Raw genomic sequence first — 110351 nt, 5'->3', positions numbered from 1 at the left:
AGGAATACTAATGGTTGGTATACTTGTATCCCGAAAGTAAAATTCATTAGATTTGTGAAACAAAATTTCTCCTTAATTTGCAATATTATTTTTATTTATTTTTTATTTTTTAGCATTTGACGATTTTTAGTCATGTGCTGCTTCAGAAAACCGCCACTTGTTTTACAGTTTTTACTGTAGTCAGTATTTATGTGAATTTTTATCACTATACTTTAGTAAAAAAAACATATTATTTAACATGTAATCACATATAAAAATCAATTTAACTTACCTACGGAGGCCATAAGACTAATTTTGGAACCCTTTCGGTTGTCACCACTGAGGTTGGATTATGAGGTCAATGGATTATTAAAAACTAAATAAAATTCTCTAAGCAGCATGGTTAAATTTACAATCTTATTTTTTTTTCACTACAAATTGTAATAAATAATCACGTTTTTACTCAAAACTGTGTTTTATTAATATTGAATTTTCACCTGCCAATAATTCGAAATAACCACACAACTGGTGCTAATTTTAGTGTGGTATCATAAGAAGGATATTCGTAAAGTATGCTCCGTTTGGTCATTAAAAAAATCTCGTAAGAAAAAGTTTTTTATTGGCGTTTTAACCCCTCTGCATTGAACTTCGTCGCCTGCGAAACCAGTTTGAAAATCGTAATTTTTGCTGTAATTGTTGAACCACGTTTCGTTAAGTCAACCAAAATGACGCCATTTTTCGTCCGAATAAAAATGGTAGCCATCATTTTTAGACTCGAGCACGGAGTGCCTGTACGTAGGCTACACGCATTGCATATTAAACGGCCATGATGCCTATGTCGAAGGCGTCCGTTCCATTTCCAGGAGGCGAACTTCCATGCAGAGGGGTCAAAGAAACTGGTGCAACGTTGCGAAAAGTCCTTGGAACTGAATCTAGAGTATGTAAAAATGTGAAGTAGATAGTAGAAAACCAAAATTTTCAATAAAAACTTTTTCTCGCGAGTTCAATTTTTTTTTTATTTTTAATGACCAGACGATTCTTGCTTACTCTACAAATATGCCTCGTATAATCAGAACTGCTAGTAACGTGGTTTAATTTAAAAAATTGAATTCTATTAAACACTAACTGTTGTAGGCATTGAATTAATACAGATTCTATAAATAGCTTTTTCAAAACTAAGTCTGGTATATGAGGTTCACACTTGCATTTGTATACATAACTAACCGTGTTGAAATACTTGAAATACTTGAAATAAAATAAAAAGATTTTAGTGTGTACGACATAAAAAAAATGTCAAAACATTCCTAATCCGCCAAGAATAATCTTCATGGCAAAAACTTAAGACTGGTGTTTGTAAACAAAGGTTCGTTGCACCGGAAACATTTTCTGTTGAGAATGCGGTAGTAGTCTCCAGGCTGTAAATAAATGCTATGTTTACTTTTTTTTACTTAGTTCTTTTCCCATGTTTGTCGGGGAGGAATGTATGTTGAATGTTTGGCTGTTTATTTATTCCATAATTTATAGATGTGTTTAGTGTTTGTGTTTACAGTGTCCGGACTGAACTTGGCAGTCAAGGAATGGAATCAGCGTCACGATATTAATTATTAATTGCTGTTGTATTCAATGTTCGTTTCTGTACTCTTTGTAATTAGAGCAACTTTGTATTTCACGACGCAAATAATAAAGAAATTATGACGTGTACTTTCTTTATAGTAACTCGTGCTATCATTTATTCCCCCCCCCCCCCCCCCCCGATTATGCAAAATGTCACAAACTACGAAACTACTTTGATAGACCTGAGTCGTTGAGACTAAGAAATTGTTATGAAGAGGCATATCTACTCTAAGCCCGCAGCACCAAATGCCATAATATTCGATGGCTTTAGAAATAATAATTTCTGGCTCAGATTTTTATACGGATATTTTTTTTTCAAAGGGATAAATCACATAGAAATGCAGTAGCTTTGGATGGCAGAGTTAATTGGAAAGATGTTCGGGTCAAAAAGAAGGGCTATGAAATAAAGTACAGCTGGTATAGTTAGCTAACAGTTACAAAAAAAATTAGTTCAAAAGGGAAAGGTGAAAATAAGCCACTTATAATGCTGAGCAAACCTCCGTGTTGGGACACGAGTTTGTTGAAATATTTGCTGAGACAAGTTTCTTAGTCAAACAACACTGTGGCAATGTTTGCCACAAACTAAGAGGGCTGTTTTTTTTTAAACTCCAAAGTGATATAAAAAAAGACGAATTTACGTAACATAATAATTTTACCACCAAAAGTTCACGCTTGCATTACAAGATGTTGGTTTACGATCATATGACAACCGCATGACGTTATAGACAGAACAGTAGCAGAAGGAAAAGTTAGGCCATTGGTACTTCTTTTGAGACAAGTTACGTGGGATATACTGTAGTGAAAACGGTCGTTGCACGGTTGTTGTTCCAACCCACTCGTGCAGTCATTGCCAGGAATGTTCGTCAACAGTGGGCAGGAAGGGCACTGCTCAACCCTCCAAACCCCAATTCTCCCTCCTTCCTTCAACCCCTTATATTCTCCCTATCACCTTCTCTGAATCTCTCTCTCTCTCTCTCTCTCTCTCTCTCTCTCTCTCTCTTTGTCTCTCTGGCCGAGGACTGCTTGCCATTCCGAAGGTCTTCAGTTATTTTCTGGGTGAAATGTTTCAACGTGGCGTCTACCTATACTTCTTCACTCCCCATCCTCATCGCCCTATTGGCCCCAGCGGTGATCTTCTCTTCTTCACTCCTCATCCTCATATCCTTATACGCCTCAGCGCTTACTTCCTCTTCTTCACTCCACATCCTCACAGCCCTATACAGCCCAGTGCTGACCTCCGAGGAGTTGGTTAAGGGGGTAGTATGCTAATTTATTTATTTTATTACATTTGGTGTTTTGCATGTGATTGAAAAAATCATAATATAATATTTAATTTTTCATTAAATGTGTTTACTACTAAACAAATCCTTATTCAGTGAATTTTTTGAACCAAAATGCAATTTTTAATGTCAATCGTTGCGTGTACTCAAAACATGAAAAAATAATCTGGTACACAGTCAGTATGCATCATTCATAAATAAATTAAAATTATGTTTTCCAAATAAAAACTATAAACCAGTTTTTTTTTTGGGGGGGGGGGGGGGTTTAAAAACCTAATTTGTATTGCATCATAAATAATAAAGTAAAAATAAAGAGTTATACGACGAAAACATTTTAATAACTGTAAATATAAAAACTGTGTACCACATGATTTCATGCTCTCAGCACATGATAGGTATGACACAAAAAGATCTTTAATTTCCTAAAAACCATTCAATAATGACTAGTTCGGTAGAAATAACTTTTATACTACGAATTTATGTAATTTTCTAGAAGCAAAATAATTTTTTGGTGTGTAGGGTTGGTGGCCCACCTTTCGAATCCCGGGTAAGGTTGGAGTACGTGGGCCATTTTTAACACAGACCGTGGTGCGCGTAAAAATAAAAGTGTCACCAAATGTTTTTTTTTTTTAATTTATTTATGCCTACACGAAAAAATTCAGCCATAGGTCGTTTTAGTTTTTATTATTTTTTCTACATAGTACAACAATTACCTACAACTTATTTTAACACTTCAAAATTGAAAACCAAACTGTAAACACCATTGCAGAGAAACTTAAAGCATATTAAAAGAAACACCATACAAACCCTCTAATTATAAAATAAGCCAGTTAAAACACTTAATAAAATTACCTTTAAAAATTACATCTATACAGTACGCCACATCCTGTGAAGTATTGTTGGTGATATTTGGTTGGGTGGTGTCACACTTCCAGTGCGATACCTCACAATTAATGACACAGGGTACGTGTTAAAGTTTTTTTTTGTGTGAAGCGATGCTTGTTAGTGTGTTTCGAAAAATGCGTTAGCATTGCTCTGTCGAAAGCAGTCTCGTATGTCACTCCAGATATTAGATATTACTTTCACATGCAACTAGAAGATCTATCAAAGAAGGTGCTACAATGGATTGGTGGTTGGCGCACAAGTTATGGAGATCGTATGTGCAAATGCGAACGACCAAAACACTTGTGTCACTTCCCCCCCTCCCCCCCCCCCCCCCATGGTGAGCGCAGTTGGTAACTTGTCAAGGTCATAAAATCTTAAAGCACTTCCAATAAACCACGATCAGCTTTAGCAGTGTTAGCTTACAAAATGCAAACTGATAAAGGAATGACATCATGAAATAGCTCTCTTGACCGAGTGAACACAGTTTAAACAATTGGTATCGTTTTTAAAATAACTTACGTCAGTAACAAAACCTACAACGTTTCAAAAAAAAATTATGAGCGAGTCTTTCAGTAGGTACTCGCCAGTGACATGTAAGCATTTAACTTCGGTAACGACCGAACTCATATGTTCTCATGTTCATGTTGCAAATAAACTTATAGTACGAAACTCGAACACTAATTTTAACGTATAATTCTTTAACATAATGCTAAGCTTGATAAATAAACTGATGAAAGTCGCTTTTCAGATACCAAAATTTCTGTTTGCGAATTAAACAAAAGTTCTGCACACTCGCTGCCTGAATCGTAAAGGTTGCTTGTCACCATCAAACGCACATAGTAGAGCATCACGAAACAACTGAAAATTTAAACTATTAAAAATGGCTTTGATAAAACCCGGCTATTAACCTGATTTTCGACAAGGATGTTTTACTAAAATACTGTCCATCTTGTTGAAAATTCACTAACAGCTAATATTATAGAGTTTATGAAACATCAGAAGTTATACTTACCGTATATGGAATTACTAAAATTATAACCGGAAACATTTTAAAGCAAATATTATAATACTAAGTATAAGTGTGCATGATCGCTTTTGCTTAAACAATTAAAATCAGTTTGTAAATACTTCCTACAAAAAACTTATCCTTATTGAGCTGATTCAAAATTATTATTGTATTATTATGTCATTAAAAAAAGTTTTGAAAAATTATTCCAAGGACAAGATGTCAACTATGCCCTTTGAGATTAGTAAGCACATGCTGTAACGCTTGCGCTACTAAGCCTCCTTCAAGAATATTAATTATTATCATTGTAACGCCAGTTTTCTTAGGTATTTTAAAACATGAGATTTAAACTTTAAAGTAAAGATTTGTTCTGTGAGTTAGGCCCTTGTCCTAGGTAATGGAGATTAATCAGAACATGGGGGTGGAGAACTTTTTCTCATATGTTTCAAGCATTGTCCTGGACAACCTACTCCAAAATGACTGGCAGTGTGCCAGAGTGTCTAAGTGATATAGAAATAAGTTGATGTATGCCCGGTGCCAGCTGCGTGGAAGATCAGTCACACACTCTGAGATGGGAATGTACCATCCAACCTTGTGTGGCTGACCAAAAGCACGCCCATGTCGGACAATTCAGCTGTAAAAACTTACAGGATTACAAGTTGGTCCACGTGTTGTGGGCCCAGTGACTCGCTCCTTCGACAGCCATCTTCTTCACTCTGGTACACAGACTATTGCCAGGATAGGAAATAAATGACTGGGTAGTAAGGCATTACTCACAGTTTGGTGTCCAACTGGTGGGTCTTTTACTGCCGGGAAGGGCACTGCGAAAAATGTACCAATGCCAAAATGTAAAAGTGCCACTACAAAACACACACACGACTATATGCTAAAACAAGCAAAGAGGGTTGCTCATTGTGCCAATTACTGTCATGGCTGGCCAATCCAAAAACAATAAAGCACACAACTACATGCAACTGTTCCTGCATGGTTGTGCCGTCGTCCCGGTAACGGAGGCTGCGTTAGCGGGTGAGCCTAGTAGGGAAGTCGGCTGGTATACTGTTCGGTCCGGATGGGCGCCAGGCTAGCTTGCAGCTAGGCCACGGTGGGTGTGGGTCGTCAGCCCCTGTGCAGCTCACTAGGCTCGCCGGCGGTGCGGAGTTCGCGTCCGGAAAACACTCACATATCTCACTATTCGCGTCTCACGTCTCGCGGTCTCACGTCTCGCGGTCTCACGTCTCGCGGAGTCTCACAGGGTTACACTTCCGTCCTTGGTCGCGCGCGGGCGAAGACTGACTAGTGATGGTGACTGCGCGGAGGAGGGGTGTGAGGGTGCATTTCGCCAGCGGGGGCTGGTGCTGGCGGGGTGGGGACCGGTCTTTACTGCCCACGGAGGTACGATGTCAGTTGATACTCAGCATATTATTAGGTGTAGGTATAGGTTAAGACCTGAACAACTTAGTTCCCTTACAGTGAGATCTAAAAAAAAAAAAGTCTACCCCACTTTGATGCAGTGGCACTGAGGCCACTCAATCGATACATACCTCAAACTTTTAAAGAACCAGATTTAAAACTTCTGTTAAAACAATGGACTGAAAATGTAAAATTACATATAATGAGAACAGCCCATACATGTGTGCACATGTTTAAATTACATATGTTTCAGTAGCTATGTATTCCTGTTTATTCAAGAAAAATTATTTATCTGTTTTTAATCACCGAGGCCAGTACCTATACCAAAAAAAGAAAGAAAGAAACAAAAAAGGGGTTTAGGTGTTGAATATGCTATACCTGTACTATAACCATATTACTAGTGCACGATAGGACATGGACAGTCCCTTATTTTCAGGAAACGGATTTTGGAGTCTGTTCTGTTGCTCAAATTTCGCGCAAGTGCAGAGCTAATTTATTTTTTTTTTGTATATTTCGTTCAGAAGGCTGAAAAGCATATGGCGCCATTAACTCGTAAAAAGAGATTTCTTTGATCAGCGTGGTATGTACCAAGCATGTTGTGCCAAATGAAACTTTATGATAGCGAAACTATCCTGGAATACATTTTGTACACTTTAATGGTCATAAAAACAAATAATCGCAACTTTAAAAATGCTCGAGCAATTTAAAATTACACTATTTAATTTGTGCAATGGTGCTGCTATCTGTAAAATATTTGGTGTAGCAAATGTATCTATGGTTGCTAAAAGGCAGCTTTAATGCATTGAAATCATTTTTTAGCCTCGTACAGGGCACAGATTATTCAAATGTTACCTACTTAACAGGAATTGGGTTTGGACATGTTCTGGAATATGGTCTCCGAGTTAGGTTACGGTTGTATCCCAACAAGGTAATGCTTATTCACTACCTTACTCGAATGTTTTGGAATATTGCCCCGAGTTATTTTCTCTTTTTTAAAACTAACATATTTTAATTGGGCATTCATGTCAAAATTCATGGAAGGGAACTGCCAAGATCCTATTGAAACCATTTTATTTAGAAATAATCTAATGTATGATAAATGCCTGCTTCAAGGCAATCATAATCGTAACCAGGGAGGTAAGAATTGTTAGGAAAGGCATACTATTAGGAGGTTGAAGTAATTTTTATTTTACTTCGCAATCACTACACGTAACATTGGCAAAATGGATTTAACCATGCTGATGGAAATGAGTGTGTATGAATTAGAAACTCTTGCTACAAACACAGTCATAACCATAAAATAAATTCGTTTAAAACTTTTTCCATTATTCAAAAACTACAGTTTGTATTTTAACTTTAATGTTAAGGGCATATAACCAACGTGGCGCACAACATGAGCTGATAAAAAATAACCCATGGGTTACTAACGATACTACATTTGATGTAATGCAGAGCAGGCCCTTGTTCGTAACATAGTTAGAAATTGTCAAGTGAGGGCATGTTGTGTTTTAGTTGAAGTATATTTTTAACTTCACCTTCGCCATTTGGTTCTTCCCAAAACACTGCGGAAATGGTACTTAATAATGGATACTAAGTAAAATTTAGAATATCCCTTGTTAAACACACACTTTTAAAAACAGACTTTTAAAACTGATTCCACAATCAGACACTATAATTCAACCAACATGGCGTGACAATTACCTGGAGAAAAAAAAAGCTTCACGCAATTATCACGTAAACATGCAAACTTGGCAACTGCGTGGTTCGTATCGTAATGCTATGTATATATCTATGGAACGTGATGTTTTCTGTTTGTTTTGATTTATTTTCATAGTGTAAATAAGGGTGTTTGTTTTTAAAGTGGGTGAATTATTCAAATAATTAGAATGGAATCATCTGAACAAAGTGTGAAGTTTCTTATAGAAGCAATTAAGTTGATGTCCAACGGTTCTTCAAAGCTTGTCTGTCATTATCTGTAAGTATCGATTCAGCAGTAATCATTAAGGCCTGTCAAACATAACCTTTTCAAAAGCACATCAAATATGCAATTCTTGAACTACATGTAATTCTAAGGTAAAATTCTAACTTCGCGGGGGAAAAAAATATCCGAAAATGGTGTTTTTCATTATTACAGACGGTTCAGTATTTACCCTTGTAACAGCGTTCATAAATTCCTACTGGTGTCTGAAAAATCAGCTTTCATGGATTACATTACTAAGCCTGTGCATTGACGTAGCTGCCTACATTCTGTGCTACAATTGCGTGTCGTTCCTGTGATTCTCCATTTATAAATACGTGTATATTTTGTGTTTGGGTTTTGTGACGCTGTGGGAGGTAAATTAAAATTATAAAATTAATATGTGTTTCATGAATGGACGTGGGCCGCTCGGGTATTTGAGTCCCTACTGTGCATCCAAACCCAAGCATGAACCCATGACAGGGCTGTTCTTTACAGTGGCGAGGCGTAAGGTTAACATGAGGGAAAGCAACAACTCCGTTCACCCAAAAACAAGAGGGGGGAAGGGGGGTCCGGGGGCCCTCCCCCGGGAAAATATGGTTTTCAAGGTACAAAAGGGTGCTATTTAAGTAGTTTTCTTAACTGAACATTGACTATTCCACAGGTAGAAAAATTGACATTTTTCTTTAAAAATTATAAACTATTTTTGAAAAATAATAATGTTTTGCATACATTATTCTGATAATAAAATACCTACTCTACATTATTTATATACTAAGTGGGAGTGTAGTATCATCAATATCTGGTACAAAATATATAAACAGACAACACATGGCAAAGTAAGTACTTAAAATAAAGGGAAGAAGCTCATAAAAATGTACTAGAATAGTAAAAATTAAATGTTGGTATTTTTTGTACGAACACAAACAAACCAACTTCATACGTGATCAGAAACTCTGTTAACTGGTACGTGGTTATTCACAGTCACTCCAGCGAGATTGCAACTCTCGAGCTGGGATCCCGTATCCGCCACCCGCGGGACGCGGTCAGTAGCAGTTGGCACTGCTAGACCGCCCCCAGCACGCACACAAATCCCACACGCACTGCCAGCCTTCGGTTACCCAATAGGGCGCAGGGAACTCCCAGCCAACAGCCCGCAAGAGAGATGCGCGCGCCCCGAGAGACGACCGCCGACTGAAACGCCACCTTGCCACCTGCCCTGCCGAACTGTAGCGGACATAGCCGAAGCAGTCGGCGGAAGAATTTCACCGTCTGCTTCGGCCATGTACGCTTCAGTTCGGCAAGAAAGCGCTACCTTCGTAGCTTCTACCACGTGTTTTTACAGCCAATCCCCTCCTCGAACCTTTGTACCATGCCACCCCCCTTCCGAAAGGAAACTACTGCGGCAGCCTTCCCGCTGAAAGCGGTCCTACCAGCACTTCTAAACCTAGCAACGCTTCTAAAACAGCATGTTTTGTGTGTCAACGAGTTCTTTTCTTATAGCGCACAGCGCACAGTACTTATTGGGTCCCAAGAAGATAATGTAAAAAATACATACACCTAACTGCACGAGCCAAAGTAAAATACTATTCTGAATAAAATATTTATTTAAAAAATATATTGTCTGGAAACTGCCTGGGCAAGCACTGCTTGCCCTGACGAGACGCCACTGGTTCTTTAGCAGTATGAAGGCACAGAGCACCGGCATTTGTGCAAAACCTGATGTAAAAATAGGAATTATTACATTTAATACATGTAATGGGAATTCTGGTTATGTCAGGTTACGTGCTATTGCATGTATCAATAAAAAGGAAAATATATTTTATATTCAACTTATGATCATTATTCATTGTTATATGACAAGTTTTTATGTTCAGGATATATCGACATACTAAAATTAAAACAGAAAGCATCATGTACCACAGGATCGATATTAACAGGATCATGCAATCAGGATAAAGAGTAACTTGGATACATGATACATAGAGAAACATATTTAGTGTTATAAAAAAAATCTTGAATTTTATTATTTTATTTACTGTAAAACTGCGGCATTAGAATTTTACAATAATTCCATCTGACTAGCTACACTCATACACTGCAATAAGATATACACAAACCCGTTATTAGTATAAAATAGAGTTGCTCTAGGTTTAACTCTTGCTTAATACTATATTATTTTAAAACAGTGATACTTTTTGGCCCATTAGAAGTTCTGAATGTCCAACTACGTCGTAATTTGAGAACTTTACTAATTATTTAGGGGAAATATATAATGTAATAGAAGTTGGCCATTTAAAAGATATAGTTGATATTAAAGAAGTTATCTGTATATTTTATTGTGCATGTGTGGACTAGATTGTGCAGAATATAATTTTATTTAGTTTATTATGTTTGTGTGATGAGTTACACTATAAACATCACAATTCAATTTATGAAGAAGAAAATTTTTTATGTTAAATATTGAGCACAGGGGCTCATTAAAACAAAGGCAAACAAAAATTTGAAAATGAATTTTTTTATTTCCATACCTTTTTTCATATTCATTGGGTAAAAAATCGTTGGGATATTTCTATTATTTCATTAGTTACTGCAGAATTATTTTATAGGTTGTATGTTCATACAAGGATATGATTTTGGCTATGTTGAATTCTCGAAACAAGAATACAAATCAAAAATACATTTTATTTTTAGTTCCTAGCATTTTTCCTAAAATTGAAATCCAATCGTGTGTACATTATTTTCATAAAAAAAAATTGGAGTTTAGATGCCTGTGGGTAAGAATAGCTAGATGCATTAACATCAAGCATCATCACAAACGTATAAGAAAAAACTGGAGTTGACATGAATTTCAGATATCAATAGCATATTCCAAAATATACCGCTCTTCAAGCTTACCCAATCAAATGCGTACATTGAAGTGAGCGAATCATGCCATAGTAAAAGCGTGCGAGGGAAACCTGGCATAGTAACGGCAAGCTTTCATTACAACGCGCTATGACACAATACTACAACAACCGAATGAATATGCTTTGAGATATATGAGCCATAAGCTACCAATGCTTTCATATAAGCTCACGAAAGTTGTAACAGGAGGTACAGCTCAAACGATAGCGTGGTAATAAATAGGTTTGACCCAAGGGCCAGGGTTGGCTGATTTAATCCATAATGGTGTACCTAAACCATGGTTTAAATAAAGTTTTTTTTTTTAATGTATTTTTTTATTGAAATATCTTAAATCAATTTTAATGAAAGGTTTAATTACACTCTAATAACAATAGTTTGCTCATTAATGTTTCTTGTGATTTACAGAAACTGTCGTAGGGGGGGGGGTTTTTCGGATGGACGAAAAGGAGTAATTTGGGCGCCACCACGTGGAAGGGCACGTGGACCCAGCTACGAACTCTCAGCTCAGGGCCGTGACGTGACCCGTGTGGGGCTAGGCTAATCTCCCCCCTCGTGCGTCGTGTTCGTGGGCTCTTGAGGCGTCCCACACGCCTCGGAACTCAGGGAATTATACACGTGACCACTGAACCACACATTCTGAGCTAGTGATTTTATTACCAGCGAACTTGCACAGGCGAATTATTACAAGGCACGTTACAAAAATGTTAAAAGAGTTTTACGTAAAGTACTAAAAAAACACAGTTGCGGGTGATAACCAGTTTATAGGCTGGCCAGGTCACCGCGTGGCCTGGCCTCGAGAGTCAATCACGTATTACGCGTACGAAATATCCGTAAACGGAAAACAAATATTTAGGCGAATGAGTCTACCACCTGGAGCAGGCCTTGAAGAAGTTAGAAGGTTTTTGATTTATTTAAAGATGCGACGGAAACTAATGGATCAGTGAACAAAAGAGATGAAGTCGACGAGGTGTGCAGGCCGCTCCTACTCCAGGCGGCGAACGGAAACAGACTGACGAGACCAGGGCATCATGGCCGCCGGGGAGGGTTAAGTTCCCGCTTTGTTACCGGGCCACCGTGCGGTAACATACTTAATCAAACAAATATTATTTAAAAAACAAACATAATTTAAGTACACTTATTTATAATTAACAACCTTTAGTTATGGTGTTATTTCTTATTAAAGTTTAAAAACTATTGGCAGGTAGTTCTGCGGATGCCTGCATGAGGCGCTGCGCCGTCCTTACTTACTAAAACTTGAGGCGTGACAATTAGGGATATTTTATTACATAAAAAGGTTTATACATTATGTTTATTTTAATAAAAGAAAGGGGTCGTTGCACCGCCTCTTGCCGGGCGCCCAACACACACACACACACACGCATGGGGCGGGAGGTTTGAATAGAGGGTGGTGGTGGGTGGAGAGGGGTGTCGACGGCGTGAGGCACATCGGGCTTAGGGAGGGCGTAGCCCTGGTCGACGTCAAAACAAATAATTATATATTAATCAAGATCTTATTATTTAAATTATCTGAATAAGTTGTAAATTATACCCAGCTAAATACCCCTCGAAAATTAAATAAATTAGTAAAATGTAGTTGAAAGTTTAAAAAAAGAGAAATAAATAAATTTATTATTTTTAAAAAAAATTACTATTTTGTGGGAAATCCCTGATACTGTAAATCCTTTTTCTGTGAGAACCACCTATTCTATAGACAATCCTCTTCCTGTGGGAAAATACCCTATTTGTGGGTAAGTCCCAGTCAGAAGTGCAGATTTGCTGGATTTCAGTTCTTTGATGTTATAACTTTTCTGGTTCAAAATAAATGGCAGAAAGCAGGATGTTGTATGGCTTTCATTTGAACATGTTGAGAACCAAAATAACCAATGTAATTAAAAAAAAACTGCTTTTAACAGAAAAGAAACCTGGTTTTGACCCCAAAAAAAACAGGTTTGGTTTTTTTTTAAAGAAAAACCTGGTTTTTTCCAATCCTGCCAAGGGCTTACAATCGCAAAAGATGCATAAAAACAACAACACATATGGCAGTCATCAGCATCCAGAATGCCTCCAGACTTCTGCCATAAATTAAGTTCATCAGTCACAAATTAACGTGGGAACATTATCGTGCAACAGCATTCAAAGAATTAAAAACACATTTAAACTTTGACAGTGGTGGTTGAAAAGGTAACAAAGTCAAAGGTAAATAAATTGGATTTTATATTTATGTTTACTGTGAAAGGGTGTAGCCTCGACACATCAGCAATCCAAAGATGAATGATACTGTATTACTTTTTTATGACCACTTGTGTATACCTACTTGTATTTACTATAATTTTTATTATTATTACCTATTATTATTATTGTTGTTATTACTTTAATGCCTGTACTTGTATACATATTTTATTTTAAGGACTATATTTAAAACTATATTATTAATATTATTACTATTATTATTTTAATGTCTGTACATGGATACTGTACATGTATATCTAACATTAAACTGATATTTCTTGGTGTGGCCCATACCGTTATATAAAAAAAACATTTATATGGTCAAACTGACAAATAAAATCAAGCAAACAAATAAAATATATAAATTGTAAGAACAAAAAAAAATAAAAAAGTGAACATTGAAAGAATAAAAATTCATTGGTTAAAAATTGATTTTATTATTACAATGTCTCTCATAAGAAAATAACAGTGCTACGTAAAATAAATTCTAGAAAATATCATTTTGTTTGTTAATTGATAATTTAATAAAGCAGGACTTTGATAATATAAGACATATTGTAAACAAATCATGCTACTGCTTTTGTGCAGTTAATCACTTTTATATATGTGTGTGTATGTATATGTACATATGTATGTGTGTGTGTGTATATATATATATATATATATATATATATATATATATATATATATATATATATATATATATATAATGAGCTGAAAGATAGTGATATGGCTTTAGATGAAATCAGTGGCGTAGCCAGGATTTGTGTATGGGGGGTGTTAAGAAGCATGCGCCCCCCCCCCCCCCCCCCCCCCGTATTAAAGCGGGGGGTCCGGGGGTCCTCCCCCGGGAAAATTGGGATTTTAAGGTATAAAATAGTGCTATTTTAGCAGTTTTCGGTACTTAAATTTAAATATTGTAATGGTAAAAATTTTATTAATTTTAATATGAAATTTGTTTGAGTGATGAATAAGAAATTAATTAAAGATTTGGTGTAAGGGGGGGGGTTTGAACCCCTAAAACCCCCCCCTGGCTTCGCCCCTGGATGAAATATTTATAGTTAAAAAGATTAGGCTCCTTTTGATGTTGAAGGGTGCCAAGCAATCTCCAAACAGCGCTTCAAAACACAAAGCACAAGGCTAAGGCGACACAGAAAAAAATCCTTGCTATAAAGGACAAAAAGTGAAGTGAGCTTTGCAAAGAAGGCAATTAAGTTCCATAAATATTTATTTATTACTTACGAGTGATAAATAGGCTTAACAAACTGACATGCAGTAAATAGGAAAACATGTGTTACTCGATTTGATATGCATAATGAAAAAGACGTTACAAAAATAGCCAAAGCGAAGGCAACAATGAACGTGGGATAGCATATAAACGAGGCGAGTTACAATTATGAATAGACTGCGGCAATCAAATAAGTTGAGAGCAGTCGCACGTGAAACTATCACGTGTGGAATCACTAACAGGATAACACATGTTCGTAACCGTGATCATGACAACAATTCTTTATATAGAAAGTTTTTACGTGACCAACCATTTCGGTATTTCTTAGATTCTTATTAACGCTCATTACACAATCAATGCATACATGAGCTGCAGGAAAATTTTCATCTTAATATGATAACATTAACATACATTACAAATATGGGCATACGCAAAACAGTGTATATTACCAAATTAACCACAGTATCGCGACACTGGTAGATCCCTTCCCGTCGTGAGGTTATGCCCTATCATGTTTTAAGCGCAAATAACGCTCATGGACAGAAACACAGTGAACCAACAAGAGTACCACGAGGCACAGGAAACGGCCAAACCAGCCAAGGGGGCCAAAAGACACAAAGCGAAGCGACTTATAGCACGCACGGCGACGAATTTTAAGAATCAGGTGTGACAAAGTAGCAAGCGATCGCCGCAGGAAAACTCAGTAAAACGGGGTGAGGCGACCCAACAAGAAAGTATCAGAGGTCTCAAACTCGTGGTCAGGCAAAAAAAATACGAACCACATTACTGCACGCAAAGATCAGTGAAAAACTGGCAAGGCAAGCCAGTCAACAAACATTATCCAACCAGATACGAACTGGCGCAAAGAAATAGAAACGCGTGGTTGGAGACGACACAAACCCACCAAGCAAAAGGTTAAACGAAAAAAATAATAATATAAATTTAGAAGGTGGCTGCCAAAGAAAAAAATCGTAACCAACAAACAGAAAATGGGCTGAAAGGATTAAACAAGCTACGTTACGTTAAAACACGGCCACTTCGTGTGCAATGAACAACTACCTACTTCATCCATGTCTTACATTGGCGGACTAAAGACATAGCCAGAGACTTCTCCCGACAGGAACGGAACCGGGACAAGAGGCCGATTGGGCTTAAGAAGGCAAGGCAAAGCCCTAATGCGACGCGAGCGCACAGAGGGATTTGGGAAGGGGAGGAGCAAGGCTGGATCAAACAGGAGTTTTTGACAAATGAGGGGGAAGGGGGAAAAGACCTGGAGGATGGCTGACATCATGAAGAACCTACTGTGCAGCCCGCTGCAACGTGAACCTAAAATCCATTAAATTTCAGTATTCAAAGTTTTATGCACATATACTTACTTATTTTTGTAGTTTCCAAAAAAAAAATTCGTAAAATATGATTTTCAAATGATCTTTATTATTTTAGGTCTCTATTATTCTTCAAAATAATTTATATAACAATAATCTTCTTAGCCTGTTAGCACATGTCACCCAATAAGTAAAGACTTTACTTTTGAACACAATTAATCAAGTTACTTTTATATGATGTGAGCTAAGCGTAGAAGTCAGAGCACACTAAAAAAAATGTGTAATTATTGCATTTTAGCAAAATACTAAAGTACTTTGGGAATATGGTTTTCAAAACATAATGTAGAAATATACAGAGCAAATTTTAAAAAAAAAAAAAAATTAAAAAAAAATTACATGTGTGTTATTAAGTCAAAATGTAGGAATGTTAATTTTCTTGGCAAAAATAATACTTGGAAAATTGTTTCTGGCTTTTTCTTATTAGGTCACGCTGTCGCACCTACAAAAATAAACGACAGATGCTTCCTCGTAACCTTATAAACAAGAGCAGTATTTGCAAGTCCTGCGGAAGCAATTGGTCGAGAGGGGAATTCCGTGCAGCGCTGCTTCCGAGGAGGAGACCTGGCAAAAGACTGAGGAAGTTGATGAGGAAAGCAGACGAACATCCTTACCTGCTGCAGAAGTGCGAGAAGAGAATGTTGCTGATGGTGGACAAAATCAAAAAGAACAAATTGGTAAGATTTCATTTTCTGTAGTTAGGCTTGTTAATAATTTTTGCTAGAGTTAAATTACATGGTTTATGGTGACAAAACCAAAATTACACCTAAATGAAAGTCCATTGACAATACATAACACAGAAATGCAAGGCAAAGTATGATATGCAATGAAATTCAAATGAATTACCTAATTTTTTGTATTAAAATTTAAAAAAAAAAATCAATTCAAAAGTTTTTAGCTATAGTTATTTGCTTGAAAACCCAAATATGTATGTTTTATTTTGAAAAAAATTTATTTGGTGTTAATGTGGCTTTTTCTAAATATTATGGAAAAGTAAAATACATAAATAAAATGATAGGTTGAATTTTTCAGAATGAAGCTAGTCAAAATATGAAACCATAAAATTTTTGCTTTAAACATTGCGATAAAAAATTTTTTAAGCTTTACTCTTTTATTTTTATTTGTTTATAACAATTTTCTGAACTGAGAAACATTTCAGAACAACAATGAATGTTTTGGTTGCAGTTTGTGTTTACTCTCATCAGGGTAGTCTTGTATTTATGTACACATTTTTGTGTATTATCACAAATTGTTGAAGCAGTTGTTTAATGCAATTGTGCTTCATATGTACATATTAAAAGTTGGGTGGTATGCTTTCCTTGAAATTTTGCATGTTTCATAGTTTATAAACGAGTATTTAAAAACATGTTGAGTTGTTGCTTTTGTGACGTTGTTTATAAACCCAGTCTTAAAGTATGTTGGCGGTTTGTGTGTAAATTTTTGTTCGTACAGGGAAAAAAAACTTCCATTTATGAATTTTATATATATATATATATATATATATATATATATATATATATATATATATATATATATATTTCTTTAGTAGCTGCTTGAAAATTATTGTTGAAGGATACTGTCAAAGATGAGCTTGTGGAATGAACAGAAAGCATGCACAGAGATTAACAGTTGAAGAGTATTATGAACTTAAGTTTCAAAAGCAGAAAAATAATTTTGACCTGTAAAAACTGCTAAAGAAACAAATATGTGTGCCTATGAATTTTTGATTACCAGTGAATTATAATGGTGTAAATTTCGTAGAGCACCTTTACCAGAAATTCTTAACGTTTTCTTTGATATTTTGGAGATAATCTACAAAAGCAAAGTGTCAAACTACACAAAATTAGAGCAAAAAAAGAACACTAATTTATATTGTAAATGTTTCTGTATTTCGCAGTTACATTAATTTTTTAACTTTTATTATTTCAGGTTTTTGTGTGCAAGCAGTGTCGCAAGAAAACTAAAATACCCATGGATGTCCCAGAGTTTGTATGCGATCCCGAAACTTTGCCTGACAAAGCCGAAGATGTTGTTGCATCCAAAAAAAATCAAAAGAGGAAAAAGAAAGTGAAAGACAAATTTTGTGGTTTGAATCCATCAGTTTTTGCTCCCGTGAAACGTTTGAAGGTGGCGAATTCTCTGCCAAAGTCGTCTGATGCTGCTGAGAAATTGGCCAAAACCAAATTTAATGCCAGTTTGAATAAAAGTGCAGTTGGGAATAAAAAACAGTCAAAAAAGAACCAAGCACTTTTACCTGCCAAAGTTATGCGTGCACTTCAGAATGAAGCTCAAAGAAGAACTCTTCCTAGTAACTCATTCATTAACTTTTTGAAACCTGTAACTTAGCATTTTTTTTTAAATTTATTTCTGTTAAATTTGTGTATTTTTTTATGGTAGAGAGGAACATTTTTGCATATGGTTCAGTGTTTAATGGCTTATGTTGTCCTCACTTATCAGCATAATGCAGATTAAATCAATAACCTGTTATTCATCTCAAACAGAAAATCTAAATACAATATGCAACTAATTTACCCATTTTTATTTTAAATGATTTTTTTAGTAATCGCCAAAAAACATTGCATTAATTCTTTTATACATACTAAAAACAGTTTGAAAGTAAAGAAATAAGTAGACTAATGTGTTAACAGACTTTTATTAAAACAGTTTTATTTGAAAAAAAAATATTTACCAGTGTGCAAGTACTTAACATCATGTACAGGAAAACTGAAAAAAAAAATCAAAAAGATCATGTTGACAAATTATAAAATTTTACTAAGTTCCAGACTATGTTTTCCCAAAAAACATAGCTTTTCTATGTGCTCGTAAATTTTGTTACATTTTACAGTGGTAATATTCCTGACAAAGTGTTACAAATATACGTAGGCAAACATGTTACAAAAGTGTTTCTGCTGCACAAAGTTACAGATCATTTTAAAATATATAGGTGTAAAAAATGTTTTGGTTAATACATTCAACAAACATTGCAAACTTTGTTACTACATTTTTGGTTCCTGTGCTTGGTGTATTCATTCTAGTGGAATCTCTTCTTGAATGACCTGTAAACACAGACATTTGATTTACTACACTTTAAAATTAAAAAAAGGTTTCAATTATTATTTGAATCTCACAGCTTAAATTATATTTCTTTTTCACAAACCTGTTGTAATGATATTATTAATAATAGAGGCATATATTCTTGCAATTTATATTACGTTAGAATTTTTTATTGTATTTATTGATCTGCTTCATATTTTTTTTTATGATTTATATATATTTATATGAATGAAATTTTTTCTTGTTAAAATACTGTGATTTCCAGCTGGTATAGTAAGATATAAATAAGCCAACACACATTTATTTACAGCACTACTATAAGGTAATTAATTTTAATTTTATGTGGGTAAGGACTATAGTTAGAAAATTAATAGTACTGATAATGCTGATATTTTGTGCAAGAAAGAAATACAGAGCATTCATTTTCTACAGTAACTGCTGGTTGTGAAGTAGAGACCAACTCTAAAGACTCCTGAAATTAATTTTTATTAATTTTGTTCCTGATAAAATGAAAATAAAAAAAGAACTTAACAACAGAACAGAAAGTTTAATAAAAATAAATATTATAGCTGCCAATGCTGGAATTCTCTATGTGAAATAAGTGTAATTCTTTGCTAAGTCCATGTTCCAGTCTAGCTTTGTCGTGATCAGTACCCTAAGATGTTGCCATGGTATCAAAGGAGGTGAGAATAGTTTATGTGTGATTCCAGATGTATAAAGAAAAAAAAATTCAGTTAATGATGCAGTTAGTTAACCAAGAAGTTGTAATTTTGTAATTTTAAATAATTGCCCGATATTTTTTATTTTATTTTTGCAAATAGCAGATTACTTATGTGTAATTTTGTGTCTGGTGTCAAAATCTCAAACCAAATGAAATGTGCAATTCTTAGACCTCTACTAGACAAGAATAAAAAATGTGGCAGGTGACCCCTTGAGAAGTCAAAATACACAGATGGACAAGATACTGGATTTGAAAAATTGACGTGCAGGCCAGTGTTCCGAGATAGATGCCGTCCAGATTTGTTACCTATCTATGCTTTTATTTTATATATATATATATATATATATATATATATATATATATATATATATATATATATATATATATATATAAAAGGGGGGGGGGGGGCTTAGTAATTGATGGTTGCATCCAGCCCTATTGACAAGACTAGTGGTGTTTTCCATTTAAAATTCAGTGACCAGAGGCAGTATCCACAGAATTTTTTTTCATACTAGCAAACATCAATTTGCACTATTCTCAATTCCAGAAATAAATTCATTCTACGTCAAACATAGAAAATGTATTAAACTCTTTTCACGTGATAAAGTATTGAAAAGACTGGTTTCGATATGCGTGTTCAAGGTGACAGTTGCATTCGTTTGACTTACTATAAACATTTTTACAGGTTCTTTTGAAGCACTTATTTACTTTGCGCCATACAACCACATGAGGTGCGACTTAGCATGGAATCTGCTGCATTTCACCTGCTGCTTTTCTATGCTAATCTCGTAGGTGCCTTACATAGTGAAACATCGACAAAAATTGCAGTTTAAATTAAATGAAGAAATAAAAATGTGCAATAGAGAACTTAGCCTTAATGACTAAAAACAGTGGTGATGGTATAATCAAATCTTTTTTTACAGAGACCTTATAATTTCTCTGTATAGTTAACTATCAGGCTAGACTCCACAGTCATGTACATACATACTCAAGTACATACTCCAGTCAGCTATACGGTATATTGTGACGACTTAAAAGTTTTCTATTGGTCCAGATTTGTATTGGGCATGGTCATACTATCAACATTCCAATCACACACAAAAAATTCACCATACAGATGGTTTTAAGAGCATCGTTGTTACAATCCATTCAAGCTTATTTTGACACTTACTAAATAAACCTTTGAAAAAATGCTACTGCTCGTAATTTCATGTTATACAATGCAAACATGGCCATGTTTATCCCGTGCCCAGTTGGCATCAAATCAAGAACATTAGTTGCATGACTGAAAGTCTGTCAAATTGGCTGTGTAAATAATAGATAGCCACTGAAATTCAGACTTTCAGTTTGTGAATATTATTAGAGTGAGATTTAATGTAAAAGTTACTAATTTATGTTTGTGACAGAAAAAAAAGTTTTACTTGTTTGACGCATGCCTATAAAGTCACTGGGCCAATGCAATGTTGTGGATTTTCCATTTGGACGGGGGGATGCTGTAGGAAATTTCAAGCAGAGCTTCCAAAAATGTTAACTTAAAGATGATCCAACTGTAGTCAAAAATAACATGAAATTATGAGGTCTGCAGTTGTTTACTGATTAAAAAATTAAGTGATCTACTCACATACGTGCTAGTCGTGTGCTTGGTATACACGTGCATGCAAGTGTTCGCGGTAGGTGCGATCGCTTAACGCTCACATTTGTGGGGTAGGAGCAATTTTTATCTGAACCAGGCCTGTGCGAATATTGTTTTCAGTGAAGCTGTATTACACTTATTTTACAAGATAAAGGATTGAAGTAAAAAAAAATAATTGTTTAACCATCGACAGAAACCATGGGTCCGTAAATGAACAGTTTTGTATTGAATCTCAACCGGCCCAGACACCTGGTGTTTTGTCCCGCGTCCCCCCCGCCTCTCCATCTCGACGGCCCTAGGCTGTTCAGAGCCCAGCAATCTCGGAGGTCCGGTCGTCTCAAGACCCCGTGCGTAACAGCGCAAAGGTGAACCCACAATGTACCTTGACGCACAGGAGCCTGAACTCGTCGTCCGAGGCTTTTTCCGGTCGAGCGGGCAGGGCCTTCCCCCGCCTCTTGATCTCCTGCTTCACGTCCACCAGGTCGAATATCGTGACCGGGTCGAGCCCGTGTCGGGCGACCAGGCTCGCCAGATACTCGACGTAGTGCACCCTGGCGGCGAGAGGGAACGAGGGGGGAGGGGAGGGAAAAAATAAAAAAACCAGAAAGAAAAAAAAAATGATTTTTTTCACATAAGTACCTTGAGCAACCTCTCCCGAAACACCTCCTCAGGCGTTCCGTAACAGTTGGGCGGCATGCGCTTGCTGGCTCGCCTAACTAGCGTTTCCAGATCGTCTGTACTTAGAATGTCTATCGTTTCCAGGCCGTACTGCTGGGTCAGAAAGCTTAAGTATTCTATATAGTGGTTCCTGCAATAAAATGGAAATTATCCATGTCACAATTTTGTTTTACTCGACGTGCCATCCATTTGTTAACAGCACAAACTGTAAATACATGTAACTAGAGGCCCTGTAGAAAACCTACAGACCTGTTTTACAGGATGAATCAACGGAACAGTGGAAACAATATGTAAAAAGGAAATGTTTGTTTGAAATACTTAAACATCCTGCTCATATAAAAAAAAAGTTAAACTGACAAGTTTTAAACTGCAGCAATGGCAAATATACTGTTTAACCTGGTGTTACAAGTCTTGTATATTGAACACAAATCTGGATTAGTCAGGTAATTAGACTAAACAGAACGCCTGGGAAGGTGAAACTACAAAAGAGTGAGGGGAAAAAATTCTCATAGTAAATACGAGGCGTGTTCGGAAAGTAAGTACTGTTTTGGAAAAACTGTCATAAAAAAATATTTTTTCAACAGAAATTTTATTTTTGCATGAAAGAGCATTTCTTAATCTATTTTTGTACATAGTTACCTCAATTGTTCAGCAACTGCTAAACACAGTTTTCTGCATAATTTTTTGCATTTTTATTCTGAACCTTCTGTTTTCATGAATTCTCTCATTCACTTTTGCTACCAAAACACTCCATGTTTCGTCTTGAACATTGGTGTATCACTGAATTGTCTAACCCACTTTTTAACCATTCCATTCGTCATTAAGTTTTCACCATAAATCTCTACAGTTCACTATGCATTTCAGCTGGCTTAACATTCTTTGTGTTCAAAAACCGTATTACAGAACACACTTCACAGATGGCAGGATCGGCGGTCATCTTAAACATTTTGAACGCTCACTAACACAAGCGTACACAACACAATCCAGCTGTAATGGTGTCAGTGGACAGGCAATGAACCAGACGCACGTGTATGTATGCGTGGAACTGCGACACTACCGATGTGGTGGAAGTAGAACGAAACGGTACTTATTTTCGGACACGCCTCGCTCAATAAACAAATATCTGTGAACTGCTGGGCAATGATGCCGTCAGATGTCCATAGTTCAAATAATTATTTCCTTCAAAGTATATAGCTAAACATAGTATTTTTTTTTAATACAGTAACACCCCAAAGCTACGTGATGCAGCTTATATAATTTCATAATAATTGAGATATATATCTACACTTGAAAGTTATTGATAGTGATGCCACTAACAGCAAAAGGTTATACTGAACTGCAGATACAATACAGTTTCACAAATTATTATAACTTGCTAAATATTATGTGGAGGGAATGTGAGAATACAATTTATGTAAGGTTTCCACTCACTGGCTCTCCCGTGCAGTCGGATAAATGTAAATGGTTTTCTAAACTTGCCAGATTTAGTCACATATTAATCACATTGAATGTATCATTAAATATTTAGTATCCAATTAAACAGTTTACAAAGCTTGAGAGGGACATTTATGCATTTAAGTGACATTACTACTGCAGGTTTCAATGTGTATTTTTAGATTAGATGAGATTTCTTATGACTAAATGTGGAAGTTTTAATAATCATAAAAATTGATCACTATCGCTATTTACTTATAAACAGTAAAACAAGGTCCACTGTATTACGAAAAAAAAATTTTTTATTATAATCTTTACTTATGTACATATAATTATGGCACGTAATTCAACCACATATAAAGTTTTTATTAATGATTTATGTCAAATTTTTTCATAAACAGCAACACAATCTCTTTGAGCTCTCCAATTTATCCTGATTTGTATTTTTTTTTGGTCCAGAAAATTACAAATTATTAAATAAATTTTCACTACTATACTATTGGCTAATTTTGCACCAGAGATGTGTAAACATAATTTTTTTCATTCTTAAGAAGTAAGAATATAAATTTTTTTGCATAAGAGAAAACTGTTGAACAATTTTATCTAGTGCCAATGGGAGGAAATCTCAAAAATCACTTAATAGAACAATAATTAACCCTTATTTAATAGAGTAATATCCTAAATTATTTTTCTTCCAAATATAAAGTTTTCACACAATCCTACGAACCTGAGATTATCAGGGTTTTGGGAAATCCAAATTTTTGTTGATTTATGAATGATATACAAAAATTAGATAATCCATGTTGAAGGGTACACAAAACAAACAATTTAAAACTGCATACAACACAATTGCATGCTCTTATTTAATGTGACATAAAAATTGGCCTTTATGTTTCTAAAAACTATTAAATAAGTACGTATTAAAGTTATGAAACACTACGACAGTTACACGCATTATGAATTTATTTAAAATAACGAGCGAATCATGAAGAACAAAAAAAACATTCGTGTGGAGCAATGGTATACACTTAAAATTTGCAAACCATCTAATGGAGCATCGATTGGATGGACAATTGACATTTATTAGGATGTTAGTTTATATTTATTATAAAATAAACCTTTCTCCGTTATTAAATCTTTTATCTATCCGTGCGGGCTGAGTACCACAACTAGTAGATGAAAGAAAAGGATGAGCACATAAAAAAAAACACTGGAAAACGCTTGCATGAGAGAAAAATAATTTAGGATACAACCCTTCCTAGGCAGGAGTGCTACTGTATTATTCTCACTCCAGTTTACATGAGGGTAGTTAAGAATTTACTGATCCGAGGGCCAGGGCCGGCGCGTCCATATAGGCGAACTAGGCAACCGCCCAGGGCGCCAAGTAGCTGGGGGCGGCGCAGCACGACACACAACAGCTGATATAATATGTTTAACGATTATTGAAACTAGATGAAAATGGATTTTTGTAGCAGTTTGGAATGTTTATATTGATATAAGTAATTATTTAAAGTCCACGGTGACCTGTTTATGATTTGTAATAAGTAAAAAAGTAAAAAAAAAACTGCTTACATTTGATTGTTGACAAAATCTTAGGCTTACGTGATTTATTTTGAAAATTTTTTTTGGGGTGTCTGGCGGTGGGCTGGCGGGAGGGGGCATTAAGGTTTTTCGCCTAGGGCGCCAATTTACCTTGCACCGGCCCTGCCGAGGGATGCCCGAGATGATCGTCGCAGCAGGTAAGTTACCTGCACAAGCCAGCGTGTCCTTCCTGCACCTCGTTCTTGCAGATGTCATCCACCAGCCCGGCCGGAGTTTCCTTCTGGAGTTGGACCAAACACTTGAGACCCACTCCAGCTTCTTTGATGGTGTCCGGCAGTTCCGTGTCGAAAGCGACGTTGTGTTCCTGGGAAGCGTGCAAACAGCAGGTATGTTATCGTCGACCACTCCTCTGCTTGTTTAATTAAACATACAGATAAGGGGCAGACCTGGAAGGCGAGGAGGAATTTCTGCCCTTCTCAAAAATGTGAATTTTTTTTTTTTTTTTAGTTTATCAAACTAAGGGATATTTCTTTAAACTGTAAAATAAAGGTACGTAGCAATTCACTACGCAACGTAAGTGTTCCCCCCCCCCCCCCCCCCCCCCCCCTTCAATCCTGCTCAATCCTCAAAGCTGCTGTCTGAACCCGCCCCTGCTACAGACTGATACCGTATTTACTTGCACAAACTTTGCTGCAGTTTGAAAAATTGCACTAAAGTTGGAAAAAGGAGTAGTGTTTCTTCAATGAAATGTGATGTTACGTAAGACATGCAAAAGTAAATGTGTTTTCACTTGCTCCAGTGATATTAAACTGCATGGCAAATCAAAGAACACTGTTGAAAGACACCTGATGATGGTAGCTGGCTACCGACAGACCTGGTGCACGGATCTATCAACTGTTCGTGCCCGGCAGTCCGGGAGGAGTGCTTTGATGTCTCACGCCTTACCTACAGCTTGTCACCTCGCACACCTCCATTACACAAACTTTTTTTAACTGACTTCAAAAAAGGAGGAGGTTCTCAATTCGACTATATTTTTAAAATTTTTTTTTTTTTATGTTTGTTACCTCAGAACTTCTGACTGGGTGAAGTGATTTTGATGATTCTTTTTTTATTTGAAAGCTGGTGCTTCCCGTGTGGTCCCATTTCAATTTGGTCCAGCTCTGACAATGGCATCCATGAGAAAACCATATAAGTCTTAAATTTGCATTAAGTATGTGCGCGACAAATGGACGAATAATTCAATATCACAGCAACCAATTTTGATGATTCTTTTTTTATTGGAAAGGATGTACTTCAAGGGTAGTTTGGTGAGAGTTTGGTTAGGTTCTGATTATGGGATCCATGACAAAGTAATGGAACTCTTCAATTCTTAGGAGCAAATTAACGATACTCTGTCTAATCTTTTATAGGCCATCCGGATATTTGAGTCACCTACCGTAACGTCGTTATGGTCAAGTAATTGTTGTAGTTGAATATGATGATCAATGGAACTCCTTAACGGCTTACAGTAAGGGTGCAATCTGTGGCAGAATTTCTAACTGTAATCAAATTGCAATGCACTTACGTTCGTTGTTGCATTGCAACATGACGCAAGCATTCTAATTGCATTACTTAAGGTGTATTATGTGTAACCATTGTCGGAAGACAGATTTCATAGTCTCGTTATTTCTGTCAACGATCTACCGTCAAGTGGTCTATTTATTAATTTGTTGGCGTTCAGATCTGATAAAGCTATTCCTTCCAAACTTTTGACATGACTTAGTGCAACATATATTTGCCCTTTTGTAAAGTTTTTTTACTAAGGTCTATTATCAATATTTTCCCTGTTCAAAACTTTTTTCATGTAAAGTCGCATTTTCAAAAGTCTATTTTTGCGCTCTTCGCAAGTTTATTTTGAAATTGTCCTCGAGGTAGATTTCCTCTGTTGAGCTATTAAAATAAATAATTCATTTTAATTTTTTATCAAAAAACCTCAAATGATAGGTACTAAATAAAAAAAACATTATTTAGTGAATGGTTTTTTCACAGCGAAGTATATAAACTACATATAGACATGGGTAAAGTCCTACAGAGAAACATCACAAGAAAAGTGTACATGCATAATGATTTTGGGCTTTTAACATTGCTAATTGATTTTTTTTTTATTATTGAATGTTTTAATTGCATATTTTTGTTTAACTTACCCCCATCAATATATGCAGTATTGCTTAATGTACACATTTTAAGTGTCTTACTACGAATTGTTGAAGCAGTTGATCATTGTAATTGTGTTTGATATGTACTTATTATTTCATGTGTTTTAATTTTTAATGATGATAAAGAAGAAATCCACTATATTTAATAACAAAATTTGCTTCTTTATAAAACCTTAAAATCTTGCCTGTAAGTGTTATACTACTGGCTCGCTGTGGGAAAGGTTTTAATGGAGATTAAAAACTGACGAAAACTAGCTTATACTGCGCAGCTTAGGTTCCCCCCCTTACTTCTTTGCGACAGAGAGAGGAGTGACGTAAATTCTCTGTCGCAAAGAAGGGAGGGGGTAACCTAATATGCACAGTAGAAGCTAGTTTTCGTCAGTTTTTAAACTCCACATCAAAACCTTTCCTACAGCGAGCTAGTAGTAAGTGGTATAGAGAAGTGCAGGCCGCTTAAAACTGTACGGTCCCATCGAGGCGGATCATCGACTAGAAAACTTCACCCCCGTTTCGTTTGCGTCCAGCACGTAGAGGCGTGCGATTAGCGCCCCAGCACCTGTGGACGGTCAGGGTTAAGGCCGTTAAGGGTTCAGAATGAGGGTGGAGAGGCGATGCGCGCTCACCCTCAGCAGTCTCTGCAGATCGGCGGGCTCCTTGTCGCGCAGGTAGAACAGGCAGTTGCGCGGGTGGTGGGAGTGCAGCCCCAGCTTGGCGCAGTACGGACCCACGTCGCACTGCGCCCCCATCACGAACGGCCGGCCGCAGCCGAAGCAGAACTCGTACTTGCACTGGCTGCAGGTGAAGTGCATGCACCCGCCGCGCGACAGGGAGTACCGGAACCGGCACTTGGGGCAGTCGATGCCGTGCTCGGCCAGGTGGCGGGTGACGCCCTCGGCCTGCACCTCCGGGTCGTTGGCCCGCTTCCACTCGGCGAACTGCTCGCATGAGATGCCCTCGTGCTGCTTCTCCCACTGCCAACACCCGGGAGGACTCTCGGTGCCCTGGCGTGCCTGCGTTCGCAATGCTGCGGCAGGTTTGTTTCACTCAGAGCCTCTGTTTGACCTTTCAACTATTAGGAGCGCCCTCGTGCGTTTTATTTGGAAGAAACAGTATTGCGAGTGGTCATCATACTCGAGGGGGCATGTCCTACATGATCCTCCTCTCAAGGACGAGTTGCGAGGGCAAGTCGTCTGCCGGTTGTTTCAACACAATCATCTACTTTCTTGTTGTTCGTAATGTTCAGTGTATTGTGATTTTTATAACCGTGAATAACTTATGTATCATGTTGCAAATTACAGAAATGAACATTTATGTACATCACATGATATTTTGAATAAATTATTTTTGTTAATGTATATTTATGTAATTACTGTATTATAGATTATTTTAAAACACATACAACACAATTTAATTAAGCTCACGTGATTTGTGGCACAATATTAAGTATTTCACCTTTAGACGAATCTTAATTCACAATTGTATTTTTTAGGATGTCTGGTTTTGTGCCAGGTGAAAATAAATAAATAAACCTCAAGTTGTTCTCTTCGCCTGTATGAGTGTTACCAACTCTTTCTGACCTAGGTTCTTTTTCTCCATACTCTTACAACTCTCGGGGATCAAAAGAGACGGCAAGTAAAACAAACCTTATGTGAGCAGAAATTCAAAAACCAGCTGGAACTAGGGGCACAGACTTTCAAAATACACAGGCAGGTGCACCTTCACACCACTGGCGTGCCTTCTATTCACTGCTTGCGTTTAGCTGTTGAGTTTCCTTTGTCGCCGCCCTGACACCATAAATTTCAACTTCCAGGTGTATGATGAATTCATGCACAAGGCTGTTTCAGCACTTGCCAAGCTAGTATCATTCACCTAACCAATCCATCTGTGAAAAATACACACTTCTTTCTAAGCACAAAGTTTAAGATGAATTTAGAAGAAACCAGTAACATTTAAAAAGAAAACTGTCTAAAATATCATTGTCATTAGTGGTATACATTTTGAGGTGAACATTTTTTATAATTGAATATTATCAGACACACACCTTAGCACCTTAGTTTTCTGTAACTGAGTGGATGACGGTGAGTAAGTGAAGTTACTTACAGGTTTGCGACATGAAGCGCAGGTGACAGACCTGCAGTCAGGGCAGATTAACCTCTTCTGACGAGGATTTGCAATGAAACCTGATGAGCACTGGAAAAATATCAGACGAACTGAAATTAGAATGTGTTATACTCAGCTAACTATTCAGTTTTAATGAAATAATGAATTTTCAATTGAATTTTAAATATTCAGTTGTATAATTATATTTATTTAATATTTTGATACCTATACTAAAATGTTTAATTCGAAATAAATTAAATTTAATTTTGTAAACTTTAGGTCAAAGCCTTGCATTACCTACATGTGATGAGTAATGTATTAAAATTAAAAATGTTTTATAGCAGACAACATGAAAAAAAAAAATACAGGCAAAAAACATGAAGTTTGAGTGAAGAAAATTAACTTTGACTTTTAAATGGGAAAATGAGGTTGGTACAACTATAGACAAGAGCCGGAGTGGAGCACTTGGCTAGTTTAACAAAAAAAAATATCTATAGTGTGGCTATGGAAATAAAAAGATGAAAGGGAGAATGGAAAGGTGGCCTCAAGGAAAACCTTGTAGGAATGGGGGAAAGGTCTTAAGCCAGAGTGGGAGAGATGGAAGAATCACAGTGGGGAGATTGAGGGTAGCCTCGACTCACTCACCTGGCCTCCGGAGCCATTAATGGATGATGATGTGACGACCATTAACCTAGAATGTTTTTTATTATATAGCAGAAGTGTTTTTGTTGCTGTTACTCAGGAAAGCTCTATTGTTGTAGGAGTGAGATGTCGCAGTGGTTGAAACGTCGGGCCTTCATTTAGAATGATTCAGGTTCTGGAATGGTTCCTTAAGGTAATTGTATGTATATTCATACTTGAATTTTCTCAGACATGTGATGTACGTTCCGTCTGTTGCGGCCTTGGCGTGGACGAAACGAGAAGTCGAAATGCCCACCTACCTGCAGCTGTCTTTTTTTTTTTATGACATATACTAGGGAAATTAGTTTCTTGGGAAAGTATTTTTTAAAAATATTCTGCTCATTTGTTGTGAAATTTCTCAAGTTCACAATAACGCAAAATAGCAAAACAGTTATATACTTACTTTTTAACTTTAAAAAAAATTTTTACATCATACTGTAATGAAATGGTAAAGTAAAATTTTAAAAGTTGTAAAATGTTTAATAATTAGGATAAAAACTGAACACATATAGACCACAGCATATGTAGACGTTATTATTATCATAGTACGTACATCGAACTATCCTAAATTATGTTAATCTATGTTGGTGTTGGGGAAAAACAAAAAGATAACCAATTTTTGGGAAAAATACGTAGCTCGGCTTCTGGGTTGTAGCCGTGTCCTTGGGGAAAACATCGGTGAATTATTTGCCAAGGAAACGTGTTCCGACTTTCCGTGTACGTATATAGTTTGAGCATGTTTAATGTAGCGTACAGACTTTGAACATTTTAAACTTCCCGCCCTGCAGGGCACTGTGGTTGGTCACTCTGGAGTGGCCAGGCAGTAGGTTGGTGCACCTGCGCACAGGAAGAGGGACAGTCTGATGATCAACATGGCGGTGAGTGGGCGTCGGTTACTGTCGTGAACTCGTTTCCAATCGAACTATAGCTGCTTGCAAATGTTGCATCCGCTAATTATTTAAGTCCACAGCAACAGCAACTGCTCCCTGATGATGGCAACTGCAATGTCGACCGAAACGTCGGCGAATCATTCGCCGAGGACACGGATACAACCCAGAAGCCAAGCAGCTGCTTCGGACAACGGCCGTGAGAGCCTGCGAACATTATTACGTGGTTATATGTATTTTCAGCCGCCGTCTTGCACGACGTACCTTCACACACCACTTGAAGTTGGGGTCCTGCATGAGCGTCCGGTCGCGCAGCTTCCTCTGGAACAGCTCGTGCACCGGCGGCTCCAGGATGTTCTTCAGCAGGATGTCCAGGTTGCTGAAGTACTCCAGCGCCTCGTCGTCGTCCTCCAGCTCCGGCTGCTTGCAGAAGGGGCACACAGCGTCCTTGATGCTGCGGTCCGTGATCTGGACCGTGAAGTAGTTCCTGGTGCAGTCCTTGCAGCACCGGTGGACGCACGTCAGCATCGACACCATCTGCGCCAGGGCAGGAGAGCGAGCCGCTGCAGACTCCTCCTCCGAGGCTGAAGCCGTGACGGCGTGACGAGGGTCAGGGTTCATGGCACAGCGTGATTCTGATTCACGAGCTCAAGATTTAGCCCTCGTGTGGTTTCGGAGCCCAATTATGCATAACCTTGGAGGTCCCAGTACCCTAAGCATCCATGCGTAACTCTGCGACACAAAACCCTATCAAACACACCTCTAGACCGGCGGTGACCAACTTTACTCTTTTTTGACGGTCAGATATCATTTTTGAAACTTATCTGAGAGCTGTACATAAATTGAATTAATACTTATTAAGTAGGGACAAAGAATATATGATGAATTGTGAATACATTGTGCAGGAAAACATTTTTTTTTTTTTAGTCATTCCGACATGTTAATTATGTTTTTTTTTTTTAATGTATTTTTAATAATAATGTGTATCACATTATGTTATCTTTCTAGATAAGACAGATGAGACAGGGTAAATAAATATGTTAGGCGGGACAGCGAGAAGAGAGAAAACTCGTAGGACCTGGCTTAAGTAAGTGTGAGAACCCGCCCCGTCGGGGGCAGAGTACCCAGGGTCCAGTTGAGTTCCGAAATTTTTTTTTGCAATTCTAGGTTCATCCCCCTGATAGAGTACAAAAATTACAAGTCTTATTGCTAAAACAATTCACGGGGAACTTTTACGAGTTACGCGACGCATGTAGAACACATTTTTTGCAGTTCCGGCCGCTGTGACATTTGAACTGCGGGGTTTGGAGAGTCGTGCATCAAGTGATGAATGGGGAGGTGGGGGCCTGCCCTTGGTTTCGGCGGGGACCCCGGGTGCGGAGGGAGGGAAGGAAGGATGCGAGCACCTGTTTCATGGGGTACTTCTCGGCGCAGAGCTCGCACTCCTGCCGCAGGTAGGCGACGGCCGAGTCCAGCGTGCCGCACTCTCGCGCCGCGCTCAGCGCGTCCTCCTGGGAGAACTGCAGGCCGAGCAGCTTCACGGCCAGCTCGGCCTGCTCGTAGGAGGCCACCCGGCCCTCCGCCAGGAACCGCCGCACCAGCCGCTGCCGAGAAACAAGGAGAAGAAGCCGAGCTGAGAGTTGAGAGCTCCCCTCAGCCCACCTGGACGCACGCTGACCAGGGGCGTAGCCAGGGGGGGGGGGAGGGTTTAGGGATTCAAACCCCCTTCCCCTTAGCACCAAATCTTTAATTAATTTCTTATTCATCACTCAAACAAATTTCATATTAAAAATTAATAAAATTTTTACCATTACAATATTTAAATTTAAGTACCGAAAACTGTTAAAATAGCACTATTTTACACCTTAAGATCCAAAATTTTCCCGGGGGCGAACCCCCGGACCCACCGCTTTATTACGGGGTGGGGGCATGCTTCTTAACACCCCCCCATTACACAAATCCTGGCTACGCCACTGACGCTGACACGTACGCTTTCTTTTTGAGAACTGCTCAAGATATCTGAGCGGAACGAGCGTTACGAAGCACGTGCTAGCCGTGTGTGAAGCTTCGACTAGGCAAATCAAACGAAGCTCTTTTTTTTAATATTCAATTTCACTTTGCCGGGAAATTTGATGTTCGTTTTTATTTTGAAGCTTCGGTTGTGATGCGAAGCTACACGTCTGATGTGAAGCTTTGCATTTGCTGCAAAGCTTTATATAAAATTAGAAGCTTCAAATTTGCTCATGGAAATATTTATTTTTTTTTCTGTTGGACATGTTTTTCCTTGAATCAAGTTAGTTACTTAAAAAAATCGACGGAGGTCGCTCCGTTTGCTTTTATGAATTCTCAATATTATCATGCATGGTTATGTTATAATTTTATTGAAGTATGTTTTATATAGGGCTCAATTCGAATCGACTTCACGAATATTTTAAACATTTGATTTGATATTTGCTTCACATCAAAAACCTAATATTCACAAGGCCTAGAATATGCTGAAGGTATATTCTTGTTAGAACTGAAGTTCATCACGGCCCGTCTGTGGCCACGTGACAACGGTACGGCCAGGTGGCATATATGTGGTTTATAAGAATATTTCTGTTCTTTCAGACTTAGAAAAACTACCCTCAATTTAGAAATTTTATTTCTTCTTTCCCTTTAGCTCTGATCTGCAAGTGAAAAAAATATTTAAAAAGTCTATCTATATAGCCATATTACAAAACATAGTGCGTTTCAGTTGTTTGCTCACGGCAAAAATATGAACTAATATACCATCAGTATAGGTAGTACATGGGATGTTTGTTAATAGCTACTGGTAACTTGAAAAATTTATAAATGAGTTTATTTTAATTCCAGCCAAAAGATAAAAGTCTCCTGTATAATAAAGAATGGTACATGCAAACACTTCTGAACATGGCAGAAAATAGGCAAACAATTCATTCAAATCTTTTTCCTTTCCACATTTTATAAAATAATTTAGCTATTTGCTACATTAAATACTACATTAAAACTCCTTATTTACACTTTCCTACATTTTAAAGTTGCTTGTTTTCTGGGTTATAGCTGCGGCGAAGGCAAAGATTTAGCCTACGTTTCAGTTGACCTTTCAGTCACCATCTTCAGGGTAGCAGTTACCTTCTGAGGTTCTTGGAAATTCTCCTGCTTTAAATAGTCTCGCCTGTGAGGGGAGTGTTTCCTGATTGGCTACAGCTGTGGGTCAGTCAGGAAACACTGTCCTCAAAGATGAGAGTATTTAAAGGTGGGAGAATTTCCAAGAACCTTAGTAGGTAACTGCTACACTGAAGATGGTAACTACAAAGTCAACCGAAACGTCGGTGAAATCTATGTCATTGATGTGGCTAGAAACCAGTGGCCATGCAACTTTTGATAATGGCCGAGAAAGCCAGGAATCCTTATTCCTGAATTTTAAACCAATTTTCCAAGAACCTATTAAATCCTAATGGACTGTAAAATTGAATTGTTCTGCATTTTGCAATACTTTTACACTGGTCCCTTGAAATTAATGTGTAAATAAGGTGTTTTCACACAGTCTTACCTCGGACTTCATCTCGTCAACTTTCTCTGAATTTCTCAGGATTTCATCATCTTGTACAGATACATTTTGTGTGGGTTCTTCTATGTCTTCACTAACTTTTTCCATCTGACCGTTCTTTGAATTCTCATGTGGAGAATTTTGCGAGCTCACGTCTGAAGAGTCGCTTCCCCCAATCGGTTTTTCAGTTTGGTCTCCATTCCTTGCATTCTGCTCTGGGGAATTTGACGTGCCCTCATCTAAAGAGTCACATACTTCAGTCTGTTTTTCAGGCTGGGCATTATTACTTGCATTATGCTCTGGGGAATTTGACATGTCCTCATCCAAAGAATCGCATACTTCAGTTTGTTTTTCAGGCTGGGCATTATTCCTTGCATTATGCTTTGGGGAATTGGGCAAGCTCACGTCTGAAGACTCTTCAGCTTTCTTCACATCTTCACTCAGAACAATCTCGCTTGTTTTGACAGGTTGGACGTGTTCTGGGTGTGGCGTGGTTGTTGCAGCGGCAGTAATATTTTTCTTTCCCTTTGTTTCTTTGTTGTGTTCTGTTAATGAGTTGTTTCCAGGCTTGCTCACAATTTCTTTTGCTGAAGGTTGTTTGCTGTGTGTGACCGGAATCAGAGTTTTGGGTTTTGGAGCTTCATTCTTTTTCTGGAGATGACTTTTTGATGTTTCAGCAGAAACCTTCTTCACCACTGTAATGTTTGTTTGATCTTTGCTTGCAGAGAGTATGTTTGTGGACTTCGCATTCGCTGACGGGACAGGCTGTTGTTGCTGTTGTGCTTTCGTGGCTGCACTTAATCTACTGTCGTTTGATTTAACAGGAGTTGTGGTTTTCCGTAGGGGAATTTTGGGTATTTTTGTTTCAATCTTGGGCACCGTGTTTTTAGTTACAGCAGGAGGGGACTTTTTTGATGGTGTCGTACTGACCATCTTTACGTCTTGTTTACTTAACACCTTTCCTTCAGGTTTGCTAATCTCCACCTTGTTTGGTTTATCAACAACTTTCTTTAGTTGATCAGTTCTCATTTTATTAGAATTTTGAGCTGTTTGGGAATTTGGACTCTTAAGAACTACCCGTAGTTGTGGCAAAGGAATCTTAGAATCATTTTGAATTACAGACTTATTGTCATCTTTTGCATTCTCATAGGATAATTTTGTGTTTTTTGCTTTATCTGTCTGTTTACTAATTTTTTTAAAATTATCAAGAACTTTTGGCAGTGGAGTCTTTATTGCTGTCTTACCAACACCTGAAAATTCATGTGCTGTACCTGACGTGCGTGTGTGTGGAATGTCAGTTTTTCTAGAGTTTTCATGTGTCGTAGATTCTTTCTTGTGTTCACTACTATTTTCATGTGATGGTGAACTGCAGCAAGACTCGTCCCAATCATCATCAGTGATTTCCTCTTCGGTTTCATACTCATCTTCATCACCATCTTCTTCTGCATCATCTTCAGCTTCTTCATTTTTCACACTAGTGTCTGTTCTGGTGTGACAGACAAGATCCTCAGCTGATGGACTATCCTCAGACTCTTGTGAATCGGATTCTGTCTCATTTTCCTGTGTTTTTTCAAACTGCTTCTTCTGAGTTAGTGGACTATTTTTTTTCTCTTGGTCACATATTATTTCTTCGTCAGAGGTTGATAATATTTCAGATTTATTCTTTTTTGCTTGTTCATCACTCGAATCAACTAATGCCATTTTCATGTCAGTTTCTTTAGTCATATCAGCACCGGATTTTGTTTCAGTGTTCTTCAAGTTGTCATTAGATGCCTCTGCATTCTCTGAAGAATATTCTTCATCATCGTCAGAACCTGTGCCCGATGGACTTTGTAACTCCTCCTCGGATGTGTCTCGTCGGACCAGATCTTCATTATCTGATCTTTCGTCTGGTGTGTCCTCTTTGATCTTAGATTCTGTGTCTCCTTTTCCTTGGGCTGTCCGTGTTTCCGTAGTTGGTTTCAGAAGTTTAGATTCGGCCACAGAAATCATGTCCATCTGCCTGGTGGCTAGGGTGCTGAGAGAGGACAGTATTGCTGCCTGCTGGCCCTCGAGTTTGGGAATGTTAACGTCTGCCTCATTCGCTTGGACGATGTTCAGAATCTTGAGCAGCATGCTGAGAGCCGTGTCGGGCAGCGAAGCTCCCGCCCGCGAGGCGTCTGCGTCCCGCGGAATGTCCCCGGACGCGCCCTCACCCTCACATACCTGTGCCTCCTGGCGCTCCTGCTGGGCGCAAGGGGCCCCGGCTGGACCGGCCGCCGCTGCCTCGTCCGAGTCCACGGCAGACGGGGGATCGGACACCGGACTCACCGCTTTGCTCTCGTCCGTCAGTTCGTCCACTTCCGAGCGAGCGTCCACAAAGTCGGTTACAGACACACTGTCATCTGCAAAACCAAGGTGAAGTTCAAGAACTCTGTGTTGGTAATACATTTTAATTAAATAATTTGTTATCACCTGCTAATAGATGAGCAGAATTGAATGTAACCTGATATTTTGCTCAGAAATGAAATGCCTGAAATTTAGGTACAGTATTTGAAATCAAAATTGTAAATAATGATAATTGAAATAACTCATAAATTCAGTCAATTAGTTGTATTTAATATGCTCAGGTATAATTTTTATTCAAGGTTGTGTTATATTTGAAGTCCTCGTATGTTCATAGTTGTCATATGTTCAAGGTCATCTAGTATTTGAGGTTTCTTATGTTTGAGAACATCTTATGTTTGAGGTAGCCCTATCTTTGAGGTTATACCATGCTTGAGGTCACCCTTATTTTCAAGATTGTCCTACATTCGAGGTCAACCTATGTTGGTGGTAGTCCTATGTTGTAGGTCATATTATGTTCAATCATCCTATTTTCATGGTCACTTTATTTTCAAGGTGGTCTTATTTTTGACGCATCATATTTTTAGAACATTTTTAATTTTTTCTTATCATGTTCAAGGTTTTATTTAATTAAGAGTTTTAACAATATTCATTTATGAACTAAAATAATTATTATTTTATTCAGATTTTTAATGGAATTTTTGGTGGTACTGCGTAATTGAATGGCCAATTTGACCCTCCACCAGAATTATTTGTTTCAACTATCATCTGAAAATAGATGTTTGATTGTTCATGGAATGGTGTTTAGCAATATACAGTAATGGTATAAAATGATTTACAAAAAAAAAAAAAAAAAAAAAAAATTTTCACCACACAAAATTTACTGATAATATTCTGGCCAAAGTTCTGCAGTTATTAATTTTTGCAATGCAGTGCCCATTATATCAATATAGACCTATGTGGTTGTGTTTTAAACCATAAAAGAATCTTTTCAAAATAACCGTCTTTTCCATGCTAGAGAAAATATTGTTATCTACTGGTACCAGATTTTTACACATTACTGGTCACTGTTATTTTCAGTAAGCTTCTTACGCAACCATAAAATTTACTGAGATCTCATAGTCATATAGTTATTAATAGCTTGAATAGTAATGGTGGGCCAAGAATTTATGGTGCCCAAATATTGTTGAGAAGGGCCTTATCAGGGAGGTATAGAAAGTATGAAATAGTCCCTAGAGAAAAAAAGCGCTTTGAGAGGCATTTCCCTGAAAAGTTTTGAAAATAAACTCTTTAAAACACTGTTTTTAAGCCAACCAGGAACTTAAATTTTCACTATGGTTTTGCTAATTTAGGTAGCTTAAGAAATTTTTATATTCTTTCCCAATAAATTATACTCTGGTTAGTTTGATAAAAGTAAAGTATCAAATTCCTGTGAAATCGCATCCTTATACGATGCAATAAAATCTTTTGAAAGTTTTTCTAATGTGAAATCATGAAAATTCAATTTAAGTCAAAAGGGTTTGACAAGCATTTTTAACTACATGCGAATAACAACTTAATATTTCAGTTTCCCATTTATGTCTATATTTTTCACAGACAACTAGACAAACAAGCAAAAAACAATGACTAGTACAGGGCCCTGGGGCGTTTGGAGCTGCTCCTGTTCACCAGTGTAACTCACGGAAGTAATGTTTTTTTGACATTTTGGTAACATTTTTAAATACAAATGGAATCTGCTAAAGCAAACTAATTATAGCTTAGACTTTTGCGGATTCCGTGTTTTTTGGATTAGTCAAATAATTGTTGTAATGCAACATATGTAAGCATTTGGTTGGACTCACGTCGTATTTTCACAACCATGAAACCACTTAAATTTTAATAATTAGTTCAAGAGTTCAAAAATATTTTTTTTAAATACAGAATACTTAATTCTTTAATATTTATTTTCATTCTAATCTCTTTTGAATTAGCCGGAATTTTGGGTTAGGGGAACTCTGCTCTATCTTAATATCGTTTCTATGGAACATGAAAGCCCTGACCCCTACTCTTCTGGGAGATGAGTATTTTCCGGAGGAATCTCGTACCCTCGTCAGTGAGGTGCGGCTTGGAGGCAGCCCCAGCATCCCCAGCGTCCCCAGCGTACGGCGCGTCAAGGGGTCCTGTCTCGACATTGCCGCTCTCGTTGTCGGTGCCCGCGGGCGGCCCCCAGATGCGCATGAGGAACGGCTTCAGCTGGGTTTTGCTCAGCTCCAGGTAAGCGGCCTCGAGGTTGCCGTGGTTGGCTGTCAGCACCGTCACTATGTCCTCGCGCGTGAAGTTCCCGCGGGAGAACAGCTCCGCGTACTGAAACCAAGTGCCGTAGCAGAAAAGAACCCCTCACACAGAGGCAGTTCCATGATACAGTAAAAACGTCTTAAGGGGCCCGCCTACCTGGGCACACATACGGTGTGCAGAGCTTCAGGAAAAACAACGCGATTTCAAAACTACTCAAGATATCCGAGTGGGGCCTATTTACGAATAGCATTTAAGAGTTCGCTGAGGGCAGAAAAGTACTTTTAATTTCGGATTAAGTTTTTAAACTGTATTTTTAGAAGCGTTAAAATGCCTAAAACGTGTGTTTTCAGAGTAATTTTTAGGCATAAAACAATCAGTACAGATTCTTGAAAGCACTTAAGGGGCTTGCATAACACCTTTATCTTCATTTCTCCGCCATATAATGTTACGGTCACCACTCAAATTTCACAGTTATCCTGTGACGATGAAACGAATGCGCGTCAGTTCAGAGCCTTGCGCTTAGAGGCTATACCGCGCTGGAAGCACCAGCGAGCGTCGTGCTTATCATCCCGCCTCACTAACACACATACACCCCTGACGAGGCAAGCCCCTTAAATCTGGAATTCTACGGTTCAGCACATTCTGCAAGCCATACATATAAGATTTTATGGTTTCATTTTTAGTTCAATTTCATTGTTTATATGTTATATCTTTACAAATTCTGTTTTGTATTACTTATTCCACCAAAATAGTGTAATGCTAACATGCTGTTTTTTATTTATGACTAAACAGATTGTCTTAAACTGATACATTCAAAACAATAAAAAATAAATCAGCTCACATTTGTTTTTTTTAAAGTGATTAAATAAGAGATGCACAATCAAACCAATTCAATTCAATTTTTCTGACCCATGCACTCAAGTAAAAATTTGTACAGAAATAATGTAATTTCTGGAATTTCAAGCATCAAAAGATTTTTTTTTTTGTGATGTGGGTTAAGTTTTGGTTAAATGAATTTTGGTGCTATTAACGTGCATTTTGGTGTTATGTGGTGTAATGACTTTTCGGTGTTATTTCAGTTTCTATCGCGGTTCACAATATCCTCGTGTCCTTAGTAATCTGACACCAATCAAGCCGCTCAGGTGGGTTTACGGCTGTTTCCCCGGACAGCCAGGTAGCACTACCGTGCTGCCGGCATTTTAAGTTTAGTGTCAAACTGCAATATTACAAACCTGAAGGGACCATAATTTTGTCACTCTGCAATGAGTTTTGTATAACCAGACTATTACAAAATTAAATCACAAAGTTTATATAATATCTAAATCATATTCAAATGAATTATATATTATTCTTGTTACTATACATGTGAATTTTGATTGAATTTAAGGTAATTTTGATCAAGTGAGCGAGGGACAATTTTCGTCTTGTGTTCAGTGCTTCTTAGCTTATATATTATTCCTGTTGTATGGATTATTGTTGTTTGAACGCCACTGTCGATCAGAGTGAGCGCGTGAGAGCGCGCGTACCTTCTTCTGCCGCTGCTCGACGCACTCGGTGACGGAGGCCCAGACGTTGCCCTTGTGCTGGCGGAGGGCGTCGCGGGCCTCCTTCGCCGACACCGTGCCCACGTTGTTCTCCTTGCGCTCATGGCCGTAGTTGGTGGCGAGGGTGACGACGGTGTCGATCATGTTGCGCCAGTTGCCTCGCAGCCACTGCACGGGGCCCTGGTCGCCGCAGTGGCTCATGGCCACCTGCAGCTCCTCCGGGCTGAAGTTCTCCTGCTCCGCCTCCTGCCAAGCACGGCCCCTCCCTTCGCGACGAGTCTCTCGGGCCAGGCGGCGTTCCATCCTGTTCCGATACCTCCTTTCCCCATACCGATTCCCGATACCTCCCTTCGCGACGAGTCTCTCGGGCCAGACGGCGTTCCGTAGAGAGCAGGTCTGTTCCGATACCTCCTTTCCCTACACCGATTCCCGATACATCCCTTCGCGACGAATCTCTCGGGCCAGCTGGCGTTCGGTAGAGAGCAGGCCTGTTCCGATACCTCCTTTCCCTACACCGATTCCCGATACATCCCTTCGCGACGAGTCTCTCGGGCCAGCTGGCGTTCCGTAGAGAGCAGGCCTGTTCCGATACCTCCTTTCCCTACACCGATTCCCGATACCTCCCTTCGCGACGAGTCTCTCGGGCCAGATGGCGTTCCATAGAGAGCAGGCCTGTTCCCTATACCAATTCCCGATACCACTACCGATACCCTGATTTACTACTGATACCACGAGACCACTACCGATACCCTGATACCACTACCAGTATCTCCATACCACCATCCATACCCCAATACCTCTGCCAATAACTACCACCAATTCCCTGACACCACCACCAATACCTGATACAACAATCAACAATTACAATTACTGGCCGCACCATATAAATAAATATTGAACACTTTTTTTTTTTACATGTTCAAGAACATAATATTTTTTTTTCTAAATCAAAATACAAAGGAAGTTTATTGAAAATTGTGCATTACTTATTTATTATAGTCAAACAGAGCCAGAGTTAATAATTTCTAGGGCTTGCCTTTAAAAATGTATTTTATAAAAAATAAATAAAAAAAACATCAATAAACCAATGACAAATAAAAATAGAAAGAATTAAAGAGAAAATCAAAGTTGAGAACATATTTTTCTGATACCTGTGACACCTGTGCCTACACCTTCGTGTCGGTAGAGAGCTGAACATTGGCCGATGTCCGATACCAGAGACAGGCATCGGGACAGCCCCAATGAAGAGTCACATGGTCAGGTGTTGAAAGGCTTGCGGAAAACTGTACTTAAAGCTAGGAGATGCCCAACGTGACGGCCATCTGCTCTTTTCCTCTATCAAGAATTTGGTCACGGAAGGAGGCTCATTCAATGCGGTTTATTTATTGCGACCCAGGCTACTGCCCTCCCCTCTTTCTTTATCATGTTGTTAAAAGATTTATTTTAATCTTGGGAAGTTTTTTTTTTTTTGTATACTCAGCACCCTTGGCCCTTGGATGACAGAGGGTGGCCATGGAGTCAGTCAGAGTCTGTCACAATTCGGTTTTATCTTTTATCGCAATTCACCTCCTAATCATTGCTCGCTGGAGGTTTTTCTACTCGCGGGGCTCCTTCGCCGAAACCGTGCCCACGTCGTTCTCCTTGCGTTCGTGGGCCGTAGTTGGTGGTGAAGGAACAAGATTTCTGAAACACTGTGCGTGTGACCAGGCAGTCGGAATAGGGGAGTAGCTGCTCACCCTCAGCAGCTTGACGAGCTCCAGCCCCTGGGACTTCATGGCCTCGGCTCGCTGCTGCTGCACCAGGTCCTCTAGGTTGGACAGGTACCCCGGCCCCAGGGGCTCCGGCCGGCCGTCCGGGGGCTGCGAGCTGGCCCGGCTGGCGCGGCCGCTCCCCTCCGCCTGCTGCCGCACGACATCACAGCTCGCTCACCCGGACCACACACACGCGCCCGCCGACACAACCCGTCAGGCCCCGTGCGCGCCCCCCCGTCAAACACACCTGTCATTCTCAAACACTTCAGCGACTTCTTCTAAAAAAAAAAAAATATATCCCTATCCGGCGAACTTCAACCTAATTTTACCATGAGCGTTAGTAACTCAAAACCAAAGGTTTATTTTTAATTTACATTTGTATACATTAAAAAAAAAACAACTTTAAAGAAACAATAAAATTACTTAGAGCTAACATCAGTCGAAGTATCCCAACTCAAAAAAAAAAAGTTGAGTAAAAAATGTTAAATAATGAGGTGTAAGCAAATCATTGAACACTGACATGAATCAGACCAGACGTAAGCTTTTTTTTTTTAAATCCAAGACAATTGAAACTGGTACACGTAGTTAACCTTTGAAATATGCCACAGTATATCATTGCAAACTTTATGCGTTATTACCCCTATTACTAACCGTAACGTGCAAACTGCTTCAACAACCACTTTTACTTTGAGAATAAAGTACAGATATTAGACAGTAAGTATACCTTGTATTACTATTCTCTAAACGATTAGTTGAGAGTTGTTGATAAATTAATTAGTTATATATAGAGAAAAGAAATTTAATATGTATGTATTAAGAAATCCGGTAGTTTTCTGTTGCTTATGTCTGGTACTGAATTTGGGTTTTCGAAATTATCATGTGATTACTATCTCACACCCTCTGATAGTTATCAACCCCGGCGTGGCTCGGGAGGGCTCTGTTTGGATCCACGATGTTGGCGATGCGCAGGTCCAGTTGGCTCCGGGAGAAGTCGGACGCCGGCAGGCTCTTCCGCGGGGCGCCCGAGACGGAGCGCGACCTCGTGTCGTGGAAACTCTCTCTACGCCGGTCGGCCCCCGCAGGGTACGGCCCCAAGTTCCTCTCGGTGTACGCCATCACCTCGTCGTCGATGTAGCGGCTGTCGAAGGACCGGCGTGGGCTCGAGTCGCGGGACTGCGCGTGGGACAGGGAAACGCTCTGAAAAAGATCCCCGTCCAAGGACACACGGTTGTGTGGCTCGACGAAGTTACCACGGATGCAGTTTCACGACATTCTGTGACCAAGGGCGTTCTTAAGGTGGTGGCACAAGCAGGAGAGTAGGCAGGATTTCATTTCTGAATTGGAAGAGAGGGTGATAGATCCTCTTTGCCTGCTCTTTGCTGTCAAATTCTTCCTTAGATGGGGTGCGGGGTAAATTACCCCCTCCCTATCTTTCCCCCTCCGTATATGCCCCTAGGGCACAATAGGCATGTGGCTCTCCCTTCCTAACAACAATTTTAAATTAATGTTAGTTTCACACGAAACCAATTCAAGCAAAAACTCTGTTAACAGTTTTATGTACCTACTTAAAAAAAATTATAATTTGTATGACTGATAAAATATCCAAATATTAAAATGAGCTAAATTATTGAATTACAAAGTTCCCCTTAAAAAATTAAAAAGTAAATTAGAGTGGGCCGGTAATAAAAGTAACAACATTGAGAAATTTCTTAATAGGGATTTACTGTATTTGTACAGCATTACATTTGTTTTCTAAATTTAATAAGGAAAGCCTTTAATTGAAAGCTATGCCTGAATTTTAAAGTTAAATTATTTTTGCCCTCTGTCTGATTATGATAAAAGTGACAAGATTTTATGGTATTATACTTAGTTAATTTTTTTGTTTTTAAAACAGAAAAATTCTGTGTTGTTTTTATTTTTTATAAAAACGGTTTGGTAATACTATTCCACCCAAAATAGTGGTAAAATGTATTTGCTACATTTTTTATGATATAATAATTTGAAATAAAATGGTATAAAAAACAGATGTATTCAGACCAATAAAAATAAATTAGCTAACATGTGTGGTTTCAAAGTGATTCCATAAGTGATGCACAATAAAACATATTTCAAAAATTGAAAGATTACTTATTTTTTATGAGATTTGAATTAATTTTTGGTTAAATGCTACTTAGTTCCATGATATTTTGCATTTCGGTGCTCTGTGGTGTATTATCTTTCATTTGGGCAGGGGCGCAACAACTAAATTTCCAAAGGGGGGGCAATATACCTTTTTATAAAGAATCATCGATCCCTCCTATTGAACTGTAGGGTGGGGGGGTCCTCCCCCGGGAAAATTTGTATTTCATGGTGGGAAATGGTGCTATTTAAGCAGTTTTATTATCTAAAAATTTATTACGCAGCACTTTCTTTGCCCCCGTTTGCCCCCACTTCAAGATTTCAGAGGGGGGGGGGGGGGGAAACCCTTGCCCCCCCCCCCCCCCTGTTGTTGCGCCCCTGCATTTGGGTGTTATGCGGTTTCTTGACATGCTATTCTGTGTTATTTCGATTTTATCGAAATTCGCCATATAATCTTGTCCCCATGCGGTTGAAATGGCCCACAGTTCAAGAGATGTACTGCGGTGTTAAAAGAGGTCGGGCTTGCGCGTGAGGCAACAAGCTGGGGTTTGCCGGCGTGGTGCGGGTGCTTGTTTGTCGACGTACCTGCGAGTCGCTCGTCAGGGAGTGTCTGCTCTGCGACCGGTACAGGCGGCCGGGGCGCGACGGGGCCCACGGGTCGTCGTCCCGGGTCTGAGTCCCGATGTGCAGCGAGGAGGACCTCTTGAGCCTGCCGGCCGCAGCGCTTTGGTACCTACCGTCCGTCGTCCCGCTCTCCTCGCCGGCCGGGGCGCGAGCTACTCCGTAGGTCTGTCAGGCCAGAAAGATTACATGCATTGCTGCAGTGCCGAAGAAGGTTAGACCGCCACGTCGAAAAAGCAGTCAGCCTGAGTTACAGTGCAAGAGCCCAGCAAACACTGATTCGGTGGATTTTTGAGCTAAGCAAAGCGCAGTTTCTAAATTTCTGCCACCAATGCAGAGGCGGCTCCTGGGCTGGGCAAATCGGGCCCCCGACTATTCAGACCTTGTGCCGACGTATTTAATTTCTATTTTCCTTTTTTTTTTTTCTGTTAAATATATGGTCATTAATTTTTAAAGGAAAATTAAATTTTAGCGTGTGATAAAGATCGCAGGCTTTCGCGGCCACTGTCTCTAGTTGCTTGGCTTCTGGTTTGTAGCAGCGTCAAGGTCGAAGATGTCACCGACATTCCGGTTGACGTTGCAGTTGCCATCATCAGGGCGCAGTTACCTACTGATGGTGACTGCAACATCAAGCAAAACATCGGTGATATCTTCGCCTTCGATGCGGCTACAAGCCAGAAGCAAAGCAACTATTAGTGCATAGTTTAAAGTGCTGGCCAATACCTATTTCAATTTATGATTACGTATTAGAAAAAATTTAAAAGGTTTTATTTACTGACATATACAGGAATTTTATTGTAAGAATCTATAAAACTAACCCAGAGATAACTTATCACGAAGTAATATCAGAATTTATTACGATGAATCAACAAAAACATTGTCAAATTTTGAGTTCCGGATTGGCTTCAAAAAAATGCTGTTTGAGAGGGGTTATTTTTAAAATTTTATGGTGAAGGGCAAGGGGCTATTCCTTACGCCCCACTCTGTCCGGAAAGGCTCCCCTTCAAAATGTAATAGCGCTGTAAAAGTACACACCCCAGGTTAAGTAAGTGTGACTTATGTACAAACCCGCACCGATGCAAGTTTGGACACCTAACGTGTCAGTTAGCATGGAGACAGATGTCCACTTAGCTTCTTGCCTTGCATGGTTCATTTAGTCACACACATACTAAGGTTCATTATTTATTCAACCCTACAATCTATACTAATATTATAAAGCTAAAGAGTTAGTTAGTTAGTTAGTTTGTTTGTTTGTTTGTTTGTTTGAAAGCGCTAATCTCAGGAACCACTGGTCCGATTTGAAAAACTCTTTCAGTGTTGGATAGTTTATCGAGGAAGGCTATAGGCTATATTATATTATCAATAACATTAGGGATACTTACTAAAAGTCCAATTTAGAATGAAATGCGTTGGAGGGGGTTAGATGCAACATGCAGTACACGTACAAAGTGTGTGTTGACAATGCCGCAGGCGCTAGAAGTTTATTTCCTATTGCCTATTAACATTGTTGCCACGCACTAGATGCCTTATCATTCTTAATTTTCCCATACAAGTAAAAAACACCCGTGTGATATTAACAACGAAGCAATAAGTACCCTCATATAGAATACATAGAGATAGTGTGAGGTATATATGTAGATATAAAGAGATAAATACAGATAGAGAGATACATAGATATATAGGACTATAGATGTAGATAGAGATAAATATATATTTAGAGACATGGATAGATTATTTGTATATGTGTAACTACTTCAAACATATTACAATACAAAACTGAATGAGGCATTGCAATGCATGCCGAGCATTAGCTAGATAATGGAATCTTTTCAATATTAGTAATCCCTTATTTTTCAGTTTTATTTTCTATATTGCTTTATAGAGTCTAGATTACATACAGACCAGGTAAATACCTATAAACTGGCAGAACAACGTCTGTCGGGATCTGAAGTGATATAAATTATTTTGCACACTTGACATTCAAATTAAGAAGGCGATTACTAACTACATCTGATCTCTAAACAGTTCCCCTTCACCCTGTGTTCAGCCTGGGCAACGCTGGGTACTGCAGCTAGTGTTGAATAAGCTAAAAATAATTTAAAAATAAGTCACCAAAATCTTAATCGTGCCATTCATTTTCCTGAAGTGATGCAATTCTTTACATTTCACTTAAGTTTATTTACATACATCTAAGCTGCTTAGTTTACTCAGAATGCTGTTCTGCACCATTTGGGAGTTTCAGGGGCTCAATTTTACTGTTTTAAAGCATGTATTCAAATTAAGTTTTTTTTTTTTTTCAGCGATACAGTGCCTTGTTTCTCTGTGACAGACAATTAAATTGGTTATAGTTTATTGAACTTTTATTTGCCGGGATAATGTTCTGAAGTCACTTTCCCTTACTTCTGAGCATGCCTGTGTGATGGGATATGATTAGTTAGGTAGTTCATGCCTAAAACGAATACGAATTAATTATTGTAAATGTCTTGTTTTCTTGGGAAAAGTAAAAATTGTATACTGTATGAGCTGGCTCACGAGCCAAATACAAAGCTAATTACTGGTTCTGTTTTTTGTTGAGTTTGAATGTATTATTACTTGGAGATCATTTTAACTAAACCAGCATACTCTAAAATAAAATATTTTATACTTAAAGAATCATATTTTCTCACAAACATTGGAAAAAATTATTTTTAGACACTGCAGTTTTGGCTGATTTACAATCATGAGTTTAATCAATTTTTACGTTAAAATTATTTCAGGTGTACCATAAGCTCCTTTGCGATATTTCTTTAACCGAGCATTACCATTGCATTAACAATGTTTCATTGTCTCATGTACCTTAATGCATACTATACTCAATATGTCATTATATGTATGTTAGTTGATACTCAGGAGACTTGTATGTGGATAGTGAGCACAACTTTCATACCACCATTACTTCAGTGTTTGCTGGGAACTATTTTTGTATTAATAACAATAATTACACATCAAAGTAAAAAAATAAGTAAAAAGAAAAAGGGTTTTCAAAGTGTGTGGTGAAAATGCATGCTTCGAAGCTAAGGTGGGACAAAACATGTACTAGCATGAGTATAATACTAATGGATAGGTTCGTAATTGATATTTAGTGTAACAAAACATTAAAACATGTTAAAAAAAATATTTTTGAGATCAGGATACAGCGGCTGATATACATATATTTTGTAAAAATTTAAGCCATTCGAAAATTCTTCAAGTTTAATCACTTTTTATTTAAGTACATGTAGCATAATGACCTCCATTCGCCATTTCACTTTTTTTTCTCAAGTAGAGTTAAAATTTCGGTCACCGATTTACTAGGCCTATCGCGTCCTACACCAGGCCGGCAGGTGAGCCTGTGGTGCAAGCAGTGTAGCAGCCATTAAAGACGCCTCGTGCATGCCTGCTACTAACTGAACGTGATCCTTGCCGATGTCATTCATCTTCAGCCTCACGCCAGTAATGGCGGCAGCCGCTACCCCTCCCACAATCCTGATTTTCCAGTATCATTTCTTCTGCTGGGGGCTCAATACCCTCTTACAAGGTCTCCTCCACCCAAAGCTAGGAAGTGAAGTGGAGGGAGGGGGCAAAATCTGGGAGGAAATCGTAAGGCGAGGACGACGAGGGAATGCATTCTGCAGGTGTGCGAGAGATTTGGTATGGAAGATGGAGGTGCCATTAAAATGCAAACAACACCTACTGTGCCCATACTCACATATGGAGCATGACGCATGAGACTTGGACTGTAGACAAGAGATATGCCGGGAAGATCAGATCAACAAATATGAAGTTTATGAGTATTATTTTGGCAGTTACGAGGCGGGACAAAATCACGAGTACAAGACTTGAATGAGATAGTTAAAAAAGCAAGAATGAGCTGTTATGGACACGTGCCGAGAATGGGAAAAGAGAGTCTGCCTAGGAAAATGATGGAATTGAAGTTCACAGGAAGGAGACCCCAAGGAAGACCAAGGAGGAGATGGGAATAATCTGAAGGATGAGGAATGGTGGAGGAACAGAGAAAGATGGGAGGCATTTTAAATTTGCTGACCCAGCCACAGGCTGGAAGCAGTTAATGATGACGATGATTATAATGATTTTTGACAGAATAAACCCAGACAACTAGCACTCTGGGTAGATGATATTTAGCTGCCGCCCTTCTTTTTGAAGTTCAACCCATCAACAGATTTTACAAGTTCAAGCTTATTTATTATCAGTTTCTAAACAGCACATTATGCAACTAAATACTAAGGTTTTCCAAAGACATTGGCTATTTGTCTCTTTTTCTTATTTAAATTCAATAAATGGTTATGTGGCTGTTATAATTACCAAAATAAAACATGAGTTATAGTATACTGTATACTGTTAAACGAGATTTAAGGCCTAATATTTTTAAACGCTTTGTAATAGTTAGTATAAACCAACATTTCTTCTTGAAATTTATTTTTGAAAATCAAATCATTACCATAGGTTGAAAATCTTATTTTCCTGTCCCTCAAATTTTTTTGTTCTATTTTTTTTTTGCACATAAAATTCTCCTGCCCCTCAAGAAATGGAGTCTGGGAAAATACCCCGTTGGTTCTTTTGTATATCGGGACCTGGATTGAAAACTTTTGACATTTTGCCACTTGCGACTAAACTTCTTGAAAATTCTTCTTCTTCTTTTTTTTTTGCTAACGACTGTGTTCATATTATTGCCATCAATGTAAAATATTACAGCTAAATACTTATTTTGCTAGAGCTTTCTACGATTTAGTGAAGTATTATTGAAAGGCCTGTGCAAATATTTAAAACAAATAATTTATTATTCACTTTCAATTTCAAATACTTATACTTCAAAAGTATAAATATACTTTTTTATGTGAAGCATAGTTAAGCTGTTTCATAAATAATTTCATGTAAGTTTCATAATTGGCATTGAGAGATATTGTTGTACAATACCAATTTATACATGCCAGTTTCAATATATGAAAGTGTATCAATAAGTAATGCATATAATTAACAAAAATAAAGAGAAATTAATTTTATTACTTTTACACATAACTTGCATGCATGTTAAGGCATTTTCCCCAATGATGGATGAGTTTGAAAATCCCCGTCTCACGGAATCCCGTCAGTCGCACGTTTGAGTTCATTGTCAAGAGTCAAACTTCTTACCACCAAGGAACTACTTCATGGGGTACAAACATGGAAATCAGAGGGCGCTAGGTCTGAGCTGTACGGTGGGTGCTCCAAAACTTTCTAACCGTGTCCCTGCACTTTTTCACGAATTGGCACTGTCGATACAGTCTTTCCCGTAAACTTCCACCATCTCCGAAAGGATCTCTCAAACTTTCTTTCCTTTTTGCAAAAAGAAATCCAATCACAGCTCGCTGCTCCACCACAGTTGACGATGTAATCACCAATGTAATTTTACCGGTGACCCTGACAAACGCTATCGGTACGTGGGATCACGCAGTCTTGCTTTGCACCCAGTCGGTAGCGCCCTCTAGTTCACTTTTTAATAAAAATTTCATTTTTACTAATTATTTTCCTATCTAAAAATTAATATGTCCATTACTTATTGATATTCCTTCGCATTATTGGGCCAAATATAGCTACCAAGTTTATTTTAACATGGTCATAGTGATAAGCGGAATTGCTTATTTTCTCTAGGAGATAAACTGTAATCCTGAAATTTTTGGATACATTCAAAATAAGGCACTGCAAAATCAAACACTGAAAATTCAAAAACATACGTACTTATTTTAAACCTATATTTAAGAATTTAAACATTATCAAAAAATATGCCAGAGAAAAAAATTTTTCCCTTCTATTTTTAAAAGATTTTTGTATTTGAGAATATTTTACATTTGTAACCAAATTTGATTTGAACTAAAAATAAATCTTGATACATATTTGCACAGGTCTTTTATTGTACATCGCACTAACAGCAGTGTTTATTACCGTACCTGTTGTACGCGGCCGCTGGTGTTACATGGCTGTGTTAACAACACACAAAGCGCGACAGAATTGTCGTTCTGCGCAGCTCTCACCTGTGTCGATGCACTCTGAGGTGGAGGGGACGTGCCAGTGGATGTTACCATTTTCTTTCTAGGCTGCTGCGCCCCATCGCCGGGCGACTGGGTCCCTGTCGAAACGGAGGTCTTGCGTGCGGCCGAGACGGGCTCGGAACTGCCGGGGGCGACTATTTCCCTGGGGGGCGACGGTCCCACCGCGGTAGAAACTTTCGCCACTTTGCGCGCGAGCGGCGTGCTGTTTTGCGCCTCGCCGCTGCCCGACAGCGCAGAGGAGGGGCTGTAGAAAGAAGTCTGGGAATGGACATCGGAAGAAGAAGTGGGCGTTGGCTTGGTCTCTGAAAACCCTTTTTTCTCTCTTGGAAAAGTCTCGTTTTGCGCCTTCTCTAGCTGGTTCGCTCCATCTCTGTTTTGTCCTACAAAATGGTCATTTTAATGTTACGCAAACACGTTTTATAATTTCTATAAACTTCTATAAAAACATTTAGTATTTTAGTATATTTTCCAAAAGTAAAAATACTCTTATTAATAACAAAAAATACTTTGACACACAAAAATTATACACGGTACTTAAATTGTTACAGCTCTAATGCTGTTTATAAAATTTAGTCCCAGGCCAAAATGATATTTTTCTGAAAGGCCTACCTTTTTTATTAGCGTTTGACATTTCTGAGCCAGACGAATTGATTCGCATACTTTCATATGGGCCTTCCTCAGGTGGCTTCTCAGTTCTCTGCGATATCCTGAGCTGCTTGTTGAACTTGCCCACGATCGAGCTCTCGTCGTAGGGGCCGTCGCTCTGCTCCCGGTAGCTGTCGTCGCTGCTGCGGTGGTGATGTCGCTTGGCTCCTGCTTCGCCGGACCGCCTCTGCTTCGAGGTGGCCTCGCTCCTGCCGCTCCTAGAGGGTCTGCGGAGGCTCTGCGCGCTCGCGTCCCGGGCCTGCTCGCTCCTCGACCCCGCGGACGGCCTTCTGGGCGCGTGCGACAGGTCGGAGGGCGTCTTGCAGCACACGGCGCAGACTCTGACCCCCGCGCGGTTCACGAACGTGCAGTGCTCGCACTCCCACTGGTGGCTGGGGACGATCAGCTGCGGGGGCGGCGGGCTCTCTTCCTCCGCCCCCACTTCTCGGCAGTCGTCCGACATCTCCTCGTTCCCCGCGTCGCTGGCGTCCATGTCCTCATCGTCCCTGGGGAACACCTCCTCGTCGGAGCTGTCCGTCAGTGTTCTCCTGACCGAGGAGGGCATCCTCCTGGGCAGGCTGTTGCGCAGAGGGTAGGAGGACTTGCGGGCGGGAGAGGCCGGTGCCCGCTGCTGGCCTTGGGCGGCGTGGGAGCTGTGCGCCGGGGAGCTGCCCCTCCTGCGCAGGGGCTGGCTGGACTTGACGCTGCGTGGCGGGGACACGGCCCCCCTGCACCGCGGCTGCGCGGACTTGACGCTGTGCGCCGGCGACGCGGCCCGGCGCTGGGCCAGGTTCGAGTGCGAGGCGCTCATGCCGGGGGGGAACCCCCACTGGGGGTACACGCCCGGCGGAGGGCCGTGCCACGTGCTCATGGGCACGAAGGTCCCCCCCTCGGGGGTGGGGTAGCCGTGCGGGGAGGGAGGGACGTTGATGCTGAGGTTGCTGGCCGTGCGGCCGTGGGGGTAGCCGAAGTCCCACTGGCTGCCGGGGACCCACACCATGCCGTGGTTGCAGCTGGGGCAGTTCAGTTGCGCCATGGACTGCGCCTGGGAACAATCACAGTCACATTCAATGATTCTGGTTCACAGAAGAAAAAAAAATACATTTCTACTGCAGTGTTACAAACACGAATAATCCTTTAATTTGCAGTGTTATTATGTCTAGCATTGCCTAGTTCACAGAATACGTAACTACCCTAAATCTCAATTCATATTCACTTTTATTTATACTTTTTTTTTCATTATGGGTTAAAATTTTTGTGCAAAAATTCCAAATAATAGCTTAGAATAGTTGGAAAATAATATGTGGAGAGATTAAATTAAATGTATTAGTGTTTGTCTAATGTGGGGAAGGTGTAATGCTTTGGGAAAAACTAAATTCTAGATAACTGCCTGGTATCAAACCTACAACCTTCTGAATGCAGGCCAGATAGGCTACTGCATGACCAAAACACACTTTATATATTGTGTTAGAATTTTACAGAACTACCTACATAATAGGAAAGCGTAGAAATTAAAGTTTGTACCAAATATCCAATATTGTGATTTATTTGTGTGTATATATTTTTATATCATTGATTAGCAAACATTCTTCAATCCAACTCGTTCGGGACTAAGGCCATGCCAGATTACTAGAGATTAGTGTCTTGTCAGATTATTGAAAGTCAATATATTTTTTAAGGAAATTACAAAGAAAACTTAATATACAGTACAACTGTATTCAAAACAAGTTGTAATAAGCACTATATAAAAAAAACAGTTAAAAGTTGGTTTTGTTTAAAACTATTATTATGAAAATGTACTCATGAAATGATAAATGTGAAATGTCACTTGCTATAAAACAGGAAACACTGTATTGAAATGAAAACCGACATTCATGATACACTCTGAGTGAACTAGACATGCTGGTAGTGCAGCAATGCAACCTGACAGCACATATCAACAGCTGAAATCCACCAGAAAAAATTTGAACTGGAGCAGCTCAATTTGTCCCGGATTACCAAATTTGACTAACCATTTTAATGCAAGATTAAAGAACATCCACTGAACATTGGTCCTAAATAAGAAAAAAAAAAATTGTTCTCTGTACAATTTCAATAAGTAATTAATATGTAGGCGCAACAGCAAACAAATATTGTCACGCCATAGAGATATCAAAATCTTTAAATTCTGCAACAGTAATAATTTCAGAGAATTTTCTTGATACGGTATCATTAGAAACCAAGCTTCAATTCTTGTGAGCAAAGCTCTATCAAGGTCCTATCTGGGAAGACATGCTGTGTATGAGGTTTCAGAAAATAAAACAATGCAATTAAAAAAAACAATGCAATTTGAAAATGCTCAATGATTGCTATTGGAGCCTGTTCACGAAAAGCATTCAAGAATACACAGAGGGCAGATGAGTTGTCCTGTTTTCTGATAGGTACTGTTTCCAAACCGTATTTTTATAAGAGTGAAAACATGGCCAAAATGCCCGTTAAGATTCTTGAAAGCACCTTCATCTTCTTTTCTCTGCCATTTGATGTGGTTACCGCCCACTTCTCGTAGTTGTCCCTAACACAGGGGGGTCGGCAGACCGCGGCTTGCGATTTACAACTCTACAACTGAACTGTGCTGCCACAGCGTGAAACAAAAGGCCGAGCATCAAACCGCACAGTCACAACCCATTTCCTCAACCTGTGCTCTCGCACCCTACCATCGCACCGCCACATCACGTGTCTGGGTGATTTTTTTTTTGTTTTCATAATTAATTGTTTAAAATAATTTCAATTTTTCTTGTTTTATCGGTAGAACTCTATTGATTACTACCATAATTTTTTTACATTTACGTGATATTTTTTTTCCTAAGTAGCCTTTATTTTTTAAGTTTTTATGTTGAATTTGCAAATAAAATATGTTGATTTTTATCTCTTTTTTTTTCTTATCGTCTTAAAATTCCATGTAGGCACAGTAAAAAATGGAGAAAATATTTACTTAATACTTGGCTCAACTCGCTGGAAAGTCTGCAGACACTTGTTCCAGCATGACGGGAAGAGGAGACACCGGCGAGACGAGGCGGGGAAGTCTGTTGGCCCTTGTTCCAGCACGACGAGAGGAGGAGACACCCTGACGTACTGACCTGGTGCATGTGGCTGAAGACGGGCGGGGCTTGAGGGCCGGCCGTGCCCTGCAGGTTGCTGACGGAGCTGCTCTGCGTCATGCCGCGGCCGAGGAAGCCGTCCGGCGCGCGCGGGTACCCGGGCGACGGCGGGGGGGGCGGCGATGTGGCGGCGGGTCAGGGTTGCCGTGCCGTGGGGCGCCCCGGGACCCGTGTCAACGCCCGACGAGCCCGACACGCTACTGGACCGGCGCCGGGACTGCGGGCCCCAGCGGTCCGTCTCCCAGTCCGTGTAGCCGCTGTCTCGGCTCGGAGGCTGCGGGTACAACCGGCATGACCATTAACAAACACTGGCTTTTAGGTGAGTATTTAATAACTAGGGACAAGATTACACGGTGATAAAACCAAAATAACGCCGAAAAGCATCTTAACGCACCATTCAAAACCGAAATGAAAGTTAGTTAACACACCATAAAGCACTGAAATCAGAAAATTAATCAGTATTTATAACCAAAAAACCAACTCAAATCAATAAAAGCTAATATAATTTAATACTGTAAATCCAACCGAATGTAATTTATGTACTTATCAGAGAATTTGTACAAAAAGGTAAGTAGTAAAAAGGTTGGAAATGTTTTTAATTTTTTTTTATCTCGCAACTGTTATTAGAAACTCAGTTTTACAATATGATGATGTTACATTTTCCAAACAAATATAAATATTTTCCAATCTAATTTATTCGTTCTGAATAGTTGAAAATGCTTATTGAAAATTATTATATCATAAACGTCGATATCATTTCAGTGCCATCTTTCTTTAATAATATGGTATAGTTATGAATAAACAACATAATTCATAAGAAATAAAACATAACACCGAAATTTTCTGTTTTTAAAAATGAAATTAGCCTAAAAATAAAACCATATTATCTTGTCCCTATTATTAACTTTATGCGCCATGCTGGAACTGAATGATAGCAGATGTTATAAAAAAAAAGATCATAGCAGCGCATTCTGTTGGAATTTCGGCAAATTTACTTCCTGAGAACATGCTAAATGCTTACGTTTCTATGCAGAAACAAAAAAAAAATTTCAAAGAATAATTTATCACTTAGGTAGAGTTGTTTCTTAAGTGATGGTATCATTAAATGATGAGCAAGTTTGTTTGTAATTTAATTTAAAAAGAATATTAACTGTCTCACTAAAATGTCAGGGAAAAATATGCTTTTAAAACTCCCACTTTTCACTTGAGAGTACATATATGTCTCTTTGGCCAAGTACCTATTCTCTGTTGTTTTTTTTTTTTTTCGCGTCAGAAACGTTTCACAACAATGTTGCATTAAAACGTTGCATTAAAATTCGGCCTTGAAATTTTACTCCCTTCGCACCCAAAGAAGTTCCACTTCGACAAATAATAAACGCATTTAAATGCAGTACTTGTGTGATCAAACTTGATTGAAACACAGACATGCAAACTGTGGCAACATGTTAACAGTGTCTGCTGTGTTACATTTCTGGGCAATTCTACTGGCAAATGAACTGTTTGTTGCCTGGGGGTCCAGGCAGAACTTATTTTCTTGCAACATGCTACTGAAAATGGACTTAGTGCTGGCCTCTTGTTTAATTTTTGGCAAGACTCTGGTTTTTGCTTCCTTTAGCAATGAGATTTGCCGTTCCTGAAGAAGTACTGAATTTAAGTGAATAAATTTTTCAATAAAAAAAATTGTCCAACTTTACCATAAGTAGAGACCCGGAAAATTCGCGGGTTCAATGACCTCCAGGATAGACTCCATTATCCTCTACACACTCGGGCAAATGCCAACTGTTAATTGGCTGCTGACTTGTGAGTCGTCTCGACTGGGTGGCCTGTGATTCGACACTTCTATGAGTGAGGGTCTCTAATTGGCCCTCAGTCCTCCAGATTAACAGTGAACCAATGACAGAAGCAGCACTAAGGTATAATTATTTGAATTTTAGCATAACACGGAAACAACCCGCGAATTTTTCGGGTCTCTAACCATAAGTAACCACTAACCAATCATCATTAATATTAAATGATTTATTCAGCGTGTGTATCACGGAGGCAACAACCTGTGCGTCGCCGAACTTGCTGGCCGAGACGCCGTTGCCGCGCGCCTTGGACGGCCGGGCGTCCTCCCGCTCGGAGTCGCTCTGGCGGCTCATCTCCAGCACGGTCAGGGGTATGGCGCTGGTGGTGCCGCGCATGGCTGCTTGGTGTTGCCGGTAGCGCTGCTGCAGGGTGCCCATCCGGTCCGCCATCTGGCGCGACTGGTCCATGAGGTCCCGCTCCACGCTCTCCCGGGTCCCTGCGAGGGCCCACACGGTTCAGTCGGCATCACCCTGAAACTTCTACACGCGTACTCTCACCCTGCAAGTCGACGCGGTGTCGTCGTCAAAGCAAGCGCAAGTGTAACGCTCAGAGGGCAACGAAAAATGTAGTTATCTAGCGAGGGGTTCCACGGATGACATGTCTGCATTAAGGGGCCCGCCTACCTGGGCACACACACGGTGTGCAGAGCTTCAGGAAAAACAACGCGATTTCAAAACTACTCGAGATGTCCGAGTGGGGCCTATTTACGAATAGCATTTTTAGAGTTCGCTGAGGACCGAAAAGTACTTTTAATTTCGGATTAATTTTTTAAACTGTATTTTTAGAAGTGTTAAAATGCCTAAAATGCGTGTTTTCAGAGTAATTTTTAGGCATAAAACAATCAGTACAGATTCTTGAAAGCACTTAAGGGGCTTGCATAACACCTTTATCTTCATTTCTCCGCCATATAATGTTACGGTCACCGCTAAAATTTCACAGTTATCCTGTGACGACGAGACGAATGCGCCCCAGTTCAGAGACTTGCGCTTAGAGGCTATACTGCGCTGGAAGCACCAGCGAGCGTCGCTCTTATCATCCCGCCTCACTAACACACATACACCCCTGACAAGGCAAGCCCCTTAAAGCACACTTACATATTCCCACACTTGCATTCTTGCAACTTTCCTATTCCTCTATCTGTGAATAACAGCTGGATCGTACCCAATAATATTTAACGTAGGTAACTCTGTAAAGGGCGTACGACATGGTCTCCAGATACGCAGACACCCTTTGAGAGAATTTTGCACGACTTTAACGTCACGACTAAGGGCTTTCCCGTCCGAATTTTTTTTACTCAGTCTTGTGTTAGTACATAACAGAGTTCCTGGTGATATTGGGCAAACGTAAACTAAAGGTACGTGAAAGTGTCCATAAATGGTGAAGTAAGAGTGAGGAACAGATTCAATAGATGGCACTCATTAACAGGAATGACATGTATGAATGTCAGTAAGTGTTTAAATGTAGCAGTGAGAGGACTGGCTAGGGTAAATCTCCGAAAGCTGGTAAAATTATTTGTGAATAACCTACACCTTGCACCAGCGAGATGAACTTTGAAATTTATTTTGCTGTTTCATATCTTGGAACCCTAATTGTGACCGGTAGGTTTCAGCCTAGCTATTTTTAGGATTTCAAATCATAGAGGGAGTATTGTAAAGACATGACAGTCACATATTTGTAACTCTCTTATAACTAGTTATATAACAACTTGTCATGGACTACAGACTTTAAACTAAGTTAGCAGATAAAATAAACACAAATTAAATTTTCAAAAATGTTCATATGGGAAAATATGCGGCAAGTGACGGACAGATTGACCGGATGGAATGAAAATAAGACACATTCTGTGTTTTTGTGAACTGAGATGACGGAAATATTGTTCGTAAGACCAAGTTTGTAAAAGAGGCTTTGCTGTTCAGGACATGTCAACATTTGAAAGAAGAAAATAAACATCCACAGACTGTCTTTCAGGATGAATTTCAAGTAACCTGTATACATGTCATAAAGCTGCTGCAGGGATTTTGCCTTTAATTTACCAATTTGTCCTAAATTAACATATAAACTGTTTGTTTAATCGATACCAAGTCCAAATAATGTATTTTGAAAACAGTCTGTCTTTCTATATGTCTGTTTTCAATGTAGGTTAGTAACTCAGTCATAACTCAAGAACAACAACTGAAAAGCTAAATGGAACTTTTTTTATCATTATTTTTAAGCCCAACGTAACATCTAAAGTAGGTATCTAAAGTACATACAATTACCTACTATAAGTAATGCAAAAGATAAAACTTAGTTTAATATTTAATTTCTTATATTTTAATTAAAGTAGACTTTCTGTCATTCAGCTAAACAAAAATATAGTTTACAACTTTTAGATATTATGTATAAAAATTTTATGTAATAAATATTTTAAATTTTTTAAATGACATGGTATGCTTAAAAATCCTAAAGAACGGTCATAAGCACTATGGATACGGAGGTTAGTAAAGTACAAAGAATTACGAGACATTTTTATCCATTGCAGGTGCAACAAAATTTAAACATGCATAACTCAATATCATCACATTTACTAGTAAACTTAAAAAAAAAAACACGTATGTAAGAGTTAATCACATGCGCAAGTACAAAAATCCAACACAATGGCTAGTTGTAAGGTAGGTATTATGAACGCTTGAACAAAAACCCACAAAAGAAAAAATATATAACAATAATCTGAACGTGCAACAGCTCATTAGATATTAAACAACTTGTGTTCTTTCCAACGGACGATCACAATAAGCAAACTTACATTTGAAACATTCTACGAAACAAGATTTACACATTATTAGGAGACCCTGATCTTTGCTGTTATTTCCAGTAGCACGATCGCTTAGCAGTAGACAACACTGACGCAGGCCGAGTTTGTTAGCGGGGTCCAGAGTGCGAGACCCGAGCGTGGTTATGTAGTAGCTTCAACAAGTTCCCTCACATTAGCAATGCAAACAACGTGCCAAGGAAAGCGTGCAACGGGACTCACCGCAGAACGCGATGGGGGTGGGAAGCCTCTTGGTCATATCCGTCCAGCCTCCGGTACCATTAAGCACTTTGCGCAACGTTCTCTACAACGATCGACATGTGGATCACGGGACAGGTTTCCGAGCGGGACGTTGCTGACAGCAATGAGAGAGCATGTGGCATTAAATAATTTTCACTCAGAGGCAGAATTTCCCTCGAGATAAAAATATTTTAAATTAAATAACTGAGAGCAGGCTGTTGGAAACTGATTAAAATAATCAAGTACATTTTTAATTGTCGAATCATTATCTTTGTTGAGGGGGGTTTTCAGGATTTATTTTGGCTTATTGTGCATTATAGTATTAAATAAAATGACAACTCTGGAGCATTTCATAAATTTCTGTTTCTTTCATTAAGAAAATGTAGTAGAAAAAAACCTTTTATAAGTGACATTCGCAGCATTGCAACATTTTTTTTCCAAACAAATTCAACATATAGGAACAACAGCAAACAACTTCCTTGTGATCAAATTTTTTTTTTATGTTCCTCAATAAAAATTAATTGCATCGTAGATTCATAGAATTTGTATGTTCAGAACAGGCTTCAATCTGTAAATTTACATTACACACTATTAGGAGACTTCAGCAGTGTTCACCACACGAATGAGATATCAAAGGAACAGAGTGAGGTTGGAAAGAGGACGGGGCAGGTAATGACAGCAAACAAGCGAAGTGACAAGGGTAAAAGTGCACAGTCACCCCAAAAAAAAACAAAATCTGAAAATAAGGTTTTCCAGATAAACTCCTGACTACTTGCTTTGCAATGTGGTTCAACAACTGCGTTCCCGAAATACATTCCGAACAAGTATCGGACAAGTGATTGCACGTTAGGGCTCCTTTCTGGAAGGAGCGAGAAATAAATTTCGATCTGCTTTCTATGTATGAGGAACCATTGAAGCTACTTCACACCATTGATCAGTTTCGTCACACCGTTTACGGTTTCGATGGACACCGGTTAACGGAAAACCTGGGCACGCAGGGAAAAAAAAGATGTTGGTTGTCGTTGACAACGCCTGCTTACTTTGCGAGTTACTGGTGGGCGTGGGTGGCAGCGGGCGAGTGCCCATCATCCGTTTCAGACTCCCCATCTTATCCATGAAGGAAAACTCTTTCTTGTTCGACGAAGAACCCTGGCGTGCACACAGCGTCACCATGACATTGGAGCAGGGTGCGACACCAAGATTCACTTAGTACAGTAATACAAGAATTCACCGCAAAAATTTGTCTTCTGGAAGTATGCATTCATGTTAACTTAGCAAAATTTCAAACCAGTTTTCAGGTTTTTTATGTTGGAAATATTTTTCAGTGGTAAAATAATCATTCAGCTTTGGAAAACCTAACCTTGAAACAATATGTGTGTGTGATAGTTGTTATATTATGTTTCATAAATTATTTTTCAGTATGTAATTAAATTTATGTTATTTGTGTAGTCACGATGTTACATAATATTGCTGTGATGATTTAAACAATTAACTTCTTTGTAATAGTTTAGCATGTGTGTATGATGTTCTTTTTCCTTGATACTTTCATTTAAACTTTTCGCTGTGTTTTTTTTAACCTCAAATTGTTTTAGTGACAATGGTTTTTATTTTTTTTACTGTCATTTCAGAGAAATATGAGTCCAGATAAACATAATTCATGCTAAGATAAACATTCTTGATTTTTTTTTTCTCCAAACAACTATGGTCTAAATCCATGTAAACATGCAAGAGATGTTAATGAGAATTGAAACATCTTTCAGTTTATGAAGCTCTGACAAACCAAGGTTGAAGAAAGAACAACGTGAAACCACACAATCTATTTGCAATAAATTATTTTCTTAAAACTTTTTTTGCAATGTTTCCTCTTTTTTAAAATAAATGATTTTAATTCAGATTGTACCATCACGATACCTTTACTTAAAACAGTGCCAGCAAGAGACGCTAACCTGCAAACAACCTATTAACCCTAATTACCACTAATCATTGCTCAATACTTAAAAATTCACTAAGTTATCTGTTTTCAAAAATAAAACAAATTAACGAATGAACAAAATATAACAAATTTTATTTCTTTTACATACAAGTACACTTGATAAAAATTTTGATTTGATGGCTTTCATACACACTAAAACACAGATAATTTAATGGAAACAAGCTTAGAGTTTGCAACAACACAAAAAAAAATTATCACAAAATATTCACAATCAAATCACAAGTCTCAAATACAAGAATAACACAGCTCTAACTGGAATATAATGATATAGTACTGTTCTAAATTCATTCCAAAAAAAATAAGCATAAAAATCTACAATAAATATGTTTGAAACCTTTATAGAAGCACTAATGTTTTGAGAATCACAGGTGGGATATTCATCATTTTTTTTTTCTTACTCTCAGTAACAGGATTTTAAACAACCATACATCAAAATTGTGTAAGTACCACAGCCAGCTTTAAATTTTGTTTATTATAATATAACTAACTGTCCTACACTCTGTTCATTGCATATGATGCATACTGCCAATAGACATGTAGATATTAGTATTTTGTTCTGTTCCTCAGCTTCACAGAGGTTCTTTTTTGTTTAAGTATTATTTTTAAGAAATCACAAATAATGTATTACAATAATATGGTAAAATGTTTTTACGAAAAATCACTGTTACCTCAGAACACCTGTAGAGCATTTTACACATTCAATTAATAGTGGCAATATTGTTTAGAACAATAAACACACAGTAGTTATCTCTTTTTTCCAACACAATTTTTTAAAAGCATAAAATCTGACCAGGAAACCAGTGCATACATAGGACATAAATATAATTACATGCATAATGGTTATGCAGTAAATCAAGAAAATCAAATTGATGCAAGCCAAATTTTTTTACAATCCATAAAGAAATGACGGAATAATTTACTACAGAGGATCACATTATTGTATCAGGCACATGAGAAAATATCATTTCATGATTCTAATCAGCATGTTGGCATTCCAGAGAATAATTTTACTAAAACGTTAAGATGCTGGCTATGGTACTTCAGCTAGCTACAATATTGTAACATACACTATGTGACACATGACCACTGTATTATTTGAGTACATACTATTAGTATTATGCATTACCTATTAAGTTGTTATTCATAGCTCATGACTCATGAGAAACTTCACTGTCTAATATTATCAGCAAATGTTTCTTCTTCATACTATGCAGCATTTAAAATTTTTGTTATACATAATATTAAAGTTTTTTTTTCTTTATGTACATGACATTTAAAACATTGACTAACATTAATATACTAACATTCACTTTCATGTAACAAGAGACATAAAATTTAAATACAATATTAATGAAACCAATACAAAATTTATTAAATTAGTTCTGATGAAAAATGTACCCAAAAACAAAAACATTAGCGATATGTATTGTGTGATTTTTAGGATGCTAGTCAGTTACATATGTCTGTTTGCTCCTTAATCTATGTAAAGTATTATTTGACATTTAATTTTGTCTTTAAATGTGAACTAATGGTCAGGTTATTCTAACTTGTAGATGCAATAACAATACAGTATTTAAGTGAAAACTGTGAAATGTTGAATGTAAAGATTTTTTTAAAAGCACTGTTAGAAAAAAAAATGACACCTATTAGTCTAAGAGAACAAGATGTCTCCTCTTGCAATGAAAATTAAAATATGAAAAATTCCTAACTACCACACGTAAATTTCACAAGGTCAGCGTTTGCCATTCACATTAGATAAATATGCACTTAGCAAAAACATTTAGGTCAATATTTCAAACCTACAAAGTTTAAGGTCACATTCGCCTTCAACTAAAGCAAAAAATAAAAAAAAACTTTAAAAACAATAAAGTTATCTTAAATTACTTCTTCTGATGACATTGTTTGACTGAAACAGTTTTAGAGCGATGTGTGCAAACTAAGCGTCCTGTAGGAATGATGGAACTTGATTGGGACGAAAAATGTCCTGAATGTTCTTCGCTGCGTATGTAATTATCGTGCTAAATATATTAAAATTTTTGGATAAGTTTTTAGGTGATACTGTAGTAAATTACGTAACAGACGGACAGAAATTAAAAAAAAAAAAGTGTTGTTTCGGCCTCTGCATTACTTCTTATCAAATCCATCATTATTTAGAAACTATATTCCACGTACACGTCGTAAGTTTCCTAGTGAGGAAGCGCTGTATGCCATTATCAGGGGCGCAACAACTAAATTTCAAAGGGGGGGGGGGGGCAATATACCTTTTTATAAAGAATCGATCCCCCCCCCCCCCCCCTAATGAAGCGGTGGGGTCCGGGGGTACCCTCCCCCGGGAAAATTTGTATTTCCATTTGGAAAATGGTGCTATTTAAAAGCAGTTTTATTATCTTAAAAAATTGATTACACAACACTTTCTTTGCTCCCGTTTGCCCCCACTTCAAGGTTTCAGAGGGAGGGGGGGGGGCAAAATACCCTTGCTCACCTCCCCCCTGTTGTGCCCTTGCCATTATTGCTGTGCGTGGAAAGTAGATAAAAAGTATTTAAAAATGAAACTGTAATCCTCTGAACCAGTGGCGTAGCCAGGATTTATGTATTGGGGGGGTGTTAAGAAGCATGGCTGCCCCCTCTCCCCGTATTAAAGCAGGGAGGGGGGGGGGTCCGGGGGGTCCTCCCCCGGGGAAAATTTTGGATTCTAAGGTGTAAAATAGTGCTATTTGAGCAGTTTTCGGTACTTAAAATTTAAAATATCGTAATGGTAAAAATTTTTTTTATTAATTTTTAATATGAAATGTGTTCGAGTGATGAATAAGAAATTTGATTAAAAATTTGGTGCTAAGGGGGGAGGGGGGGGGGGTGGGAGGGGTTTGAACCCCTAAGACCGCCCCCCCTGGCTAAGCCTAAGCCTCTGCTCTGAACGCAGTCTGCACTCAAGTAATACAGCGGCCAGCGTGCCGGTGAGCGCCTCGGCGGGGCTAGGAGACGGTGCAGCTGTGCTTCTTTACCTGCGGTCCGAGCTGCGGGCTGGCCGACCCCGGGCGGGAGCCGCTGGCCGCGCGCTTGTTCCTGCGCGGCGGGGGGACGGGCCCGCGCGTCGCCTCCCCCTTGGGCGGCAGCGGCGGCCGCAGCGACCGGGACCCGCCGGCGTCCAGCGCCTGCGCACGCGACACACACACCTTTCTGCCTGGCGTCGCATAACGCTGGCCGATTGGATCTACAGCCAGCAGGCTTTAGAATTACGAAACTGAAAAATAAGGAAGTGCTAATCATGTACCATAAAATTAATAGTATTCTGAAGATTTGATATTGAAGGAAAAATATTCTAAGAAAAATTTCCCCAGGAATGAGAATTCAAACATTCAAATACTGACACCAGTTTAGTTCAGTTGAAAGAAATTTTTGTGTTTGCACCGGTTGAAGTGCTCTCAATAAAAAAAATATATATAAATAAATATATATTTAATATATATAATCCTTCAAAAATAGTCACTGTGTAACATGGGCCCCATGGAGGGGGTGAGGCCAATGCCCCCCCCCCCCCCCTTTTTTTTTAACTCAAGGAGAAAGGGAAAAAATTTAATGTAGTCAGATGTTTTTCTTTCAAGAAAATGATTTAAAATTTGATTTTATGTAGAAGTCGTTCAAAACTAAAAATATTTTTATACAGCGGTTTTTAAATATATACTTCATATTTGACATAAATTTCCAAAAGGAATAGGTATGAATGTCTCGGGTTGGTGTCACTTCGGCTGAAGATTCCACACAGCTTGTTCGGCAAGAAGAAAAGAAATTTACAGTTTGCATTTTTTAGATAAATATTAGTGTAAAATCCATAAACTGACCTATGCATAATAACTTTGTTTTCCGTATTAAAGTATAACGACTTTGCTACTGCATGTGTGTTGCTAAATATTCCCTGGTTTCAATGAAGTGCTATTCTTTTTTTTATAGAGTATGAACTACAGTGGCCTAGTATTTTAGTAACAGGACAAAGTTTTTAACAGGGTCGGAAATTGGAACTTTTTCATGGCTAATTACAAGTCGCCATTCGTCTTCCAAATTATTAAAAACATTCCATACCCCCAGGTCTCTCCTCCTCCCCTTCCCATTTACAAACTATCATATGGGTGCTCTTTCTGTGTAACCTTATGTAGCTAAGTTGCTGTAATTTTTTTATTATTATGTATTACAGTATACTCCCGATTATCCGCGAAATTAAGTGGCAGGGCCACCGCGGATAGTGAATATCACGGATAATCTGCAAAAGAGCTGAAAATGGGAAACAAAAAAGGAAACATTAATTTAAACTTAAAAATCTAAAAATTTATTTACAGTAAAAGTTACAATTAACAGTAAAAATTATTAAATGTTACTAAAATTTTAGTATTTTACTGAATAAATAACATACTATACATTTCAGTGATGTAAACATAAAAGTGCTCGGTACTTACTTCGTAACAAGGATACAGTACATACTGTACGTACCCAGAGGCTTCATTAGACACTAAAAAAGCACAACTCTTTAAATTTACAACTTTTTGAAAAAATCAGTCACTTGTTTATGTTTCTTGCTTTGGAAACATCTTTTCTTAATTCTTGAATGAATTTCCGCAACATAGGTTTTTCAGCCAACTGCGCATCTAAATAGTGAAGCAGTCCGACGATGTGTTGCAAAGCCGCTTCGTGAGTCATCTGCGCCTTCGCACTTGGCTCGCCTGTGGCATTTTACTGTATACTGCACACAATACACTCGTCTGTAGAGTTCAAATTTGCTCACTTGTAATAAAATACAGATTTACATATGTGCTGTATTTTTTCGTAGCATGCGCGGATAATAGGGAGTTTACTGTATTACTTAATCCCGGAAGGGAAGGATCCGGACCCCCCGGAGAGCTGTCCCCGGGATACGCCCCTGCACTGTGGCGCGTGTGCTTCACCTTCCTGGCGTGGGTCTGCCTCTTGGGGTGCCGGTGGTACATGTCGTCACAGGAGAGACAGAACACTTGGTTGGCGCACTTCTCGCACCGCACGGTGGGCGTGGAGGAACCGCACAGGTCACAGTGCTTGCCGTCCCCGCGCTTTCCTGCGCCTGCGCAGACGTAGAAGGGTGGAGGGGGAGACTCACGGGAAGCCCAAGATGTCCATCAAGTTCTGTCCCTGCCCGAACACACCCCGAATATTCACCTTCGGCCAACCTCGTGTTTATTTACTATGTATATTTATATTTCTCCGTTTATTTTAATGTAGCTACACTAACCTAACTAACCGTCATAGTGTTTTAAAGTGTTTTTTAATGTAGCTAACCTAAGAGACCACTTTTAATATTTGAATTCATTTTTTCCTGCGCAAAAATAAAACAAATCCCGAGGTTGGCCGAAGGTGAATACTCGGGCGTGTTCGGGCAGGGACAGAACTTGATGGACATCTTAGGCTTCTCGGGACTCACACTTCATTTCATTTATTGAAGTGGAACTTCTTCGCTGAGGGGTCTACAATTTTCAAGCGCTATGAAAATTCCGATCACATGAGGTACATTGTTGGAGAACCGGTAGAGGAGGAGAGTGCTTTAACAGCAACGCCACACCAACGCATGCACTAGCGGTCGAATGGAAGATGGCAAAGGGGAAGGGGGATAGGTATGTAGAATAGCATGCTATATGCTGGTTGTATCGGTTGGAAGGGGAGACAGGAGGGGAATTCTCATAACATTGCTTGTGTTTGTATACTCCTCAGTTTTTGTAATGGCTAACGATTGGCGCTATCATATTTAGTTTATTTTAATAATTATTGATTCGTGCACAAATTCATAAATAACTACTTTCCACAGGAATAAATAAATTTTTGATGCTGCTACGCTCCCTTGCCGTCTCCCCATTTGACCGCTGGCGCATGCGTTGGAGTGGCATCGCTGCAGATGCAATCTCCTCCTCTCTCGGTTCTCCCCATCATGTACCTCACTATTCCCCTCATGCGATCTGAATTTTCATAACTCTCGAAAATTGTAGCCCCTTCAGCAAAGAAATTTCACTACTAAATTTTGGTTATGGTACAGTGTTACACCACAAACACATTCAACTACACACTTTATTTAAACATTCTACGTTAAAATACAATTCGATGTACCATACGAAAAATTTCTCCCAGGGACAAAATTCCTTATCACATACCCAGTTTACATCAAAGCTTTATAATGCATACCTTCAAAATTAATAAAAAAAAATTGGTAATTGTACAGTTTAAAATCACATACACTACTTTGTTTTAATTTTTTACATTAAAAAAACAATTGCATATATAACACAGAACAATTGCTCCCTGTAAGAATGTTAGTGAAAATTTTATATTTATTTTCAAAATCAAATATAGTTTGGTAGTTATACTTACATCTTTGAATCACAAACACATCCAAATCCTTATTTACTAATGTGAACATCTTAGTTCTTTGTATTCAGCATTTGGTGAGAGTAATTTAGTGAATGTGATGGAATTTGCATGTGTAACAAGCACGGTGTTGCCATCTGTGTAGGATGGTGTGAAACCAAAGTTTACAAAGCCAAAGGGAAACTTTATAGTATAACAGTTTAGTGAATTTTCACAAGATAGGCAATATTTTAATAACATTCCTCGTCGAAAATAAGGTTCAAAGCCGGGTTTTATAGTATTTTTTTTAAAGTATTTTCCGCTTTTATCGGAGCTTTACCATTATATAGTTTAAAATTTTGGTTAAAATTTTCGAATGATTCAATAGTCAAAGAAGCTGCTCCAGCAACAAATTCCAGCAGGTCAAGAATTCCATGTTAAATTTTTTTGTCCGAGCTTCGTATTAAATGTGTATTTGCATCATGAGTACACGTGAATTTGCTCGTTACCTCCTAATTACACGATAAACACTGATGAAAAGTTTTGCTGACTTTAAACAATGAACTTCCGTTCGATGAAAGTGTAGACTCACCATTTTCTTTCAATTATTTCCTTACTCTTCCAAATGCTTCTGCAAGCATAAACTTTGGAGATTTCCAAATACACTTCTAACCAGGAAAATGGCACGAACTCCAATACTTGCACAAGTTTCCTTGCAGACAGCACACACGGCAGACTTCCTGGTCAAATTCATGACACAACTCGAGTCCTCACAGCCGTGTTCAGGGTCACTTTGCTAGGTTAATACTCCCGCACCGTTCCGATTGTATCGCTGCCGCTGAGCCACTGCTTACTCGCACCCACAGGTAAATGTCCATCAGCACTAAACTGGCAGAGTAACTTTTACTATAAATACCTATTTAACTGAATAAGAAAATGTTGGGAGGCAGATGAACTGAATTATTTGTCCATTCACGCAAGTATATAAGACCAATTTTATTGATTAGTCCATATTTATGTTTACTTAAATATTTAATTTAGTATGTTAAACTTTTATCTCATCAATAGTTGCATGGAGCTACTAAGGTTCTGTATTTGAAACCTGTAATTTGTAAATAATATTCCAAGGCCAATATCTGACCACTTTCATTTTTTGCAACAACAACCTTTCTTTGTGCGATAGACCCTCCCGAAAAGTCATCCTGAAGCCGCCATTGATACATACACACATATACACACATACATATATATATACACATGTATATAAATATATATACACATATATTTAAAAACTGATATGTTTCTCTTATTATAGGCCTAGGTAGGTACAAGTTGTGATGTATTCAAAATTCACCGTCTAAAAATATTTGGAAAATGTGGTGGCGACATGAAGTGTTGTCAGGAAGGGTGTGCTCACCTGGGGCGGCCGGCTTGGGCGGCGGCGGAGTGTTGCAGTACTGCTGCCCGGGGAACTCGATGACCTCGTAGTCGGGGTCCAGCGGCGGCGGCTCCGTCTGGGGCAGTGGGGGCGGCGCCGCGTTCTCGTCCTTCTGCTGCTGCTGGCGGGCGTTGCACGCTTGCTGGGGGCCACACACACAGTGTTGCCAACTCCAATCAATCCGAGTCACTAGGCTCAATATCGAAAGTCGCTGGAAAGCCGCTAAAACTGGGTCTTACCAGGGACGGATCCAGGATTTCGGTCTGGGAGGGGGCACGAAAGGCCAGTGGCGGTCTGAAAAGGAGGGGAAGGGACGTGATAAAAAATTAATAAAGATTTGTTGGTAATTAAATTATAATTAAAAAAACGCATCGTGTGTAACAACAAATATATAACAAAATGCTAACAAATAATTAATTATATTATCATTACTGTAACAATCATAAATTGTTGTTTAAATCACACATTTGTAACAAGAAGTAACAAGAATTTAAATCAGATTAAAAAATATGTGTAAGTTATTCATCGTCGTCACTTAATGAATCAAATAATTATTTGGACTCATGCTCATTTGACACAGCCGTAGTTGAAGTAGAGGGTTAAACGTCGCTCAACAGTTGGTGTTGCAGTTCATCGGTTTTTGTTGCATCCACAGTTAGTACTTTCGTACTAGATCTAGTACTTTTATAAGTTTTTTAGTGGTCTAGTACATTTACGTTCAGATCTAGAACCTTTTTCTTTAATATAATAATATTGCAGTAACTCCAATATGTTGTATTATCAACCGTAATTATTTTTAAAAACTATGGAATGTATGTGTGTGCGGTGTGATATTTAAGTTCGAGCATTGCAATGTCATAATAACTTCCTAAATTGTTAAAACCATAACAAATTATAATTTAGTACTTTTTTTTCAATCTAGTGCCTTTTTCTCGCCTATTTTTTTTTTTTCCTTGTGGACACCCTGTTGTTGCAAAAGAAGAACTTTTCTTCGTTCCACTGAGGTACAGCACTTCCGATGGTATTTCAAAAGATGCACAAACCTATTTCATATTCTCAACTGATCTCTTAACAAATCAACGCATCATTGTTTTTAACGACTATCTATTGCGTTATCTACTCTTTAGAATTTGAAGTTTAATTTTTTTTTTTTTTCAAGTTGACAAAAAACGAATCCATTTTCTAAAACTGTTTTGATTTGTACTTAAAAAGTCGTCAGATAAGTCGCTAAATTATTTTTGACGTCAAAACTTTTTTTGTCGCTATGACATTTCTAGCGACAAAGGCGCTAAATTGGCAACACTGGCCACACAGCAGGGACCGTCCGGTTTCAAACACTGCGCTCATAACTCATTGGCATAGATCTCCGCTACGAATCACTACTGATCAGTTGCACAATATCGCATCCTCGTTTCCAATGATCTTACCCCAAGAAAGATCTAAGGATCATTACTCTGAACGCTGCGTCAATATTTACTGGTACTACATGATCTTTGTTCGCGTGAAACGAACTTCGTACGTTTCCAATTCGCGACAACAGGCAGCAGCAGTGTCGAAGAAATGTTAGGTGAATTTCTATTGATGGGCTGGAACGATTTGTGTCACTACAATCATTGCTACAATCGATGGTGATACTGCAAGCAAATGGTTAATGCTATAGTCGGAAATATGAATAGGTTTTGGCTAAAAAAAAAAAAAAAAAAAAAAAAAAAACAACCAAGGATTTAAAACATTTAAAATTAGGTATTTCACGCTCGACACTATTTGAAGGAATTCTACGTTAAATTTCGTTTTCGATTTTCGTTTTATAAGTGTGTATTTTCAACACGAGAACACATGGATTTGCTCGTAACATTATTTTTTATTTTTGTAATATATAGCTTTACCTACTCTTGTGAACAGTGACGTAATTAAAAACGGAAACATCATCATGCCAAAGCCGAAGGCAACGGATGCTGTTTAAAGGATAGTGTGTTCGGGTGGTTGAACGGTGCAAAATATCACTTCCTTGACCTAAAGATAGCCTGTGGGTGGGTAGGAGAGGAGTAGGAGAAGACTACACAGTACACACACAGAGTGAGAGAGATACGTATTCTATGGCCACAAGCTGCAGAGGCACTATGCTCAATCCGAATATATTGCCTCGTGTGATCTGATGAATCTTCGCGAGTGAACTGTGAAGTATCATGCTAAGAAAAATCTTGCGCACATTTAAGTTTTTTTTTTTATTCAAGCTACAATGTGATCTGGGATAAAAAGTAAAAAAAAAAAAAAAAAAAAAACACGAATGCTGATGCAAAATTTTCGTTTGTAAGTTGTTGCAAATTTGTCAAAGCATTATAGTACTATTTACATGTTTATGTACAAATAAAACATAGAAAATTATCAGATTCTAACCTACTAAACCAATAAGTAAAATTTGAATTGAGTGCCCCGTTAAAAAAAATATAATAAGACATGAGTAAACCCAAATACAGGATAATTCAACTACTTATATATTTTCAAACGAAATTTTTTTTCTCTTGCAGTCACCCAATTTGTCATATTGTGTGTGTGTGTGTGTATACACACACACACACACACACACACACACACACAATGAAGTTACATGCAAATGAAACAACTATCATTTTTTTTTTCTCAAAGCTTAGACAAAAAAACTGCATGAGCCAGATGGATGGTGGTTTCATAATGTTTTAAAGCCCAAACCATAACCTGACAACAGCTCTGAAGAAGCTTCTTACCAAAGGCAATTCGGGTTCTATTCTCGGCAGAGTCGGGTTTTCTCCGGGTGTTCCCGTTTCACCAACCAATAACGCGTTCCGTTGCTGCTTCAGCTCCCCGTTCCACCCGTTATCTGTCGCGAGAAGGTGTCAGTTTGCAACAGCTTGTGAGTGCTGTATTTAAATAATCAATTCAACTGTACGGACGGACGAGACGGATCATTTTGAGCCCAGCTTAAGTCAAATATTTCAAGTTCGATTCTCGGATAAATTCTGTGGTTCTTTTTCTTCCTTCAACTCGTAGAAATTTTGGGTCCGTGATGTTGGCAGGAAGCCTCGACGACTCTATGTTCCCGAAGGCTGCCGCGGCCTTGCTGATCTACCACACAGATAATTATAGAGACCGTGAGCACGGCAGTGGCGTCTCGTCAGGGCAAGCAAGGCAAGCAGTGCTTGCCCAGGCAGTTTCCAGACATTGTATTTTTTAAATAAATATTTTATTCAGAATAGTATTTTACTTTGGCTCGTGCAGTTAGGTGTATGTATTTTTTACACTATCTTCTTGGGACCCAATACTGTGCGCTGTGCGCTATAAAAAAAGAACTCGTTGACACAAAAACATGCTGTTTTAGAAGCGTTGCTAGGTTTAGAAGCGCTGGCAGGACCGCTTTCAGCAGGAAGGCTGCCGCAGTAGTTTCCTTTCGGAAGGGGGGTGGCATGGTACAAAGGTTCAGGGAGGGGATTGGCTGGAAAAATACGCGGTAGAAGCTACGAAGGTAACGCTTTCTTGCCGAACTGGAGCGAACATGGCCGAAGCAGACTGTGGAATTTTTCCGCCGACTGCTTCGGCTATGTCCGCCACAGTTCGGCAGGGCAGGTGGCGATGTCGCGTTTCAGTCGGCGGTCGTCTCTCGGGGCGCGCGCATCTCTCCCGCGGGCTGTTGGCTGGCAGTGCGTGGGGGATTTGTGGGCGTACGATGATACTACACTCCCACTTAGTATATAAGTAATGTAGAGTAGGTATTTTACTATCAGAATAATGTAAGTCAATCATTATTTTTCAAAAATAATGTATTTAAAAAAAATGTCAATTTTTCTACCTGTGGAATAGTCAATGTTCAGTTAAGAAAACTACTTAAATAGCACCATTTTGTACCTTGAAATCCATATTTTCCCGGCGGAGGGCCCCCAGACCCCCCCCCCCCCCCCAACCTCATCATGTTTTGGTGTGAACGGAGTTATTGCTTCCCCTCATGTAAACCTCACGCCTCGCCACTGGAGCACGGGAATGACGTCTACAGTTGCCGTGTTCTGAACACGGCTCCCTCGGCCTGACTTTGCGCCAGCTGCGCGACAGCAGCGGGAAGCCTATGATGTACATTCTGTATTGCACAGACCCGAACAAGCCCGAATATCTACCTTCGGCCAATTCCTAAACAACCATTAAAATGATTTGACAGTATTTTTTAATGTAGCTATACTAACCTAACATAACCAACCATCCACAATTTTGTAAAGTAATAAAAAATTATCCCGTAGTTGGCCGAAGGTAGATATTCGGGCTTCTTCGGGTCTGCGCAATACAGAATGTACATCATAGGCTTATCGACAGCTGCAGCGCTCTCCCGAGTCCCGACCATAGAACAAGGAGGGCGGTAGAGAGGTGCCACTCTTACAGTGGGAGACACGTAACGCTATCTTTTGGGTGGGCTCGTAACTACTAGCAAAAAAATGGGTACGTGTACTTATGTAACCGTATTAGAAGTTATTACTTACTTGGCGAAATAAAAAAAAAACTAACTTTACTTTTGCATGCAAATAATTAATATAAATAAAATAAAAGAAATGGAGTGACTTTATTAATACGTTTGGTCAAGTATAAAATCAAATAAATTCTCAATATTTAATATTATTAGAACATGTTTGTACCTAATATTAATTACCGGTATTTAATGAACAGACATAAATTTTAATTTATATAGAAATTAAATAAATATGGTGAATGTATGTTCTAATTTATTGATTTGAATTATTCATCAAATAATGTAATAATTAATAATTTATAAAGGGAATAAATAATACGAACGGGAGCAAAACCTCACAAACTCCCCCATGAAAACGGCTAAGAGACTACTAAACCTTCCACCGACACTCCCTGTGGGAGCTTACAGAAACCTGAAATCGTTATACAACCGGAAACATAACCTCACTTATATAAATACACTTGAAAATACAAACGTAATTTATTCGCATTATAATAACGCTGAAATAATGCTTATAGTTCTTCTTATTCATTTAACAACCCTTTTGTCTGAGGGCTGTTCCATGTCCTCCTCCCCCTCCTTCTTCACCAAAATTACCCACAGACCAAACGGTAAGGCCCCTCTGCAAAATATTACGGCCCCGCAAACTTTACATTGTACATTTTTTTTTTTGTTGGTACCTACTTTTTCAAGATTAGTCCTTGGAAACTCAAATGCCAACGACATCACTTGTAAAATTGCAAGGCGCAGAGCTTTGTACCATTGCAATTTTACACAGCTGTGCCTTGCAGTTTTACAAGTGATATCGTTGGCAACCTTGTAAACAGTACAAAATATTTTTACATTGGTAATGCCGCCACTGGATCGCCATGTAAAGTTATTCGATTACTGAATTTTTCATGTTTTTTTTTATTATCTAGTACAATTTATATGGATATCGCACTATTTGAGCATTGCAACTTGTGTTCTGTAATAGATTTCGTCACTACAGTATGTTATTTGCTATCTACTATTTGTGAAAAGTGAAACAAGTATTATTTACTAAATTTTTTTCCTGGCAAATTACATCGTTGTACAATTGCTTACTGTACAGAGCTTGTCGAAACTAATATTTTAAAGGTTAATGTTACCTTATCCACAAAATGGAACTGGGAGAGAGAGAGAGAGAGAGAGAGAGAGAGACCGGTGCCCTTCATCTTATCAGGAAAAAAAACAGTAGGTACCAGATATGAAAGTTAGGGACTTATGTCCTTAAATATAGAACACTATTGACAAAACCCTGCTTATGAAACAAGGGCATAGAATATCCAATATATAGTCAACATATTGATGATACCAATCTGATAAACATAATTCAAAATTATTAACTTAAAACAATTAAATATTATTAGAAAACTAAATTCATTCCTTTTAAATAAACATTTCAGTTCAAGTGAAATGCAATGCTTGGGGCATTAAAAAGGTCTTGGTTAAATATTCTGAAAGTAATTTCAACTTAGTCACCAAAAACATTCTTCACCTGGATTACTTCGAAATTGGATAACTACAAACTCTAGGTAACCTAGAAATCTCATACCTCCTTCCCAATAAAATTTAATTAAAAATCTAAACAATGACATGTAGCTGTAAAAACAATTTTCGTGACTCTTTAAAATGTATGAAAATGGACTAACGAAATAATCAAGCCAGTGAACTGAGCTATGTATTTAATAATATTATAGCAATTAGTTAGCCCTACACAAAGAAAATGTATCAATACATGTTTGCTTGAAGATAAATTTGTATAATCCAGTAATCTGTTATTAAAAAAAAAAGTGAATATTTTCCAGTGAAGTGGTTTGAATCACGTCAATAATTGCCCATTAAATGTCACAAATTCGCGCTCTGAAGCGCGATAGCAATAATATTGGAACCTAGGAAGGAGACTACGTATTATCAAGAATGTATTGTCTGGTTTCTTTCGTATTTTAAGCCACGCTGCAGTAATCCCTGCATCAAACAGCTCACAAAAAAAAAAGACATGGTTTACGGAAACAACACTCACTTACACGGTCCTGCTACTTATTTACTTTAACAGCGCGCAAAACTATCTCGGGCACTATACAGTTACCAAGCAGTAAGGACACACCTACACTTGAAAAAGGGGACACCTAGATTTTAAAGTTCCATTGATTGCACAATTTCGATGCATCAAGGCTACTCATCAGCAAAACCGTGACGCCAATCTTCAGCTTCATTTTGTGAGAAGGCAGGAAACTCCTAGGCAAGACGTGACGGACGCACCAAACGATAGCGCGTTACAAATTCAAAGCAACGCCATCTATTGACGAAGTTCTAAACTAAACTGTTATTAGCGCCTTTAGTCTGCTAGCAGCCGCGAACTTCACTAAGCGGATGTGTTTCGCCAAGGTGAATGATAGGAAGTTGCCAGACCTTACTATATGACCGTATGGCGGAAATAGAGAAATGACACAAACACACTGTTTGCGTGTCTACGACCTACTCCTATGATTTTCTATTATAAAACTGAATTTTCCTCTTTTTTTCGCTCACTTAAGGACATAATTTCATAATTATACGCAGTATATGTCACTATCTGGACCATAAACTATCTACGTACGTGCAACAAATCGTGTCGATTCGTTGCTCCATCGCTACGTGAAAGAAGGTCAACAAAATCACCGCATTCATAATATTAGTATGGATTATCTTGAAATTGCCTCAAATGTCACAGCATTAGTAAATTATGATTGGCCCTATTTAAAAAAAAAAATTGCGTTCGATAAATTTATCATAACAATCGATCACTGCTTCTATGAGAAGGTATTATTGTCGTCGAAGGTACATCTCTCTTTTCCCGTCAGATTTTTTTTTTTTTTTTCGTGGCTCCACTGCAGAACTAAGTTTAGACTTGCTTGTTTTTTTTATGATCCAGGTTTAGAACGCTCAGACGTGTGAGCTTGTGGCGTGTGGCAGGCCTCGCTGGAAAGGTCACGATCTGACAACGCCCTTCCGGAATATGTCTTTCTGGACCGTGCCAGAGATAGCACGGACCCGAAACCAACGCCAACGGTTGCTCATACGATCCTTAATTATTTTGCTACTAATATTTCGTGTTTTTGAACATAAATTTTAATGAATTCATAATACAACCATATTTAACTGTCCGTAAAATGTATTTTTCTTCTTCAAATAAACAATACTCTATTTGATTTTTTTAATGAACTTACCTAGCTAATGCCCGGCATGTGTTTTTAAGCCTCTTTCAATTGTTTTGTAACTTTTTTGAACTATATATGTCCCTATACATCTCATTAAATTTCTCTCTATGTATAAACATCTCTATATATCTCCATATTACTCTATCTTTCCCTATATCTCTGTTCATCCCTCTATACATCAATATATATATACACCTCGCTCTATCTCTTCAAGTTTATATCTTCCTATCTAAATTTTTACAAAACAGAATACGAACTCACAAACATAAATTTACATTTAACTATATTTATTTCTATCTTCATACCTGCCGCAGGTGTGAAATAGGTATATAAAAACACGCGCATATTTGAATGCAACTTTGTGTCAACATTTCAAAGCAATCGATGAAGAACTTTCGGAGAATTAAAATTTTGAACGAACGAACATTAAAATTTTTATTTATATAGATGTCAAATGTTTATGTGAGTCCTAGCATATAATTAAAGCACGGAATCGTGTGGTATATAGTTTTGAATTAACCATTTGTATGTAGCCTTCGGTTTCAAACACTTTATTTGACGTGTAACATTAATAAATCGATAAATATTAGGTTTTTCTCAAACCCATGAAAAACTAACGTTTCTGTGGAGTTTAGAAACAGTATTATTATTGATTAATTAATTATATACTAAAAATAGTTTGAAGACAAAAGCTAAATTCAAACGGTTAACCAAAAGCTGTATAATACACGAATCCATGCTTTCGGTAACATGCTAGGACTGACATAATAATTTGCCTTTAGGAAAAATCATAATTTCTAGTTTAGTATAAAAAAATCCTTTTATAAACAATTAAATATGGTTATATAATGAATTTAATAAAAAATCATGGGCAAAAATACGAAATATTGGAAGCAAAATAATTTAATTACTACCTCATTAATATCCGTAGTCATGTCCTGAGTCTCATTAGATCTCATTTCTACAGGCTGGAGATATTGTTTCGTTTTAAATAACGGGAAAGTGCTGGGTACAGCGGAGAAATTGTGGCTTGTATTACTCGTGACGATTTGATCGCAAGATTAAACCATCACCTGAAAACCACTCAATACAGTGGGCAGTTAAATGTTCAAAACACAGGCACTGCAGCATGTATTTGTGCACGTAATTTTTCAGCTTGGCACCTCCAAGCATGTTGAGCTAGAGAAAGTCAACAATACTTATCGATTTTCTTATTAAAAAAAAATTGGTTGTCTGTAAAGTCGGTTTACGGACGATAGTTTAACGTGACAACGTCATAACAAAACATTGACGAAATAAATGCATACTTTTATGAATAAAATTGAATAATTTTTATTTTAATAATAAAAGAATAAATACTTGAAATTATACTAGTAATCAGATTTTTAAAATGCAAGAATAATTAACCTTTATTGCCGAAATTTTTGTTGTAATAAGCAATGAAAACCACATTAACTTTTCACTTCACTTTATAAAAAGTCGACGAAAACGTTCACGTTTAGATGACTTGTAATAAATTTTAAAAACTGGCGTTTAGCTATAAAGTTTAAATATAATTATGGACAAGTTTTCATATAAATAAATTGTGATCAAATATCTATCAATTATATGAATCACCATAATTTTTTAGTAAATTGTAGCATAACCTATTATTACTGCACTCGCCGACAGCGTAACGGAACACTGAGCGTAACGGGACACAGTGTAACGGAACAATATGCGTAACGGGACACTTTTTCTTGCGTGCAGCCGGCGTTCATCGATTTATTAGACGTTGTCACCTCAAAAAAAAAATCCCGATACGAGGTGGAGCTCACGGGTCGCGGAGATACAACAGAGGCTTCAGAAGGGCGAAGAGATAAAAAAGCTTTGATAAGTCTAATGTGAAAGAGCGCCTGTCCCGTGGAGGTTCCGCATTTTGCTTTGTCGCCACGCTTAGCTGTACAGTATACCTCGCAGGAGCACTGCGTGTCGTGCTCTCTACTAGAAGGCTTGTTTTCTAATACTTCATTATTGGTCTACGTGGAACCATACTTCGACCCCAGACCATCAGTAATTTATTTCGGACTACCTGTGTTCTCAGTGGGATTTCCCAAACTTTCTCCCCTATCTAACCTCCTTAAGGGATGAATTCTCCAAATTTTTTTCTCATCGCTCACCTACGTTGTATATGGAACTCATACGCAAAACTTCATGATTCTAGGCCCACCGACAGTCAGTCAGTGTTAAGAGTTTTTTTAAAGTATATATCAATAATTCATCATACCACTTTTTGTTCTCATATTTATACTCTCTGTTTTCGAACATTAATACAACCGTACTTCAAACACCGTTAAAAGTTACAATTTTTTACACAGTCACTCTTACAGGTTTTGTTTTCATGTTATAAATTTATACGATCAAAAGGTATGTGCAACCGATTGGACATATGGTAATATGGTCAAAGTTATTTAAATACCTCTATCAGAAGTAATGCTATTCTTATGTCTTAACTTATGAAAATATTTACGAAAATTTTCTTACACTTTAAATTTTCTTGCTTCTTAGAGCAGTCGCAAAGTGAAAATTTTGCAATTGTTATCAAAAATATTAATTGTAATATTTTCGTAGACAATTTTATATAGCTTCTTACATGTGCGTATATTTCGTATGAGGTACGATTTTTTGTTTTATTATAAGTAAACACGTATATTTTGCCACATATGTTAAAGTTAGTTGTTGCTAGTGAAGCTTAGTTTTATTATGAGTGTGTCAGATATTTTCATCTTGTCAACTTTTTTTTATATAGGAGATGGCTAACATTACTTCAAGCTCGTGAGATTTTTTACAACGAAAGCCGGCTAAATATGTGTAAAATGTTAATATGTTAAACAACTGAAAATAAAATTAGGGAGGAAAATTTATAGCGGCCCTTTATGAAGATGAACTATCGCATGCTTTTGCGATATGTCTAACACCAAGGAGTGTTCCATAAAGGTGAGGCCTTGTCATTAACAATACCTAAAATAAGATCTTGTAATAACAGGGTGTTACTAATAGTCATTTCACATAGATTTTTAAACATTTTATCTAATATTTAAACGTTTTAGTTGTGTGTGACAAGTGTTAATAACAAGAAATGGCAACAAAACCACACTTGTTACTAAATTCCGGGCTATGTGCAATAGCGCATACACAACGCAAACACAGGAAAACAGTACGCACAAGGCGTACAGTAAGTTGTCGAACATCTAACTTCACTCTGTGCTGTGCACCGATTTCTGTTCGTCGCCAATTGTTTAAATGTGTGCATTTCAATGATACTAAGTGAAACTAATTTTATTGTGGTATATATTTACGAGACAATGCTTGTTTTCTAGTAGTTAAAAATAAAACGGCAAAATTAAATTCAAGGACTTAGGTAACCAACTACTTCATATAATAAAAGGTGACAAAATAAAAACGTTTGGAACTGAACATTTCGACAGAAGTAAATACAAGGGGGAGCGGATACAGTTGTGGAGTTACGAACTATTGTATTGTGTGCGGATGTAGTTTTGACAGTGCTGTTTGCTTGTTATCGCGAATGTAGCCAAGGTTTAGCATAATTTGGCAAAACCATCTCATTAATTTTATGTACTGGTATCAATTATTATTTATTAGTTGTAACACGAATTTGTTTATTATTCTAGCTCATTTCTCTATAATTGAATTATATACAAACGTGAGCTAAAGGCTAGGTCACAATCAGCATATTATTTACACATGTATAGTTATAAGCACATACATGAGAATAAGAGCTAGTCCAAAACATCTGTCAAAGGGAATCATTAGTGAACTTGTAAATGTAACTTACTTAAGATGTGAGCTACGTAGAAAATTAGTAGTAAACAAGTTTGTTAAGGCCCGAGCAAAATCAACATTATCACTTCATTAACACAACACAGTTTCATGCATATCAGTTGAACTAAACCTAATTCACTCTATAAGCATTTGCACAAGCTCGGCATTAGTATTAAGTAGATTTCGCTCTAGTTTAAACACTTTAATAATACATTAATATGTTATTGCTATAACGGTGATACTTTATGAACTTTCTACTACGTATTATCCGAGAACTTCATTCAATATTACGCTATAAACATTACGGCGCACTTACCGAAGAAGAACAATTAATTTTTTATTTAATTTCTTTATTCCTGTGACTATGAATTTTATTTTTCAAATACTATTTTTACCTTATGATTACACACTACCAACTAAAGCATCCCTAATTAATTTCGCAAAGTCTTAAACAACCGTAATAAAAAATGAATGGGAAAAGGTTTAAGGTTTGTGTTCGTTGTAGCCAGGTCGCTGTGTTAGTTTTGTGTAGTGTAAGTGCTTATCGCTATAGTAAGTGCATATAACTATCTAAACATGTGTAAATGCTATGCTTATTTTGACCCGGACATTAGTTACAAATTTGTAAGCTTTAACTGTCAAGCAACCAGGGAGCCCGTTTCACATAAGTACAAGTTTACAGTTGGTCGTACTAATGTGTACGTAGGTACAAGTTTCAGCCATGTGTAACAAGTGTAGCAGTTGGTACTCATCTAATCGACAAAATTTGGCAAACACACCCACGCTTGTAACTAACGAGTTTTGGCAACAACAACCACACTTGTTACTGACATGTTTTGGCAACATAACCTCTTAATAATAGTTATGGCTGTAAATAGAGATGCGTTCATAGCACATACATCCCTTCATCCCTTAGCAAATGCAGCCACCTTTTAAAAGACGCATTTCAAATCGACTGATACAAGTATCCGAATACTTCTACTGCTAGCACCGCCTGTTTACGGTTGGTCGTACTAATGTGTACGTAGGTACAAGTTTCAGCCATGTGTAACAAGTGTAGCAGTTGGTACTCATCTAATCGACAAAATTTGGCAACCACACCCACGCTTGTAACTAACGAGTTTTGGCAACAACAACCACACTTGTTACTGACATGTTTTGGCAACATAACCTCTTAATAATAGTTATGGCTGTAAATAGAGATGCGTTCATAGCACATACCCCTTCATCCCTTAGCAAATGCAGCCACCTTTTAAAAGACGCATTTCAAATCGACTGATACAAGTATCCGAATACTTCTACTGCTAGCACCGCCTGTTTACGGTTGGTCGTACTAATGTGTACGTAGGTACAAGTTTCAGCCATGTGTAACAAGTGTAGCAGTTGGTACTCATCTAATCGACAAAATTTGGCAACCACACCCACGCTTGTAACTAACGAGTTTTGGCAACAACAACCACACTTGTTACTGACATGTTTTGGCAACATAACCTCTTAATAATAGTTATGGCTGTAAATAGAGATGCGTTCATAGCACATATACCCCTTTCATCCCTTAGCAAATGCAGCCACCTTTTAAAAGACGCATTTCAAATCGACTGATACAAGTATCCGAATACTTCTACTGCTAGCACCGCCTGTTTACGGTTGGTCGTACTAATGTGTACGTAGCCATTTCGAGTCGTGATGTCTACGAACATTCAGAAACACGTAAATGACAAAGACCCATTTAAAAGATTTAATGTAGCGTGCATGTTATAAATGTTAGCGATCAAAATAAAACAATTGTTATGAAACGCAAATTATAAAATAATACTTATAATGAGCATTTAATACTCATTTAGTATTAAATTCGCCTATCAATAATTTTTATTGACGTCTTTTTTTCTCTATTTACGTTATCACTTACGATTATAAAGTTTTAAACAAAATCTTATACCTACAGAAAATCTTAAGAAAATTTACATACAGAAAAAAGCTAATGGATGTAGGGACGCATCAGTGGATGCGAGTGTTGGTTGCATTGCTGGAAATCTCGAGTTAGTGGACGCGTTTAGGGATGTATCGGCATCCCTTCTGAGGATTCTAAAGCAACGACAAAATGGCCGCGTCCATTACGATGAACTTTTAATGAATTCCTTAGCCAGGGGTTCCATTAGGCTAGTTAGTATTCGGATGCAGCTTATAACAATTTAAAAAAAAAATAAACCTCGCACCATGGATCAATATCCGTTACGTAAGTTACATGCCTACTCACTTCCGTTATACCGTGATTCTGATATTACTCTACCGGCTGTAAAACAATAAAAGTTCCACTTGAAAAAGAAGTTTCGCGAAAAGAGGCCCCAGGCGGATCTAGCCACGGAGTCACCAGGGAAACATGCGAGCGTGCATTCATGCGAAAACACTGCTTCCGTTCCCGCTCTTCGCTCGAGGCTGTCCCAGGGGCCGCGGCTATAATTACACGCGCGAGCCTCCTGAATCACGGCGAGTGCTACGCCCTGCCACTCCACTTCGGAGCTGATCGGGCACACTCGGCTCCTCCCGAGCTGCGGACCTCCGCCATGGTTGGCCAATCCCCTAAATAAATATAAACATAGCAACGCATCTACAACAAATTAGCGTTAAAATTCATTATAATCAAAAATTTTTTTGATATGATGATAGGAAATGGGGGTTAGTGGTCGTTGTCACTCTGACTTCAAGTATTAACACGGCTAAGATAGCACACACCAACACCCTTACTTTATACCTCCATGAGGTTCAGTCAGTGTAGTAAATATTAGTTCTTTATATTTTTTTCTGGGAGGATAAGTTAAGTTAGGTTAGGTTATCGTTATTTAAAATACTCCATCTCCATGACTGTAAAATATAAATTTTTTGCAATATGGTGTTTTTTTTTCCAAGGCGATCGGCTAACTTCGAAGAACTTCGGAACTGTTCGGGTGTAGATTCCCGCGAAAATACCAAAATGCGAATAGGTCTTGACTTAATTCACCTGTAACTTTATACACCGACAGTTCCTCTATATTTAACTAGTCGTACCTATAGTAGTAGATATTAGAGATTTGTAAATAAGTAATAAGTCCTAGATACTAAGTAATAGTCACCAAAAATAGATATTTCTAAAGTAATAATAAAAATAATAAAAAAATAAAAAAATTTATAGTTATTATTTTAGTTTTATCTTAAGCACTGCACGTCCATCCCTGAGTTGGGTGTTTGCATATTTCGTAACGAAATGCCTAGTTTGTAAGTCTTTTTTTTTCTGTCTTAGTTTCTTAGTTTTTTAGGTGCTGACTGGCGGCGGAGTGAGTGGTCAGTGTAACCACTCACCACCAGGGGCGCTTGCGTCCCTGGTCAAATATTCCAGATACAAGCGGACCACGAGTCCAAGTGCCCAAAGCCCGCATGGTAGACTCTTTTCTACTCTGTCCAACACTTCATCCAGACCATCCTCTGTCTCCTGTAAATTCCTACACGTAATGCATGCCAATTTGTATCCCGCATGAATGTGCCCAGGGTTTTCCCTGTGTCTATGCAGGTTTTACCTGGGCCCAACCTATCTCTAGTTATAGTCTAGACTTAAGAGTGAGGGGAGTTAGTCATGGCGCCAATCGCTGCCATGGCTGGCCAATCCCCTCCTAGCACATGATGCATGCGACCCTCTCCCTGCTTGGCTAATCCCAGCATGACTAGGCGTATAGGCTTCGGCCTGAGACGCACCTAGGTCCCTCCCTAACCCGGACCCCTCCAAAATACACTTAGTTTCAGTTAGGTTAGAAAAAAAATCAAACCTCGCAGGTCTGCCAATGTACGCTTTCTGCACACAGATACTAGTACGAAAGGGGGAGGAGGAAATATGTCAATGATGGAATCACAAAAGCGCGACAGGAAATATCGTGAACATGAAATTTGTAACAGCGTGACGAACATTAACAGATTTCTCCAATAAATAATAAAGGCATATTTCTATTGCTTCGTTCATATATGTAATCCCTGTTAGGGTATAATAGGAGATTTATCAATCTAGTAATAGTTTTATCTTCAAATCATATAATCTTCATATTAACTTATTTTCAAAAGGTTTATCGGGGTTAGTGAGAGATTATATTGACTTGTCCCCATAGTTAATGTTATATGCATATTATATATCTTCATGTAAGATTAATTTCCTCTATCCAAATAAATGTTAACGTGAACAAAATAAATAATAATAAACAAAAAAAAATTTTTCTTCTTTCTTCAGAATCTTCTGAATATATGCCATCACCAGAAATTATAATAAATATTTTCTTCACCTAAAAAGGGGTTTTAGACTATTATATTTATCACATCATGAAAGTGAACAAATTTTCCTTCTTTCTTCAAAAACCTTAAATATATTCCATAACCAGAACTAAATTTTCTTCATCTATATTTAGAGTTTATCTTCATAATGTTTATCACATAAATCAACTGGAGAGAAATTCTTCTAAAATTTTCTTACAGTCAATCTTCATCGCTGTCCGTTTCCACAGATGCATACCACCGGTCAAATTCTTCTAACTGTTTCCCCATTTCTGTTACTAGGTTTCTCCAAATTTCAAAAGAATTCTTATTATGGATAAGACTTCGAAGATCTGACGAACATTAACAAACAAATGTATATAAAAAATCCTTTCGGCACATGCAATTTTTTTTACCCCCTTTGTAGCTTTATAAAAGATCGTGTCTACGTTCCGCCGCTACCTAATGACTTGCCAGAGATGAGACACATAAGTGAAGAGGCTACTGCTTCCATTGCTCCGGACGTGTTAACTAAAGTGTGGGAAGAATTGGACTTTCGGTCGGATGTGTGCCTTACAACTAAAGGTGCACATATTGAAAATTTTAAGAAAAACTAGGTTAGTTTACTTTCAATTTTATGCATGTTTTGTTGTAAATAGTTTTAAATAAACTGTTATAGTATACGATTTAAACTGGGACACTCTCTTATGGACACGCTGTACAATTTGGGGAGGGGGGGGAGAGAAAGGTTTTGTTGAAAAGGAAAAGTGTGTCCATCGGCGTATGCAGTTTGAAAACTGCTGCATTACGCCCGAGACAAGTGCCGCGCTTTCGACGTGAAAGATAAAAGACTTGACAATTTCTTCACCCGACGACACACGACGACGCCCCTGCCGCAAGACACACTTCAATTTTTTTTTTTTTATCTCTGACGTATATTTCCACGTCCGGAGATATCTGACCTAGCACGTTGGTTTCTCGACAGCTGACAACCCATACGTATTCACTTATCATCGGCAGAACACACGCGAAAATGCAGAAGAAAAAAAATGTACGTATTCGACCGACAAAACATAAGCTGCTAGGTTCACCACGAGAAAAATAATTGTAAGGCTTACGGTCTACAGTGCTTACCATGCGTTTTTTTAAAATTATTCATGCAATGGGGAATTTGGATTCAATGCAGTTTTTTGGACATACGCCATTGCAGTTTTGCACTGTTTGTCATGGAAAAATTCCGAAAATCAAAAATAAATAAACATATGAAGATAAAAAAATTCACAGAAAAAAAGACTTAAGAGTGGGATAAATAGCTACTAGAAATTCCAGCTGCTTGAAGCGTAACATGTGCGCCTGATATTGTGCGTTAGACCGATATTGCTCTGAGTCCCTCGCGATAGGCGACACTTCTCAGTCCCACGATAAGGACCGAAAGGGGTGGGGTGGCACTGCGAGGCAGTCGGATTTAGTTTTCCTTGCTGTCGCTGTGTTAGCTCGGGATATATGAATGGATGTTCATTTATAAATGGCGAAAACAAACGCACGTTTTGTAAACGGTAATGCTCGTGGTACATTGCATTTGTCTGTGCGAATAAAACGGAATAGAGGTAAAAATCTAGCAAATTGGAGAGAGAAAAATAAGTAAGTACACAAATTATTTATAGTATTCATGGGTCGTTTTCAGTGTATAGCTTCAGGCAGTGTTATTAATAAAAATATGTTTTTTTTTTTACCTTTAATTAAGGTTAAAGGAAAGCACAAAGACTGAAGAAAGCACGCCAATTGCAGAAACTACATCTGAGAATGCTAAAAGCTAGAATAAATTACGTTATGAATAGTTTATATTGTGTATTTTATTTTGTAATAAAGGAAAAACCTTTTTACTTCAGTAACTACTATTCATGAAATATACATGTGTTATATATGTGATACATTATATATAAAATACATTTTAGTGTTAAATGGGATACAAACAAGAGATACTTTTATATGTTACGTAATGAAACAACATGATAGCTTTGAAAACTTGTAATATTTTTTATGTATATTATCAATTTGTATGTAACCGCGAGGTAAACTATTGTAACTTATGTATTTTGTTTACAAATCAGCTTTACAGTTTTGTGTAATTATTCGTATTTTGTGCTGTGCTTATAGTGTTGGAACTGCAAAATCTGTCAAACTTATCCCCCAATAAATGCCTTGCAAAGTAATATCCCACGGTATATTTAGTTCATTTAATTTTTATACAACTATTATTATTTGGTTGAAAATAAGATGTATGCCAAGTAACCTAAAAGCAACTAAAAATTATTAATTGTATATCTACAATCCAGTTAAATATTTGTAAATAAACAGTACTATAAAATATATATGTGCAAAGAATACTATAAGAATAATGTAAATACCGTGGACGCGAATGCAATGACAAGAGAAATGCAGAGTAACCCGACAAGACATGTGTTACCGAAAACCAAACCTTCCTCTACACCCCTTCCACAAGGCGCAGATAACAGCTGGAATGAACCCGACCACTCTAATGGCAAGGATTATCTACAGCGCTCGGGTGTTGCTGAAGGGATGGAATAAAAGTGTCCTATCTCCAAACAGTGAAGTGGCAAATTTTCGGCTCAAACATGAATGTGTAGTGACTTACGCGTGTGCAAGTAATTCGCAATTATATGAAGATAATTATTTCCAAAAATCATATACTATGAAAGAAAGTTACATGTAAATCGTTTAGTTTTTACTTTTTTGTTATTCCGATTACTTTATTTTCTGCAAGTTGTCAAATTTGCGCTAATATAAACCTTTTCACTAATTAATTTTGCTTATTAATAACAACATTAACCGCATTCTGACAACTGGGATCAGTCATTATACCTTTCCTCAATGATGTGTAAAAATCTCATTAATCTGCATTAACTGGTTTGACCTCTACTTGCAGTCGCATTGACCACTAAAACAGCTCTAAATGAAGCCCTTTATCGCCCTCTTAATCAGCTGATGTCGGAAAAAATGAACAAACGATTAAACTAAACAAGTACTATGGACAACACGACGACGACAGCACAGACAAAAAATGTTCAACATATAAAAATATCAGACAGCACAGGAATTTCGTTGAAGGAACTTATTCATGGAAAAAATTATCTAACAACACAGACGAACACAGTGGTCGAACAACGACGAGACAGATGGTTGATATACGCCTTTGAATTTGAAACTAAATATTTCTTTATTACAAACGATAGGTAAAAATATATTTTAAATGGAGCAAATTTATACAAACACCGCAAAACTTTGCAGCCGCAAAATAACTCCGTAAGTAAAATAGTAGTAAATAAGGGCGCTACTCCCAATTGTTTGAATGAAATCATTTTACGAAAGAGAAAAGTCTTGTTGTGGCTGTGGGACATTTTTAAATTTAAAAAAAAAAATCCATATTCTAATGTTATATCTTAAATATTTTCTCAATTTTTTTAATAAAAGAATTATTCAGTTGTAACTGCAGAGTCGTATATCAGCCTTTGGAAGCCATTTAGAGCGTAAGTAGTGTATTATGTTTTCAACTTTTTTTTCGTCACTAACTTACAGCTGAAGTTTGTAGGTAGGATTGTGAATCATTGTGAATTATTCTGTATAGTACTACCCGTCGTTTGGATTGAGCTGAAATGACTTTTCGTTCACCTGTACACAATCAACTAATACAACACGATGTTTTCTTGATTGCGTAGAAAGTACAAGAAACTGAGCTGATAACTTCTCAGTTCTTTAACTTTTACTTTCCAACGGATCTAAAACTGTTTGACGGTTTAACTGACGATAGTGATAATATCTTAGAAATACCCAGTCATTATAGATTAGGAATATGCTACGGTTTTACATTGCCTTTCGCAGACGTTGTAACGAGATACACTTAGAAAAGTAGGACTAAGAATGTGAAAAAAAAATTTTTACAAAAAAACTGCCTTCAAAGGTAAGATACGGGTAGGAGTAGATTTTTGTTATACCTTCAGAAAACGTTTACTTGTGGTGGTTAAAGGGGGAGAGGAACAATGTCAGCCATCGGTTCTCCCATAAGGCCGCCACTACTCACCACCCACTTGGGCTACTCACAACCTCCTACTTTTGGCTACCCAACTCATAATTTTGCTACCCACCTCACGCTTTGGCTACTCACTATCCACCTGGGGCTACTCCTCACCAGCTGGGAGTCCTCATTGCCCACTGTAATAATTCACTACCTTTGGGGCTACCCATCACACACTTTGGCTACTCGCCACCTACTGGTTCTACCCCACTCCCACTGGACCTATCCATTTCATACTGGGGCTACCTACCACCCACAGGACAGACCCACCACCTACTAAGACAACTTTCCACCCACTAAGACTACTCACTACGGGAAGCCTAAGATGTACATCAAGCTCTGTCCCTGCCCGAACACGCCCGAATATTCACCTTCGGCCAACCTAGGATTTATATATATATATATATTTATTTATTTATATTTATCTTTATTTTTTATAGCTATACTAACCTAACTAAAAGTCCATAGTGTTTTAAAGTGTTTTAATGTAGCTAACCTAACCGACCACTGTTAATATTTGAATTCATTTTTCCTGCGCAAAAATAAAACAAATCCCGAGGTTGGCCGGAAGTGAATATTCGGGCGTGTTAGGGCAGGGACAGAACTTGATGTACATCTTAGGCTTCTCACTCACCACCCACTGAGACTACTCAACGCCCACTGGGACTACTCACCACCCACTGTGACTACTCACCACCCACTGGGACTACTCACCACCCACTGGGACTACTCACCACCCACTGGGACTACTCACCACCCACTGGGACTACTCACCACCCACTGGGACTACTCACCACCCACTGGGACTATTCACTACCCACTGGGACTACTCACTACCCACTGGGACTACTCACCACCTACTGGGACTACTCACCACCCACTGGGACTACTCAGCACCCACTGAGACTACTCACTACGGGAAGCCTAAGATGTACATCTAGCTCTGTCCCTGCACGAACACGCCCGAATATTCACCTTCCGCCAACCTAGGGTTTATATATATATTTATTTATATTTCTGTTTATTTTTTATAGCTATACTAACCTAACTAACCGTCCATAGTGTTTAAAGTGTTTTAATGCAGCTAACCTAACCGACCACTGTTAATATTTGAATTCATTTTTCCTGCGCAAAAATAAAACAAATACCGAGGTTGGCCGGAGGTGAATATTCGGGCGTGTTAGGGCAGGGACAGAACTTGATGTACATCTTAGGCTTCTCACTCACCACCCACTGAGACTACTCACCGCCCACTGGGACTACTAACCACCCACTGGGACTACTCACCACCCACTGGGACTACTCACCACCCACTGGGACTACTCACCACCCACTGGGACTACTCACCACCCACTGGGACTACTCACTACCCACTGGGACTACTCACCACCCACTGGAACTACTCACCACCCACTGGGACTACTTACCACCCACTGGGACTACTCACCGCCCACTGGGACTACTCACCACCAACGTGACTACTCACCACCCACTGGGACTACTCACCACCCACTGGAACTACTCACCACCCACTGGGACTACTCACCGCCCACTGGGACTATTCACCACCCACTGGGACTACTCACCGCCCACTGGGACTACTCACCACCCACTGGGACTACTCACCACCCAGTGGGACTACTCACCACCCACTGGGACTACTCACCACCCACTGGGACTACTCACTACTCACTGGGACTACTCACCACCCACTGGGACTACTCACCACCCACTGGAACTACTCACCACCCACTGGGACTACTTACCACCCACTGGGACTACTCACCACCAACGTGACTACTCACCACCCACTGGGACTACTCACCACCCACTGGAACTACTCACCACCCACTGGGACTACTCACCACCCACTGGGACTATTCACCACCCACTGGGACTACTCACCACCCACTGGGACTATTCACCACCCACTGGGACTACTCACCACCCACTGGGACTACTCACCACCGACTGGAACTACTCACCACCCACTGGGACTACTCAACACCCACTGGGACTACTCACCACCCACTGGAACTACTCACCACCCACTGGGACTACTCACCACCCACTGGGACTATTCACTACCCACTGGGACTACTCACTACCCACTGGGACTACTCACTACTCACTGGGACTACTCACCACCCACTGGGACTACTCACCACCCACTGGGACTACTCACCACCCACTGAGACTACTCACTACGGGAAGCCTAAGATGTACATCTAGCTCTGTCCCTGCACGAACACGCCCGAATATTCACCTTCCGCCAACCTAGGGTTTATATATATATTTATTTATATTTCTGTTTATTTTTTATAGTTATACTAACCTAACTAACCGTCCATAGTGTTTAAAGTGGTTTAATTTAGCTAACCTAACCGACCACTGTTAATATTTGAATTCATTTTTCCTGCGCAAAAATAAAACAAATACCGAGGTTGGCCGGAGGTGAATATTCGGGCGTGTTAGGGCAGGGACAGAACTTGATGTACATCTTAGGCTTCTCACTCACCACCCACTGAGACTACTCACCGCCCACTGGGACTACTCACCACCCACTGAGACTACTCACCGCCCACTGGGACTACTCACCACCAACGTGACTACTCACCACCCACTGGGACTACTCACCACCCACTGGGACTACTCACCACCCACTGGGACTACTCACCACCCACTGGGACTACTCACCATACACTGAGACTACTCACCACCCACTGGGACTACTCACCACCAACGTGACTACTCACCACCCACTGGGACTACTCACCACCCACTGGAACTACTCACCACCCACTGGGACTACTTACCACCCACTGGGACTACTCACCGCCCACTGGGACTACTCACCACCAACGTGACTACTCACCACCCACTGGGACTACTCACCACCCACTGGAACTACTCACCACCCACTGGGACTACTCACCACCCACTGGGACTATTCACCACCCACTGGGACTACTCACCGCCCACTGGGACTACTCACCACCCACTGGGACTACTCACCACCCACTGGGGCATGCTGCGAGCTGCCCGCAGGCGCGTGGAAGGGTTGGAGATGGCCATTGGCCGCCACCTCTCGCTGCCGGCGGTGCTCTGGAACAACCAGGCATACCAGGGCCGTTACAATTGTATACAAGGCTTACCAACTCAACGCTCCGCCTCACACGCTGTTCTGTTCCTTTTCCCATCATATTTAAGTTAGTAGTTGTTCAGAAGAGGAAAGGGTGAACTATTTTGACAAAATATGTGTGAAGAATTCAACTGTCTTACGACACAAATAATTACAGTGGTAATATATTTTTTTTTGTAAAGAATAATGCTATACAAACACTTATCAGTATCTTTCTTATAATTGAAGGAAAAGGCTGTCAAACTAAAAACTTGCTACGTGTGAACATGACTAAAACGTAGAGTAAAAATTCACCGTCACGAATATCGACCTGCATCACTTTTTGCAAGTAACATTATATTGTGTAGCATATGCCTTCCTGATGACTTAACTGGGAACTGGCAAAAAAGTAAAATAAAATACAGTGCATATTTAGTGTTACATCCGTAGATATTGCTTTCGATAAAAAATAATGGCAATGAAATATAATAATCCATCATAGGTGAGACCAACGTTGTTTCCATGTTTTATGACTTTTTGGTTTCAAAGAAAATAATTAAGATATACATTAAAAGGAATTTGTGCTCTGTTAAGATAATTTCGTACATATAAATTCGAAGCAGAAAACATAAGTTTTATGAATATTCAACAGCTGCTGTGAAAATAAACTATATGAACTGGGTATAATTTTAACTCTTGGTTTCCATTATATTTGACTAAACCGGTTGGAAATTAAAGTTTCGTGGAAGTTTCTTCTACAGGAAAAAAAAAAAAAGAAATTTTATCAGGACGCTAAAAAGCGACTTTTCGATAAACCAAATCAAATATATGAAGCAATTCTACCATATTAAATATATAACTAAAACAAGTAATAATGCGTAATCTTTATTATTTCCTACTATATACACATATTGTACAAACATATATCTATCAACTGAAGACACACGCATTTGCCTTATATGGAATTTTAAGTCTGGGTTTACAAACTAAGCAAGGAACGTAAGAACACAAGACAATCAAGTTACATAAATTAGGACAAAATTATTTTCAAATACCCGTTTCTAAAGTACGCAGGACGCAAAAAACGCAACGCAAGCATTGGCCAACTTCCATCATCTTGCGTTTCGGCTTGCGTTTCTGCCTTCAATATTTGAAGTAAGGTGTTACGAAGACGTTTTAATATGCATACGATTTTTTTTTTATCAAGCGCATCAGGTCTTAAATTACTAAAAGAAGGCACACTGAAAGAAAAATACGCGTTTAAATCAAGCTCTTAAGAATTTCAAACGTTTTCGAAAAAAAATCTTATTTTTTATGGTATGAAGGCCGATTAAGATTTTTTTTAATTTTATTTCTACAGGTTCATAGTTTCAAGTTGAAAGGTTATTATTTGTCGTGTGTCTTGCGTGTTTTATAAACAACATCATTTGTATTTGCGTTTGTTTTGCGTGCTGTGTCCTCGCGGACTTGCGTTTATTGCGGAAATTTGTAAAATTAGTCCAATCTTAGCTCTGATTTGGTTAAGTCGTGAGGAGCAACATAGTGACGGCGTTAAAGAGGAGAGTAAAACTATCATTTCGACATGCGCCATTTATGCAATGTGAAAATACGATATAATGTTTAATGTGTAACATCTTAGCTCTCGGTATACGGCATTTGGCAGGAGTAGTTTCGTGAATGAAACGGAAGTTGCATGGAACGGAAATGTGTAACCACGGGTGCTGCCATCTTTTGCGGACGGCGCGAACCAAAGTTCACAAAGCCAAAGGGAAACTTTATAGTATTAACTGTTTAATGAATTTTATTTAACAAGGTGAGCTGCACTTTAATAAGATTCCTGGTCAAAAATCTAGTCCAAAACCGGGGGTTTAGTTTTTTTTTTTCAAGTCTTTTCTCGATTATACATTAGATTTCGTGTCCGAGTTTCGTATTTCAAGTGTATTTGCAACATTAGAACACATGAATTTGCTCTTCACCGAGGTCAAAAGTCACACTTCACTGGCGAGTACTAAAAGACTTAATCACATTTTTTTCTAGCTGTATCCTCAAGAGCTCAATCAATCCACACGCACTTGACTAGTGATGGAGATCCCAAAGAGCTATAAACAATAGTGGCTATGTGTAGGCTAGCATCAAACATTCCAGAAATCTTACTTCGGAGTCGGCCATATTTCAATGGGTTTCCATTGTGACGCCGTGTAAGGTTTACTGGGATGTGAGGAACTGGTGCCCCATGACTGTGCGGTTAAGAATTGTTCGAGCGATCCTAAATTAATCAAGCACTCAACATCGTACAGTGTGACAGTTTATACAGGCATAGCATGAATTCACCATACACACTTCTGATGCCGGTTCATAAAGAATAAATCAATAATTAAAAAAAAAAAATGTGATATGACTTATGGTCTAAAGTCACCCCGCCACCTCTCATATGTTCGTACATGCCTCTGTAGTATAGGTTAATGACAAGTTTATTAAAAATAACAGAGAAATTATCTAAGATGGCAAACCAAAGTGTCTGAATTATGTTCAATTGAACAAAGATCTACGACACCCCTAAAAGTGTTACGTGTCGTAAAATGATTTCATTGAAACCATTGGGAGTAGCAACTTCATTTTCCATGTTTTTTTTTTTTGTGATGTGTTTCAAACTTTTTTTTTTTTGCGACAAACTGTAGCCGAAGTCGGTCGCACAAATTAAGTATCGTCCTGTATATCACTAGTGACGCAACTAGGTTATCAACAGCCGACGTCCGCGGGAAATGATTCACGACATCCACGGACAGTAAATTGACAGGTTACACTAGACACGAAACGCAGTTCCAGAGAGGCTTCACGAGTGTGCAAAATAAACCGGTACCCTGAAATTTATATTTGGCACCAGCTATTGGCACTCTGTGCTACGCTGTAAAAAAAAATCAAGAGTTGAGGGAAATTATTTTATGGCTTATGTAACGTACACGGGATGAGTTTCAGTAGTTCACAGAACTACTTGCTATCTGCAGCTGTAGCTTCCTTAATCATCCGACGGCACTCTTAGGTCAAGGCTTCTACACGCCGTTCGGTTGCCTGTTCAAGTTGAATTAACTGTTGTTACTGTCGGGCAAGTTGCTGTTCTTGTTGTAAGAGTTGCTGTTCTTGTTGTGCAAGGTGCTTCTCTAAACTCTTCACTGTTCCTTCCAACTGAGTGCTGGTTTCATCGATCTTCTTCTTCATTTCTTCTTGGTTCTTCTTGATGTCCTCTGTCTCGGTCTTCATAGCATTATTCGTCTCTTCTTGGCAGTTCTTCATCTCATTCTTCATCTATTCTTGGACATTCATCATTTCATTCTTAATACCCTCTTGCTTACTCTCGATTTTATTATTCACTTCCTCCTGACCCTTATTCATTTACCCTATTTTATTATTCATTTCGGCCAAGAAAGCCAGTATGTTTTTAAGTTTGTTGGCCGCCATCTTTCGTGTCCACATACACTACCAGCCTATCACTACTGTCTTATGAACTACACTGTAATTCCCCCCCCCCCCCCCCCGAGCTAACCTAAACTCCTACTAAAAGCTAATACTAACTTTACTACTACTACAACACTCAAAACTGCAGTTCTTAAACTAACTCAATTCTCGAATAACTAATTTTGTAATAATGTTTTACTTTTTTAATTTTAGTGAATTTTCGTAAAAAAAAAAAGGGTCTTGATGCGTGACAAATAAATCTATTTCAATAGCTTTGGTTTACCAGCATGTTGATCAGAGAGAGGTAAGCCATAGCTAGAGACCTGCAAAATTTGCGGATTAATTCTGTGATAGGCTAGAATTCAAACACATATACCTCTTAGATAATTTTGCTATTGGCTTACTGTTTATCTGGACGAATCTGAACCAGTTATAAACCCTCAACCAAAGAAGGATCGAATCACATACAAACCAGCTGAGACGACTTACAAGTCGGCAGCCAATGAACTTGCGTTATTTGCCCGAGTGTACAGGGGTATGTGCAGTATATCCTGAAGGCCATCGAAACCGCGAACTTTGCAGGTCTCTAGCCATGGCATATTCGTAATGAATATGAAACTGGTTTATGCCTACAAACAACAAAATAAGTTTTGAAATGCATTTCCTAACCAAAATTCTGACTCACTGAATTATACAGGAAGTCCATGGAAGAATGTCCCAGTTTCAACGGTTTAACAGTTTATTTTTTTTACAACAAATGTAAATGTAAACCGAGGTAGTTTTTTACAAATGTTAATATGTGCACTTTTAGTTATGCAGCACATATCCAACATAAAGTCCGATTCTTCCCACACTTTGGTTAACACGTGCGGGGTAATTAAGTAACTCGTCAATTCTGTGTCTCAACTCCAGAAAATCACCAGGTAGCGGCGGAACTTAGATAGATATTTTATTAAGGGCCCGAAGGGGAAAAAAAATCATCTGGCTGTGAAGCATGTAGCAAATGGCTGGGCGCTGTAGTTTGTCAAGTAGGTGGAAAAAGGTGATTTAAAAAAATATATCAAATACATCAGGTTATAGATAATATTTAAAAAAAAAATTGTTAGCAAGTCTTTCAGTATACTCGCCATTGATGTGTAACATCTGACCTCGGTAACGAAAAAATTCATGTGTTCTCATGTTGCAAATACACTTATAATACGATTCTTGGACACGAAATTTAACGAAGAATTCTTAAAAAATAATGCCGAGCGTGATAAATATACGAAACAATGTGTTTTCAACCGTATTTCTGAGGCTAACCACTCGTAGTTTCCCCACCCGCTGCTAGAATTCGCTGCCGGAGCAGCTATATCAACTATTGAATAATTTTATCAGCAGACAGATATTTAAAACTATATAATCAAACGACTCTGATAAAAACGGAAAAAAAAGCATTGAAATAAAATTACTAAACCCCAGCATGAACTTGATTTTCGACAAGGAATTTTATTAACATACTGAGCATCTTGTTATAATTCATTAAACTGTTGATATACTATAAAGTTGCCCTTTGGCTTTATGAACTTTGGTTCGCTCAAAACGCCACAGATGGCAGCACCCGTGGTTACACATTTCCCGTTCCGTGCGACTTCCGTTCCATTTACCAAATTACTACCAACAAATGCCGTACATCGAGAACTAAGATGTTACACATTAAAAAAAAAAAAAGGAAGATGTCGGGGGATTGGTCTTCCTTCCCAAACGAACCCCTGGATTTTTACACGTAGTGCGAATCCGGTGGGTCGTATTTCTGATCGCGTAAGCTACGGGCGCGTAGACCGACTACGCCCAGCGCAGCGGTCGCCAACAGGAAGTGGTCTATTTCTGCCCGGTCCAGAAGCGAGGATTGGTCTGGGTTGGAAGGGAAGGGGAAAAGGGGAGGGGGAAGTGAGTGGGAGGTCAGGGACATCTGTATACTTCTTCTCTCTCCCCCTCCATCTCTCCCTCTATCTGAACGTGTATCGATCAGGAGGATCATTTGCCGCCGCAGAAAGCCAGGGAAGGATCTTTAGCCCAAACAGTCTCACCATCAGAATATCGGCAGAAAGATACATACCGTTTCCTCAAGAATGAAGCCTTTTAAATCTTACGCTCATGCCGGTTTCGTATAAAACCCGTATACAATTCTGCAATGTCCCAAGTTGTGCCCGACGGAGTTGATTGGTCCACGCGACCCTTCGTCGTCTTGGATGGTGTGGACAGTAGGTACCTCCGAATTTCCCCGGTCCGAATACATTGATCAACTCGAAATTTCGGTCCCAATCTCTCTTACGATATTTGCAGTTTCTGGTTCCCGTTTCATAAATAAATACTGGTTATCTCCCAAAACTTTCACATTCAAAATCTAGCTGCGTTATTATTTTTTTATTTACAATGCATGCAAACCACAAACAAAAACAAACAAAAAAACACGTATTTCGGCGCTCTTTATTTACTTCGCCCTCTGGTGACTGCTTTAGGAACCAGTAGATTCGAACATCGTAATTGTGGAGAGGACAGCTTTCCGTGCGAAAATGTGACGTCATACACATTCGGACAAGGACAGGGGCCAACCGACGGGCTCTAACTCAGATAATTCCGCGACAGGTTGTGCCGCAAACTGTGTTGTCTTCGCAGCAGCTGTGAGCTTCTTGGTCGGACTGCCGAAACCGGGCGTCGAACCACGGGCCCGCTGGTTCTTTTCAGACCATTAGCTGCCTCTTTTAGTGACATATAGAATTTAGGTCATAATTTCGGTAGAAAAATACAAGGTGTCTATGATACGTTATATGTAGAGACCAGGAAAATTCGCGGGTTCATTTCGTGCTATGCTAAAATTCAAATAATTATACCTTAGTGCTGCTTCTGTCATTGGTTCACTGTTAATCTGGAGGACTGAGGGCCAATTATAGACCCTCACTCATAGAAGTGTCGAATCACAGGCCACCAAGTCGAGACGACTCACAAGTCAGCAGCCAATGAACATTTGGCATTTGCCCGAATGTTTAGAGGATATTGGAGTCTATCCTGGAGGTCATTGAACCCACGAATTTTCCGGGTCTCTAGTTATATGTAGCACACGAAAAAAAATACTTACTTCATTAGCTGCATACAGTTTGCGTTTTTAATAAAAAAAAATTACGAGCTTGTATTTCTGCAAAACGAAATTCTTGAACTGCTGCGTGTATTATTGTGAGAAAAAAAATGGCACAATAACTTTTCCACGAAATCTTAACGAAACTTTTAAAGTTGTTTATACTCCAAGAATGTCCTTTTCGTGGTATTATCGCGCGAAACTATCTTTAAGAATATTGAGAGCTCCTCTCTCCATAGTTAACGATTAATAATTGCGATCACATAATGCTGCTCTGTTCTCTTTAGCGCAAAAAAAAAGAAGAAGAAGAGAGCTAGTCTGTTAGTACTCGCGAGTGATGTAGTAGACATCTAACCTCAGTTACGAGCAAATTCATGTGTTCTCATCTTGCAAATACACTTATTATAAAATATTCGGACACGGAATTTAACTTAGAATTCTTTGAAATAATGCTGACCGTTTAAAAATATACGCAACTTGTGTTTTCAACTACTGTTCTGGACGCGAATCACACGTAGTGTCTGCACCCGCAAATATAATTTTCTGCCGGAGCAGCTACTTCGAATTTTGAACATTCTATTTGCAAAGCGAACGGTTAAACTGCGTAATGAAACGGCTACGCTAGAAGGAAGAAAAAAAAAAAAAAAAAACTAAAACCCCGCGCTTTGGGCCTGATTTCTGAAAAGTAAATTTATTTAAACACTGTTCATTTTGTTAAAATTACCTAGATAGTTAATAATATAAAATTCCCTTAAGCTTTCTGAACTTTTGTTTGCGTCATTAGTAGGGACCGGAAAAATTCGCGGGCTCAATGACCTCTAGGATGAACTACATAGTCCTACGTACACTCGGTTAAATGTCACCCACTCATTGGCTGCTGTCTTGTGAGACGTCCCAACGTAGCAGCCTGTGATTCGATAAAGCTTTGGTTGGGTGTTTCTCATTGGCCCAGAGTCATCCAGGTGAGTTGTGAGCCAATAGCAGAGGCAGCACTGAGGTATAACTATTTGTATTTTAGTCTATCGCGAAATGAATTCGCGAATTTTTCCGGTCTATAGTCATTAGCCATAGATAGCGTCGGATTGACGAAATCGCTCCCACCAAATGCTGTGTACCGAGAGCTAAGCTGTTACATATCAAACATGCATATATATATATAATTTTTTTTTACACTTTACTGTAACGTTTGAAATTCTTACGAAAAAGTCAAAAAGGAAATTAAGTTACGCGGGTTTTGATGTGATAAAAAATTTACCAGATCTTATCCAACGAATATAAATTAGCATTCCCGTGAAATTAAACTTCACTAATGGAGTTTTTTTTTCCTTCAAACTCTTCGCGTGTTGGCTGTGACTCGAGGGAAAAACAATTCTTCGACTGCCGCATAACTTTTACAGTATTCCATGACGTGGTCGTACCTGGCACCCTGCGTTACGGCCTACGGTTTGCGTTAAAGAGCGGCACGAAAAAGCGTTCTATATAGCTCCCCAGGATTAAAAAGCCTATCATGGTTTAGACAGTTGTGTGAAGCCAATACTATGCTTGATAAAAACATTTTCAATGTCATAGAGTTTGCCGCTTATTGCATTCATTAGAGAAAAATAATGCCCGTACTTACTAGGAAACCAGTTGCTAAGAAATAGTTTGTAATACTACAAGAAAAATATTTTAACTTTTAACAACCCATGACTGTGATTAATTTTTCTGTATGTATGAAATACGTTTTTCGATATAATACTGGGTATTTATTTCGAAAATTGGCTCATAATTGAAGCATAAATTTTCTTAAGTCATGGAAAAACTTTATTTTTGGTTTTACCGTGTTTATCAAAACGCGCATTCAATACTGGCAAGCTATAAAGGGAACGGTTACTCGGACAACGCAAAGCATAAAATGATGTCCGGGAACGAATCCGAACTCAGTGTTGCTACGAACACTATTTTTGTAGTGATTCAGTTGTTTTACGTGTAAATGTACAAGTTTACAAATATCTGTATATGCATGTATAATTTTGTTAGAATTACAAAAAAAAATCGGTTGTCTGTAAAGTCGGTTTACGGACGATAGTTTAACGTGACAACGTCATAGCAAAACATTGATGAAATAATTGCATAGTTTATGAATAAAATTGAATCATTTTTATTTTAATAATAAAGGAATAAATAATTGAAATTATACTAGTAATCAGATTTTTAAATTCCAAGAATAACTAACCTTTATTGCCGAAATTGTTGTTGTAATAAGCAATGAAAACCACATTAACTTTTCACTTCACTTCATAAACAGTCGAGAGGAAGAGAGATAGATGCGGCGCAAGCGTACAATGAGCGTAACGGGACACAGCGTAACGGAACAATGTGCGTAACGGGACACTTTTTTCGTGCGTGCAGCCGGCGTTCATAGATTTATTAGACGTTGTCACGTTAAAAAAAATATTAACAGTGTAGGTAGCGAATTGGGAATGTGGCCGAGAGGGATGTTCACTCGTCTTCGTGCGTAACGGTGACGTCACTACTTCATCTGGAGCGGAGAACATTTTCTGGAAGGTCTCGTTCCGAACCCGGCTGTGCCGCGGATGTCGACCGCAGAGTGCAGCACGGCTGCAAGGGAAGCACAGGAGGAAGCGACAGTCTCCTGTGGACTCGAAAAGGAACCGGCTGTGGTTTGCGGTTCGACCCCGCGATCGCGTGATTGCGAGTACAATAACTCTTCTAGACATACACTGTAATTATTGTTGACGTGACAACGTCTAATAAATCGATGAACGCCGGCTGCACGCTCGAAAAAGGATGACTCATTGTCCCGTTACGCTCATTGTCCCGTTACGCTCATTGTCCCGTTACGCTCATTGTACGCTTACGCCGCATCTATCTCTCTTCCACTCGATTGGAACAACCATCGATTTGACTTTTTCGAGGCGCATTAAACTTGAAACACTCCCATTCGTTTCCTACTTTTCCTATCATAGTCCTATCCTTAACAGAATAACACAGTTTGGAAGAAGTTAAATAGCAAACATGTATATACGTTATAGTTAAAATAATCTCTTCGTTAAAGTAATAAACATATTTGAATTAATGAGTGCAAATAAAAGTAAATTTATCAATTAAATTGTAGATTTCATTTCACCCATTCTTTATATCCATATAAAATAGTGATAATTCAATAAAAATAATTCAATTTTATTCATGAAAGTATGCAATCATTACATCAATGTTTTGTTATGACGCTGTCACGTTAAACTATCGTCCGTAAACCGACTTTACAGACAACCAATTTTTTACGTTTACAAGGAAACAACTGTATCACCACAAAATAGTGTTCGCAAGTAATATCGAGTTCGGATGCTTAACCCGGGCATTTAATGCCTTGTGTTCTCACAGTACTGCCATAGCTTCGCACATAATATAAGCATGATACAACAAAATAAAGCCACGTGTTAAATATTCGCGAGCGGTGGTAAATTTGGGCAGAAACCTACGAAGGTCGGTCGTCGAAGACATTCTACCGTGCCATGGCCGGGCTGACCTTGTAAACCCCCCCCTCCCCCCCACGAGCTGCTTTCGTCTACCAACGATACGGCGCCGGCGCGCGTCACCACGACTGCCAACTGTTCAAACACCGCTGCCACATGTGGACTCACATTTGAGACGACTCGAACAGCAACGCACGACACACGGGTCGTGTGCACAAAATTTACCCGCCATTGTTATCGAACCTTACTGATAACACCATGGGCGTCGCAACCGGGGGGGACGGGGGGACGGGGGGACACGTCCCCCCCAATAATAAAAGTCTTCAATTTCGTCCCCTCCAATAATATATATTTAGTTTCGTAGTTACGTAGTTTCTCCTGATGTTTAAATTAATGACTTTGTGTGGATATAGCACCAGCAGATATGTTAACTGTGTTTTTACAAATTTGTTCTCTGAAAATATTTTTTATGAAAAATAAATTATATATTGCAACCAACTATAATTAGAATATTTAGGAAAGAAAAATGCCTAAAAACCACCTTTTTACACCTTCAAACCCCAAATTTTCCCGGGGGAGGACCCCCGGACCCCCCGCTTTTTTTTCCAGGGGATGGATATTCCTCAACAACTAAATTAATTGATATTCCCCCCCCCCCCCCCAATATATCCTTGCGACGCCCATGGATAACACAACAGCGCACAGTACGTTCGTGCGCACGGGGAGGAAAATGAATATGTTTCATTTTTCTGTTACGAACTCATAGGGCGCAAAAGCATACGAGAGCTGAGTAGTATGACGTTTTGGCGGGAGTTGAGAAATTTCATATTTATGTTCAAACACAGATAATATTTTCTTTTTGTACTTTTGCAAAAGATACGTTTGGAAACCAGTTGCCAAGAAATAGTTTGTAATACTGCAAGGAAGATATTGTAAAATTTGTAAAACGCATGGCTATGGTAATTTTTACGTATACGAAAAACGTTTTTGTTTTGGAGATAATACTGAGTATTTATTACAAAAATTGGCGCATAATTTTATTTTTTTAAATTGATGTTTTATACAGGCCTAAACTCTTCAAACAATGAAAATGATAATCAATTATTTTAAAAAATTGGAATTTTATTTTGTTTTGTTATGCTAATTAATGTGCACAGGTATAATACTGTAAAGCTATTCAGGGAACCGTTTACAAATTACTTTAATGTATGAATGAGACAACTAAAAGTTCAAATGCCGGGGTAAGAATCCGAACCCAGCAAGAACGCGAATCGGTAGGATTCGCAAGAGGTCGAGAGTTTTGCATGCGGGGTTAACCGACACGTCATACTGTGCTTTTACGTTGTACACATACTGCACATATTTTGGTCTACATGCATGCAACAAGCAGACAACTTTAAAAAATATAGAAATTTTTCCATAGAACACATTTTCGACATCAAACCCGTTTCACAGTCGTGCTTTTGCAAGGTCGAGAGGGCTCCCTCAGTGAAGGGCTTCTTAATTCCGGTAGGGGGAGGGGGGCAGACCCCCTGCTACCCCCTCCCTCCCTGGATCTACGCCAATGGCAACCCAGTATTACTGCGAATATATATAATACCTATATATAATTTAAATACAGTTGCTTTCAATTAAATGTACAAAATATCTGTAATTTTACATGATTATTTCAATTCCCTTTACGAAAGAATTTTTCAGTGTATTTCACGTGTATTACAAATATTGCAAACACCAATTTCCCTACTCCTTACTACCACGAGGAAAACTAACCTTTATCTCAGTATGAGGAAGAGAGAGAGAGGAAGTCCGTCTTTTCCCCTCCCCTCCTAAGAATAGTTACTAACCGCGTTCTACAAGAAGATAAACTTCCTCGTGCACTTTTTTACCTGCTCCCTGATGATGGCGACTGCAACTTAGAGACCGAAACGTCGGTGATATCTTCGCCTTGGACGCGGCTACAACCCAGAAGCCAAGCTACTCCGGACAATGGCCGTGAAAGAATCCGATCTTTACAAAAGGGAATTTATTATTTTTATATTTAAACTAGCGACCCGCCCTGGCTTAGCACGGTTGCGATCTACAAATGTGGCGTCATTTAGAGTTAATAAATAAGTACTTAAATGCATAAAAATCTTTTGTCAGTTATTTTAAAAAATTATGTGTATAAACACGTACTGCTTATAACTAATTTTATCTTTAAAAATTAAAAAAGAAAGAATGGTTTCTGTGAGCCATCCTCTAAAGAAAGACATATGCGCTCGCGGACTTTCCTATGGACTTTTCTAAGACCTACAATTCTGCAGTACATTAATTTGATGTACCTGTCATGAATAAATCAGCGTAAGCCATGTAAGCTCCCTATAAAGGTTCTTTTTTTTTCTCGATTTGATTACAAAGCTTCGAGATTTCTCTATATTTAATTTAATATAACTGTAATTTACACACAAACCTTCCGCAAGAAATTATCTAAATGATGGTTGAAACCGCATCAAAATCCATCGTGTCGTTTAGAAGACGTAAGCTAAAAGACAATCGCAGATAGCGACAATGTTTTATACTATTTAATAAAGATAAATATGTATGTAGATTACCTCTGTAAAAAAATTTTCTCGGCTTGGTTTTTCGTTGATAGCGAGGTCATCAGAGTTGGTAACGACCAACACAGGCCAGGGTTAAAGGAAAAGGTTCAAGCACTTGGGAAACAATTTAAACGCTGAAATCAATTTTTGGATTGGAATTCTCCTTCTCTGGAATGAGAGTCCAGTGGCTAAAAATATTGCATCACCTCGCTGAATGACTGTTACCTACACAAGTTGAAACAAAACATTCAACCAAAAAAATAAAACGACTCAAGCTAATGTTTCAACAGTATTTGCCGGTAATGGCATTTCAGGTCGGCTCGGACAATACAGAACTTCGGTTAATTAAGCTCTGTTAATCGAGACTTTACTGTAGTTATGATCATGAAAATAGGAATTGTCAGGAGATGGCATGCTGTAATGTTGTTGAAGTCACCGTTTTACCTTACCATCACCACACTGAAACACCTAAAACATTTCATAAATGATGCTTGAAGATACCTGATAGTTAGAAAGTATGAATTAGAATCTCATTCGATGAACATGTTCAATTTCTTAAATATAATCATTAAAAATAGTTTTATTGATGTACACACTACACGTCGGCCAATGTTTTGGGCATCAAATCAACACGGTGCAGACCATGAGCTTAAAAAAAAAGACTTAAACCAGTTACCACGTAATCACGAAGATGTGCCCACCGCCTGTTCTAATAGTGCTAGAACATAGTGTTCCTAAGTTACCTTCCACCTTGATTGAGACTCATTTCCGTCTCCCCTCCTGAATACTATTTTCGCCGATTCATTTGATCACTCGTTGGTAGTGTGGTGTATATTATTGCATGTTGTTCGTGGTCTGAGCTTATGGTATGTCTGAAGTGTGGATGAAACGCGGTAGCATAAGAAGTCTTAAATGCATTTATACCCTTCGGCTGGACACAGAGACTCACTGACATTCTCCCAGAAAGCACTTTCCCTTCAGAGGTCGCCACTCGAACTTCTGTCGCAACCGGAGTCGACATCATGGAGTTTGTCTTGTTACAAATAAAGCCAAATTACAAATGTTTACTTGCTTTATTTATAAATTGCACTCAAATTTGAATAACGAACAGCTGTCCGGGGTGTTAAATGTTATTACACACGAATATCAGAATGCTAAGGTTCGTCCGTCACCCAGGTGATCAATTTTAGCGTGATCTGAGATGATCCAGTAGGCGATGTACCTTCAGAAATATTTGTTTGGCTGGGCCAAGTTCTGAGAAGGCAGATAAAACAGGAGACATTATACAGCCTGCCAGATACTTGTTACATGTTAGGCTGAGCGCTACACGAAAACACTTTGCTACCTTAGTAATTGTTTGGTGTTATTGTTTACATGACATGGCAATACTTAATTGGCTTAGTCAAATCCTCATGCCCTCATATTTTCATTAACTTGGATACAAAAAGTCCAAAAATCGACATTTGAATACCCCGCTCTTGTGGTATCAGGCTTGAAGTTATCTGGTGTGCAGTACAAAGTTTACTAAAATAAATTCAGGTGCCTATGAAAATAATTAGGCTAACCATGTGGGCTACATATGAATATAATCCCTGTTTTTCTGACAAGAATAAAAGCATGATACATTTAAACATGAACAAAAAATGTCACCAGCATAAAAACAATATTCTGTTTGGTTCTTCACAACTATGAGATGCGCCTTAAAATGTTTAGGTATCAATTTTATGGTTTAATTGGATTGGGATAGGAGTTGGAGGGGGAGGATGAATGTCATGATTACAAGAAACGTTAAATTGCGTAACACACTTTTGTAGAGCATGAATTGTTTTAACTGTATGTGGTTTCAGCCTTTCATAAATGTATTTCTCTTGATTCATGGAGTTTCAACTTTAGTTTCGATGCCATACTTATGAGCAGGCTTCAATTATAACAGATATTAATTTATAATTAATCAGCTGAAATTAAATTCTGTTTGTGCAACCATTGTTTTGATATTGAATTATGGTATTGATCTTAAAATACAGATTTCATACAACGTTTAGAGTTTTCAGGACAAAGGAAGTATTAACTACTTCGATTTAAGCTGCATACAGTTGTGATTTTGCTGAAAAAAATTGACTTCACTTCAGTATCGCACTTAGTGGCGTGGACAAAATGACCACATAAAGGTGAAAAATTAAAGAACAGTTTCTGCAGGAAGGATGTCGTGTGGGGCGAGACGGAAATCTTCAAAGACAGAGACTGTAAATCACCATCATCTCTGTGTAGGGTCACACAACATATTGGTATACCCGAAACAAATGAAACTCTTGAAGTTACTCTCACCAGAGATAAGAATGAACCAATCCCACTGGGGTATCGATCAACCAAGTATGTGTGTTGGTAAAATCAGGAGAGACTAGGCCCTACCCATAGTTTTAGAGAGGCTCGCTATAAGTCGAATGTATAATTTTGTCAATATCATTTCGCAAAGCAGTACTAGTTTGGGAGGGAAGAAAGTTGGGGTTAACGTAATTGGTCCTGCTGTAATTGTTTAGTTCATTTACTTTACTCTTGCTGGTGCTGTTAGTCTGGTTGACTTTTGGTCTTATTTTCACAGCCTCTCCATTTTCTCCTGTCCAAATGACATCAATCCTGCAATCCTACTGCACGCGTGAACTCCAGTAGGTAAATATTTTCAAACACAGGTCTATTAAACTCTATTCGAATCTCTAACAGAAGCCCAAGTTCCGTCTCGTTAGGAGAAAAAGATAAAAAAGAAAATTAAATGAGTTTCCTTATAATCATTAATATACATTGATTTCACACATGCAGTAATACTGCAGATTTGATAGCAAACAAAAAAAATTAATCAAAATCTGTACTGTTCCTGAGTTGGCTCAGTATACGTGAAGTAATGTACGGCCTAATCCCGTAATTCCACTTTATAAAATAAAAACCGACCAGTAATGTCCAACAAATGGCAAGAGTAATGAACATGACTGAGTAAGAGTATCACTACGTGGAAAACTGCTCTATTTTTATGGACTACCAAACCTGGTATTTCTGAACAATATATAGGAGCAAGTGATACAGGAGAGGGAGGGTACATTGAGATGTCTAGTACATACATACAGCAAGATAATTGATTTCACTGATTTGTGAATGTAAATTAACATTTTCCAATGACTAATATGAGTCCAAAAATGAGCCTGATACAGCGCAACGACTTATGTTACTGATATGTTAAATGAAAATACCACTTCCCAATGTCAAACGTCGTGAGCGAGTCTTTCATTACTCTCCAGAGATGTGTAGCATCTAACCTCGATAACGAGCAATTTCGCGTGTTCTCAAGTTGAAAACACACTTAACAATACGAGACTCGGGACACGAAATTCAACGCAGAACTATTTGAAATAATGCCAAGCGTGCTAAAACAAAATTCACAAATTGTGTGTTTCAACTACCTATCTGGACGCGAATCACAACGTAGTTTCAGGCACCCTCTACTTCAAGTATTCAATCATTTTTGTTTAGCAGACCGATATTTTTAAACTACATACTGGGAAAAAAAAAACGGCTCCGATGAGAGCGTCAAAGACTTTGAGAAAAATACTCGACCCCGGCTTTGGGCCAGATTTTCGGAAAGGAACCTCATCGAAATACTGCCCATATTGTTGAAATTTCCCGAAACGGTTGAGGGTGCATTGAAAAGTCTAGTACATACATACATGATACATCAAGATAATTGATTTCACTGATTTGTGAATGTAAATTGACATTTTTCAATGACCAACACGAGTCCCTTTGTCTGCGTGGACTTTGGTGCGCGCCGTCCGCCCGAGATGGCAGCACCGACCGTGGGCCACACAAACGCCGTCGCTCACCGAGAGCCAAAGATGTGCCGGGATGTTCCGACACATCCGGAACCGCGCCCGCGTGGGGGAAAAAAAAAAGCACGGACGTCGTCTGTGTTCACTTGAAGCGTTGGAGTTTGTCGAGCGTGATGTAGTGTATGTCCTTCCATCAGGACAACCCAGCTGATGGACTCACGTTCATGGTCGCCTCCTCGCCAGCATGGCAGCCCTGCTCGTCCTCCGAGGGGGAAAGGTGGGGGTTGGTAGCCGCGCCTGCCCCGGACACGGATCGACCACCAACTGCAAGTCGGCGCCTCACCTCGGGTCCCGGGGCTATTCCTGTCCCCGGAGAGCCGTCTGCTCGAAGGGCTGCCAAGAACACGGGCGGGAGAGCGAGAGAGAGAGAGAGAGAGAGAGAGAGCGAGAGAGAGCGAGAGAGAGAGAGAGAGAGAACAGGCGGCTGTGGACAAGCCGGGGAAGAGAATTCCTGGGTGGCGCGGCTCCCGACACAGGCCTATATTTATACCTGACTAGCGATGCACTACGCCAGGGGTGTCAAACAAACAAAAACAACCCCGTGTCGCTCTACGGTCACTTATTTCTTACCGGGACAACGAGGGAACACATTTAAAATAATTTTTTTCTGACGTTCAACATTCTTGGACTCACGTTGTACGTTGGAAAAAAAAAGTTGATTTGAATTTCGCACAGCAGTAACATTTGAAGTCATTGTACTGGCAGGACTCAATTTTTGGACTCATGTTAGGCATATTCACATAGCAGTATCAGACATTGTGCTGTAAGGATGTGCTAGACATTCCACCGCTGTCTCCCTCTCCTGTATTACTTGAAAAGTTTTTTTCCCCAACAATTTCAGCAAGCCCTGGTTCTTATTCTTGCCACGGCCTTGGGAACAACTGACGGATGCACTCTGTTAAAAATTTTTACCTTCAATTTACGAAGAACTCTGATAACAAATTACCCAGGGAACATCGTAAATTTACGGCACTGAGCTAACGTAGTTTCAACATAAATCAACAAGAATAATCTTATTATAACAAAACATAAAGATTCAGGTTGAATGGATAGCAAAAAAAAAAAAAAAAAAAAAAAAAAGTGCGTGGAGTCCCTCCGCGCGGAAGAGAAGTGAAACTTCGTAATGTGGAAATAAAAATAGGAAGGGGTAGAAATTGATTTTTAGTGAAATCATATTGTTTCTTTAAGACAAACTTTATTAACATTGCTTACAATTCACAATTGATCGCATCTTTTAATTATCATTTTCGAGTGGAGAAATAGCCAAATCTATAACATTTACAATGGGATTATGATAACTAAAGTAAGATACGAAATGTTTGAGTTCTATTTTTTCAAT

At 38.6% G+C, this 110351-nt stretch overlaps 1 protein-coding gene across 1 annotated transcript; it reads right to left on the bottom strand.

Moving 5' to 3' along the window:
* Nucleotides 1-18511: 18511 nt before the first annotated feature.
* Nucleotides 18512-109265, bottom strand: LOC134534957 (E3 ubiquitin-protein ligase lubel). The gene is given in 24 exon segments (XM_063373711.1): nucleotides 18512-18933; nucleotides 21668-21836; nucleotides 25146-25303; nucleotides 27758-28105; nucleotides 29235-29324; nucleotides 31067-31339; nucleotides 32209-32406; nucleotides 34359-36739; nucleotides 38765-39023; nucleotides 40481-40744; nucleotides 42235-42399; nucleotides 43147-43446; nucleotides 44953-45156; nucleotides 51036-51433; nucleotides 51663-52569; nucleotides 52571-52743; nucleotides 54815-55109; nucleotides 56884-57119; nucleotides 60755-60863; nucleotides 64710-64859; nucleotides 66642-66793; nucleotides 69482-69644; nucleotides 92409-92498; nucleotides 109173-109265. Coding segments are annotated over 24 exon segments (7518 nt in total). The 5' UTR covers nucleotides 109179-109265; the 3' UTR covers nucleotides 18512-18903.
* Between the last annotated feature and the right edge of the window lie 1086 nt (nucleotides 109266-110351).

This window comes from Bacillus rossius, chromosome 8 (assembly GCF_032445375.1).
Source record: "Bacillus rossius redtenbacheri isolate Brsri chromosome 8, Brsri_v3, whole genome shotgun sequence".
NCBI classification, from domain to species: Eukaryota; Metazoa; Arthropoda; class Insecta; order Phasmatodea; family Bacillidae; genus Bacillus; species Bacillus rossius.
Note: the sequence above shows the minus strand (reverse complement) of the source record. Positions and strands in the feature narration are given on the sequence as shown.